At 38.4% G+C, this 131,297-nt stretch overlaps 5 protein-coding genes and 1 long non-coding RNA gene across 13 annotated transcripts in view; 3 read left to right on the top strand and 3 right to left on the bottom strand.

Moving 5' to 3' along the window:
- Positions 1–2,777: 2,777 nt before the first annotated feature.
- Positions 2,778–5,063, bottom strand: LOC122980930 (odorant receptor 131-2-like). The gene is made up of 2 exons (XM_044349387.1): positions 4,676–5,063; positions 2,778–3,690 (listed from the first exon to the last, which is right to left on the bottom strand). Exons 1-2 carry the CDS (start codon positions 4,880–4,882, stop codon positions 2,923–2,925), a joined length of 975 nt encoding a protein of 324 aa, XP_044205322.1. The 5' UTR covers positions 4,883–5,063; the 3' UTR covers positions 2,778–2,922.
- A 3,186-nt stretch (positions 5,064–8,249) lies between these two features.
- On the bottom strand, positions 8,250–12,328 carry LOC122980934 (odorant receptor 131-2-like). The gene is made up of 2 exons (XM_044349390.1): positions 10,822–12,328; positions 8,250–9,260 (listed from the first exon to the last, which is right to left on the bottom strand). Exons 1-2 carry the CDS (start codon positions 10,999–11,001, stop codon positions 8,493–8,495), a joined length of 948 nt encoding a protein of 315 aa, XP_044205325.1. The 5' UTR covers positions 11,002–12,328; the 3' UTR covers positions 8,250–8,492.
- Positions 12,329–18,367: 6,039 nt separating this feature from the next.
- Positions 18,368–53,510, bottom strand: matn4 (matrilin 4). Of its 4 annotated transcripts, XM_044349371.1 has the most exons (17): positions 53,132–53,510; positions 38,839–38,983; positions 36,663–36,838; positions 35,368–35,526; positions 34,445–34,676; positions 32,775–32,897; positions 31,946–32,068; positions 31,260–31,382; positions 29,232–29,354; positions 28,056–28,178; positions 27,253–27,375; positions 25,038–25,135; positions 24,396–24,527; positions 23,899–24,082; positions 23,593–23,745; positions 21,900–22,004; positions 18,368–19,990 (listed from the first exon to the last, which is right to left on the bottom strand). In XM_044349371.1, the coding sequence occupies exons 2-17, from the start codon at positions 38,912–38,914 to the stop codon at positions 19,932–19,934; spliced, it is 2,112 nt and encodes a 703-aa protein (XP_044205306.1). In that variant the 5' UTR covers positions 38,915–38,983; positions 53,132–53,510; the 3' UTR covers positions 18,368–19,931. The 4 variants fall into 4 exon arrangements, with proteins under 4 accessions (XP_044205306.1, XP_044205308.1, XP_044205309.1 ...); XM_044349373.1 differs by lacking the exon at positions 29,232–29,354; XM_044349374.1 differs by lacking the exon at positions 31,260–31,382.
- On the top strand, positions 24,505–34,538 carry LOC122980937. Of its 2 annotated transcripts, XR_006403118.1 has the most exons (6): positions 24,505–24,590; positions 26,914–27,050; positions 29,279–29,346; positions 32,803–32,908; positions 33,299–33,346; positions 34,450–34,538. It is a non-coding gene; the product is annotated as an uncharacterized LOC122980937 (long non-coding RNA). The 2 variants fall into 2 exon arrangements; XR_006403119.1 differs by lacking the exon at positions 29,279–29,346.
- Positions 38,920–82,163, top strand: rbpjl (recombination signal binding protein for immunoglobulin kappa J region-like). Of its 4 annotated transcripts, XM_044349379.1 has the most exons (15): positions 38,920–39,005; positions 47,708–47,831; positions 48,558–48,647; positions 53,037–53,184; positions 64,593–64,715; positions 64,989–65,059; positions 65,277–65,392; positions 67,294–67,471; positions 68,522–68,659; positions 70,071–70,183; positions 74,843–74,983; positions 75,164–75,319; positions 76,062–76,165; positions 80,053–80,386; positions 81,004–82,163. In XM_044349379.1, exons 3-14 carry the CDS (start codon positions 48,611–48,613, stop codon positions 80,366–80,368), a joined length of 1,641 nt encoding a protein of 546 aa, XP_044205314.1. In that variant the 5' UTR covers positions 38,920–39,005; positions 47,708–47,831; positions 48,558–48,610; the 3' UTR covers positions 80,369–80,386; positions 81,004–82,163. The 4 variants fall into 4 exon arrangements, with proteins under 4 accessions (XP_044205314.1, XP_044205311.1, XP_044205313.1 ...); XM_044349376.1 differs by having other exon boundaries at positions 80,053–82,163; XM_044349378.1 differs by lacking the exon at positions 38,920–39,005 and adding an exon at positions 46,564–47,403 and having other exon boundaries at positions 80,053–82,163.
- Positions 82,164–120,318: 38,155 nt separating this feature from the next.
- The window catches only part of LOC122981168 (hemicentin-1-like), a 738,767-nt gene continuing 727,788 nt past the window's right edge, over positions 120,319–131,297 (top strand). The window contains exon 1 of the mRNA XM_044349769.1: positions 120,319–120,633. Within this exon, the coding sequence (XP_044205704.1) occupies positions 120,334–120,633 (300 nt within the window). The 5' untranslated portion in view covers positions 120,319–120,333. The remainder of the gene's footprint in view (positions 120,634–131,297) is intronic.

The following is a 131,297-nucleotide window of genomic DNA, read 5'->3' as shown; positions in this document are numbered from 1 at the left end:
ACCAACCAGCGGCGATGGCGTGGATTTTGAACCAAGCTAAAAGCTGTTGTAATTTTTGTCCTAGGGTTGCTATTATGTCACTTTATTAAATTTTGACATTTATTCAGGCAAGAATATAACAATTTAGATTTCCAAAATGTGGTATGTTGATCCAGATAATTTGAAAATTTACTGTGACATTTTCAGAGATAACCGGCTGGTCAATATCTGTTGTCATCCTAGTGAGAACAGTCTGATCTCTGCCGACCTTTGGTAAATTTAACGTTGGGTCTGATGCCTCAGTTTTGATATATGATATGATTTCTTTTGGAAGATACATTTTGGTCTCAATGATAACATTTTTTAATTGTAGCTGCCACATTAGTTTGATTGAGGGTAAAGTTAATCACTGCCTCTATGGTCTTATATGTACATATATCACCACATTTCAATACAAATCCAAAATAAATTTATAAATAAATAAACATAGAGTCTGTGTGGTCTATATGACATTTCATTTTATTTTTCTAATATCGCAGTTTGGATCTTTAATAAACATCATAGATTAGGTAACATGATTTGACTACATCTCACTGTCAATTTGATTATCCTTTCCTCAGAAAAAGTGTTTTAGTGGACCTTTAAGTTGAAATGATTATATTACAGTACAGTAAGGTACAGTTGTATTTAAGTGTAATCTCCAGAGCCAAGCTGACTGACGGGTGACGGCAAGAATGCTGCTGTTTCAATTGCAAATGATCTCACTGCGTCCTCCCATTCTGTTGAACTTGTCAGTTGACTTTGCCAAATGTAACTCTCATGCAGCTGTGTGCATTTACGCATGAGGCACAGCAGCGTTACGTTGTTGATTATTTAAATCTCCGACAGGATCGGTCAGGATCCAATGTTAATTAATGTTCTGTGTTCTCCTACACATGCAATAGGTCAGCTGTTACACACAGTCCAGGTTCATACTGTTTGGAATAAAGCAGCCGTCCTCCTGATAAATCCTGAGCTCATAATGTCGAGCAGCACAGAGGAAACTATTCAGCAATGTTCAGCTTCTGAAATGTGTTTTTAGACAGACAAGCGAGAAACAAGTTATTTCCTGTTTCTTTTTTATTTCTATTCTGACTGTCGATTTGATGAGGAAAACAGGTTTGGGGAAAGGAGAAAACAGGAAATAACGGGAGGTGGATTACATTCTTTTAATTCACATGAAAGACGGAAAACAAAATAATGCATTTCTTTATCATGTTATCAAAAGAGTTGAACACAGCTTTGGACCAGGAGGCAGCAATGCCCTTCCCGTGCCTAGTCTGCTGGAAAATAGAGAACATCAGTTGAGTAGGTGGTCCTTCAATGTGGCCCAGGACACACTGCATTTACACTGCTAAATGAATGTGGCCACATGCAGCCCAGACCACCTCTGAATGTGGTCTTAGCGATTGGATCTCAATGCATCCTCAATGCATCTGTGGTGCGTTCACAACTGTACTTAGAGCTGTCCACTTGTGATTGAATCACCTGAGACGGATGTTAATGCCAGGTGAATGCCAAAATCGAAACAAGGTCGGAGTTGGGGCGTCAAGTCAGTTCAACGCACCTCATAACGCTTTTAGTGTCAAACCTTAGATTCAGGAGGAACAATGTGGATTCTGTCCGGGCTGTGGAACAGTGGACCAATTCATCACCCTTGCAAGGATAGTTTAGGGGTCTTTGGAGTTTGCATATCCAGTCTACTTGTGCTTTGTGGACTTGGAGAAGGCTTATGACCGTTTCCCTCGGGGCACCTTGTGGGTGGTGCTATGGGAGTATGGGGTATCAGGGCTATTGCTGCAAGCCATTTGGTCCTTATATAACTGCAGTGAGAGCTATGTCTGCATTCTCTGCAGTAAGTAAGACTCATTTTCAGTGGGTTTTGTACTCCGCCAGTGTTGTCCCTTGTCACCAATTCTGTTTGTGATTTTCATGGACACAATCTTGAGGCACAGCAGGGGCAAGTTGAGTGTCCTGTTTGGGGACCTCAGGATTGCATCTCTGCTTTTTGCAGATGATGTGATTCTGTTGGCCTTAACACACCATGACCTCCAACAGGCACTGGGATGGTTTGCAGCCAAATGTGAAGTGGTCGGGATGAGAGTCAGCACCTCCAAATGCTGCTCCCTCTGGGTTGGGAGTGAGTTGGCCCCAAGTGAAGGAGTTCATTTATCTCAGGGTCTTGTTCACAAGTGAAGGTAAGATGGAGTGCGAGGTTGACAGGCGGATTGGTGCAACATCAGCAGTAATGGAGGAATTGTACCTGACCATTGTGGTGAAGAAAGAGCTGAGCCAGAAGGCAAAACTCTCAATTTACCAGTCGGTCTATGTCCCAACCCTTACCTTTGGTCACAAGCTTTGGGTAGTGACTGAAAGAATGAGATCACAGACATAAGTGGCCAAAATGAGTTTCCTTTGGAGGGTGTCTGCCTTAGAGATGGGGTGAGAAGCTTGGAGTAGAGCCACTGCTCCTTCACATCAAAAGGAGCCAGCCGAGGTGGTTTGGGCACCTGGTTGGAATGGCTCCTGGACTCCTTCCTCTGGAGGTGTTCCAGGAATGTCTGACTGGTAGAGACCCCAGGGAAGAACCCTGGAGGAATTACATATCTCTTCTGGCCTGGGCATACTGTGGGATCCCCCAGGAGGAAGGATGTCTGGGTTTCTTTGTTCAGTCTGATGCCACTGGAACCCGGTCCCAGAGCGGATGGATGGATGGATTTACAAAAATGTATAACAGCGTGTATGGCGTGTGTGTCTGGCTGAACTTTAGACTCTCACACTCAAGAGTGTGATGGAAAGAAGTGCACAGGCTAAGTTGTATGGACTGAGGAGTGTGCTAAGGAAATCTTGTAGATAACTAAAGGTTTACCTTGAGAGACTCATTTATACTCTATGAATGGTTGCTTATGGTTTGCTGACTTTACACAATAGATGCCTTCTCAGGTACTTCCTGAAAGTATTGTCTCGTATGCCATATATGATTGGACTAATGAATCGTGGCAGGATCTGTACTATAATGTAGATAGCAAAGAGGGAGTCTGCATAATTCTTAGGGAACCATCGCTGCAGAGCATCTTTCAACAGAGCTGTTGCATATGAAGACATACACAGCAGCAGCTGAAACCCATGGAGGAGGATAGTGTTCCTGGCTTTCTTTGCATCTTTGTTAGCTGTCTTTGCAGTGAACAGGATCTTAAAGTAAGTGTAAAAGATGGTGATCCAGACTATAACTAGAAATGTTATATATGTGATGTCCCTCTTCTTAACAAGGAGAGGATGTGGAAAGGCATTTTTTCTGAGGCAGAAGACTCGAGAATGAAAGAAGTCCAGCGGCTCTGTGGCTAAGGTGATGAAGAGATCAGGAATACCAGAGATGATGCTTGTCGTCCAGATTAAACCAATCAGCATTAACGTTCTCTTGACGGTACAGATTTGTGTGTGGCGAAGAGGAAGACAGATGGCGATATAGCACTCCACTGCCATGCAGGCCAGGTTCAGAGGAGTGTTTTCAGTGGTGAAAATAAGAAACAGGACGTAGATGCAGCAGACGGAGACATTTATTTTGTAGAGGGTGTAGCTGATGATGAACAGGATAACGGTCAAGGTCACTACGATCATGTCGTTGACCACCAGGTGAATAAAAAGGATATACCGGGGATTCATGTAGAAGATCTAGATGTTGGGAAAGAAAAGTAAAGGCAAAGGGAGAAAAGCTTTGAAAACATTTGCAAATTCTGGGAGTCTGAGGATTTTGAGCTTGAAAAAGGGATTTCATATGCTCAAGAGTTAAATGAGAGACCTCTCAGTATCTGCTAGTTGTCATTTTCATTCATCAGCTACCCCCCTTAGCTATCTGCTGAATATCTTACTTTCATTTCAATGAGATTTTCATGTAAATACTTATTAATGGTGCAGCAAACTTTTTTCCTTCAGCTAAGCTCCTAGCCTGGTACCAGGCCTCTGAGTCACCACCCACATCTCTGATTTATGCAGTGGCTCATACAGATCTGGTGTTGTGCTTATTGATGGCTGTTTTTGCTGGATTGATAAACAGTCAACCAATCAGAACTTTGTAGGTGGGATTAAGAATGGAGACCTTGTCTTCCTGCTACCTGTTACTGACCTCACTGGCCACAATAATGTCACAAGCATGGATGAGATTGATGCAGCTGTATGGTTACTCGACTTGCAGAATTCTAAAATTCTTAAAATGTTTTCCATTGTTATGCAAAGTGTTAAGTTGACTTCTCCTAACAATCTCTTCCCCTTGCTTCTTTCCCATGGAAAATGACATCTGCAGGATGGGTGCGTCACTTGCTCCCGATCGGCTAGACTAAACAAAAAAATCTACTCTCCAGCTCCCCAACAAGAAGTCATGATGTCATGCTTAATGAAAAAGGTGAAAGTTCATTCATTCATTTATGTTCACATTAGGATTTTAGAACGAACTAAACCCAAACAAAACCCCAAAATCTAAACTCCAAGCTAACCCAAACTCCCGTTTTAAGAACCTCCCTTTGTAAGCCAGTGGGTGACTTAAAAGAACACAATTCCATAATCATCTGATAATTTCTTTGGTAAAATCATTATTAGTGGTTACATGTCATTGATGTAAATTCATTTTTAGTGTTTACACGTCATTAAAGGAATACCTGACCTCGTGTTTGCGAAAGGTGTGAATGAGGCTGGCATTGATGTAGTTGATGGAGATCCCGAGAACCACAACAATTACATTCTTGGTCACAGCTTTAGTGAAGGAGTCTCGATACTGTAAAACAACTGACACATTGGCAGCTGACACGTTCATCTCTTGAAAGCTAAAGTTTAAAAAAAGAAAGAAAAAATGGATATTATTCAGTTTCATGTAAATATTTACAGCAAATACAGTATATACTCCAAGAAATAACCTTATCGGCCTGAATATTTATTTATTTCAGAATTTAATTAGAGGATGAACCCCTTGAGATGCACCATCTTGTTTTTGAAGGGGTCCTCAGGCACAAAACATAAAAATGACAACATTTAAACAAAACAAACTACATTAACAATAATAATGATAATAAATTAAATAATACAATAGCACAAAAACAATCAACACAGTAAAATCAACATGGACATACACATAAGGGCTCTCCCACCATCCCAAACCCCACCTGCTACATCTGTTACACGAGTCATCTGTACAAAGAATGAACAAGAAATAAAATAAATGAATAGATCAAATAATATTATGTCAAAGTACAGAGTCTACTTATAAACTAAGATAAGGGTACATACAATCAAAAACAAGAAGGAGTAAATTTAAGGTAAACAAGCAAAGAAGTCTTGAGGTCATGGAAAGAAGTAATCGATCAGAGTGAGTTAGGCAAATTACTCCAATCTGATGGTGCTTTAAACTTAATATGCTAATAATATAGCTTTATATAAGTTAACAGTGATATTAAGAGGACCCCCCTCTTACACACCCATTCATGGATAATTTTCCAAACATCAGAAACACTTTGACCAAAAGAAGGTAGACATTTTCTGGCACTTTTTAGATATATTGTCAAATTTAAAGTAAAGTGCAATTCACTCACAATGGTGCATGAGAGAGAGACTGAGAGGACAATCTCACAATCAATATGTATTGTAATAAATGATCATAAATTATAAATATCACATTGAGCAGGTTAAGCAACTTTAAAAATAATAATTATGTTACATATGAACACTAATGAAACAGAAACATATTTGAATAGTTAGGGCCAGCCGTTAAATAAATCAGAAACATAATAACATTTTAGATTTTGCTATTTAAACTGATTGGTAATTTTGCATGAGTGCTTCATAATCTAATATCAGAAGCTTAGAGAATCGGCTTACATAGAGGTTGATCCCCCCTAGTTTGACTAAAGGTGACTTAAATGTTTTAGGGATAATCCTGCATAAAGCCACTCAGTAACAACAACAGGATAAAGAAGTACTCATCTCAACCAGAAGATGAGAGCATCAACTTCAAAAGTAAAACTCAATATATTACTCTTGTTATTGAACTGAATGCATTTAAAATTAAACGATTAAAGTGTGATAATGAAGGAACAACAAAGGGTGCCCTCATGTGATAATCTTCAGTGTAGTTTCACAGTCTGTATCCTTTCCAGACCTTTATAAAACTGTCAAGATAAGGCTAAGAATTGCAAAATGAAGTATACAGTAGCTCTTTCAAAACCACCCGTTTTTATCAGTCACTTTTGTTGGATTAACCTGTGTCACATCTTTCAAAACATTCATGTTTCAATTTGAAACAAATTTCTTATTTCATGACAGATTTACTCCAGTGACAAAATATAAGTGGAGTCAGAACACAATTCAAAGCTATTATGTACTGTCCAGCAGGCGGTACTTACCTTTGTTTAGATCAGCAGGACACCAACAATATGGCCCCAGGAAATATCTGACTTTATATGTGGCATGTTCACATGTCAGTAGTATATGTGTGTGTTTGTGTGTGTGTGTTTGTGTTTGTGTTTGTGTTTGTGTGTGTGTGTGTGTGTGTGTGTGTGTGTGTGTGTGTGTGTGTGTGTGTGTGTGTGTGTGTGTCCAAACAAAGGGGACATAGTTTTATAATTGAGTTGTAAAGGGCAACATAAAAACTTGAATTCATTCATTCATAAATACCAAATTAGCCGACAATTTAAGTAATATTTCAACACACAACAAGAACATTTACAAATGAAGTACTTTCATAGCTCTGTGGTGAAGTGTGTTGTTTCTCGAGGATACTTTGGGAGCTGACTTGTGTGAACTTTGGGTGGTGAAGTATCCCAGAATGAAATTCACACCAACTAGTGGTGTGAATTGGTGTGGATTTTGAGCCTAGCTAAAAGCTGTTATAATTTTTGTCCTAGGGTTGCTATTATGCTACTTTATTAAGTTTTGATATTTATTCAGGCAAGAATATAACAATTTAGATTTCCAAAATGTGGTATGTTGATCCAGATAATTGATGCCTCAGTTTTGATATATGATATAATTTTTTTTGGAAGATACATTTTGGTCTTAATGATGACATTTTTTAATTGTAGCTGCCACATTAGTATGACTGAGGGTGAAGTTAAGCACTGCCTCTATGGACTTATATGTACATATATCACCACATTTCAATAAAAATCCAAAATAAATTATATAAATAAATTAAAAAGCATAGAGGCAGTGTAGTCTATATTACATTTCATTTTATTTTTCTAATATAACAGATTGGATCTTTAATAAACATTGCAGATTGGGTAACATAATTTGACTACATATCACTGTCAATTAGATTATTTTTTCTTCAGAAAAGTGTTTTAGTGGACCTTTGATTTGGAATGATCATATCACAGTACAGTAAGGTACATTTGTATTTAAGTGTAATCTCCAGAGCCAAGCTGACTGAGGGGTGACGGCAAGAATGCTGCTGTTTCAATTGCAAGTGATCTCAGTGCGTCCTCCCATTCTGTTGAACTTGTCAGTTGAACTTGCCAAATGTAACTCTCATGCAGCTGTGTGCACAGAGCCCAGACCACCTCTGAATGTGATTGGATCTCAATGCATCCTCAATGCATCTTGGGTGCGTTCACACCTGTACTTAGAGCTGTCCACTTGTGATTGGATCACCCGAGACGGATGTTAATGCCAGGTGTAAACAGGGCCTATGTTAAGAAAAAGTAAAGATGTTAGTGTACTTCAGATATTTTAGCCAAAACAAGAGTCAGATGCACCAACTGCCAAAGTTTGAGCCACATCATCTAACGTTGTGTGTGTGTGTGTGTGTGTGTGTGTGTGTGTGTGTGTGTGTGTGTGTGTGTGTGTGTGTGTGTGTGTGTGTGTGTGTGCCAACATTTTATTCTAGCGACTGGGTTGTTTTGGTTTAAAAGGTTCGGAAGCAGTTTTCTGTTGCTTGTTGACTGTCCTTCATATGAGCTAGAGTCATTGAAAAAAAGCGCTCTGACAGGAAACACTCTACCATTTTGTATTTCTTCACAATTTGAAGTAATAAAAAGAAGGATAAAAGCTTGTGATTAAATGTTAAGTAATGTAGCGGTTATAGTTAAAAAATGAATAACAAATGAGAAAAAACAATCCAGCATCTGTGCTGCTGAGTCCTGACTGACAGAAAAAAACATGGTGCAGGCAGGAAAGATATTCCAATTGAAATACATTAGTTTGAAAGTCGTTCTGAGTGTCACGAAAAAAAATTGTGTCAATGATCAACCGTATGAATAGATGCCTTCTGAACCTACTAGCAGGTGTAGCAGGCCCCTTCTAACCCATATCTATGAGTGATAACCACTGATAACGCCCATTCAATCAAATGATAACATTCGAAGTGGGTGTTGAGAAAGGCCCATTGTTCAACAGAGTAAAGACAAGGAACTCAAAGAGTAAGTATTAGGACCTGTCTCCATGTAAAGCTTTTGGAAGTTTCCTTGTTATAGTCGGCGAATTAATGCTTATTGTGGGCCAGTTTTACACAACAGATACCTTTTCAGGTATTTTCTGAAGGTCTTGTCTCGTATGCCATAGATAATTGGACTAATGGATCGAGGAAGGATCTGCACTATAATATAACAAGCGAACAGGGAGTCTGGATAGTTCTTTGGAAACCACTGCTGCAGAGCATGTTTTAACATGGGTTCTGCATATGTTGCCATACACAACAGCACCTGAAAACCATGGAGGAGGATAGTATTTCTAGCTTTTTTAGCATCTTTGCTGGCTGTTCTTGCAGTGAACAGGATCTTGAAGTAAGTATAAAAGATAACAAACCAAACTATAACCAGGTACATAATGTAGGTAACATCCCTCTTCTTGATAATGTGGGGATTTCGAAAGGCAGTTTCCCTGAGACAGAATACTCGAGAATGAAAGAAGTCCAGCTGCTCCATCGCTAAGGTTATGAAGAGATCAGGAAGAACAGACAACATGCTTGTAATCCAGATTAGACCAATCAGCATTGACGTTCTCTTGACAGTACAGATTTGTATGTGGTGAAGGGGGAGGCAGATGGCGATGTAGCACTCCACCGCCATGCAGGCCAAGTTCAGAGGAGTGTTTTCAGTGGTGAAAAGAGCAAGCAGGATGAAGACGCAGCAGACGGAGACATTTATTTTGTAGAGGGTGTAGCTGATGATGAACAGGATGACAGTCAGTGTCACTTGGATCATGTCGTTGATCACCAGATGAAAAAACAGGATGTACCGAGGATTCATGTAGAAGATCTGATGGGTGGGAAGAAAAGAACATGGGAGGGAAGTAAATGTTTGTTCTACATTAATCGACCCTCACAGAATAATTACTGTAGAACAGCATTATACAGACATGTGACAAATTAAAGGTAAAACCAACATAAAGTCTCTTAGTAAGGTGTTGAGCCACCATGCGCCACTAGAACAGCTTCAATGCACCTTAGCAAAAGATATTCCTTCATTTGGTGTTTTGATGATGGTGGTGGAGAGCACTGTCTAACACCTCATTCCAAAATCTCCCACAGATGTTCGGTGGTGTCTTTCCCATTGATCTAAATGCAGATGTCACTTCAGTCACCTCGATATTTTCCTTTTGCCATCTTGATACAAAATCAGAACCAACTTGTCCTACTCAGCATTTCTTTTACACGCCACAGAGTATGATTGGATGTTAATTGCTTAATTGTACCATGCAGTGCAACTGTGTGGAAGCATCTGCGTTCTTTATGTTTCTCTACTCATTTGTTCCCGCTTTTCCTTTAGTTTGTCTCCGTCTGTATATAAATAGCAATATTTTGAATCACTCCTGCTCATGTTCTCATTAGCAAATATTGACTTGGTTGGTTACATCAACATCATCTTTGTGCCAGTTCTTACAATTGCTGTCAAATCATTGTCAAGTATAGATAGTTTCATATTTGACACAGATGAGGGTTGGGCAAAATGACAATATGTATCGAGAGGCAATAAAAATTTTAATACTGTCTCTACTGTGTCAGGATTTTTTGCATCAATGTAATGAAAAAAAAAAACATGTTTCCATCATTTTGTTTAAATCTATGAATAAGATTTTCAATTAAATTTGCAGAAAGTCAACTATATGAAGTTATATATTGTTTTTATTTAAATTATATATACCATAGTGCGCAATTAACAATATTGCACAACATAACTACAGATCTAGATACTAGATTTTTTAGACATATACCAATATTAATATCAGATTTTAAATAATAATGACCGAGATATGTGGAGACATTGAAAAACCTACTTCTTCACTCCGACACTGTTTCATAAGAGTACATGTGATAAGCTAATATCAGCTGATACAATTTATCATCCAGGCTCTAACATTAACATGGATCCAGGATTGCACAAATAATTTAAATACTGAAAAGCTGTTGTTGTCTCTGTTGAACATAACTCAACACAGTAAATGCAACAGAATTAATAAATCAATCAATGCAACACTGTAGACTACATAATACTAAATCAGTATTTAGTCAATAGTTACAACACCCATGTTGCTGATTTGCTTTCACATTCTGTACACTGCAGGCTGATCTTAACATTTTCCTGTTCACTTTGTTTAAATTCATCCTCAAATGTAATGTTTCTGTGTTACTGAAGAGTAACACATAGGGCTGCTGATAACTGCAATAATTTATCTTTATTTCTCTGTGGTTTTAGAGACAGACCTTGAATGTGTGACGCCACAGATTCTAGAGCTACTGCTTATTTATATATTGATTTCTGATATATTTCTTAAGTAAATGTATCATTAGTGGTTGCATGTCAATAATGAATGTTGTACCTGGTTTTTGCGAAAGGTTTGAATGAGGCTTGCATTGATGTAGTTGATGGAGATCCCAAGAACCACAACAATAACATTCTTGGTCACAGCTTTGGTGAAGGAGTCTCGATACTCTATAACCACAGTCACATTAGGAGATGACTCATTCATCTCTTGAAGGTCTAACAAAGGAGAAAACATGATAGTAAATATCGACAATACAGGGCATTATCTCATACTGGGGTCAATAAAATAAGTCCCTGTCTTATGTTATTGACTCCAGTATGAGACAATGTCCTGTTTTGTAACAATGACACATCATACAATGTTAATAGAAAAGTTGGATGTCATCAATTAAATAATTAAGTATTGTACAATAAAAAAGTGAATTGTTAAAATATACTTGTTCATCATTATTACGTTCTACTAAAGCTTCATTTCACATTGAAGACTGAGATATACACTATCTATGGATCATAACAATTTACACAGTTCTTTTTAGAAATAATCTAAAGTCTGTATTCATAATAAAAAATATTCTTATTCAAAACCTCCCTCAGTTATTTTTTTACAATGTACCCAATCATCTGAAACAACTATAGGCACTGTTGGACATTTCTGTTAAAAACTGTGAACATTCATTCCTTTAAAGGCCAACAGTAAAAAAGAAGTGCTCACCCCAGGCTCAGGATCAGGACATACACGTGAAAGATAAAAATCAACGAATTGTTGAATGGAAGTGAATGCATTTAAAATCAAGCAATTAGCATGCAGGATCACAAAGAGCTTAATTTAATAATTTAAAATTATAGTATATATATCTACTTTTGAAAAGAAGCATTTGTAGCATTTGTATATTGACATCAATCATGTTTGTAAGATTAGTGTCATGTTTTGTCAAATTGTTTAGAAGTTTTTGACCAAACTTATATCTTCTTATGGGTTCATCCAAATCATGTTTAGCAAGAATTCAAAGTTTAAAATGTCCTGCAACAGAAAAAGAATCACATTAAACATTTACTGAGAAAACACACAAGTGAAAAATACACAAACAGGCCTGCATGAGCATATATTATACATTGTTTTCACTGCATTTTGTATTGTGACACTGACAACATGGAACCAACCAACCTGGTTCCAACATGTTTATAGATGGTGTATGTATGAGTTGTGTCACAATACAGGACCTTTATATGTGGTTTGGTTCTGGAGTGCAGCTGTGTGTGGGCCTAGGTGGGCCACCCAATCAGAGGGCTTCCTTTTTAGCTGGATCATCCAGTTAATAGAAGTCAATGAGTATTGTTTCAATTATCTGAGTACATGACCAATAAAATAAAGCAATTCTTGCTTCTTGTTAACCATGATGATGTTGATAGGTCAGAGTTTTTGAGTGGCAGCACATTTTGCAAATGCCAGATTGTGAGCAGCGAGCAGCTCCCCCTCTTTCACTCCGTGTACAGAGGAACAATCAATCAATCACTCAATCAATCAATTTTTATTTATATAGCGCCAAATCACAACAAAAAGTCATCTCTGGGCACTTTTAACATAGAGCAGGTCTAGACCTTACTCTTTAATTTACAGAGACCCAACAATTCCCCCATGAGCAAGCACTTGGCGACAGCAGAAAGGAAAAACTCCCCTTTAACGGGAAGAAACCTCAAGCAGAACCTGGCTCTTGGTGGGCGGCCATCTGCTTTGATCAGTTGGGTTGAGAGAGAGAAAGAAAGAGGGGGGAGGGAGAGGGGGAGGGGGAGGAGGGGGTAGGACAGAATAACAACAATCATAACAATAACAGCAGCAATAGCAAAAGCTGGGGAAGGACGCCAACAGGACTGCGAAGGACCGCGAAGGCTCGGCCTGCAACCCAGGGTTTCCTGTGAGATGAGAAAGCACAAAAAACTCTGAGGAAGAAGCCAAATTAGTGACATGCATTATTGGTACATGAATGTGGAGGAGGAGAGAGGAGCTCAGTGCATATGGGAAGTCCCCCAGCAGTCTAGGCCTATAGCAGCATAACTAAAGGCTGATCCAAGGCGAGCCCGGCCGGCCCTAACTATAAGCTTTACCAAAAAGGAAAGTTTTAAGCCTAGTTTTAAACATAGAGAGGGTGTCTGCCCCCAGACCGAATCTGAAAGATGGTTCCACAAGAGAGGAGCCTCCCATTCTACTTTTAAAAACTGTAGGAACCACCAGTAAGCTGCATTCTGGGAGCGCAGCGTTTTAGTAGGATAATACGATACCATGAGCTCTTCAAGATATGATGGTGCCTGACCATTAAGGGCTTTGTAAGTTAGGAGAAGGATTTTAAATTCTATTCTAGATTTTACAGGAACAGAAGCCTGTTGTCCGCTAGCTAGCTGCTATTAATGTAGGTTAAGATAAAAACTATGGTGAAACAAAACAGTCACAAAAAGATGTCGTGAGGAGCAGGAGGAAGAGAATTCAGCTCAAGTTCAGCCATCATTCTCAACCCAGACACCTCCTCCTGCACCAGTTTCTCCTCAACAAGTACCAAGTAGTAACGACACGTGCGTGGCTGCTAATTCGACTAAAAACAAAGCACACTTAACACTACACACTTTAAACATCTACTCTTACTTTATCACATGTAACAGTAGGCTTTGGCCCAGAGGGCTTTGGCGTTCCCATTTTACAGTACATTTGAAGATCTTTGTGAAAAAGTAATATCTTGAACATCTCAATGCGACTGCCTCAACCAAAGGTAAAAAAAAAAGCTAAGTCGGGTTTGGCACAAATATGTTCATGAAAGTTGAACTTAACACACATGCCTTATGTTGATTCATTTTGCACATGTAAATCAAACCTTGTGATGATGCAAATGAACAGGATTGTGCATGAAATGTTTCTGTCACAAGTGCTGATGTGACCTGATGCACATATTAAACCATAAACACCCATTGCACCTTTGTCTGGGCAATTTAAAAAAAATCTATCTATAGTTTTTGTATTATGATCATTGTGACTTTATTTAGTGTAGTCCTGATATTAGCTTATTACATACATAACATATTGGCATAGATTGTATGTTAGGCAATAAGTAAAATGACATTGAAGCACAGAAATGCCAAAGATGTGTTTGAGGTTATTTAAAATGTATTTTTGTGTCACCATTACATAGTATGTCAACCAGTCAACACTGACAGGTTTATTTTTAACTGTAAAATGTTCAGTTCAATGTTTGTCTTAGTCAATGTTCTATAATCATCAAATTTAAAGGACCCTCACTGGAAATACCACAATACTGGCATCATGACTACCCTTTTTTGATAACGTTTATATTTCTGTATTCATCAGTATTGCATACATTTTTTAAAATTCTGAATTACTGATATTGGAATTGGCCTCATAAATCCAGCATCAGTTGAGCTCCAGTACAAACAGAACTACGCTGTAACAGATCGCATCCAAACAAAATATGACTTTCAATTTTAAATTAGATTCTTATTTATTTATCTGTGATTTTGTGACTTACTTTTGCGCTATGACATGATCTTTTCTTTTTCAGTTTTTTAGTGGTCAAATGTTTAATAGGTTAAATTGTGCAATTTAATATCTTCCCCCAAATTATAATGACTGGGCCTTGTAATGCTAGAGGGAAACAGAGATTATGCCTCTGAACTTAGCTCTGTCTGATAAAATATTTTGTTATGACATCACTCAGTTCCTGGGTCTTTTTTCTGTTAAAAGTTAAAAATTGTGACTTCTTCCCTTCCTACTGTATTGCACTTGCTGGAGTAAACTTACTGTAAGCAGGTCTTTGTTGCACTTTCCACAAAAAAGGCTTTTGGGACCTTCTGACATTTTCAATAATCCTTAGTGTATTCAGGAAGTGAGTCATGCTGCAGGACACAGAACAAGCAACCATATCATCAACCTTCATTAGGCCCTTACGGTAAAGGTCACACACACACTGGGGTAGGTTGTTATGTATTATCCAGCATGCAGCACGCACACACACACACACAGACAGCATCAAAGGGATTTATTAGATATGTCTTCTGAGAGAGTTTCTCTTCATTGTCATTAAAAGAATCTGTTATTAGCAGGAGAGTCTACCACTATTAACGGTGACATTTAAGATCTAAATGGCAGTGTTTTAGTAAATTAAAAACAAGTTGCAGCATACTCAACAGGGAACAGGTGATTAAGTTCACTGACCTTAACGAGGTTTTTTGAAAACAAATATAAAAATCTCTATAGAGGTGCTATTTGGACATAACAACTGGTAATCCTCAAAGAGGATTGCTTAGTTCCCATGCTGTCGTCACCCTCCCTGTTTGCTCTTTAATAAACTTTTATTATCTAACCTATTAAAACAAACTTTTCTTTTGAACAATCTAAAGTTTTCTTGCTGATGATTAAAATCTCTACCATGAAGTTGTTGCATCACTTCAAACTCTTAAAACAGCAATAAAAGACGTGTCTTTGAAACATTTACAGCAACTTTAATTCTCTGCTTTCATCTTTAATACAGTAAAACAGACTCACAATGAATCTCACAAATCTATTATTTAGAGCTGTTACAATTAGTTGATTATTTAATTAATTAATGCCAAAAAATATTTTGGGGTTTTGGATGAAAAAGTCATTTAAATTTGGCAACATGGACTCTGGGAAATTGTGGTGGCCATTTTACACTATTTTGTGTCCATTTGAAGTTCATATTTAAACATCTCATTGGGAAACTAATTTGAGATGCGCAGATCCAACCTTTTCTTTCCCAATACCGATTTCGACTCTAACCCTTACCTTAACTCAGCGTATAGTACAGATCTGGTACCTGCACTCTCTTTTTCCAAAATTTAAAATCTTTATACCACACAGTTTGGTACTCGTTGGAATTATTTTTTTGTAAGGTAGCATTAAGATGGAGTTTGTGGGTAGTCAGATCCCATCATGACTGAATGAACATAACTGAACACTGAATCTTTACAATGACTTTGACAAAGACAGTAGATTAGATTTGACATATAGAATCAGTGCAACCCTAAAACTAATCTGCAGATGAATCATTAAAAATCTAATCAACTTTAGCACAACTATTGTCATACCCGGACATGTTGTTTTTTTTGAAGGAAGAAACTTCTGGAACAAACATGTCTTGCATCACAGTCTATTGAGAAAATGTGTTTAAGGTCATTGTTGGTAATGACGCTCTTGGTTTGAAAGCAGTAAGTGATCCCCATGGAGCTGCTCTTTAAACACAGCAAATTGCAATCCACAAGGAATTAGCTTTGTTCCTGTGATAGAGTTTCACTCACTTGCATGACTGCTTACCCTTTCAAAAACAAAACTTTCTGACTGCTGAACCACTGAAAATAAACTTTAGTCATCGGGGTACTTGTTGCCCTTCAAATGTAACTTGAGTTGTGAAGAAATACTTGACATCATAGGTCTTACAAAGAACAATTTAATGAAAATGTTTCCTCACAATTGATCACCCACTAACTCCTGTTTTTAACTATTTTTGCACTCAGTTTATAAAATCTTGAAAACACCTCTCTGTGGTAGAGCTTGTCACTGACATAAGTAGTCTATGTAAATTATTTTTTTAAGGTTCTGCTTGAGGTTTCTTCCTGTTAAAGGGGAGTTTTTCCTCATCACTGTCGCCAAGTGTTTGCTCATGGGGGAATTGTTGGGTCTTTCTCTGTAAATTAAATAGTATGGTCTAGACCTGCTCTATGTGAAAAGTGCCCTGAGATGACTTTTGTTGTGATTTGGCGCTATATAAATAAAATTGAACTGAATTGAATATAGTATATGTAGATGTATATAGTGTTGATGGAATACAGTGTAAGATGAGACCCTACTGTAAGACTTCATTATGCAAATACCCCACAAATAGTATAAACTCAGCTCACTGTTTTTAATCAGCGCCCTCCACCGTCTAAACTCAGTATCGACTATCTTACTAAAACTATTTCCTCATGTTGAAATGACTACTTCTCCAGTAAAAAGACACCAAACTGAGTTTTTATTTTAGGTCTTTTTAAGTAGGAAATTGTTTTAAACCATTTAAACCCAATATTATATTATTATGACTGCACTTTGTAGGGACTTCATTGATGATATATTCATGACTCTCCTGTGACTGTGTATCAGTGACTCACAGGGACAGACAGGACCGCCAAGTCACGAGTTTCTGTCTCAACTTCTTCCTTTCCTGTAGCAACAGATTCTTTTGGAAAACTGAATCTCTCTTTTTGATATGGGATCAATCATCAATAGATCTATCACACTATTGTAGTGTCCACAAGGATGTGCAGTGGTCTGACTTTTTCTCTCCTGTTACCAAATTTGACATTTGAGGGTTTATGTTGTTACAGATTCCTGTTCTGATACAAGTTTTTCAAAACCACAAAATTTTATAATGACCTTGATGACAAAACTATTAATTGTGGATCAGTCACGTCTGGCCAATACTGAAATCCATTCAATAAGGTCAATAGCGGCCTGATACTGACCCAGTGGATTGAATCGCTGCATCAGTACAAAATAGTGAAAATGGGCCCTCTGTGGCTGACACATTCAGACGTCGACTATGAACAACAACATCCACTATACGAGTCTGACCGGGGACCTTTTGTTGCACACCATTCCTCATCTCTCTCCTCCTTTCAGTTCCATTGTCAAAATATTAAAAAAAAGTTTTAAAAAATCTTCAAAAATAGTGAAAATGTGCAAGAGCCTGGGAGGGTTCACGGAAAAGAAAATAACTAATTTGTGCTCTTGATTTAATGATTTATGCTTTCAATATAACCAAATTCACCCTTATGCCATTCTCTCATCCTGTGTACATCCTCACTATTGATCATTAGGATTTAATTAGGTTTTAGGCTATTTTGATCTTGGACTGAGATATGTAGATATACTTCAGGTTTTAGCTTGTAAGCACAACACTGTCATCGCTGAAATCCCTTTAATGTATTCTGCGACAGTGGTTCTCAAACCTTTTGGTGTCAAGGACCCCCCAATTGATACACATCAGGCCATGGACCCATCTGATAAGATGTAGTCTTAGGGATCCCCATCTGATAAGATTTAGTTACTGTATTCCATAACTGTCTGTACTGTCGACTGGCAGATTAACAGTGAAGAACAAAACCTATGAACAGAATAGTTATTCTTATACATTCTCTCATTGAGCTAACTTCTAGTCATTGAAATAATAGTGAAATTAAAATATTCCCCATTTTTCTGGGGATCCCCTGGAAGCACCTCAAGGACCCCTGATTGAGAACTACCATTCTATGGGATAATGCACTTCTTAGCTGTAAAACAACAACAACAACAACAACAAAAACAAACCAAGAATTATTAAACTGAGAGCACAAATTATTAATTTGAGAGAAATTTTTTTTTTTTTTAACAGAGTATCCAACTGAAGTTCAGTGAGGGAGAAACTCAACTGCTTCCTTTTATGAACTAATCAACCATTTTCATGTCTACAAAATGACACAAGGCCTTAAAAATATGGAATTCTGAAATAGAAATGAAACCCAAGATGTAAAACACTTCCCAAAAACAACACATCACTCAGAAGTGAAAAGTTCACTCTTTTATTGCCTTCTGTGCTGTAATACAGGGATTCATCAGAAAAATACAAAAAGGTAAAGCTATTAGAAAATATACAAAAACATACAGGTATCCAAATATAAAGGGGTATAAATTTCCGGTGGTCTTTTTTTTTTATACAAAACTACAAGAGTGAGACAATCTACCACACTGTAGTTGAGCTGGTCATATTAATTTACATACTGTAAAAGTACTGGACTGTAAATCCTGTAAAGCTTCTCAGGGATGATTATATAACTGACAGACAGAGAGATTTCATTATTTAAATTGAATATTAAAAGGTCAGGTTATTTTTCCTCTTCTTAACGCTTGTTGACAATCACGTGTTAAGTGTTAAGCTGGGATTGTCATGAATAACTGCCAAAAAATGCAAAGTGTACATGTTAAGTTCACTGAAAGACAAAATGTAGAAAGTGCAGAGTGAAAGAACAAATTGTATTTACGAAAATCATTCTTATTCATAGTAAAATACTGTCTACTGATTCCTATAATGTCATCACATTTTCTCTACCAACAACAGACCACAGCTTCAGTAAATAGTGATACTTTAAACTTCCTAACTTCCCTTTTTAAAAAAAAAAAAAAAAAAAAATCTAAACCAGTTTCAACTCACCATTGAAAAGCCACTTCAGCCTGTGATCAAAGCTCATTTCTATGGGCATTAAAGTAATGATTCTGTACCAAAAATGACCCAAACCAATTTAATATTGGGAGTGGTAATAACACTTCATTTTTCTTACTCCTGTTCTTCCCTCTCCAGCTTGTTTATTTGCTATTCTACTGTTGGTAAAAAAAAACTACTATAAATACATCATATTTAACAAACCGTACAAAACAGATCAAGTATAAATAGGGCACTAAGAGAAACAGACGAATGATGTGTAACTATGTGTGATGAAAACTGCTACTCATATTTTCACTGAATAATGTTTTGTGCTTTTATCTACTATCTACAGTACATTGATTACATCTAGTTTACAAATATAGCCAACATGCCTACAATCCTCTTTGTGCGTTTGACTGCACAGATGAAGTGCTATAACATATGTTACTGTACATGGAGGTCAATAACAAATGTTACACAATCTCTTGAATGTATCCTTAATTCTGTTTATGAATGAACACATGTACACATACTGTAGGTATGCACAAATACTGTCCATGAAGTTCGGTTTTACAAAAGCATCTGTATTGTTATTCATCCTGTTAACATCAGTTTGGCACACTGATAGGAGGGAGAGTGGATGTGGTGTTGTTTTTAAGACAAAAAGTGTACTAATGATGTAATTTACAACTATAACAGAAGTATAATTCTATATCACAAGCTGTCAGATAATTCTCTATGAGAGTGAAGAGCAACAGACCTACTGAAGGCTACAAAGGCTTTATGAAAAGACACTTTGGTTTGTCCATTGACTGGTAGGGTTTCTGATTTCGCCTTTTTTAAAGATCTTGCCAGGATGTGCCCTCCTCTTCCTTATTCTGTTATTCTTCCCGTGTGACGTCCTGTTCACTCACTGTAACGACCTGGATTACTTCCTGGAGAGAAGCTGGTTCTCCAGCTGCTCCAGACGAGCTGTCATTCCAGACAGTGGTCAGGTGATTAAGGAATAATACAGATTTACAGGTGTTTACTGTAATTCTGCACATAAATACAAGCATACAAACATTTACAAAATAGGACATCTATATATATATAAGATGTTTTCCAGTAATCTAATAATCATTGATCAAAGAAAAAGTCTGACCTTATTCTGTATTTTCCTTATTGATATATACACAACCCATGAAAAGACCATCTCTCATTACTTTCTAAGCCCCAAGCCCATTGGTTCCTACTGAAGACACACATCTTTAAAAATGAGTCACAAATATACAGGTTCATTTTTTAAAAAAAAAAAAAGCTCAGTAAGGTACTAAAACAGCTGGGAACAGTAATTTTTTACAAATTATACTAAAACAGGAGGAAATAGTGCATTTGTGAGGGACTATTTAAAGCAGTAGATGAATCCACATTTGGTGCTCTAGTGATTATTTCTGGCAGCAGGATGGCGTGTGTGTTTGTGTTTATTTTGTCAAAATAAACTATACTTGTTAGTGGATCAATTCACTAATGGTTTTGGTCTTTTCTTGAGGTTTCCACTGATTCTTTTTTTTTTTTTTTTACGTGGTGGGACAGACGGGTTCAGTTAAAAGACAGATGTAACTACAACCTTAGTTCCACATCTGTAAAGTATATTATCTTGGCTTTAAAACTGCATTAATCACGTTTTTTTTATATTACCAATGAAACCAATGACTACATGTAATTTGGCAAAATCCTCACAGTAATGAATCCACAGAGAAACGTCACCCAAATTTGGTGTATTTTCCTTTCTTAGCCAGAACTGGAACCTGTTTACTCCTGTTTAAACTGCCCTCAACATCTTACCACAGACCCAGATTAGGTCCAATTAGAGTCAGTGAGGCTTCTAAAAAATATTTGATTGTTCATGTTCTTGCTGGAAAGAAAGTCTGGTTGTTTTTGGTTCATTCCCCAATGTTTTTTAAATAAGTGGTCATTTTTTTTTGGCATTTTATGTCTCTATACAGTAGGGAGATGACAAGAAATGAGGGGACAGATGGGGGAATGACATGCAACAAAGATCCCTGGCCAGATGTGAACTGGGGTTGTTGCGGTTCTTGGTCGGCACCTGAACCCTCAAGCCAGTGGTTCCCAACCTGTGGGTCAGGACTCCCACAAAGGGTCTGAAGTGGGGCTGCAACTTAGATTATTTTCATTATTGACAAATCTACTGAATATTTTCCAGATTAAACAATTATTTGTGTGGTTTGTAAAATGCTCATGTCCCAGAGCTCATGGTTACTTTCCAAAATCTCTTTGTACGACCAGCGATCCAAAACGCAAAGACAATCGATTTATTATCACAGAGGAGTATGAAAACCAGAAAATATTTATATTTGGGAAGCTGGAATTTTTGCTTAAAAAGTGACTGACACAATTATTTGATTATAAAAAATGTTGCAATAGTTAACTTTCTGATGATCGACTAATGGATTAATTGACTAATCATTGTAGCTCTAGTCTGATGTTAAACCTCAGGGGAGTTGCAAGAAGATTAACAGGATAGAAAATCAGGAAAATATGTTTCTGCTACCTTAAATTATGTTCTGACATTCCCCTTGTTCCTATTCAACAAATGAGTGATACTGGGATATATCAATAAAAATGGACCTGACCTGACTCTTTGCTTTTTTCTTGTGAATTACACAATTAGTTTAGGTGTTTCAGAGTTTTAAAAAAATATCAAATTAAATGATAAAAATCACTCTTTGGTTAAACTTGTCATAACTGACAGAAATACAACTGTAGACATTGTTTTGTTTTAAGGGGTCACAAGCCAAAAAAGTTTGGAAACCACTACCCTATGGCCACCAGGGCGCCCCAGTTCCTTGCCTTAGGTGAAAGTATTTGGATGAAGGTATTTTTTAAAGGATATGTTTCTGTGTGAGCTGCTCCAGGCTGCTCATGGTGGCCTGCTGGAACTCCACCAGGCTCTCGCAGGCACATGGATCCTTCACCTCAATCTCCCCCTGACTCTCCTCTAAAGAGATATACAGAGAGGAAACAGACAGAAAAGTAGTACATTTATTCAAAAGTACATTTACACAACACTTTATATATATATTCTGAAATTTTATGCTTATCACTTCAGCACAATTGTCTAAAAGCTTAAAAATGTTAATGCATTAAAACAACAATAAGTAAAAACTCTAAAGTACTACCATTTTGAATTTGTGTGTGTGTGTGTGTGTGTGTAAGTCTGACTGTCATGTTGTATTTATATCAGTAGGTGGAGCCATACAACAAGAAATCATTCCAGCAGCTCATCGCCCTACACAGACTCTGGGACTGGTGTCACATCAGAAACTCATCTTTTGAATTATATTTTGTTTTTGAGGAACAAAATCTTTTGAATATACATTTATTTATTTTTACTATGTTTACAATGCTTAGGTTAAGTGAATAAAAATTCTGTACATTTTTTAAGTTAAAGGACAGGTCTCCATATGAACAGTAAGAGGTTTTCCTCACTGTAATCATTCCTCCTGTTCATACTGGCTGTTAAAAGATCTCCTACAAATGTGCTTTCGATGTAAGTGATGGGGACCATTTGTGCAAAAATGTATTTAAAAGTCTCTGTGAAGCTTATACGAGGCTTCAGCAGTCTGAGTTAGTCATATCAAGTGGATATCTGACACATTTACAGTCTTTTTAGCATCAAATTCCCTCTTTGTGTTTCCTCGGACAGTGTTTCCCTGTTGAGCTGCGGTGGAAGTATAGTAACAAAAAGAGGGACTTTGACACTAAAAAGACTGTAATGTTGAAATATATCTACTTGATTTGACTCATTTGGACGCTGAAGCAAATAAACTTTTAAACACATTTTTGACCAGAAGGAGGACTGTGGATTTTGTCCTCCATCACTTCCATTGTAAGTGCATTATGAAGGGATCTTCTAATGGTCAGTATGAACAGGAGGAATGATTACAGCAAGAAAAACAGGTTTCACTGTTCATTTAGGCTCCTGACTGTTGTTTTAAGACAGACTTGAAAAATTGTGAACCCGTCCTTTTAGCTTTAACAATACAGTCGCAAGTAACACTCCCTTGTTTTAATTGGTCAAAATTAATTGTGATATATTTCTAAGACCACTGTATGTTTTAAATGCAAACTCTTTATCTGCAAACTAACTAGTATCATACAGATGATGTGTTTTAGTAAAATATACAATATTTTTCATCTGAGATGTAGTGGAGTAGAAGTTAAAAGTTGCACAATGGTAAAATACTCCACTTTATCCATTGGTACTTGTGTTATCATACAGTACTTAAGAAAAGTAGTTTGTTCTTTTCAACTGATTTTCCACTATACAAGCATGTAGGATGACCAGTTATCATTTTGGCAGCATCAACTAGTAAATCATTAATAAATAGTTGATAAACTGTGGGGATTATTTGTTACTATGACTTGCAGTCAAAAAGATTTACAGCCTGTTAAGAACTCAAGTGAAATGTTTAGTACTGTTGTATGCTTCGTCTCTTAAATGGCTCCTGTAAATTGTGAATATCCTGTCACACAAAAATGACAGATTATTTTTTACATGTGCTTTGTATAATAGAATATCGTACCTGGGCAGACATTGAGTTTGAGGTTCTCAGCGATGGTGCTGATGGCGGTGAAGTCAGTGGTGTAATAGAAATGTTTCTCAACAGGCTCTGATGCAATCTCACGAAGCTCGTCCTCCACAGCTTTACCAACACCCACAGCGTACATGGTAATACCTGCACAGAAGCATACACACACAAATATCAGTTTAATGTCAACATTCATCTATGGTGACTGGAACCAGATGATTACTCCACCATCATTAAGATAAAAAACCTGTGGTTGTGGTTTGACTCTCACACTGGCTGAGTCTCAGCAGAGTTGCTTACCGGCTTCTTTGGCCTTCTTGGCGAACTCTGTGATGTCATCCTGGGAGCGTCCGTCTGTGAAGACCAGGCCGATTCTGGGAATGTTGCGGCTGGCAGGACGAGCGCCCTCTGCCTCTGAGAAGCTGTTCTCCAGCATGTGTTTTAGGGCCAAACCTGTCATAGTACCTTTCTCCATGTAGTCAACCTACACAAGGACAGTAACAACAGTTCAAGCACCAAGTGTACTGTAGCTGAAATCAATACACAGTTGATGAGACGCAGGTCTCAGTCTGGATCCAGCATTTCTTTAGGCCGTCAGGAGACATTCTCCATCTATAAACTACAAGTGAGACTGTGAATCAGCACCATCAGACCTGTACTGTTAGCTCATCCACTCATAATGGGCAAGTATCAATTTTGGCAAAAAGTTCATTAATTGTAATCAGTTTATCCATCCATCAGTTTTCTGCCACTTACCTCAGAAACTCTAAACTGAAGATCCTTCATAAGTGCTTTACCTTCATGACTGCAGCCTTGATCTCATCTGCGGTGTGGTACATGTTGAGAGGGAACTCTGTCCTGACCCGGCTGGAGTACTGGACCAGACCAACTCTGGTACCGTGAGCGGACACATCCAGAGAGTCCACAACCTGGAGCACAGGAGGAGGAGGAAGTGAGGGATATTCATCTGACACAGTGAAGACAAGACAAAGGTACTCTACTAATGTGCCTCCATTTTTATTCGTTGGTTTATTAACATACTTTTTTTGTGAATTACAAAAGAAGATTCCCACTTGGACATAGACATATTTGATTAGACACCTCTGTACATATCACACAAACCATAAAATTGAAAATACGGATCCCATATCGCCTGTGCACTCAACAAAACAGGCAATTGTCAAATGACAAATTATAAATAACTAGTTACCTGTTTTTGTTTTGGTTCTAAGTCTATGTTGCAATAAACTATATTAGCTTGAAAATCAATTCGTAAGACTTTAACTGCGCTGTGTAGAAATGATCAATTCTTATAGATGGATAACTTTAGATTTAATATTGTAACATTACTGTATATTTAGCTATGTTTGTTGTTATTTGAGGTATGAAACATAGTGACATTAAAATTCTGTGGTTGTTAATATGAAAACATGACCCACCTGGTTGACAAACTTTTTGACAAGCTCAAAATTTTGAGGACGGACACTCTTGGAGCCGTCGATCAGAAGCACCAGATCAATGTTGGCAGACTTGCAGGCTGACAGAGAGAGAAGAACACTGAGAACATACAGACGGCTGATGATTGCTCTCCAGAATTTCTTAGATATTACGTATTTTTTCTGTTGTAAAGCTCCATTTTTATTTGTTTTATATCCTGACCAATACATCGACTTGATAGCTTATAACATATACATATACATACATATACATATAAATATATGATATTGGCATATATATTCCAGCAGATAAACAACAATAAATTTCAGCCCAATAATGGCAAAGACACATATATTTGAGATGCAGTAATTTAGAAACAGTTACACCATCACATTGTTAATTTTTCAACTGTAACATGTCTTTCATAGTTGTCTCAGTGCTTCAACAACCCAATCTAAAGAGATCCTCATCAAAAAATATTTATGTTAACATGTGTTAAAGAACTAACAGTGGTGCATGTATTGTCATTAAAGTCATGATCAATGTATGAAAAATGAATGTACAATATGGCCTCAATATATAGTATCAGCAAGCTGATATCAGTTTGATGTCAGTATTCAGATATACTGTAATAAAACTGGGAAAGAAAACTAGATATTTTGCTTACAGGTTTTCTGGTTACTATGTGTGTTGTCATAGTAACAAAGGATGTCTTGCAGTTGTCTGCATCAGTTGGAGCAGAGCTCCGTCAGAATAAATCTTGAAAGGATGATAAATGAGACTGACTGCGCTTCCACAGATCTTCACATGGAGGTGCTGTGTGAAGGTTACTGGCAGGTTCGCTCGGCTTCCCCAGAGGAAAAAAAAATTCAAAGATCATCATCTTTGTCCAGCCAGTTTCTCCCAGAAATAACTGGGCTGCTTTTAACATCAGTGAGGGATTTAGTTTATTCTCTTATACATTTTAATTTCATCGCTTTAGAAATAACCCCCCCGGTTTTTCTTACTCTGATCCTCATCTCACCATAATTGATCTATGGAGTGATTAAAATGGCCTGACACCTATTCATAACAGATTTGTTACATTTTGACCTAATATACTGTATATTATGCACAGGTAACACTTGCCCCTCTCACCAGAGACCTGTGTTCATGTCCCTAATTTCAGCTGGTTCTCACTCCCAACTCGTCACATGTGGCGTCACTTTTTAACGTGCAGGGTAGTCCGATAGACTTCTCTTGAACTCCCACAACATCTGAAATAGACGCCATGGGATTGATGACGTCTATATAAGGTGACAAATTTCAGCTTGGTCGCCAGAATAAAACGTTGGCGTTGTATGTTTCTGCAAACCACAGATACGCTGAATATGTACATTTCAACACCTGTAATACGGAGCATATTAACATTTCAACAATACGTATCGTATCGACATTTCTGAAGTGACGCACTTCACATGACATCTTTATAAACTGACTTACTTTCTTATTAGGAGGTGGAGGGGTTGGTGGATGGCTTGCGACATTGTTGGCAGAAAGTTGGAAATCAGCACAGAGCACGGTTCAAGGCCAACTTGCCGTTTTTATTTTATTTTTTATTTTAACCCAAACCATGATCTTTCCCAAACCCTAACCAAGTGGTTTTTGTGCCTAAATTTAACCAGACCTTAACCACCATGTTCTTACATCATAAAATATAATTATTTTTAACAGTGACTACCGTGATACTCCATGTTGAAAAATTACGCTAAAGGGGTACCAGTGTGTTAAAAAGTGATGCCGGGGGTCCTGACCAAGCTTTGATATGTGACGAGTTGGGAGTGAGAACATGTTGCTAATTTCCAATTTTAACTGTCAGATTGTTTTCTGTTGTCTTAGACTGATCTAATACAAGTGCAGTAATGATGGTGACCTCCTGCTCCAGCTCTTGCACCTTTATCCTGCACCTCCTGCTGTTGGGTCCCAAAGGACCCACAGGATCTTAATCCCCCTGCAGCCTTCAGTGCAGCAGAGTGGTGAGTTTCTGCAAACTAAATTTGTTGATGAAGTTGTGTTTTTCATGATTGTAACTGAGGAGAAACATTATTATAAGGTCTGTGTTGAACCTGCTCTGTTATGCTCACACTGGCGAATTGTTTTGAATTTGAACCTCAGCATCTGTTCAGGCAGGTCAAGTGTTTAATATTGCACAGACAATAAAATAGAGAGTCGACTTACTGCCGCAGCTCTTGCCGTCTTCCTGCAGCAGTTGTCCCTCAGGACAGATACAGTAGTAAGATCCTGGAGTACTGACACACTGGTGCTCACAGCCGTGCTCCACTGTGTTACACAGGTCCATGTCTGCAGAAACAGTTGATTTACACATATTACATAGAAATTACACCTGCACAGACATGCAAACCAGAGGTGTGATTAACTAGGTACATTTACACAAGTACTGTAGTACTTTTGAGGAATTAGTGTTTGATCATTATCATTCATTAAAACAGAAGGTCAACATTATGGGACATTTATTTACCCAGCAGCTCCTTTAAAGCTCACTAATTTATACGTTGTTTATTTAATACATACAAAAAAGTGTGTGTGTGTGTGTGTGTGTGTGTGTTTAATTTGCCATTTTACTGGAGGTTATGTGCCAGATTGTACAATACTTGTAGCAGATTTTATTACCTTTGTACAAAGCCAGGCGAGCTGCTTCCTCCTGTCTCTAGACTTTGTGCTAAGCGAAGCTAACCGGCTGCTGGCTGTACAGTAGCTTTATATTTAAAAGTACAGATATGAGAGGGGTGTCGATCTTATCATCTAACTCTCTGCCAGACAGCAAATAAGCATGTTTTCTATAATGGTGAATTATTCCTTTAAAAATTGTAGAGACTTTTTTTTCTTATTTATTTTATTTTTTCTCATCTTTAACAACAAAATGAACCTGTAATACCTTTTGACTCAGGGATACAGCGGTGAGAAAACACATGTAAGATGAGTTCATGATTTTATATTTTATGTGTGTGAAATTCACTGACTTGTGCAGGTCTTCTTGTCCTTGTTGAGTTTGAATCCTTTGTTGCAGTCGCAGGTGTAGACACCAGGAGCGCTGATACAGATTTGTTCACAGTCGTGTTTTCCTTCGGCGCACAGGTCAATGGCTAAATAACACACACACACACACACACACACACACACACACACACACACACACACACACACGCACAAGTTATTTTGCTTGTATATTTGATTATAGAGTGTATAATAGTCTGTGATTTTAAGGGTTTTCTTCTGTGTTGATGTGTGTTTGTGGTTCTACATGTCTGCATGCATGAGCAAGTGAAGTCAGAGGATCATGAAAGAAAAACATATTTTCCACTTCAATTTATTAGAAGAAACATTCTCCTAACCACCTGATTGAGAGATGTGGTTAGGGGCTGCAGCTAATGATATTTTTTTTATGATTCAACTGTTCATAATTTTTTAGATTACATAACGTTGTCCCTGAGTCCAAAGTGATGCCTTTAAACTGCTTATTTACCCTGACCAACAATCCAAACACCCAAATGGATTCGATTCATAGCAACATGAAACAGAAGCAGCGAATGTCGCATTTAAAAAGCTGAAAACAGCAGTTGTTTGGTATTTTTACTCGAGAAACTGACATTACATTTACTGATATTTAAGTGTCTTTGAGTGCCTTTTAAAAGAGCTGTATGAATAAAATGTATTATTATTATTACTAATTGTTATCAAAATGGTCATTAACCTTCCTGTTGTCCTCGGGTCAATTTTGTCATTAGTATCCTGACTAAACTTTTACATCTACAGTCTGCCATAATCCATCAACATATTTTCCTCTGATCTCAACTATGGTTAAAATAATTCATAATTTCTTAGTCAGGATGCTGTTTCGAAACCATTTCAATTTTTTTGATGACAGTCAAAATTGACCCGAGGACGACAGGAAGGTTAATGACCATTTTGATATCAGTAATAATAATAATACATTTTATTCATACAGCTCTTTTAAAAGGCACTCAAACCTTGGGTCAATTTTGACCCGAGGACGACAATAAATAAATCAATCCAATGATTTCAGCTTTTCCACTTCACATGGAAGGAAAAAGACCACTCCACGGTAGGATAAATACATCAGGACTGTAAATATGTATACTTGTGTAGGTGTGTATTTGTACGAGGGCCTGACTAACGTGTGCAGGTCTTCTTGTCTTCATTGAGTGTGTATCCTTCGTTGCAGTCGCAGGTGAAGACGCCCGGCGCGCTGACGCAGATTTGTTCACAGTCATGTTTCCCCTCGGCGCACAGGTCAATGGCTAGATAACACACACACACACGCAAACACACACACTGAGTTAATGTTTGTGTGTGTGTGTTTAAGACATTGCCATTTTATTGTTCTGGCAAAAATATATTTTCCAAAACAGACACTTTTTTCTTTTCTTCTGTGCAAAAAATATGAAAACAGTCAACATTTGAGCCAAAGAGTTTTTAGTTGTTAGATTTTTGTTAGATTTTTTCTCTGAGATGAGTGAGTGACTGTGATCAGGGGAGGATAAAGATTAGTTCAATTAACCAAAACTATCACACGGCATCAGGATGATCATAAACGCAACAAATATCTTGGATATTTCCTGTTGTTCAGTTGTGTTCCTTCAAAACTTTTATCCAATGTGACTCACACAGACGGAGCTACATAATCTCTAAACAAGCTTGTGTATTCAAACATAAACCATAAACCAGGTGTTTTCAAAAAGCCAAAAACAGCTGAACCAGCAGGCGTGTTCTCTAACACTGTTGTGGTATTTGGGTTAAATGGACGACACAATTACACGGTGTGTTACCTGTGCTTTGAAGATTTGTACGGCTTCAAGGGAATAGCAACTTATTGCTAGGTTGTATCCAAAGCTTGTAAATTGTCTTCATTGCACAGTTTTCCATCAACAAGATCCCATACTGCAGGTGTTGATGTGTAGCTATGAGACATCTGTGCCCGTCTTCATGTATGAATACTGTCGTGTATAAACATGTTGGCCGCTTGGTTGCATGTGAATATGTAGTGGCTGTATGCGTGCGTGAGCGTGACATTAACAGGTTGAGATTTTCAGTCCAGTGATGAATATTTGTCTTGGAATGAATCGTCCAGTAGTCAGTGTTTAGAGTCAATGATTAGTGTGTAATTAGAAGGATTAAGGATTTTTCTCCATAATTGTGCTCCTGGCAGATTTGAAAACATAATAAATATCAGTAATGTATCTTGAGGTACTAACAATCATTATTATGGCCACAAATTATACTAAATCCTGATTGGCATGCAAATAACTGTAAAAAATCAGTGTTTGGAGACACTTACATATAAAACAATTATATTAAGCCAAATCAATGCTCATGGAAAGTAGTGATGAAACCAGCAAACTGAAGATTGTTACAGTAAACCAAAGATATCATATCAGTCAAAAGAACTTCAGTGTCTGTCATGTCAGTCAAAATCATGATAATTTTCAGTTTTTTCTTGTTTTCTCTGGTAGGTTGCAATAAGATAAGCACTCTGAGGTGTCTTAATGAGAGAAAATTGTTAATTTAGTTGAAAGAAAGCTGTGACGTGTAGTGATTTGGTATTTTTTGCATGTGTTTGGTGTCTACCTGCTTGTTTTCTCATATTGAGATACCTTGAGTACTTAAAAGATTTGCTGGAGCATTTGACTTTTAATTGCCATCATGTGATATATATATATATCATGTGATCACTCCTCAGCTTGGACGGGGAAAAGGGCAAGTTTGTCACTAAAAATAATGCATCTGCTGCAGTTTGGCATCATTTTGGAAATGGGAATACTTCAAAATTTATTCCCAATTCAGGATCAGTGATCCAATAACTCGTGTTTCCACATGGATACATGGAATGTGCTATTCGATCTTGGAGTTTTTTGGAGAATATAACAGCTGAATCATAAAGTTTTAAAAGGCTTATGATGCATTTGTGAAAATGCTCAGTGGAGCGTTGCCACCATGTCATGAGAAGTAAGAGTGTAGACGAGCAGTGACCAAAAAAAATTCATCATTCAGCAGCTTGATTCCCAGATAATCTTAAAATTATCTGGTTAAACCATATTCCAGTTGGAGAAGGTTAAATGGTTTTAGGCAGGTTTCACTGTAATACAACGTGATTCTCATCATACCAATGGACAACATCGATTGATATTTTTGTATTCATTACTTACCCTGGCAGGTCTTGCCATCTTCCAGCAGCCTGTAGCCCTCGTTACAGCGGCAGTGATAGCCGTTGAGCACACTCACACACTCATGATCACAACTGTGGTTCCCAAACGAACAGTAGTCGATCACTGAGGGGAGGAAAGCAGCAAGGCCATAAGCAGCAGAGCGAAGAGCAGCAACATGTGTGGGACTGCATCTATGTTCCTCTTGTCATACAATTAATCTTACATTTAACAAGAAATGAATTGCTTCTAACAGGGTTTGAAAAGTTGTTATGCTGTCAAAGTAGCACGACACCTTCTCTTAAAATGTTTGCTATCCTTAAATTACAACTACGGTTATGGTTGAAAGTCTTTCTTGATTAAAAAATTAGATTAAGGCTAGCTTTTTTCATAATTGTACTTGATTGATGTACAGAATTATAGAGGACATAAAGGGAATTCTTCTGAGACAAACGTCAGCAGGAGGAACATAGTGCGAACACACACTCGGCTTCATGAAGCAGCAGAGAAATCAAGACTCAGCAGCTTGTGAAGGTCAGAATCCATTTCAGCATGAATGAACATGACATGAATTCTTCTCAATGTAAAGCCAGGAGCTCTCAGCGGTATTTGATAGGTGTGTGTGATCATATGATGTGTATGTTTTGTAGTACAGTTTCTAAATGTGTTTGTGTGCACGTGAGACTAACTTGAGCAGGTCTTCTTGTCGTCGTTCAGTTTGTATCCTTTGTTGCAGTCGCAGGTGAAGGAACCAGGTGAGCTGATACAGATTTGTTCACAGTCGTGTTTCCCCTGAGCGCACAGATCTATGGCTGAATCACACACACATAAACATAAACAAGATATGAGTTTTGAGTCACTATTACCATTATCATTAACTGTGGATCACTGAATAATCTCACTTTTTCCATGCAAGCATCTTAAACCCTGGATCAGTTTTTAAGCTCTGTGTATCTGCTGACATTTGTGTTCTGTCTCAACTGGCAACTCTGTCTCCTTAAAATTACTAAATGTTTTTTCCACATTGGGATTGAAACATAATCGCTGGCTGAAATATATTCAAAGTCAACATCTTTTTGAGTGAAAGAAGCAACATTTATCAAACACACCGATTGTCATCCTGAGTCCTGTGTGTGTGGCTCGGTTTAGGCAACAAAAGCACCTTGTTTAAGATCAGCACAAGGATATTATACTGCAAGATTGCATATTTTGATAGAAAACAAATTAAATATTTCATAACTGAACATTTTATTTTTTGCTGTTGCAAATTACTTTTTAAATATAATCTCAAGGGTTGCAACTAGTACCAGTAAAGAAAATCTACCTCTATTTAATGGTTCCTCATGTTTAATGTACATCTGTAACCAAATGAATACAGTCTGCTGTCATTTTGTTAGTTGTTTTATATAGTTTGAAACAGATTGGACCATAATTAATTGAATTGCCATTAATGTGTGAACCCAGTTGCGATCATTGATCATCATCCCACTTGTGTGACCGTTGTCATTTTTGTGTCACCTGAGCACGTTTTCCCGTCATCGTTCAGAGTGTATCCAGGCAGGCACAGGCAGTGGTAGGAACCCGGGGAACTCTCACAGATGTGCTCACAGCCGTGATCCGACTCCAGACACAGATCCACACCTGCACCAGAGGTGAGATCAACATCAGCATCCATACTAGAATAAGTAGCTACAGGATCATATTCATTACTTGTCTTAACAAAATCATATCACAGACAACAATGTCGTCATAATAATCATCATCATCATCATGATTTGTGACATCACAACTAGTTTGGAGCTAACTGTGGTCCAGTATGCAACTTACACCTGTGTGATGTGTGTGTACAGAAGGAAAAACTTCTAAAATGAATAATATTTGCATATTTATAGATTCTGGATTTTTTAATTAGAGCGGATGAGTAGATGTAATTTACTTTTTTTTTCTATCCAGGTAATGATTATTGAAAACAGAGTATGTTTATATTTCTTTAAACATCTCTGGAGGATCTTTAACATTGTCAAAAATGACAAATTTTGCAGCTGGAAAAAATAACTGCAGCATCCACTACTGTGTGAAGAAGAACTCAAGTAAGGAAACCAGCAAAACATCTGAGTCAAACTTAAGTTTTTTTCTCATTCATTTCCAGCGTAACATGTGGAGGTTTATGCTTTCAGCGCTGCTTCTCTTTCATATCGATCAACCAGTAGAAATAATCTCACCAGCTTCTAACTGTGTTGGTTGGAGGACTGCTGGGGAGTTGACGAGATGAGTTAGTGGTTTTATAACCGCACCTCCACCCTTTTAACTATAAATCGCCTTTTTTGATAGGTTGATTCATTTATTCCTTCTTATTCATACAATTTCTTATACTTTATCTGTTCACCTGCCTTTACTCTTCTTTTCCATCTCCTACTGAGGAAAGCCAAAGATTTTTTTTACAGCTGCAGTCAAGTCTAGAAAAATAGCAGCATGAGGAAATATTTTGTACTTAAGGGATTTGAGAGGGCTGTTATGGAAAAGTATTAGGTTCTATGGGGTGAGATGGGCATGGTGATTTTTTATTCAGGCTAGACATTCAAAGTGTTTTTAATTACATATAGAATCTCATGTTGTCCCAGGTGAAGCCAGTAGCATAAAACTTCAATTCCAGAGACTTGGCTGAAGGTTTTCACTTGTCTTATGTTGATGTGACTTCAAATAAAAATAATCCATTAGTGGCATGAAATGTTTTTACTAGTTTCAGATGGGGATTTTATAAAAATGTGATGTCAAATCCATAAAGAATTGCTCCTCTCATAGGTCTAGTGTTCTATAAGATTTATTTTTATTTGTATTGAATGCCATCTTGGAAAAGTCAGTTTCAGTTTTCACTTGACAGTAACATTATTTAATTTCTCACAATATCTGCTCAGTTTTTCATTGTGCTTCCTTTACTCACATGAAACCTGAAATAATGTACTTAAATATTAAAGTATACTATATCCAGACCAAGTCAACATAAAACCCAGAGCCAAATGTTATTTGATCTTGGTTGTGGATGTTGTGTTTGTCTTAAAAGCCAATTTTAAAGACAGCCAACTATTTTTAAAGATCCTGTTCTGATTGAAAAATGTCTTCAGCAAATATAAATCATGAAAATGCTAAATATATGATTTGGATAAATAGATAGAAGGGTTATTTTTTACCGCAGAGCTTGTCCTGGAACTGCAGTCCAAACTGGTGAATGAGATCGAACGACTCCACCAGGAAGACGTGGTCTTCGAAGGGTGGGGACGCCATGGCCCTCAGTGATGTCATATCGGCTCTGGCGACTCCCACGGCGTAGATCTCGATGCCCTTCTCTCTGGCCTCAGCTGCCACCTCTGCCACGCGGTCCTGAGGACGTCCGTCTGTCACGATCACAGCCACGTTTGGGACCTGAGGAAGAGAAGGAAGGAAGGAAGGAAGGAAGGTGATACAGTGATAATTTCATAGAAGGACACATACTCAAATGCCAAAGTCATTATGAGCTATTTGTGCATAAACTTTTCTCAAGACGAAATTATATCATAAAAGCTTCAGTTGAAGTGACTATAATCGATATATTTATAATAACAATGTCTGAGCTGACAGTGTGTAATTGGTTGTAGCTCATAGTGATGAATCTACAGAGAGACACTGCAGCTCCTCTCGGCTTTACTGAGCTTTATAGTGAGTTTCAGCTCATTGTTTAACTGTCTGGCTGTAACTTTACTGTTTTGGTTCACTCTCAGCACTCTAATAGTGTCATTTTGGCCACAGCAGGCAGCTAATTTCAAAGAAAAAGCTCTAAAAAGACTAGCTGGTGAACATAGTGGAGCATTTAGCAGCTAATGAGCCAGATATTTCCTAAGTTACATATTATGGTTTTAAATGACATGAACTGTTTATATTTTATATCAACAAGATTTAGATTCCTGCTTCACAAAATTAAGCTTTTTCATAACAAAAAGTTCAATGTATTTACACAAGTGGTGTTGAATGATGTCAGATCAGCATCCATTCTATGTCAGAGTTTGCGTCATTAGATCAGTATTTAACTAAACATCTAAACAAGACACTGTGAGACGTGCAGTACGTCCTGCTGCACCTTTGGCCTGTCTCCCTCCTCGGCAGTGAAGGCTGAATTCATCACATATTTGATGGCAAGCCCGGTCATGGTACCCTGAGCGAGGGGGATGATCTGATTGATTCCTTTCACCATGGTGTCCAGCTTGCTGTGAGTCTTCAGAGAGAACTCACTGCGGACCTGAAGAGAAAAGAGGTGACATTTAGAGACAGCAGACAGTATTCCAGTCTTCTTATTGTGTTCATCTAAGTAGAGACAGTCTCTCCAGGATTGCACAGAGTTTTTTTGTGATTATTGCCACCAAAAAATGTTTGATTTTGCAGCAGCTTTTCTCAAAAACTGTGATACAATTTGCAATGTTTTACTCTTTACTCTTTTTGTAGTAAAATTGCAGGAATTGGGAAAAATTGCAAGTAAAGAAAAATAATGCAATTTTTAAAAAAACTACTACCAATGAGGAGTCAGATGTAAATTCTTCCTTCAACAAAAAGCATACAGTTGCTTCAGTTACAGTGATTTGCCTATGTTGTTTATTCATTGCATGCAGTTTCTTAAAGTGACTGTCCAGCAAAGATTTCCGCTTGTTAACCACAATGTTGCAAGTAGTACAAAACAGTTTCCCTCCACTGTTGTGCAAATCATTTGGGAATTGTTTTGCTCGGTCATCTTCCACCTGAATCCTTGCTGAATGCTCTATGATGATGTAAATTACCACAACATGAAATGCGACAATGGGTCCAAATCACAAGCAGTATGTTGATTTGGCCATGTCATGCAGAAAAGTTGCAGTAATTTAGCAAAATTGCAAACTTTTGCAAATACTGCAAACATTTCTTGAATTTGTGTTAATTATTGTGATCACAAATTCCTGGAGGGACTGGTAGAGACAATTATTATCATCACCTTTATTATTAAAACTTCACTGAATTAGCAGAAGGAAGAGAAAGCGAAGAGAATATCGGCTTCTTTCAACCACAAAAAAACTCAAAAACAGTTGTTGCTCAAAGAGTACAACACTTAAGATAACTTAGATGACATATTTAGAGTACAAGCAGAATAGCTGAATGTTCATATAGCTGTTTGTCATTAATGTTGGTTTAAAAGGTTTAATAAAAAAAGTTAATCTTGTATAAAGTCTGAGAGGTTTAATTGCTTATACTTCAAACAAAACAGTACAGAGTTTACAAGAAGATAATGAAGAAGGACAAAATGATGATGATGACAAGTGCTAAAGATTAACTTAATAAACACAATGTTGAAGAACAAAGAAAAAATACAACATGGATGAAGATCTGGATTCTATGCGCCTGCAGTACCTGACTGGAGTACTGAACCACTCCGACTCTGGTGGCGTTGAGTCCGATATCCAGAGTGTCGAGGATGTCGATCATAAACTTCCTCATGGTCTCAAACTCATGTGGCCTGACGCTGCGGGAGCTGTCGATGAGGAAGACCAGATCCACTGGACCAGACTTACATTTCTGCTCAGGACCTGGGAGACACAATAAGAGCAGAAATGATCAACACTGGATGGTTAAATGATGACTGAAGTAAAGTCATAGAGTAGTTGGAGGAGAAATCAGTAGTACAACATGGGATAAATGTCAGATGTAGAACACAATGAAATATTAATGATGTTGTAACTTAGTGAAATCTTTTGCATTGTGATAATAAAACAATCTCTGAATTTTTCACTCTTGGTTGATAATTTTAAATTCAGATTTTTTTTATATAATACCTATGTATTTTATAGGCTACTAATTGCTTTAAGAAATACAATATTATCCTTCCAAGATGTTTTGTTGTACTAAAAAATAAGGCTGGTGATATTGTATATTTCCCATGAAAAGACTAAAACCAACAACAAATAAAACTTATCAAAAACACATCATATTCCTTCATTAACAAGATCACACACACTGTCGTTTATTTGGACTCAATCCTACAAACACGGAGCTACAAATGTATGTGTGTGTTTCCTGTTTCCTACTACAGTGGCCAGCTGATTCAGGAAATTAGAGCTTTTTTTTTTTTTTTTTTAAATGAAACTATGTTTTAAAATATACTTTTTAAACCTATCTTTTAAGTATTGTTTTATATATTTCATTTCACCCCCCCCCCCCCCCCCCCCCCCCCTTTCCAAAATAGTAAAGTGTTTTATTGTTTTACTCTTAATATGTTCTCTTATCTTGATCTTGTGAAGCAGTTTGTTGACTTTGTAGTGCTACACAAATAAAGCTATGATGATAATGATGATGATGATGATTACTATTATTATTATTATTGTTATTATATTTGCGAGCAGTTTTTATCTTCAGTGGGAACCCGTGGGTTCGGGGTTGAGTGAGAGAAGGTCTAACACATTGTTGGTTTTGGTCTTTCATGGGATTTTTAAGATATAGAATAACTCCAGTCGTATCCTTTAAGAAGCAGCAATAAAGTGCTTCCTTGAGTGCGACATTTCTGTGAGGATACTGTATAAATAACGTAACAGAATGTGAACAAAGTGTCTCTTTAACATACAAGTAGTAGTAGTAGTAATAGTAGTATACATGGGAAAGTGAACTAGCTTTTCTTTTGTGGATTTACAATCAGTGTGTCCTCGTAGGTATGTGTGTGTGGTTTCCAGTTTTACATTTTTCTGGAATAAAGCAACAGTAAGGCTTTCCTCACACACTGGTATAACTTTCACATTATTTACCACCTGTGCTCACTTCTCCATGACTTCAGCCGCCTGTTTTTGTCTTTAATTTTTCGGCATAACTGTGAACGCGCTTACGTGTTGTAACATCATCTCGGTTCAAAAGCGCAGCAGTAACGAATGAAGTACGATGTGTGTCTGTGTTTGAGGTGTGGCTTTATGAGTTGGAGCTGTTTGATTAGTGAACATCCAGCATTTGTTCCCATAGGCTGGACTTACATAGACATGAGCAATGGCAAGTTTTTACCATCTTATAAATATGTCCACTTCATTGTCTGGCCATGTAAATCAAGTCGACCTTTAGCTGCATATATAAAGTAAACCACATCTAACCACATTTGTTATTTCCCAAAACACTGGTGCCTCCAAGTGAAGTCAGGGTTCGAACCAGGGTTGTTTCGTTCCCAACTTCTAAGTAAAAACTTTCTGAAAGCTCTGATTTCACCAGTTGTGATGTTTGCTGACATTTTTAAAAATTTCGACACTCAAGGAAACTGCTTTTTATGTTTATTTTTTCTATCTTTTGTTGTTTAGTGTTTTTTATTCCTGTAACAAAATGCACAAAATGTAAAATTGTGCTGTTTTTTGTAAAAAGGGAAAGAAGGTAAAGTCCATTTCTGTGATCCATGGCCTTGCAAACAGTATTCTCAGCAACTTAAACCACTTGAATGCCAGTGATTGATTTCTCGACTTCCATCTGAAGTCCCCCTTTGGGAGGAAGGTAACAAAAACTGTCCCTCCGTCTTTCTTTTGTCTTTTTCTCTTATTTCTCACAGTATCGGTAGACTGACCTGCTTTTGGTCTGGCGGTGGCGAGGACGGCCAGGGTCAGCAGAGTGAAGGCACTGAGTGCTCTGAACTGTCTCATCTTCGTCCTGATGATACTGATCTAGCAGACTGGTTGCGCACAGCTGGACTCTGCTGGAACTGGATCAAACTGTGAAGGAGAGAGGTGGAGGGTGAGGAAGGAGAAAGAAATGCAGAAGAGGTTATTTGTGGTGACATGATGAGTGTTAAAGCACTGAGCCAGCATGACGGCATAAACCGGAAAACCTGAGTTAATCTTAATCTTAAGTGTCGTTTAGTAAGATGCCGACCCAAGTTCACATAAGGGACTCTGTTGTAGCTGATTCTGATCTCTGACTGACTTTAGAGAGCAGCACTGATTTGGTAATTAGTCAAAAGATCTACAGAAATCAAGGTCAAACTTTGATGAAACTCAGTGACACTTTTAGACCAAGTTATATATACGTTGTTTAAACAGCATGTTAATTATTACATTTCCATGTAATGCGAGTCCTAACCACACAAGTCAAGTTTCCGCTGTCTTAAGGTTTAATCTCATGGTTGGGGTTGGTTGGAGTGGATTTTAGAAACATGGATAGTGTTATGCAGACTTTCACAAAAAGTTATTTCAACCCAAATTATGATTTTTCTCTGACCCTAGCAAGTAGCTTTTGTGCCTAAACCTAAACCGTAACCAAAGAGGTGTCAGAAGAGAAAATATGGTTTTATTTTTTAAACAGAAGAACGTTTTTTGCTTCCGATCAGAAAATGCTTATATGTGTCATTCTTGAGGGCAAGTGTTAAACAGGTGTTTCATTGTGTAATTTAAAGGGAGGCAGGGGCCAAAGGAAAGAAATGTAGCACAGAATTTGATGAAAATCAACCTCATGTCACTTGATTCCTTTAGGGTATTACCAGCGGGGCTTTCCAAAGTCAGTGTTATCATGCATGAAAAAAAAATCAACCTGATGTGGCTAGTAAACCACGAGGAATACATAATTACCTTTTATATTCTAAACACAATCTGCAAACCCTGCCATCGTTGGTTCCATGTTTTTCCCTTCGAGCGCCACATGACGGCACAAATCTGTTCTGTGATGAGCGATTAGAGCAAAACTCCAGTAAATTCCTGCCCCGTGTGAATTTGTAAAGTGATAATAATGGCGATAACGGGCGTGTGTTGCAGTGGGACATTCCAGTCCTGCCCCATCATAAAACACTCGAGTGAAAACACCTGGATAAGGTGCACAGCAATTCCTGCTAATAGAAGGCTGTGCGCAAACACACACATACAGTCAGTAATCTGCCTGCGTGTCTGTCAGTAACCCTGCAGGCTATCAGGTCTACCAGCAGCAGCAGCAGGGGGATAATGATAATGTCTGGGAAGTGTTTATGTTTAGGGCACACGGTCAATTCAAACACACAGCATGAAAGCCACAGAAAGGGGCCAGGGGCTTATCACTGTCTGACTGGCGGCCAGAGTCTGTGGTCATCATCAATGCCTCGGGTCTGAGTAATGAGTCCACAGATGTAGGAGAGCACAAAGGCTCTTTTTTCTGTTTATGTCTCTGTTTGACTTGTTTTCTTATGCCCACTTTCTCTCATCTCCTGCACTCTCAACCATATATTTTCAGGAGCATCTCTCTAGTGACCAGAGGGTCAGCCAAACATTTGGAGCCCATTATTTATGTCTTACATGTTCTTCTACATTTTGGCAACGACCTGTGCAGAATGCACTGTCCACAGTCCAAACTGTAGTCTAAGGTACCATATAACACTAATTACTGATTCCTCCCACTTGCTGCAAGTGAATATAGATTTAATGTGAGGATTCTCTTGATCACTTATAAATCTTCATGCACAGATCCATAAAGATCTTACTTGCCTTCTAAAAATCTCTTGTACCAGACCTCAAACAAAACGTAACTATTCCTCTTTTGGCCAGAACACTTAAGAACTATCATCCCTTCCCATCAAATCAGAGACACCTAAAATGTCATTTTTATGTTTAACTTTTTACACCAGTGTGCCCTGTGGTATGTATGTACACATGTTTTTGTCATTACCTCCAAGAATCTTAGAAGGGTTAGTTTTTTTTGGTCCAGTTTGTTGTAGAAGGATATCCCCGAAAACTACTTTCGAGAAAAAAATACTGGACCAAAGAACAAGGGATTAGTTTCACATAGATTCAGGAATTATAATATTTAATAATATTGTAAAACTTTTGAACTCTTTTTTTGAACAAACAGGAAATATTAATATAACTTTCTTTCTCATCTCTAACATAAACCCCTAACCCCAATTAACCCTAACCCCAAATCCTTTACTAACTTTGATTTTAGTCCTAACATATGGACTGTTAATACAGGACCAGTACTATGGTCTAACAGATGGAATTTTATGCTCATGATAAGATCAAAAGTTTTAAATCCATTTTTAAAAACAGAATATCTAACCCCACACAGATAGTGAATGTGTCAGAAAATAGAGTTTTGTAAGAATTTAACCATTTCTAATAATGTACATTAATTCCAACATGAACACTGAAACTAGCTCCTTGCAGTAGAGAGGACAAACCAACGTAACGCCACTTCACAACCAGGTCCACATTCTGCAAGTCTGTAACTAATTCTCACGAGGATAAATTACCAAAAACGCCTACGCAAACTCTCTCATGCCAAGACATGTCGTAGGTTGTCTGTCTAATGTCCAATGTTAGAGAAAGTGGGACAAGAGAAGGGAAGAAGTGGGAGGAAGAAAGAAAGATGAGTGGAGGGAAACTTGTGATGAAAGTGAGGAGATGGGAAACACATTTTTAAAGTTTCAAACCTAATGAAGGAGAAAAAACCAGAGAGAGAATGGAAAATTACAAAAACAAACAAATGCAGTTCATTAGAAGAATAATGGAGGTCCCTCAACAAGCACAGTACCATAATATAAATAAATCACTCAATATTTGAAATATTTTGATATGAAAATGATTGCCTTTAAAGATTTTAATAGCTGCACTTAACATTAGTAAAGTATTTTAAAAATGGCGTTTCACTAAACAAAAACCTCAATTCTGCAAACATATTACACTGTAAAAGATCAGGCTGATTAGGGCTGAGTATCGTTTGAAAGTTTAATATACTGGTGCCCAATGATTGGTGCTGATTTTTGTTTTAATACCAAACCATTTTTCAATTCCTTACTTTGAAGAATAAAAACCCTTTTTCTGTTTCACAAAATAAACTAAACTTCTCAAACAAATCAGTTTGATTTTGCATTAACGCAAATCAGCTGTGCAAGAACTTTACCTAAACAAAATACAGTCTAAATGAACATAATTGTGATTTAAATACATATCTCATTAAAAAATAAGTAAACTAAGGGATGAGTGACGATATCTGGTTCCAGTTTGGATCTGGTCCCTGGTTGGTGAAATACCCAAATTCATTAAACTTCAACACTCACACATCTCTTTTCTAACCTTTTATCTGTCCTCACTCCTTTTTATTAGAGGAGAGCGATAAGAAAACAACACACTGTATATTGTAGGTAGCAGCTTCTCATTTTCAGATGAGATCAGCTGTAGCTAATTAATTCTGTCACGCTGAAATCAAAAGTTATTCTGTTCTCTGGTTAATGTCTCTGCAGCTGCTGTCTGTATTCACACAAAGATTATGTGTGACTGAAAAGACGCATCACTCTGTAACACCACTGTACGACCGCCGGTGAACTGTATGTTTTTATAGTTTCACAGAGTGGAGACTCAGCTGATCAGGTTACTTTAAGAATCTCAAGTTAAACATCGATTCATATCAGATCAACATTTGAATCTGATCGGCTTCATGAATCAGGAGCTTCGGGATTTGGAGTCACAGCTCCTGAAGAACAGGAGACTGCAGCTGTTAACTGTTAGATACATTTAATCAATATTTCATATATCACGCTGCTCAGCTCATTTTCAAGTTGTGAACATGAACTAAGCTGCCACTAAAAACTGTCGAATTTCAGCTTCTCAGCTAAAAAACAGTGATTAGACATCTTTGAGTTGTCATTGTTTTAGCATTTAGTAGGTAAGGTAAATCTAATAAGATTCAATAATGGATTTGATACTAGATTCAAATTTGATAAAATGCTATCCGACCCAAATGATGGACACATTTTGGTTGGTGCTCGAAAAGTACTGATGTTCGATACTTTGATAATCAGAGTTTGACCTAAGTCACTTTCAGGGACACACAGCAGACTTAAGACTAGTTAATTAGGGCCATGTTCGACAAATGCCGTGCCCCAAATTGATAAAATGATGATTTTTGGGTCAGTGGTTAAGGTTCGGGTTAAGTTTAGGTAAGTAAAGGTTATGGTTAGGGTTACTCTCCAGGAAATGAATGTAAGTCTATGTAAATACCCCAAAAATGATTTAAGTAAACCTCTGTGTGTGTGTGTGTGTGTGTGTGTGTGTGTGTGTGTGTGTGTGTGGAGGACAAAGAGGCCTTAGAAAACCTTTCTGTACCCAAATGGCAGTAAACCCCCCCACCCACCTCCACCTCCACCCCCAACAGCCCTTTCCTGTCTCCTTCACCGTCCGCTCACCGAACAACAATCTACTACGATCCTGCGGCTGCTACTGAGCACGTGCACTACGCACACACACATATCGCTGCTCCCCCACCGCGGGGGTCACAGACCAACATATGTTCTATAATTATCCACACAGAGAATCATTCAGCTCAGAAATAATATTTTCTGGTTAAACATTTCATTGACTGGACGGTGGTGAGGCTGCTACTTGTGACTGTGAGCCAGTTGACTGTGAGATCTTATTTCCTTCAATTAACACTTTAAACAAATTAAAATGTCTGCTCTCAACAGTTTATTCATTCTGTTATTCTGAATGAAAACAGCAACATTATATTGTCTAACGTCTGCATGAAATTACAGAGTAATTAACTGAATGAGCTTATTACATATGTCTTATGTGAGAGAAATGTGCTTTAAACTGAAAATGACAACAGAAAAGTGGTTCAGTTCAGTTTGATGTCTCATATTAGAGGGTTAACCAACCACACAGTTTACAGAGCTACTTGTTAAAGTCAAAGAGCAGCAGCAGTTGTTGACGTTGGCATGAATGCGAGATTACAACAGCAAACGAAACAGTTGCTGTTTCTTGAAAGGTCTTTTCATGTTCAGACAGTAAAAATAAACCGTTGGATTTCCTTCAGTCCGATTTTTGTTGCAGCAGAGCTTCAGGAGGGTAATGGGTCAAACAAAAACATTATCTTTATCCCGACTTTCCAGCTACCATGTGACCACAACCATATAAAGCTGGAGAAAGGTTAGAAATTAAAAAATATATATAACTGTCCAGCTTGTCTGAAAGATAACATTCTGGGTTCAAGTCCAGGACATTTTTTAAAAACATCCTTCCTCTCCGTCACCCTGAGACTAGTTTAACACTTTGGGCTTCACTGTTTTAAAAGCGGTCCTCTTTGGAAGTGCTGTTAAGTTACTTTAACCTGGACAACAAAAAGCAGTGATCACATCTTTATAAAAGAATAAAGGAGGGAGAAATCTTCCACAGGTTTTCTTTTCATCTTTGCACTGGTGAAAGTTCAGCTTGCATTTACTTCGGGAGCAACATCACAAGAGGCTAAATACTATCAAGTACTTATCAGGCCTGTATTTCCTGTTAATGCTGCCCTCTAGGGAGCAGGACATGCTAATGCATTTCCCAGATTTCCTCTGCACCGACCCTCTATGGACACTCAAACTACAGCTGGTGGTGGACAAAAGTAACTCTCACCTGACCCCAACATCACTCTGTGACGTCTGCAGAACAGATTATTCTGGACAGGAATCTTAACAATTTACCATTTATTTACTTTTTTATCAGTTGAAACGTGTGCCAGAGGAGAATATGCAACTATTATTTTAACTGCTTAATTATTGTTGTTTATAAAATGTCAGAAAATAGTTTAAAATGACTGAAGTGACATCATCAAATTTATGTAACCATCAGTTCAAAATCCAAATAGATTCAATTTACTGTCACATATGACAAAGGGGAGTAGAAAATAATTATATTTGGCGAGCTTAAATTTTGGGAATGTTTGGCATTTATGATTGAAAATGTACTAAAATGATTAATAGTTGTCAAAACACTTGCAGATGAGAATTCTAGACTAATCAATTAATCGTCGTCTTTACCAAAATAGAATTCTGGCGTCTCCACCTCATAAATATCAGTAAGTGATGACCCCATTATTCTAATGCAATCAAAACCAGGCCAGCTTTCTCTTGTCATAGGTATATTGTATTTCAAGAGACTTCTGGCTAAATAAAGTAAAATTCATCTGTGAACTGTATTTCTGCTTATGATTCAGTTGGAAACACAGTGTTTTTCCTCTGTTTTCTGTCTTTGCTTGGATACAGACGTATTTATGCAAAATTTAATATGCAGTTAAACAAATTTGATTGAACACAAGAATGGTACATTTGTAAGTTTGATCCAAGCTGCCATTATGTGGTTTGAGGCAGAGGTAGAGACACAACATAATTCAAACAAAAACGCAGATTATTTTTCAGCTAGTTTTAGATCAATCATTTTCCCTAAACTTCCAAAGTCTTTCCAGGTGCTGGTCGATTGAGTTTGACTTCAAACTGTTCCTCCGGCATCTCACATCAGCTCAAACAAAACAAAGCTCTCACAGGATTTCTAAATAATCATCAACTCTTGGTCACAGTTTTCAGTAAATAGTGAGAGTTGTAGAATGTATGTCTGGAACGGTCGCCATGACTGTTAGTTGGTATTTTTTTTTGAGTTTGCCTCTCTGATAGCAAACACAGGCATCTTGTTGAGTCCTGCTGTTTGTTTGCATCAGATTGTAATGTTCTTAGCAGCCTCTGTCACTGACTGTACACACAGAGACACTGCAGGACACGTCAGCCTGCTAGATAAAGGAGGTTAGGGTTAACCCTAAGGTAAACATGAATTTCTGCATCTCTGAGGGTACAAACTTATCAACTGTGTTGCCCTTGAAATAAAAAGCAGGTGAGGTGATAGTTTGCTTACTTCCTCAACTGCTTTTTACTAAAATCCTATTTATTGTTTTTATTGACAAGTTAAATGAATAGTTAAACATTGTGGGAATATGCTTATTTGATTTCTTACCCAGAGTTGGATGAGATTGTTGGGATTGAGGGTGTTTCAAACATGTGTTGTTTACACTCTGGTTGATAGGATTTGTTTAGGCAGATCTGAACACAGAGATCCTGTAGGGGAAGTGGTCTTGGTCCGGTCTCAAACATTTTCTGGAGTGGTTCGTTTGTGGCGCAACATGATCCAACCTCCATCTGACCGACTAGAAGGTTACAGGTGTGTTTTCTTATGCTGGGATGTTGATGAGTGAAATCAACAGTTGCTAGCAGCTAGTAATCGATATCCAACTTGGACTAACAAGAAGTATGTTGCCTTCTTGATATTTGGCAGAAAGGACCTTCTCTCTGTGTTTACGTTCTTGTGAAGAGAACGTGTTCTCACCTGGCTTTTAATTATGCTGTTTGGTTCAACTGAAGTTTTTTGTGCACATTTTGTTTTCCTGCAAGTAAATTATAGGTTGGAAAACATGAAAAATGCGATTATATCTGTCTGTTCAATATGAAGCTGGAGGCAATAGCCAGTTAGCTTATTTTGGCATAAAGACTGGAAACGGGAAACATCTTGTCTGCTTCTGTCCAGTGCTACAAATCCACCTACCAGCACCTCCAAAGCTCACTAATTAACATGTCATGTTTCTTCAATCCCTACAAAAAGAAATATTCAGGTATGTGGCACCCCATAAAACCACAAAACGGATCAAACTAGATATGACATGTTAATTTTTTAGCTTAAGAGATGCTGGGAGGTGGATTTCTTAGCTGTTTCCTCCTGTTTCCAGTCTTTGTGCTAAGCTAAGCTAACCGGCTGCTGGTTGTACTGGCTTCATATTTACCGTACGGACATGAGACTGGTCTCAATCTTCTCAGCTAACTCTCTGCAAGAACCTGAGTAACTATTCCTTTAATGCCTCTTTGTGTACAATTGTGTGATCATAGCATCTTTCCAATTATTGTGAGTATAAGTGCAGATAAATCAGTCAGTCCTGGTGGAGACTGGTGCACTGAGTGTGGTTTCAGGTCATTCTGACTGCAGGTCAGATCTATGGGGGTGTCTTATCCTACACATAGGGGCTTAAAAGAAACATAAGGTCACTATATACATTAACTAATGCACACTAATAACCATGTCAGAGGGGCATTTTTGTGAATTTATGTTTTATGTTTCAACAGTGTTTTATGTTTTGTCAGGTAGACAAAAAGAAGAAAGAAGGCAGGACTGTTTATTCAGAGTGCAACTTAGCTATGCACTAAATAATGGATCTTTCATTTGTAAAGAGCAGCTGTCAACCAAAGGAGAGACATTGTTTGCATTTTAGTCCAGATCGGATAACTTGCTGAAAACAAAATGTTAGAGAAAAGCGGCATGTATCTGCAGTGTTTGCAAAAGAGGAAGGTGTGTGTGAGAAACCTGCAGTCCAGCAACAGGTGATAATCTCCTTAATCACACACACTGGGGATACAGTAATGTACACACTGACACACACCAAGACCAGCGGTCAGATAACAGATCCGGGATGGAGTGCAAACAAGTACACATGTGCAGACGCACAAAGAGACACACTTAAATATATTTACCATCAAAGTCCCTTTTACTGTAGATTGACTGTACGAGGTGCAGCAGAAGCATTGTGCTCTCAGCTAAAACTAATGGACTGATGGACATTTGAGATGTTTTAAATAAGCTAATCTTTACTGCTGAACTAAGTGAGGATGTTGAAACTCAATACAGCATATGGATCATCTGGATGGAAAAAACTGAACCTGCAGCATCATAAAGTTTCAGTCTAAACCAGAATGAGAAGAACGACTGGAGGATCTTGTCAAGAAGCTACAGGACAACAACTTGATTCCAGGTTAGCTGCTACTCAAAACAATATAATTGACTATTAATTGTTGTTTTGGTGTATTGCTTTTGACAAACTGCACGTGTAAAGTAGAGTTTTTCCATATTTTTGCTTACCAGTAATGTCCAAGTTTTTTTTCCTCCATTTCATTTTATTTCATTTCAACCTTTATTTAAGATTATCTGAGAAATCATTGAGGGTGACTAATACCGAGATTACACCACGGAAAATACAACCATACAAAATCAACAAATAAAATCAGTTAAAATTGTTACCACGGGAGATACAACCATACAAATCAACAAACAAAATCGTTGAAACAGTTACAGGCAGGTAGTGGGCGGTTGTTGGTTTTTAAGGTCTGTAAGACACTTAAAGCCAGAACACAATGTCTTCAGTTAGAAAGATTTGTTTGTTAGTTGCATTTAGGATGAGTTTCCACAGATAGTCGTCCCAACAGCAGAGAATAGTCTGATTTCATCAGACCATCAAGCTGCAGCATGAAGCCAACCTGACCTAAAGTCAACATCTGTCTAAAAAGCCTGAAAAGTTGTTTTTTTTTTTTTTTAATCAGATTATACAGATTTTAGAATTTGAGCTGGATGCTGAGAGTATTGTTTGTATTTCTGCATGTTTTGTTACAACAAAGGGCCACATAACTCTGGAGTTATTGTACATTCCTGTGACGTACAAAGAGTTCTTTCAAAGTTAACTCTGCAGTTATCTTAATAACAGTTGTGAAAGCCGAGTGAGTATGGACCTGAGGAACAACTGAGGCCACGCCTGTCATGGAGGAGATGGATGTCGTGGAGGATGGCAGGAAAGGTGAGCAGAAGAACATGTTGACATCTCATCGATATAAAATTTGTAAGCATTTCTATGGTCAGGGGTTGTTGAGGGTTCATTTCACCGTCTAAATTATTCTTTTGTTCCAGTGAGGGGAAAGGTCTACATTAGTATCCTGATGTGATTGCGTAATGAGGCCACCTCAGTGTAAAGTAGGCGAGCTGCTTTACATGAATTAGTCCAAAAACAACCAAAATATCCATGGAAAGAAAAGACAATGTTGTCCATGTGCAAAATACATGTGCATGTCTGTGAGTGCTGTGACATGGAGCAACATCCACCAACACTCACAAATGCTGATGAAATAAGCACATTTTCAGGGACACAGAAAAGATTTCTTACAAACTATATTTGACATTTTGACACATGGTAGGAGATTTAAATCTCTTAGTCCACAGGAAACTGTTGTATGGGAAGATATTTGAATCTGACTGTTGGTTTTGGTTTGAAAACCTAATGTGTAAAACCAAAAACACAGAATCACCTGCTCACCAGCTGAAGACGACCATCCAGAACTATGAACCAAAGGTTAAATTACGCTTCAATGTAAAAAAAAAACACAAAACACTACCATAGGGATTGTTGAGGGATCGTTTCGCACACACCAACTACATGTAAATATATCTTATTTACCCTTTTCACATTCTGTCAGTCTTTCCACTCGTGACCTCTGATAACCATCCTGTGACCTCCTGCCAGGGTTGTGACCCCAAGGTTGAGAACTGATGACAGGTGACAGATATTTGACCCTGGTGCTGACGTTCTGTTGGAGAGTTTCTCCATGTCAGTTTGTCAGACAGAACGACTTAACTTAGTGAAATATTTTAATGAATAAGAAAACTCAATGTGCACAGAGCGTCTTCATTAGTCTGACTGATGAATGTGTTTTTGTGCAGATTTGGAGCTCGAGAGCTTCTCCCATAGCAGATATATGTAGTACCCACTGTTGTTGTCTGTTTTTTACTTCTTGCACTGAAGGACTCGCTACTTGCTGACAATAGGCTTCTTTGAAAGGCCTTTTTGATTCACTTTGACTCATAAATATGCGCCATTAACCAACAGCAAGCCATCCTGACAGAGCTGACCTTTGAGGGGACAGAGAGCCGAAGAGTCCAAAATGGAGGAAGCTATCGTTACTTATTAGCTGTGTGTCATCACTCACTTTTATTTAAGCTCCTTTGTTGGAGCAAAAACTGTTCCACACAACGTGGTTTGCAGAAAGTTATGAGAGAGAAGTTGATGATACAATGCAATTACTGTTCTGTTAGCGACGGTACTAAGCAAACACGTTTTATTTTACTTCTTCAATAACTTTTTATTGAGGAAATGATGTCCAATTGTGAACAAAAGGAAGTAAACGGAAGAGTTTATTTCGGGAGCTATTCTGACTGAATAGTGTTATCTCAGCTACAACAGCCTGTGAGTTAGCGGTTAGCTCGCAGCTACAGCAGTTCATCAAGTGGCCCTGCGAGTGGTCGCTTCGTCGTCAAGCTTTCACATCCAAGTATTTAACTTGGATGAGTAAATGTCACTTTGTGGTGTGACCACAGCTGAAATCATTTTTCATCATTTCACTAATTTCACAACACCACCTTTAACAAAAAGTCAGTGTTGTCGATGCTCAAGGCTACTAGTTCACAACCTGGGGTCAAGATATCCCACCCAAGGGGCCAAAATTGGGTTTATACATTCAGATTTTTCTCCTATCTTTGGTTTTATGTTCTCAGGGATTACTTACCACATAATAATTTGGTTTTGGTTGAACTGTCCACAAACTGCAAACAAACTGGGATGAGCTGCAGCACATAGCAAAGGTGCCGGATGTAGGGGGTCCAAGGGCCCATTAACCCCCCTCCACTTCACCCTCCTCCCACAATCTTTTAAGTCGCGAATTACTGTATCCCTGCAAATGCCCCTTTATTGCAGCACTTGCGTTAAAAAGGCATTTCAATCATTCCCGCCACTCTAAGACATCAGGTAAAATAAAACAGGCAAACATAAAACAGGAAGAATATTGAAATAAGCTCCGTTAATATCTTTTATAACTTTGTTTTTATAGGTAGAAGTGTTGTATGTACTTTGTATGTTGAGATGAGCTCGCAGTTACCACAGCAAACGCTTTGTGATCATACTGGTTGGTTGTGATTTGCGTGGAGTAATTTGCTGAGGACACCACGTTATCTGTGACTTTGCTAGCTCCATTTTAGTTTTCTAACATTAGGTAATCCTCATGGTGCAGCTCGCTAACCAGCAATGAGTCCCATCAATTCTGTTTTTGTTTAAGTATTTTCTGGAGCTTCTCAACTCAAAACTGGCTGAGCCTCAAATATACTCCCACGTGGATGCAAGCGGACCACAGACGCGCAGTAGTTCTGTTTATCCTACTTTCTGGAGTCCGCTTGGTGGACGTGTTCCACACATGCGCAGTAGATCAGCATCTATTGATTGTAGCATAGTGGCCGTGACAAATCAGAGGGGAGGTACGAGGATGTCTGCACAGAGCCCACGTGTACTCCCTCTGATAACGAAATTTACATTGAACGGACCCTCGCGGCCCCTTTCGTACTCACGGATGCAGAGAGTATAAAACCACTCTGTTGTTACCAGAATAAATGGTGGATTGGAGCCAAAAGTGATAGTGTGTGCCTCATTCCTCGCACAATGCACGGGAGAGTACACTGCTGCTACACACACACACAATTTTTTGCCCCCGCATTTCTGAAATGAATCTGGCGCCTCTGGCACATAGACTTTGTTTTAAGGAATCAAGTCCTCATATGGGAGAAACTTTATATTTTGCTCTTAATTTGTGATTTTGTCATGTATGGCCATCACTGAAATAAATGAATTGTTCAGAGACAGATGGAAAATGAACTTCTGCTCAGGTTGGAAGGAAAACACTGAGATTAAAGCAACAGGTGACAGCAGAAAGCAGAGGGAGGTAGAAGTATGATGGACTGACAGCCGAATTCACTCTGAGGTGAAAACATATCAGTTCTGCAGTCTAGAGATTAGAGACAGAGAGATGGAGACCATATGTTCACACATATTGCGACAACATATAGAGAAAGAAACAGTAGAAAGGTGAAAAGTGTAGAAAGAGACAGACAGGATGGAGAGAGACAGGCAGGAAAGCAGAGAGAGAGACAGGCAGAGAGTCTGTGGTTGGTACCGTAGGTGGTTTTGGGGGTTTTGAGTGACAGCTGGAGTCACACTGAGATGAAGACACAGCACTTCTTGTTAGTGGCTTTAGATTGGAACCAGATGTTGACTCTGCTACTGTTAGCAGTCTCACTGACTGCAACTGTTTTACTGCCTGTCTACCTGCCTGACTGTTTCACTGACTGCCTGTCTACCTGCCGGTCTCACTGACTACCTAACTGACTGTCTCACTGTTTGACTGCATGACTGACTGTCTCACTGACAGTTTGCTCTGCTGTCTGTCTGCCTGCGTGCTTGACTTGAGAACAGTCTACCTGTCTCACTGCTCAGGCACTGATCTGTCTTTCTGCCTGCATGCCAGCTTTTGAGCGCCTGCACAGAGCATCACCTCCAGGCAACCAGTGTGAACCCAGAACCTTACTCTCCTTTCACTCACTCTCTCACTCATATCTATTTTTAAACCTGCCAACACCACCTCTCATTTTTTATAACCTGATGCTTAATTGAGAGGATTAATAGCAGAAATGCAAAGAAATCAGTGAAGACAGTTCTGTTTTGTAGTTCAGAGAAACAGTTAAATTCATGTGAAGTTCTTTATCAATTATTAATACCACACTGCACATACCCAACATCTAAAAAAAGACAAAACTTCAAGGCAAAGGTTTCAACAACCTTTTTAAAGTAGACCTTATATGTAGCCTATGTAAGAAGCAATTTATGTTAGAGTTTAAGGCTACATCTAAATATTATTTTCATCACCATTAAAGCAGATTATTTCCTCAAACATTATTAATTGTTTTATCTATAAAATATCAGAAAATAAGAAAAATGTCGATCACTTTTCCAGAGTACTTTAGATGTCTTGTTCAGGTCTGACTGACAGTCCAGAATCCAAATATATTCAGTTTATTATCACATAAGACAAAGAGACGCTCTTTGACATTCTTGTTAACCAATTATCTCTAATGATGATCCGGATAATGATTTGCACTTTGCGCCAACTTCCAGCCATGATGCAGGCTGCACAGCACAAACATTACCCGACAATTATAACCTTCTGTTTCTCATTGCCTTCAATTAAACGATAATTAAAGATGCTTCATTTGTGAGGCGTATTTTTTAGTTCCGTTTTTTTCTGTCGTTTTCTGTCATCAACTCCTTTTAAAACCATCAAACATTTTGTCTGTTTTTCGATCTGGTTCTCAGACACATCCATGCACCAGCCGGGATATCCCCAGGCAGACCCCGCTCTGTTATACCCCCCTCCTCTGTCCCCCGAGCCGGTCAGCCCGCTGACTCACCTGGGGAAGCTGCTGGTCGGACACGACGTACCGAGGACCGGCGGATGGGACAGGTAAGACGGGCACTAGACCTCCGCAACAAAACGTCACACTCACACACACACAGTGTCCCGGGTTAGGAAAGGTGAGGTCACGGTTTCCTGTAGTTTATCCCAATTTTTTTTTTCTTAAGAGCAGCCCTCACTGTGCTGTGAGGAATGAGCGCTTGGACGTGAAAATGCGTTCAGAGCGCTCCGTGACCTGTCCTCGGTTTTACTCGCTGGTGGAATGAGGTGGTGGAGGGATGGTGTGTAGGTATTAAAATGCGGGGAGGAGAAATATTTGGGAAGGCAGAGACCCCACCCTCCCTTGCCTTTGAAATCCGAACAACGGGGAGTGAGAAGAGAAACCGAATTTCTTCAGGCAGCTTGGAGAGGTTTGGAGAGGTGAGGCGGGACCGCGGCGCACCGAGCGCAGCGTGGCGCACGAGTCAGGGCATCATCACTGAGGAGTCTTTAACTGTTTTCACTTTAATTGACCACATCTAAAACACTAAATGTCTTGAATATTGTTTAATAACACATATTGGCGATACCTCACACATACTGATGCTCCATTACTCTTCAGACATAAATATAAGAAATTAAACCAGTCAGATTGAAATGTAAAGTAAGCAGAAGCACCTGAGTAAACTGTAGTGCTCTTAATGTTTATTTGAGTGTCCCCAAAGTGCTTGTTTTGTTGGTTTATTGTTGTTTATTTACTACATTAATTAACATAACATATACAGTACATTAGGTTGGATTGTTTGTGACAGTTAATAAGTTCTGTACTCTTCATCCTGCCTGATACTCCATCATCCACACATCTTTTCATGAGATATAAAAGTCACTCTTGGTTTGTGTGTGTTTTTGGAAGTATTTTAAGTTTTTGTCACATATTCACCTTTTGTGACAGTGTTTTTTCCCAGATGGCTTTACTTAAGTGTTGCTCCTGACCTGTTTATTTATGATGAATAGAGGATTATATACAATTTACTGCATTCACCATCATCTCCTCAGATTAATACAGGATGGATATCACTATTTTCTGTGGTATAATATAAATACATGTTAAATGTGGTAATCTGGAGCTTCCTGATTTTATGTTATTTTGACTTTATCTCCATCTTAATATTATTATTATTATTATTATTATTATTATTATTATTATTATTAATGATAATAATAATAATAATAATAACTATTTGTATAGCACCTTTCATACAAAAAAAGATATGCAGCTCAAAGTGCTTTACAGCAAAATAAATTACGTGCACCAAGTGCTTCACATCAAGAAAGACATAAATGGCATAAAATGAACATAAAAACATGAAAATGTACATAAGAGGTAAAATAAAACATTGCATTGTGATGTAAGATAAAATAAAGTGAAAATAGAACATAAAATAAAATAAATAAAAGTAAAATAAAATAAAACACTTTTTGCTGCACTTCAGACATCGGCTTTCAATCACAGTTCTGCTCTTTCTAACTTCTTTCTGATTGTTTAAAAAAAAATCTTTGTTATTGTTGCAGCCAATAAACAGAAAAGCATCTCTTTATATTAATTAGAGAGTCAGACATTAAATGTTGAGAACAAAACCACTTTCACATGGAAATACTGTTGCTTCATCCATTTTTCTTTCTGTGTTCTTTGTTTATATAATAAAGAAAAGTCCCCATAAATAAGATAATTAACAACTGATGTGTTTTCAAAATGTGTATGAATCTGTCCTTTACAATTCAAACAGCACATCAGATGCTTGGAATCAAGTCATAAGAGTTTTGTATGTTTACGCCAGAGAGGCAGTTAGAGAACAAAACCCATGAGGCAGAAAGTATTAAATGACCTCATCAACCTCCAAATGACCTTTGACAGAAGAAGAGTGTGAATCTGTTCAGATATTTGAAAGCTGACAGTACAGAAATGACAGGACATGAAGGAGAGTTCAAGTGAGACAAACGGGGACGTTGCAGTTCATAGACAGCTCGTCTCACTCCCTGATTCAAAGCTGTTGTGTTACACGCTGTGTATTTGTGAAACTGATTATTTCTATAATAAACAGTGAGTCCTGTAATCTAAATGACCAGCAGGACGACTTCTGTCAGCGTTACAAATGACCGTTTCAGATCAGAAACTACCCCGTTTTCACACATCAGCGAGTGTTTCCAGGTGTTGGTGAGTATAACTGCATATGTGAAAAAAGTAGTATAAAGCCTTTTGTGACTCCAGAGGGAGCTGTGTGAAATCTGATAAACTCCCTCAAGTGATGATGTGGTGTTATAAAGAAGTGAGGTTACCAGACCTCCATAGCCTGCTTGTCTACTCTACTGGAGGGAGCGTATGGATGTAGAAAGCGTTATCATAATATCATTAAATCTGTGCAAGAGCAACACAAAATGTTGAAAAAGTAATTTATTTGTTTAACAGACAGTAAGTACTGGTAAGGTACTCCAATTTGACACAAATGAATGATGGACATTTACATTTCATTAATGTGATGTTTCCCTAAAATACTCACTCTAAAGACTCCATTGATTCAAATTAAAGATATTAGCTGAAACAATTTCTACTTTACCTGTAGCTGTATATTTTACTTTTATGTAAATGTTTGACTCCTTAAAAAACTTGGTAAGTGATAAATGATTATAATGTATTACAACTATGAGAATGACAATACACTATGATCCTCAGCAAGTGACCTGCAATTATGAAGTATTATGCTTGAACTTATAAGTAATTATAAAATGCTTTATAACGTGTTATGATTGTTATAAAGACTTGTTAATACTTATGAGTGCTTATAACTATAATTATATAGTGCTATAAGCAGATTATAATGCATTATAAGTACGATTATGATGCATTATAGACATGGGCGTCATAGAAAGTGTTACCAACGTTTTCTAGCTATCTGCAGACTCGCAGCAGCTACACGACACACCCACTTTATTACATGATGCATCCACTTGGTTAGGTTTAGACATGAGCAGTGACATGGTTAGGGTTAAGGGTTAGGGTCAGGGGTCAGGGGGGTGTCGTGTAACATGCCATTATGGTGACAACATACATAACCCTAACCCAAGACTCCAGATAGACCCTTCTCACTCAATATGCAAAGTAGTGTCCCGCTGGCCCCGCCCACAAGTTCCTGCTCGGCCCATAAACTTTACATTGGGATGACGTCATGAACTTTTTAATTGCTTTTCTAGGCTCTGAGAAAGTAACCTGACACACCAAATGGTTTGTTACACAGAACCATCTGAGAAGGCGTCCTTGGAAACTGGAAAAAGGCAGGCACTTTCAAAAAAAATACTTGGCAGGTGATTGGATGAACCATCTGTCTATCATCATCTATCACTGATTTACCTTGTGAGGCAGCTGGATTCGCAAGATCATGTGAGAATCCTCACAGGACGCTGATTGGTCCGAACCATTGGTGGTTCGGACACAAGCGCATAACTTGAAACCTGAGAAGAGGGATTCTTGCGTGATCTTGGGAATCCAGCTGCCTCACAAGGTAACTGGGGAAGTTCTAAAAATATAAAACCTCAATGGGTTAAATATTAATAGTACAAAGAGTAATAATTGACCTTGTTTGAAGTTGGAGGCGTCCTGTCAACAGTTTTATAGACATCTCTTTTATGGTGACGTCTATAAAAGAGATATTATGGCGGTATATGGGGACAATGCTTTTTGGCCCACAATACCGAGTGTGGCCGCTAGGAAAAATTTGCAACAAGGATGAGTGATGGTGCCGTATCCAGTTCCCTTAAAGGATATGTCTGTTGATTTGCTGTATTTTTCTTACTGTCAACAAATCTCATGATTGGATCCAAACCAACAATGAACTGATCTACTAACAAGTATTGTGTGTGTATCCAAAGCCTGATATATCTTATTCCTCTGTGCTGTAGACCTCCGTTGTTTTCCAAAAACTATTAAAAACACATTAATGAGCCACATCGCTGCACTGGGTGACATGTTCCTTCATTCCTGAAGTTGATGGTTACAGTAGTTTACTTAGAAATGGCTCCAAAGACTAATAACAGTGATAAGATGGTAACCCTCAGGAGTGAGGTTCCTAGTGTAGTAGACGCCACTGCGCATGTGCAGGAATGAAGGTCTCTTTACAGAGCTTCACTAGCTTGATGTGCTACATAACACAACCTCTTGACTTTGTACTATATTTATAAATTTCTCAAAGAACTTAAGTACAAAGTCCAGAGATTGTGTCACGTAGCACAACAAGCTATTGAAGCTCTGGAAAGAGACCTGCATTCCTGCACATGTGCAGAGGCAGTTATGGCTATTTTTACTTGTTGGAGCCATTTCTAAACAAGCTACCATAGCCACCTTCTTCAGGGACAAAGGAACATGTCAGCCAGTGCAGCGGTGTGGCTCATTGACGTGTTTTTAATAGTTTTTAAACAATGGAGGTCTATGGCACAGAGGAGTAAGATATATCAGGCTTTGTATACATGCACAATACTTGCAAGTAGGTTGAGTTCATAGTTGGTTTGGCTCTGAACATGAGATTTGTTGACAATAAGAGAAATATAGAAACTCGCCAGATATATCCTTTAATACATCCATGATTTCCCACAGCTCCCTCTGGAAACACAAAAGGCTTTACACAACTTTTTCATATATGCAGTAATACTCTCCAACACCTGGAAACAGACGTTGATATGTAGAATCAGTTCACTTCTAGCATAGTAGACATCCATGTCTGAATAACAAACATCATCACTTTAACAGCCAGATGAAGTCAGCAATGTTACATAATCCATGTCTGAAAAGGGCTTTAGTGGGAAACACGATGCAAACAGAGGTTTGTGGTGGAAGAATTGCTGCTGTTTTTCTGCTGAGGACAGGTTGTACTTCATGACTCCAACAGGGTCACAGAATGTCTCGTCTAAACAGCTTCTCTCTCGTCCGTTTTTACAACGCTGACACCTGTTGAGTCGTGTTCACAAACACACCTAATGATGATTGCAGTCATTACAACTTTCAACCACTATTACCTGAACAACTTCTGGACCAGGAAATGTACTTTTTTGGTGGTGAAAGTGCATTCCTCTCCTCCCCTCCTCCATTACTTTCTTCAGTCCACTCTGTGTTCCCGGTGTGAAATACCAGAGGGTCTGAGCTCCTGACACACTGACCTTTGACCTTTGAAGAGGGTAAGGTCTAATTTAGACTTCTGCTGGCACCCTGGTGATTGACCACACACACACACACACACACACACAACCAGTCAAGTGTGAACCCTGAACTGTGAACTGAGGAGAGTGTGTACTGGGTCAGTGGGATCCCCCTCATATATGAACAAAACATTCAGTATACCAGCTTAGCGAGCAGACTTTCCCTCCTTACAAGGAGCAGCCGGCTCACCTCTGAATACATGTGTCATTGTATGAATGCAGGGATTAAGTCGAGTCCAGGGTAACTTTTAAATAAGGGTATATATAAGTGTTGTATGGAAATATTGTTTTTTTTGTACAGATATATAAGATGTATATAAGATGCATCCTAATGGAAACCATCATGACTTGTGTAGATTGTTGTTGCTTTGCGGAACAACTTTGCTATTGAATTCTCACAAGTTGAATGTGAGTCGGAAATATCTGTATGAAGAGGATGTTTGTGGAACTAAATGACTGGTGGTAGTTTTAACTTTATGTTTTGAGTATTTAGTTTGCAGTTCATTTTATTGTGGTGCAGGTTTACGGTGTTATCAGTGTTCAGTTCTCAGTGTTTTTGGTGTAACCAGTTTTAATAATCATCTTTTAATTGTTTTTAGTCATGCTAGCAGCTTGGCTCTAGTGATGGCAGTGTCTGTTGGTCTACATATCAACAATTATTTGATGGATTACCAAAAAATCTGGCACAGACATTCATGGATCCACATTCAGGATAAAACTTAAACCTGCAGTGCGGAACATTTACATATAAATGAACGTCTGTTACATTAAAGCCTTTGCCAAACGAGTTCACGCAATGTTTATTAGGCCAAATAAATCTCTCTGTATTTCACTGTAAACAGAGTTTTTAATCTGGTGTCTGGTCTGACATTCCCACGCTGGACATATGAAGGAATGAATGCAGACTACTGACGGCCGAGCCAGCTAACTTCCGGTTAGCTCTCTGCTAAGTTGAAGGGGGGTAAAATAATTTAATTGTGCGGCTCTTCTAGACTTTCCAAATGTTATCAGACCGAATAGATCAAATTCTGATAGTGAAACAATGTTGTGATGGGGTTGTGACACTCAAAACAATTTATCCACCGTTTTACAGCTATAACAGTAGTGACGGAGTTGGCTACGGTGGAGCCTATGACGTTAGCACCTGTCGACAGTGTTTTTGTAATTACTCACTCTGACAGAAGGGGGAGACAAAAGTCTCAAACTTCAGCTTTAAGGACTTTGGTGATCCTTTGACTTTTCCTGTAGCACCAACAGGTCAAAGCTATTGCTTATTCTGTGAAATATCTCAAGATCTATTTGATGGATTGGTAAAAAAGTTTATACAGACATTCATGGTTCACAGAGGATGAATCCTATTGCCTTTAGTGACCTTTCCTCTGATCCCACCATGAGATTGACATTTCTGGTTCAGAGTGAAATGTCTTGAAAACTATTGGATGTTTTACCGCTCAGGATGAATTGCAGTTATGAATTGGATCCTCTGACTTATCGTATAGTGTCAGCATATGTGGTGACTGCACATCAAAAACTAGGTGCATCATAGCGATGGTATATATTGAAGGTAAGATTATCATCTAGTGTCACCATGAGGTCAAAATGTTATTTTGTTAAACACTTTGGTTTATAACCACTGAGAACATGATCACTGGAGAGCAGCGATCTTTGGAGCCATTTCTAAACTCCTCTTCAACTCTTCATAATGAAGGAACATGTCACCCAGTGCAACGGTGTGGCACATTGTTGTGTTTTTAATAGTTATAAACAACGGAGGTCAGAGGAATAAGATATATCAGGCTTTGGATACACACACAATACTTGCAAGTTGATCAATTCAATGTTTGGCTCTGCACATAAGATATCATTTAAATCACTGGCTTCATTTTTGAAACCATCAATAAAATGTCACTTCATCTCCTGCAAACAAGATTCTGTTGCATGGCAAAGCACTGAGTCGATGTCTGTTTTATATAAGAGGAACAGATCAGTGTATTTGATTTATAAAAGAATGAACAAAACCATATTTGGTTTTACAAACCATATTACAGTAGGATTTAGGAAATGAGTGCAAAGGAACTCAGTTGGTCCGGTCAAAGCTTTTAGCCAAAAAAAACTCGGTGAAACTTGTTTCCCTGCACAAAATTTTAGAAATACTTCATAAACATTTCTACAAATGTTTGACTGTCCTAAATATTGTGGCAGATCAATGTAAATATTGTATTAGGCTTGTTTAACAAAACTCTAGAAAGAAGTCTTCTGCACGCACAAAGAAACAGCAGTGAGCTTGAATCTGCTCACCAACACCCTGAAAAAACAGTTTGTTTTTTTAGTTGGGGTTTTATGAGCAGAGAAGAACATGAGCCCTTGTTGTTTAGTTTTGACCCACTTAGCCCTCCCTGCATGTTTCTGATCAGTAGTGCGACTGTGGTGTTACTGGATTGTTCTTGTTAAAGCCAGCACCCTGCTGCTTCAGAAAGAAGCGCTGCTTTTCTCTCCCAGTCACTCAAATTCACATAAAGGGCTGCTAACAAAATTCAGTGACACTTAATGAATATGTCATTTAACAAGTGTTTTTCTTTTTAAAAGAATGTGTTTAGTTTCACAGATTTATCAGATTTATAAAATAGGATTTGTTTTACCTTGGTGTGGACTTAGGGGTCATTTTTGCGTGCGATGGAATCGTTGTGACATTTTGGGAAGTATGTTTATTAGCTTTCTTGTGAGTTAGATGAGAAGGTTGATAACCTCTCATGTTTGTACGCCAACAGCAGCTCAGCTTAGCTTAGCATAAAGACCGGAAACAGGGGGAACCAGCTAACCTGGCTCTGTCCAAAGGTAAGAAAATCCACCTACCAGACGCTCTAAAACTCATTAATGAACAGGTTAGTTTTCGTTTGTTTGATCTGTACAAAAACTGAAGTGTAAAAACAAGTTGTGGCTTCATTTGGGGTTATGTGTCAAACTATTTCTTGGCAGGATGGAAAAATGAATAAGCATATTTTCTATTCCTGTTAATAAAGATCTAAAGGGGATGTATCGTGTATGTTTCCAGGTCTGTATTAATATTCTGAGGCTCTACTGGAATAGCATGAAACTCCTTATTTATCTGATACTGGTCCTTTATGCAGCCCCTCAGTTCGGCCTCTGTCTGAAACAGGCCGTTTTAGCTCCTGTCTCTTTAAGGACCCCCTCCCGATGAGCCCACTCTGTTCTGATTGGCCAGCGTCAGGAAGCTTCCTCCGGCTCTGGTGGGCTACGTAAACGATATTAGTCAGATTTCACTTCTTTCTCTCATTCTTTATTCAAAATGGAAACTTCTCAAATACATCATCATCAAATGCATGTTCAAGTCCGAATCCGATCCAAAATATGTGAGTACAGAACAGACAGCCGCTCAGACAATGACATCAGTTCAGTGGGGAAGTGGAGGTAACTTTGCAAACAAATTTGTCAGAGCAGATTGAAGCCCTGGCTTTTAACTTGCAGGGAGCATTTTTAAGTACATTCACCTCAAGTTTTGGAACTTTGACCATGTTTAAGATCCAACATCATAACAGGATAGAAATGACAGAAAATCACAAAAAGCATGTTTATTCCCATTTCAATCCTGTTTCATGCACTCATACACTGTTTTCCACTGTTCTGTCACAGACGTTTTTTTTGACATCAGCCGCAGAATTCATCTTTTCATTCCTTCCCTTCTACTCGTCCTCTCCTCCTCTCGTGTCGACAGTCTTCATTATGAGTAGCATTCCTCAGTCTGGGCCCCGGGGTAGTAACTGTGTCCCGCTCCTCATTACATCATTGCTGCGGAGAGACAACACAGCTAATGTGACAGCTGCTATTGTTAGCAGAGCTACACGGGGCCGCTCAGCCCGTTAACGTTTCTGTTCTTTCAGTTACTTACCTGCTGTTCAATTGAATATTTGACATGTAATCACACAGAATGAGTTTTTCTTTTGAATTGAATCACATACACAATAAATGAACAATATTGAATTACTTAAACTGAAGGAGTCTTGACTGAGTTTTCCCACATTTCAGGCAAGAAGTGTACAGTGATCAAGTCAGTGGATGTATACATACATGAGTCAGGTTGTAGTTGTTATTTAAGATTTTGTTTCCAAATCTTACAAGAATATTTGTCTGCTGGTTTGTCATCTTCCTCGGTCTCTACAGACATGGATCTATAAGAAATCTAGAAAGAAAAAAGTAGAATTTGTTGTCATTTTTTATTTCAATTGAATCGAAGTTACAAAGTGCTCCACATTAAAACCATCAAACACACGTGATACAGTTGTAACAAGATTAATATTTACAAAACTGAGAATAGAATAGATGAGTGAAAGCATTGCTTTAATTCTTTAACAAAACTAAACCTCCACACACATTCAGCGACAGAACCAGCAACCGTTAAAACAGATAAATGATTATGAATGAGTTTGTGTCACCACAGCTCCGGGGGTCTTCAGTCCCAATTACTCTGCGCTTTGTTCTGTCTGAAGCGTCGCTGTCTGCTGTTCACTTCGCTGTTGTCAAAATGTGAAACTGCCAAAATTTAATGACAGGCGACAAGACTCTGATGGGCTTTTTGTTGTAAATTTGAATGAAGTAAGTGAATGTTGGAATTTAATCAATGTGAAGGAATAAAATGATTAACAAATTTTGTTAAAAAAAAAGAAGGGAAAAAGAAGAAACAGACCTTCTATGCATGTAATCAAATATTTGTTTAAGCTATAAAAAATCATAAGTGTTTTAGTTTATCAACTTTAGGGGTATTCAAATACAAGTCGTAGAGGTCCATTTAATACACGCCAGGCGGAGATACTGGTGTAAATGTTCATTAATTAATTCTTCACTGCATTCATTGTTGAAAATGACCCTTGATATCACGACTTTAACCGGTTCAGTTTTGTGGTTCTTACCTCCGTGTTTTGGGATAATCTTGCAAAAAACAGACATGTTTGGAGTTGTAGTGGCGTTTTATGTTCCCACTCTTCATTATGGCCACTGTTTCATTGCAAATTAAACACAATGGACTTGTACTTCTGGGTTAAAATTAATATATAATGTATTATGTGTAAAATGAACGAATGAAGATATCGTCGTTTTTATTGACTTAAATTCTTTATCAGTTTTGCTGTTTTGGATGAAGGAGCGTATTAATGTCTGAAGTGCATTTGTGTGTGTTTATGTTAGTTCAAGATATAAAAAGAACTCTTCCATTTGTTTAATGTGTCAGTAATGCAGTGGTATCACATCCTTCTATATACAGTACATGCATCTCTCGTCATATCGGAAACTATCTTTGGCACGTCTTTATTTATGTCTCACTGCTACTGAGTCCATTATGAAGATGGATGGAACGTCTGCGATGATAACTGTTTAGTCTGAGATGCTTCATGTCACCATGAGGAAAAGTAAGGAAGCTACAGTAAGACCATTTTTACTTACATTGCTTAGCTTATTTATGTTTATAAGGACCTAGTTGGAACGAGAGCCAGGTAACACAGTTTCATTCTGCTGTGCAGCTCTAGAATGTAGAGACTATAGAATGACAATACAGTTCAATTTGAACCTGACACAGACAGATGATGATATTGTCCTGCTGATACAGGCGTCAGATCAGAAAATACTTGTGTGTGTTCATGGACCAACAACGTGAGGACTTGTTGTGTAGTTTATTATGCCAACAACCAGACAGCATCTAATGTATGTCTGTTAGATATGCCTTTTTATTACAGTTGTGTTTGGATGATAATCATTTGTTTCATTTAGATGAAACAAATTAGATCCAGAGTGGAGTTCAGCTCATCTGCTGGCTGAAATTAGTAGAAGTCAGTCAACAGAGACAAACCATAGATGTGTAGTTATTGTTTTTTTTTCTGGTTGACTCACACAATGAGTGATCCATGACACAATACAAGATAACACATTAAAAATGATATTTTCTGTGCTTTGGGTAAGTTCTACAAATAAGAAATCTTGATGTTTTAAAAGTTTATAATATGAATATAATTATGCGTGTGTGCAGCTGGAGGTGTCCAGTTTACAGTTTCACATGTGGCTTTAATATTTAGATGTAATTGGCAAAGTTTGGGTTTTTTTGCAGTCCCACAGTCGGTCACTGACGCTGCTTTACTGTATCTACCTCTATTATTACCTCCATGAGCCAGCCACACTTAAATACATTCCCTGGTTTTCTATGACTGACGACATTCTTGTCTGATCAGGAGACTGGACCCGGGGTTTCAGTTACTGGGAACAAGAGAACCAGGAATAGAAGCCCACGCTGACCAGAGCGTCATCATCCTGCACGCCAAGGTCGCTCAAAAGTCCTACGGCAACGAGAAAAGGTTTGTTGATACTTCTCTTTTCAGACAGCTCGCTGAATAAACTCAAAATACACAAACATCTGATCCTTCTAGTCCTTACAGGAGATCAGGGATAGGCTGATGTATTTAGACCATCAGTTGGCCTTTTGGGGTTTTCCAACAATGATTTTAGTGAAGCGAGTTGGTGCCAAATATTGACCTAAGTGCTGTTTTAGAGATATTTAGAAAAGTCTTGTATTAAATATAAATATTTCGCAACATGTGTTTGACTCTGTACTGTTACTCTGCCTGCAGGTTCTTCTGCCCTCCTCCTTGCGTTTACATCAGCGGTCATGGATGGAGGGTCATGCAGGACCATTTGAAAGGTGAAGAAACAATAATATAGTCAATTTTAGAGGAAAATATTGAATTTGGGGCTTTGAATCTGAGTTTGAATCTGATCTACTGTCCTCTTTCTCTCCTCTTCATCCCATAATTCTTCCTCCGTCTGTTCCTCAATTGTCTTTTTTCCCCTTCGTCCCTCCATTGTTATTTTTTCTTCTTTTTCCCTCTCTCTTGTCTCCGTCCGTCGTCTCTCTGCAGCGGCTGGCTACGGAGACTCTGTCTATCGAGTGTGTGGTTACATGTGTCTGGACAGCTCCAGTCAGTCTCAGGCAGACACATTCAAACTTGTCTTCGATGAACAGCCAAACTCCAGAGTAAGTTATCTGATCTGATGCCATGTACATACCTGTCTGCTGTGTTGTACTGGACTGTTTTTGTCGACATGGTTCCCTCCCTGCAGTCAGGTTTCTTCAATGACAGAGACACTAATTTTCTGGAAGTTTAAACTGGCCTTTGTCTCCTGGCTAAATTATCCCCTAAATTCCTCTCCGTGCAGCAGCAAACACTGACAGCCAGAAGAGAGAGCAGACAGTTTTTTAATGTGTTCATCATTCACTGTCCTTTAAAATGAATCACTTCCAGTCTTCATCAGTCCAGCAGACGGTGTATGGCCATTAAAACGAGAAGAGAAACAAGATCAATGGAACGATATTCTACACATTACAAACATAAATTTGTCCATGAGGTTAAGATCCCACATGAAAAAAGTGGCGGAAAGAACAATGAAGTCATTTCCATTCCATGAACTGAAAAGTTAGGCCATGTTCAGATTAACTTTAACCCTGAGTGATAAAACACAGCTCTCTCATTCATTTAAATGAGTCTGTTGGCTTTGCAGAGATGCCGACGAAGAAGGTTCCAGCAAAAAAATGCGGGGTGGTCTGGCAGGAAGTTGATTCTGGATCAACTTTTGTTGGAATGCAAGACGACGTCATCTGGCGAGGTTAACGTGAACAGTGTACGTCTGCTGTTTACCTCATGATTGTGGCGACGAAAGATAAAAAATAATTGCCAACGTGATAACTTTCCAGGGCAGCAGATAATATTATAAACCTGCTGAGTCACAGTGACTCAAATGGTTGTTTGGGAAAGAGACTTTTAAACTGGCATCTTATTCGGTGAATGCAGGGGAGTTCAGCTGTTGTTGATTCCTTTACATTCATTTATGAGCAACACAACTGGAAGATATTTGGTGAGGGTGTCTTGTAATCTCATGAGATGACAAAACACTTCATTTAGTGTCTGATAAACCATCAGACTCATGAATCTGATCCTCAAACTGGACGTCCTGGATTGTATTTCAGCGTGTTGCCAGATACTGAAACAACACGGCTCCACCAAGCTGGCTGTTTTTTGTGTGGGTGTAAGTGTGTTTGAGGGTTTCAGCATTTCAGTCGCTCCAAACACGTAATTTATCTTCAAAGACAAACAACACCCACATCTCAACGTTAGTTAAGACAAAACACAATAACAGTTTTTCTTTGTATCGAGAAGATGGTCTTCCAAATGTTCAAATCATATTTTCTGGATTTATTTGTGCAACCAGAGCAATATTGATGATTTGACTTTGAGCTTTTTTATGTTGGCTGGTGGTCTCAAAGTCGAGGCACCAGCTGTAGATGAGTGAGTGATGATGATGATCCTGAACTGCTGTTAAACTCAGACCTGAAGCTTGTTGTGTCTGAGCGACAGACGGCTTTATGTGTTTACCCAGACGAGATGGTCACCTCCTTTATTATAGATGACTGTTGACTCGACAAATAGTCATGTTTGACAAAAAAACGACACTGCTGTAAACGAACTGTGTGTGTTCACTGGCCTCTTGCTTATTTACTTGCTGAGGGAGAACACAAGAAACATCTGCATTACTGTACAGTGTGTGTAGCTGTCAGCAAAGACATGTTTCAAATGCTGAGAAGTAGAATAGAATAAAAGCTATGTTCGTGATTCAACTGTTTTTTTTTCTTTCAGTTAATTAGTTGTTATTTATTAGAATGATAAATCTTCAATTACAAAGAATTGGATAAATCTCTTCTTTAAAGCAGGAGAGCAGAGAAAAGTCTCCATCTTCTGACTCTTTAGCGCATTTGAACATGGATTAAATATTATAAACATGCTTCATTTTCTACCCAATGGTTTGAATAAAGTTTCAGCTCAGTTGAAACTTTCCAGACGCTCTCTTTCACACACAGCGTCTCTCTCCGTTTCTCTGCAGCAGATGTTCGCTTGTGCCAAGTCCCTGTTCATCTCTGATCAGGACAAGAGGAAGCATTTCCGCCTATTGCTGCAGCTCTCCTTGGGCAACAGACAGGAAGTGGGTTCCTTCCAGAGCCGGATGATCAAAGTCATCTCCAAACCATCCCAGAAGAGACAGTCCATGAAGAATGCCGACCGTGAGTGATGTATTTATACTGTATGTCTTCCCACTCTTTTAAATCCAGATATATTGACCCAATATATTTTGAATTTTGAAATTATTTGTGTGTAGCATGAAGTTCAAAAATAAAAAAGTCTCATTTAATATCAATTATTTATTTTTATTGGCTGAGTGACTGACAGCTAGTTGTTACTTCCTGAACTGTTGAGTCGAGTTAGTCTGATTCATTCATCTAAACCCTTCACACACACACACATACACACACACACACACACACACACACACACACACACACACAACCTAAAAGGAGACATCACTCTGAGCTGACAGCTGAGGTAGCAGATCAGGTGACGTCAGATCGCTCAGGTTACTGAGGGGCAACATGCTTTACATGGTTGAACCAGGATTAAACTGCATTTTTTCTGCTACAGCATCATATCTGTTCTGTAAATCACTTGTCCTGTGTTCTCCTTTGAGAAAAAATCAGACACCAAAAGGGAGAATTTTAGATTTTGCCTTCACCTTTAACTTTCAATCATCCACTTGCATAGCTGAAGTCCTTGTCCTGGAGTCCTGGAGCAAATCAAATCTTGCATAAAGTGATAACGTGTCATTCTATCATCAGCAGAGCAGACGGTCACACTGAGCCTGATTGCATCCTGCTACACAACACAGACGACCCACATTAACTTTCCTGCTAAAGTTTCCTTCTTATCTAACTAACAAACATGAACACACGTCTTTTTCTGCAGTTTAGCTTGTTTAATGAGCCACCAAACAAACATTCACTGGGGAAAAGTGCACCACTAACATCAGTTAGCAGCTAGATAGCTAATTAGCTGCTCAGCTGCAGCACATTGAACAGCATGTAAACATACCTGCAAATGTCACTTTGGACCTGTTAGATGCCGATTTGGTCACTGCTCTTCAAAATCCCTGTTATCAACACACTGTGTGTCACTGACTTGTAGCTATAGCAGTTTGTTTACTTTGTCTCCTAACTTGCCAGCTGCTGTCAATCAAACACAGACACCAACACGTTCTCTCTGTTTCCGTCTGTTTTCAGTGTGTATCTCATCGTGCTCCAGAGTAGCTTTGTTCAACCGTTTGCGCTCACAGACGGTCAGCACTCGTTACCTTTCAGTGGACAGAGGAGCCTTCATAGCCAGCGCCAGACAGTGGACAGCCTTCACCATCACCTTGGGTAAATGTGTGTGTGTGTGTGTGTGTGTGTGTGTGTGTGTTAACTGTATGTTCACAGCTTCTTAGTCACACACAGACATGTGCTTCATATACTGTGGTCAGTCTATCCATGATTTTACTGTTCTTTCATCAAAAACAGAGGATCAAAAGTGTTTATTTATTTATTATATTACTTTATTTGAAATATTTGAACTTTGAACATATTTATGATTGTGAAAAGCAATCATAAATTATTATACAACATTAAAATGTCCAGTTATGATGTATTTATTAACCAAAAGAACCAAAGATTCTCCAATTTACAGGCAAATACACCAGCAGATAACATTTCTGAAACTGTAAATGGGCTGTCAATCAAACACAGACACCAACACGTTCTCTCTGTTTCTAAGACATATTATTACAATCATAAACTATAAACCTTGTGATAAACTGGCAAACTGTCCAGATTGTGCCCCATCTCTCCTGCAATGCATGCTGGGATAGACTCCAGCTCCTCGTAACCATGAAACAGGGTTGAGAGGATGGATGGATGGATTAATACAAGAATTCATGTTGGCATTTTTGGATGTTTTCTCTGCTTTGATCACTTGGAGGCAGTCCATGCTACAACTATAAACATGATAGTTGATCATTTCTTCATATATCTGACATCCATACATCTGTAAACCAGAGGAGTCAAGACATCAACATCAACATCTCTCTGATACAGGGATGATCAGCGGTTGTCACTGGCATCAAATCTTCTACCTTCCAGTCACAACACATCTTCTCTCTCTGCCCTCGGCCACCCTGCATAAATACAGTCACTGTGTGAGAGTTCATCACCGGCGTTTCCCCTCACACACGTCTGGAAAATCTGTCTAAAGATCTATGAGTTATTTATTTAACACAGTGCCCGGCGTGCATGGACCTCCCACCTCCAAAACCTAAACCTCGGTCATTCATCCATCTGCACTCTCTCCTCTCTACTGTCCCCCCCCGTCCCCCCCCCCACCACACACACACTTTGTATTTGTCTTTATTCATCTGGAAGAAAAGCCAAAGTAGGAAAAGAGTTTTATTTTGTGAAAAGATTTTTACTAAAGCTCCATTCAGACTGGATTAGCGCTACAGTGGGAGGTGGTGTATGAACTGTTCACTCTGCCCCTCGATAATTTTACTCTTTGTTCTGGACGGGATTTAAAACTGTAGATTGTTTCGGCTTTAATTATTATGGGGAAGGAGGTGAAAAATGTCCCACATGCACTCTGGACTGGATTAAAATCACTGACCAGAGCATCTAACGTTAAAATCACCTCACCTCCCCTTCACTTCCTGTCCGAATGACTAACAACAATCATTTGTATGAATATTCATTTTGTGTGTGTGTGTGTGTGTGTGTGTGTGTGTGTGTGTGTGTGTGTGTGTAGTGGAGGACCAGCGTGCTGATCAAGGCGACTTTGTGCTGAGCGAAGGCTTCATCTGTTATGGCTGTGTGGTCCAGCTAGTGTGTACTGAGTCTGGAGTAGCTCTGCCACCCATGGTAACACACACACACACACACACACACACACACTGAAGAGGGGTTAATGTGACGTATGTGCTGACACACCTGATGTTAATCACTTGAATGGTCGCTGAGCACACAGTATTATTTTATGATGAAAATGAATGATGCCTTGATTATTGGCAAATGATTTATATGGAAATGACAATGACATCTACTAAGCTGATTTATATTTCAATCAACTGTCATCTCACTAGAGGATTAGACTGTAGTATTTAGGATGAAATAGATTATCTAAATAATATGTCAAACTTCTGCTTTAACTAGATCAATGCTATGTTGTCATGTGAGTCTTACTAATCCATAAAAGGTAAAGGTATGCTGTATTACATTTTTGTCTAATGATCTTTCCCCATTTCCTCGCGTGACACCGCTGAGCTCAGTAAATTTTCCTTTGCTTCCTGTTAGACTCGGCTCATACAATATGTTTTTCAGGCTTCATGACAAACTGGTGCTGTAGCTTCAGAGACTGTTTTGGACCCAGATATGCTGTAAATATTATTATCCCTGCTACAATGATTAAGACAGGAGAAATATTACTCTCATTGCCAAAGTGCAATGTATGTATGGCACAAATGAATATTTAATAGAAATCTATCCTGTCAGATTAGTGGATTTGAGATGATGGTGTGGCTTTTAAAACTATCATTCATTGGCTAATTACTTGGTAATGAGCACAAAGCTAATTCATTGTTTCTAATAAGACGACACACAGGTGAGCATCTCTGTGCAGTTTTGTTGATATGAAGTTTTCCAAAGTGTCTCTGTTAAAAGTAACCTGTAATATAAATGATAACAGAGTCACTTAAGGGGCAGAATGTGACCCTAAAAGTAAAATTGCAGATTTTAAAACTTCCAAAAAGAGACCAATATTCTATCAACAAGGAAATGATTTTGACATTTTTGTTAAGCCGTATGGATATGTGTTCTGCAGGGCAATATTAAACTAAACAATGATTGTTTACAGTGAAAACTTCAAGGCCTACCTTTAAGCTTGAATTTCCTCTGAGCTCTGAAGCATGAAATGCCAGTGATGAGATTACATGTGCAGTGATCGGTTACACCGTGGTTAAACAGACCAAGAAGAGGACCAGTCACACTGTTGGACTGATGATCTCTGAGGAGTGTAGACCAAAACCACCACAATAATGAATTTATATCACCAAAGAGAAAAGAAGGAGGACAAAAAAAGGAAAACAAGTATCTGTGATAACAGTTTGAATCAGTCTTTTTGTAGAGTCAGCAACATTTTCAGTTTAAACTCACCCAGAGAAGCAAGAACTTTAACATTAAATCACTTTGATGTGTATTTTTATGCAGAGGCCCCAGGGAATGTGTGCTTCTTTTCCTGTGTTCTCCTTTGAGAACACAAGACAAGTGATTTACAGAGCAGATATATTGCTGTAGCAGACAAAAAAAAATCCTGCTTCAACCATGTAAAGCATGTTGCCCCTTAGTAACCTGAACCATCTGATGTCACCTGATCCGCTCAGCTGTCAGCTCAGAGTGATACAGGTAGTCCTCATGCTGTGGGGACTTGCCTCCCTTATGGGGACAAAAAATAAGTCCCCTTAACTTAAATCATTAGTTTTAGAGTGAAGACTTGGTTTAAAGTTAAGGTTAGTTTAGGGTTATGTTAAGGTTAGAGTAAGGGTTTGGGTTAGGCAAGTAGTTGTTATGGTTAATAAGTCTCCAGGAAATGAATGTAAATCAATGTAATGTCCTCTGAAGTGATGGAAACACCACTGGGTGATGTCTAGTTTTAGTTTGTGTGTGTGTGTGAGACAAGTAAGTAGTGTCTGGGAGTATATGTGACACCTAAAACTTGAATCAGGCAGCACTTTAGTCCTATTATTTCCAGTGTCAATATGTCAGTCAACCTATGATTAATAAGGAACACACAGGCTAAGAGGTGGTACGCTAGTGTGCGAGTTCTGACTTGTTATGTATTTAATGTTTTAAATATATATTAAATGTTATTTATTGTTTCTTTATAGCACTATATGTCCTCAGCATGTGACCTTCTATTCCCATTGCATCTAAATACTGCACAGTACTCTGCAGTTACAAGCTTTAAACAGTCAAACGATGTCTTTGTCCTGTTTTTTCTGCCTTTCATAATGTGTTTAAATAAACTTAAATGACTAAAGAGTTTAACATCAAAAAAACGATGAGAAGTTCTCTCTGAGCAGAAAGAAAATATGAATTGATTGCATCTGTAATCAACTCTGTCTTTGCATTTAGCGGCTGAACTTTTCTTCATAAAACAAAATCAGATAAAAAAAAGAAGGATTTGATGAACGTTGAGATAAAATGACCCTGAGCTGGCGGACTGTCTTCACATCAGTTGAGTTTCTCTGGTCTCTCGGTTCAGGAAATTAAAACAATAACAATGAGGAATTTAGAAAAGCCTGTTAATTTACTGAGAATGTGTTTAAAACCCCAGTGACTATAAGTATATTCCCTGATAAAGAGTCCTTGAGCAACACACCTTTAGGGCTGCTGTTACAACGTAAAATATAAGATTCACCAGCATTTGGTTTGAGTCTTTTTTGAAGAGAAACTGTGTAAAATCTCTCTTAACGTTTGGTTGTGAAGCCCTATGTGACTGTCTTCAACCAGAGAAAAGTAGAAGAAAAGCTGCTCTCACTCTGGAGAGCAGCTGTCTTGACTGATTATTCTGTTTTTCAACCACAGACTGAAGGTATAATCACGACTCGGATCCCACCTTACAGATGTGTGTCTGTGCAGGTATTACATAACCTGCTAATCCCAAAAACGCTGTTATTGTTTCACCCGTCTTCCAAACTTCTTAGCAGAATCGCTCACAATTCGCTGAGCAGACCCTTTTCTCGTACCTCCTAAACTGCTGTCATAACAACCTCAGCTGCTGGCCTGCTGGTGGACGGTTAAGGTATATCTACACGCTACACTTCTATATGTTTATGTAGTTGAGGCCTTTTTGCTGCGTGGTTTGTTTGAAGACAGAGAAATCTTTCCTGCTGACTGGTTTGCGTGACAAGCGGCCCGGTTCTGTTGTTTGGTTGTGGTCGGCGTTCAGGGACTGAAGAGGTGAAGGTGGATGTACAGACCAGAAAAAGTTCCTGGATCAGCAGCTGTGAAAAGACTTAAATATAAGAAAATTAAGTGTTTTAATATTCTGTGTGTGGTGCAGTTAAGGGTGTGTTCGAGTGTGGTTACAGTTTGGTTTGGGGCTCAAGGACAGAAGTAATTCATTGTGCAACCTCCAGCGATGTACAGACCACCTGGTTGATGTACAGTTTGTCGAAACCTTTTTAAAAACTGTTAGCTTTGTCAGCTTCCTGTATCTGAGACAGAGCGTTTAAAGCTCCCTCTCTTCCTACTGTACAAGTGTAAGGTAAACTAGCTTTGTTGTTTTTGGAGACCCTTTGTTATCTTAGCCAGTCAATACTGTATTATTTGAGTAATGATCTCAAACAAACTCTTATCCTCTTGATATAATGTGTTTAGCTTTGTTAACAAAGAGATCCACCAGATAACACTCAATTACAGTCATGTTTTCTTTGTAGTATACAATAAACTTCATACCTAATTATGTCTTTTTATCTACTGTATTTTGTATGTTCCTCTGAAGGGAGACCCTTCCTCGAGATCTGTAATGAGTTTTGTGGCAATAACTTTATTTGCATTAAAAACCTACTTCTTAATCAAGCTAGCGGTCTTATGCAAAATATTTTCATATAAACTCCTCTAATTCAAAGTCAGTGTGGAGAGTTCTCGTGTCCGGAGACAAATTATTTCTCTCCAGAGTTGCAGAATTGTGAGGCACAAATAAAACAGCAGAAAAATAAGATAATACAGGAGTTTGTTGGTGTCCTGGTGTCTAATAAAGGTGGAAAATGCCTCAAAAAATGTAATAATATGATAAAAAAAAAGATAATACAGTAGCCAAAAGCATCCCTCTAACAGCAGATTAAATCCATTTATAAACCTGCATTAACTGATTTTTTTGTCCACTTGTTTTCAGCATAAACAAGTAGTGAACACAACACTTACATATCATCAGCTTTCAAGCTTATATGTTGAACTTGTTAGCAAACAGTTGCTTATTTCCACATCCAGTAGTTACGGAGAAACATTATCATTCATCTGGAGTCGTGTTTCTGTCCACCTGGTGAATGTAAGTCCAATATTCACTGTCTTTTAGCTTCTGTTTTTGCTCTCTACCAACTCCTGAGGGAAATATCTGGCTCTTTAGCTGCTAAATGCTCCACTATGTTCACCAGCTAGTCTACAGCTAACTGTGTCTGTTTACTGTTTGGTGCTGAGCGGGTAGTGTACAGTGGCTTTTTAGAGCTTTTTCTCTGAAAACAGCTGCCTGCTGCGGCCCAAAATGACGCTATGAGAGCACTGAGAGTGAAGCAAAACAGTAAAGTTGCAGCCGGACAGATAAACAACAAGCTGAAACTCACTATAAAGCTCCGTAAAGCCGAGAGGAGCTGCAGAGTCACTGATAATTCTCTGTAGGTTCATCACTACGATCCACACCTCTGACATTACATTGAGATTATGTTTGGAGCTCTGAAAACATTTCTGAGATTTCAGATGAAGCTTATTGATTTCGCTTTCCCCTTTTCTTTTTGATATCACCAGGTGATCCGTAAGGTCAACAAGCAGCACGCCATCTTAGATGTGGACGAGCCAGTTTCTCAGCTCCACAAGTGCGCCTTCCAGTTCAGAGACAATCCTCACGCCTACATGTGTTTATCCAATGACACCATCATACAGCACCAGGTGAGACTCCCTCGCTCTTCTTTCTGTTTGTCCTTTACTTTCTATTCCTGTTCCCTCCTTCTCTGTCTCTCATTTTCTCCTTCTACTAATGCCTCCATCCATTCCTCCCTGTAAACTCTAATCACCCTTCACTCTTTATAATTCCTTCCAACCTCTCCTCCATCGTTTCCCTCCCTCCAGGCCACGTCTAGTGTCAGAGACCCCAGCAGAGTGGTGCTGAACGATGGATCCTGTTGGACCATCATCGGAGTGGAAGCAGTGGAATTCACCTTTAATCAGAGTCTGGCCTGCATCCAGACACCAGTCAGTCCTTTTCCTGTTATCACCGGGTTAGAGGTGAGTTTGACTGGAGGACAGGTACTAAGACATACATATAAATACACACATACACACACACACACACACAGACCACTGACACACGGGGTGTTTCTCAGTCTAGTTTGTTATTCTGTTTGTTGTAAATTAAGTCCAATTCAAAAACAAAAGACAAAGATCACAGTTAAAGATGTTAAATGAACTGCTGTGAGATCTGAAGTGACTGTGAAGTGATTCACTTTCTTTTTTTAAAGCCATTTAACTACAATCATCTGTACATTACATCACCATTTTCAGAGGCAAACCAGATGATATCACCGAGAAACACAAATTAAGAATGACAAAATGATGTGAATATAATATTTCAAAATGAGAAGCCATAATTAAGGATTAGGCCTTTAACAACATTGCCGACCATACGTTTCTACTTTGATTTTCCACCTTTAAACCAGCCATTGGTTATCATTAGTACAGTACAAAAATCAACTCAGCGAGACTTGAAACATTTCTCTAAATTGGACAGTGTTGCTGTAGAAAACAGGCAACAATAAAAATAAAAGGAAACTTGTTGGAAGGGGTTTGCCTGCATCTTCCAGGAATGAGCAGCTGAATCAGATGCTTCTCAGGTCAGAGACAGAAAATACTGGAACACACTGATCAGTTTGCAGCCTTTAATACTGCAAACAGCCTTTGACTCTGATGACGACACAGTAGTGTTGAAACGTTGGTCTAAAAGAAAACTTGTGCACGTGTGTTTCTGCAGGTGAACGGTGGAGGACACGTTGCCATGTTGGAGATCCACGGAGAAAACTTCAACCCTCATCTCAAAGTCTGGTTTGGCAACAGCGAGGCCGAGACCATGTTCAAGTGAGTTGAGAGGAGACAGAAAGACGGTGTGTGAGAGGAGAGGAGGAGATGTATCAAGGTGAACAGACAGTAACGGTGTAGACACGTAAAATGTATTAAGTCACAGAGACAAGAGAAGAGGAAAAGAAAGGATGAGGAGCAGAGAGGAGGTTAAGAAAGAGGTGAAGAGGTGAAGAGAGGAGACTTTAGAAGAGATATTAATTTACTTAACATATTAAAGCACAAAGCAGGGGTTTTAGATGACTTACAGCCAACAACACATATAAACAAACCCTGATTTGAAGGATTTGGGAACTGATACACTGCACTCATCTTTTTCTTCGTAGCAATTATTTATAAGTAAACACAACTTCTATAAAAATTATCCAGAAACCAGAAAGGTGGGAAGAAACATAAACACAGATCTACTGATAAACTTACAGTACAATAGAGCCTGTCGACACTCATAGCAGCGGTTGTCATTTTGCTTTTATTGGCCTTCAGGTCTGTTGGCTGGTTGCCTTTAATAGCTGGTGGAGAGTTCAGGGCCATGAGGGAGAATGAATGAGCAGTACATATCTAGCTACATATCTAACAGGAGGAAAGCAGTTTGAGCCTAAAAAATACACTTTACTTATTCTTTTGATGAAGAGAAATGTATGGGCTAGTTGTGCAAACTAGCGGAGAATTACATACATGATTTTGATCAGTTTGAGTTCAAAGTATCTTCGAAGTTGGTGTCCGACAGTAGACCAACTTTACAGAGTCTGAACTTGATTACAGTTTCTTTACATTCAAAAATCAAACATCAAGTTTGACACAGTGGAGTTTTCTGGTTATGTAAGTCAATCAGATGAGAAACTTCTGTTTTTAGGTGCATGTTTGCTTTAACAATCACTTTGGGATGCACTATTTTTTATTTATGACTGTTTTATGTTGTTCGCTGTCATGCTGCTTCACCGTAGAGGCACCAGGTGTGGAGCTGAGCAGCACAAGGGCTAAATTGAAGTGTTAGTCATGTTTAAGTGAGACTGCTCAGGTCTGTGAAGCTGACTGCTCATAAAAGTTGGCCCCAAGATAGACATTTTTTATGGAATTTCCTTTTAAAAATATAAAGTGGCACTTCTGCACAAAATATTTCGTAACCAGAGAGGTTTAACCCAAATTATGTTTCATCTGACCCAGATTTTGAAAACAGTTATTTTGCTGTTTGTTGAGGAATTTCTATAAAACACAACCGACTCACAGTCATGTCTGATGAGAGGTGTCTTGTTGAAAATTATGGGATGTTTCAGAAAAAGATGTCTGATTTGCAGTTGGGATGTCTTATCTACTGGAACAAGTTTGATATTTACCATATTTAGCATAAATCTTTAAAAACACAGCAGAAAAGTTTGACATTTTGGGAAATCCACTTTCTTGCAGACTCTCATGTCTGTACGTTTAAGATGAAGCTACTGCTAGCAGCCAGCTAACTGAGTTAGCATGAAGACTGGAAACAAGAGTAAACAGCTAGCCTGGATCTGTCCAAAGGTCACAAAATAATAAAAGCTCACCAATAAACACGTTGAATTTCGTTTGTTTAATTTGTACATTACATAAATTGTAAAAATGACAAATTGTTGTTTATGGCGGGTTGTTGATGTGCTGCATTATTTCTTGTTGCCCAGTTGCCCGGCAAAAAGCAGAGACTCCAGGAAGTCACTGAAATAGTTTGTCAATAAAATAAGAATATTTACAACAAGTAGTATATAATATATAACAATAAGTAAAAGTTACAATAGGATATGTTGATGTTGTCCGCTGCGGGAGTTCAGGGCACTGCTGAACAACAGAAGCACACAAAGACACAAAAATCCAGAAGCAGCCCAAAAAACATGCTTTTTTAATGTGTTGTTCATAGTTTTTCTTTATGAAAAGGAAGAAAAAGGTCTTTGGGGAAACATCAGTAATGCTTCATCTAAGCTGACTGGAGGCGCGTGTCGGCGTCTGTGTTTGATTGACAGCAGCTGACAGGCTGAGTGCTGGTGTTACACCGTAGAGAACGAGAGACAAACTGAACACACTTGTGGTTTAACCACAATGTCAATGAGCAGACAGTGTGTTGTTAGCACTGGTACCGAAGAGTAAGAACCAAACCAGCATCTTACGGGTCAGAAATGACCTTTTAGAGGTATGTTTACATGCTGAGCAGCTAATTAGCCTAGCCTGCTAACGGATGTTAGCGGTGCACTTTAAATCTACACAAGTGTCTTTATTCCTTTTTCATTTCTTTTTCTTTTTGTTCTGGATTTGTTTCTCCTTATTAGTCAAAATCCTGGACATTACCTGTTGAAAGAAGATGGTTTTTCATACAAGTCTGTGTAAAAGTATTCTTTATAGTCATGACATCCATTTTATTCCTCTTTACCTGTATTCATCTGCTTTTAGGGACCAAGCCAAGACTGAACCTGAGAGGTATAAAGGAGCTTATGTTATATTCAGACATTGGTAGGAGTAACTCAGCTTGGCTCACAGGGAACAATCCTCTCTCTAACTCTCATGGGGGGGAGTCTGTAAATTACAGAAGGGCACTGCAGAAACCTGACATTCAGGCGTCCCCTCACAGAATCTCATGTGACGCATCCCGAATCAAAACAACCCCTCTGACGTCAGAATCCACCTCAGATCCCACACCTAAAGTGCTGAGGCATCGTAAGTCAGGGTCTCTGGCTGAGAGCAGCTCGCCACCAGCTTCTGCAAATATTCCTCCCATCACCAGCAGCTCGGCGGCGTAGAGGAAAGCCATGTTTGTATAACACAGTCATCCACAATGTGCTGTTTGTACGAGAGGCTGCAGCCAATTAGAAACATGATCTCTCCCTGCCATGCAAGCCAGAAGTGCAGTATGGGTTTAAATGAAATACCTTCACAAAAAGCTCCATAAAAGGGCTTTCAAAATGTCTGCTGCTCGCTAGTATTTCATATCAACCTCAGATTTATGTTTAGTCTGTCACATAATCATCAACTTTCATGGTTTATTTTTCAATAGTTTCACTGTTGTTGCTTTTGTTGCTCCTCAACTTCAGAAGAGTCAGCTGCAAAGATGGAAAAGCCACAAAAAAAAATAGTCTTATCATCATGAAACATTTTAAATCTACCATTTTTGCTTAGTAAGGTTTGTGTGGTTTATCATTTTTAAACCTGCATTAACTAATATTAATTGAGTCATTTGTGGGCAGCACAAAAAGCTGTAAACACAAAATTAGATCTTAAGGCCTTATGAAGTTGTCACATCCAGCAGATGTGTCCAGATGTCCAATATTCACAGTGCATTTAGCTTTGTTTTATGGACTCTCATATAATTCATAAAGGTTGGCTTGAAAACAGGATTTTGTGCCTGTAAACTAAGATTACAGTAACAAACTTAAACATGCAAGTTTAAAAAACTAAGATACAGATACACACATACAAAATACTGTTCTCAACCTTTATGAATGATATAATGTTCCAATAGTTTTGGTCTTCACTGGCTCTTAACCTGCTAAATGTTCCACTGTGAAATCTACTGCCTGCTGCGTCTGGATTTGATGGAAGTGATGAGAGTGAAGAAAAACTGTAACGTTGTGGGCAGTAAAACCAAAACAATGAGCTGAAAGATGCTAAAACAGAAAGAAGCTGTAGAGTCATGTGATAAATCTCTGTAGGTCTGTAGATGAGCCATTGTTAATATAAAAATACTGATTTTAGCTGCTTTACTTAGTTGATTTAAAATATTCTTTGATCTGATCTGCTATTTTTACTTTCTTATAGTCCACTAAGGCTTTTCTGGCTCATTTTTGAGTTACGTGCTACCAGTTGCATCTTTACATGCAGCATTTTATTACAGACTCCTTCTTACTTTCATCTGCTTGTTTTTTTTTTCTCAGATCTCCCAAATCTCTGCTCTGTGTTGTTCCCGACGTCGCTGTTTTCAGTGACGGCTGGCGCCGTCTGCGACGCATCATCACCGTCCCTCTGTCTCTCCTCCGATTGGACGGCCTGATTTATCGCACGCCCTTCACTTTCACCTACACCCCTGAGTTCCAGCGACCTCCGCCTGTGCGAGGAGGAGGAGGAGGAGCAGCCGGAGGAGGAGGCAAGAGAGAAGGAGGGATGGAGGGAGACCAGGAGGAAGACGTCCTGTTAGAGACCATCCATCAGGAGTTCACCAGAGCCAATTTTCACCTCTTCATGCAGAGTTAACTCACCTGCAGCTTCCAGGTGAATGTTTGGAGAAAAGTCTGATTATCAGGTTGAAGTCACAGCAAGGAACTGATTTTCATTTTGGATCAATGCTCGTCCTCTCAGTGACCTGTATGCAAATTCTGACCCAACATTGGAGTCACAGACTTTTCTCTGGATCATAACATTCCCTCTTTGCCCTTTTAATCTTTGTTAATGTTCATTGGACCAGAATATTCCATTCTGTCAGATATAACTGTCAACAAGATAATTAGACGTCATGCACAGTAAATTATGGAAAATTATGGAAAATTATTTTCCCACCACAAAGCCACAAATATACATATTAAATCCAGTCGACAATTCCTCCAAATTACTGAGATTGAGAAAAGGCAACATTGTGAGTTTGAAGTGAACAACACTGTAGCGCAGTTCCTGCTGTTAGGTGCTTTTTCCCCCCAAGAATCATATTTTCTTGTGATTTCATGTGTGATTTTTGGATAATGTAACTATAGGCTTGTTTGCACTGCAACATTTTTTAAAAATTGTAGTTGGAAAGTGAAAATCAGTGAGAGCTGAGACTTCATTTAAGATAAATTAACCCTTGAGGACGTCTTACCTGAGTGTCAGAATGTGAATTCTTTGCATAATTTCAGCTACCGGAGCCTCCACATCTATCAAGTTTAGGGTGCACTTGTGGTTTGTCACTTTGACTCAGCAGAGTTGGATTTAAGACTCCTGTTGTGCAAAATATTTGCCTTTCTGAAGCGCCGTTGATCCAGACACTGACTCCCCGCCACCACCAGCTGCGCTCCAGCAACCTTTGACCTTCATGAAGTCAGGCAAGCAAAAAGAGACTTTTCCTACAGACATCCATGAAGTTATACATATTATTATACCACTTATCATTAATAACAAATCATGTTTAAATGCAGCAGTTACACTCGATCTGATATTTGTGGCTACCAGAAAGACGTGATGTGTATACAATGTGTTCAATGTCACGGTGAGAGGGAATAAAACAGCCGAGAGTGGAGAATGAACTGTGCATACCTCAAAGAAAAACACAGGGAGCTATAGAGAACTGTAGCGTGATAGACGGAGCGAACGCAGCGAGCAGGAGGATATTTTTCTGGAGAATGGACACGCGAGCCGAGGGCAGCGTGTTGTGAGAGAAAGCAGCAGTGAAACACTTTCTGCTTCCTATTGGATCCTTTGAGAAACAGCTTTCAACTCAATATTCTGTCAGACGAACATAACCTGAGTGTGATGTGATCCATCGCTCTGTCTGTGTGTGTGTGTGTGTGTGTGTGTGTGTGTGTGTGTGTGAATGGCACTTTGTTACTCATCTGTAACTGTAATAATTCACGTGGGTTTAGCTTCTCCCAGTGGATGTTTTCAATTACTTTACCATCAGAGGTTCTGGTGAGTGATGTGAAAGTCTCAATACATTTTTGAATGAGTTCAGCTGAGTTTAGTGTCGGGAAATTCATAAATATTATACAACATCTTGTAAATTGTCGGCGTTGGTTGTGGCTGAAGTTTAAAAATGAAAAAAATCTGAATCTAGAAGTGAGGTTAAACCTCTAGCAGCTAGCAGCTCCAGGCTACATTAGCTGCTGCTAGCAGTGCAGGTGAACACAGTCCAGTTGCCTTGTGGGTAATGTAGGTGTCAGGTTTTGACAAGGAATAATTAGTCGGCCGCTAGATGGCATGAATGTAATTATAGGTTGTTTTTTCTGGCCTGAATTTTAGAGCTATACTGTCGTTTTTCTTATGAGGACGAGCTGTTAAAACAGTTACAGGAGTTCAATGCTAAATTTGTTCTTAGGTGACAATAAAATCCATGTTTGTTGCCAGTGTGAGCAGTCACAACAACAGTTTAGACATTAAGCAGGTTAACTGAAAGATCTGTAATTAACACTAAATATATTTCAATAGTTCACCATCAGTTCAGAAAGTTAATACTTAGTCCATTTAATGAATATAGCCAAACATCACACATCTGCCTGAGGTATCAGTCGGAGCTGCTTTGATCAGAGCTGCTCCTCTACAAACTTTGCCAACAGCAGTTCATCACTGCTGCGGCTTTTTGCTTTGTATTCCCGAGAAACTGTTTTGAAAAAATATTTTTCAGGATTAAGAGGCTTCTTTGCATCGTGTTTTGTTTTATCATCTCCTGCTGGACACATCACATATTTGATAAAAAGTTGGCTGCAGAACACAGTGATAGCAAGAAATCCTTTGGATCACGTCCAGTACGTCTGAGTCTGCCTCACATTTTGTCCCTTTGTCCCTTAAAGCTCTCGTCCTTATTATGTTAATCTAGTTACTTAAAGTGTCTGGCAACAAACCAACGAGGCCGATATAACCCGACCAGCCTTGTCTCTACTGTACGTTTGATCTGTGTAAGTTAACTTACAAGTAATTAGGTCTGTGGTTAAAAGTACGACCAAAAGGCTCTTTTGTTCCAACCAAGTGAAGCAGGAGATAATCACACAAGCATGACGGGACCTCCCACATGGCTGCATGGCTGTAAAGTAAACCCAAATTTTTATTCTCTTTTCATCTCCTACATACTTCTCATTCTTAACATCGCTGCGTCTAATCAGCCCAGACATTTTCTGAGGAAGTTCTGTCTTCGTTCGATCAGATCATCTGTTATGTGTTGCTGAGATTCAAAGGAGAAAAAAAAAAGTCATCTGATTTATTGTTTTTTTTATTGCTTCTCGGGACGTGTTCTGTAGATTAGATCTCGGTTTGGTTTTGTGAAGCTGCATCATTAGAGGTTACAGATTACTTGCCGACATGACAGTGTCTGCATCAAGTTTTCTCTGCCATTTTTAATCAGAGCAAACTGTGAGCTCAGTCCACCTGCCCTGAAGAACAGCAGGCAGACATTAATCTGATGACCTGACATGAACTCAACCACTCTACTGTAGTGTGTGTGAGTGTGTGTGTGTGTGTGTGTGTGTGTGTGTGTGTGTGTGTGTGTGTGTGTGTGTGTGTGTGTGTGTGTGTGTGTGTGTGTGTGTGTGCCACAAAATGAAGAAAAATGCTGAACCCTGAAAAACTACTGTATTTCTATACAGCAGTAGTAATAATAATAATAATAATAATAAAACTTTGTTGTGCCTTTTAAAACCAGAGTTACAAGGTGCTTCGCAAAATACATTACCATCATATATAGGTGAAAAGATAGTGAACATAGAGAAATAAAACAAAGAATTTAAAAGAACAACATACACCAGAAATTCAATAAAAACAATATGTGTGCTTGATGTGAAACTTTAACCATCTTGGAGTTTTGCACACGGTTCTACCGACTATCACATCAAGATACTGAAGCTGCGAGTCCAGCAAGTTGATTGGTTGATTCCTGTGAGGAGGTGGGTCTGAAACGGAGACAAAAACAAACTTACTACATTTAAGTATAAAAGAAACAGCCACAAAAACGTCACCGAGCAACTGCTGACGTGCAGCCCGGAGAAACATAATTCCAGTTAAAGACGGACGAGATTAAAACACAATCAAAGCACCTTCTGATGAACTTTAAAGGACACGTTCACATTTTTTCAAGTGCATTTTAATACAGTACTCACATGTCTATACTGTATGTGCATTGAAATACTTTTTATTTGCTGTAGTTCTTGTTTATATAATGTCATATAAAATAGAAACTCACTCACCAGAGAATGTTTGACACTATAAATAATTACCAAGTGGCAACCTCCGGGGCTGTAAAATGAAGCCAATGTGGAAGTGCCAAAAACTGCAGTTCCTTGAACGACCACTTGAGGCTCTAAAAGCGAGTCAATCCCCATAGACCCCCATGTTAAAATGCCCAACTTTACAGCAGAAAGAAACATGTTTACAGCCTGGTACAAAAAGCAGTTTTGGTCTCTGTATCTAATTTCCACTTTCATGACAACTGTACGGGGGGTGAATTTTTTTAACTCACCCATTTAAATTTTATTAAGCTGTAAAGTTCTGCATAATGAAGGACATGGCTGCTTTGAGTGACAGGTCTGCCAGCCGCTAGGTGGCTTGTTTCAGCCACTCGGCCCACTTCTTTGCCCATATTTGATTGGCTGGGAGTTAGGCAGCGTCACGCACTGCCAAGATGGCGACGGTTAGAGCGGCTCACTTTGAGCTTCAAAACCACTCTTCAGAAACCAACGAGTGATGTCACGGTAACTACGTCCATATTTTTATACAGTCTATGATAATTACTCAAACATAGTTTCCAATTAATTTCCTGACCGTCGACTAAAGCTCTTCTATCCTTTAATTATTCCTGGTTGTGTTCGCTCTCTTTTTGAATATCTGATTCCTTCCTGATGTGCTGTAGATGCATGACGTGACTGAGTGTGAGACAGTAAAGTCCAGCCAATAATCTCAGCACCTGGTGATATAATATGTGATGTGGGGGCAATAAAAATTACACTTGGTGCAACGTTTAATTATTATAAGAGTATCTGCAAAGTTCCTTGTAATTTAGGACTCAAACAAGCAAAATAATAACAACAATAAAACAAAATTTAGGAGTCCATGTTGGCTCTCGGCCCAGACTTGAAGCAGTAAGTGTTGCGTAACATATACAGTAGCTCCGAGCAGCCAGCCGTCCGCCCAGACTGCAGGCAGGCGTGAGGCAGTGCAGGGGAGGCCTTCACCTTCCCTTCATACCTCACGTGTCTGATATTCTGAAGGGAACAGAACGGCATGTGTCTCTCTTCCTGCGCTCTTTTCTCCCTTCCTCTTTCTCCTCTTCCTCATCATTAGTTAGACAAACATGTGTGAGGGTGGAGGAAGGAGACGGGCAGAAACACAAGACCATGCGGTCTCCGGGCTCCTAATCTCTATCATGTGGGAGAAACTTCAAACTGAGAGATTCACGTGCCCAAAACACCGACGCCCGCCACGTTTCCCTCCATCCCTCCATCCCTCCATCCCTCCATCCCTCCTTTCCTCCTGATGAATGAGAAGCCATATGAAAGGGTCCATTCTTACACTCTCATCTATAGGAACACACCTTCATTCTTCATTCAAACCCTCAACCTCCTCCGCTCTGTTACATAAAGAAAAGAGTTCAATGACCTTCTGTATAAGGTCATTTCTGCTGCTTTGCTTCACGTTGAATGTAGCCTTTCTTTACCTCTAAGAAGTGGAACAACAGTCATCAAACAAATATCATGATCATGACAATAGAGGATAAAATGATTGCTATTGTTTCCAGAGTTGTAAAATGAGACTGTCCTCCCAAGAAAAATGACAGGATCAGTTGTTGTTCCCCAGAACAACTTTACAAAAGCAACAATGTTTCCTGTTTCCAACCACAAATCAACCTTGTTTCTTTCAAACCATGATGACGATGACTTAGCCATGTGGTTATTGTTGCAACCATGATGGCGAATGTCTTCTAACCGCGATCTTTCCGTAAATCTAACCAAGTGTTTTTTATGTCTAAACCTAACCAGACTTTAACCATCGCGTTGTCACATCATGAAACTGTTGTTCTGCTGATAGATCAGAAAACACTTCTGTGTGTTGTTATGGAGTACAGGGACCAATGACGTATTTTGGCTTTTCATTTGGAGGACTTGTGTATTATTGGTTTAAGACTGAGCAGTGGGCCAGATGGTTCCAGTGCACCTTTGTTGCATGTTGTGATGCTCTTTCTCTCCTTGTTTCCTGCCTTCACTATGTGCAATAAAGGCAAAACTGCCTGAAAACATACAATATCTTAAAAAAAAAACAACAACAATTCACAGATCTGCTACTCAAACCAGACTTCCTGGATTGTATTTTTAATGTCACATCAGTACCAATCAGTCGTGGTTTCCATGGCAGGACTGCAAATCTTTAGCATTAGCTGAATAACACTGCGATTATGTATTTTTTAGTTTTTTTGTTTGCTTCTTTGTGTTTTTTTAAATTTATTCACAAATAAATCACCTTTGAGGCTAATGTCAGGTTACAGAATAGAGGTTAAGGTTCAGATTAGGTTTAGATAAAGAATAAGATCAGAGATAATCTTGTGTTTAATGTACAAGAAAAGGTTTCACTTCTGTTTCAGTTTAGGGTCTGGCGTCATAGAAACAGGATCAGAATAAAGTTTTGAATCCTCAAAAGGGAAACACACGTGAGGATATCTGTGTGTGTGTGTGTGTGTGTGTGTGTGTGTGTGTGTGTGTACAGCAACAGTATTATACAGGGGCCCTCTACCTTCTCTTTGCAATTTCAGCTCTCATATCCTTCGCAGTGTGGTCGGGGGGCCCCTGTCTCTCTGGCTTCTCTTTGTGTATTACAGTGGGATAAAGGAGCCTACTGTCCAACTCTGCTCTGCTTCACCACAATCCTCTTCCTGTAAATCATCACCTCAACATCACTGTGATGGACAGGCAGCGCGGCGAAGGAAGAGAGAAAACATGAGAAAATGCAGAGAGGCAGAGAGAGGACAGAGAGAGGATAAGAAAAGAGACAGACCAAAAAAAAAGGACAGAAGTTTAGTCTAGAGTAAGAAAATGATTTTGAAAAGAGATGTAGAGGCTGGCAAAGATAAAGATACTGTATGTTGGTGGAATAAAAGGGAAATATCAGGCAGAGAAAAAATGACAGGAGGAGAAAACAAAAAAGGTTCACAAGTAAAGGAAAAGGAGAATAAGGCTGGGAGGAGACGTTATGTCCAGAGAGAGAGGACATAGACGTGTATAAAGCTTAGAAAGGGTTAGATAAAAGAAAAGTGAAGACAGACGCTCTTTGTCCAGCTGTAGATCGGTCCAACAGTAAGACATTATCAGCTTGTCTGTGTGTCCTTGGAGAAAAAGACAGAGCTCATCAGTGGACAACATCTCCTGTTGCTCACAGCTGTTCGGCAGCCGGTTGGTGACAGGAGCTGTCTGTGAGGAATCCTCCTGTCAGAGCAATTGGAGAAATATGAGCAGAATACTAATTGTCAAGCTAATGGAGCATGGGAAATATGGGAGGAATGCTAATGATGGTTAATAGAGATTATACCCAAGTGGTTGCGATAGTCATGTCCGGGAACAAAGCTGGAGTCCGAGAAGATGATGGGAAAGCCGTGTGTACACACAGAGTGGACAAACTATTCAAACAACCTGCTTTTTCCATGAAAGGATTCTGTGATGGACTGATTCAGTCAGTTTAGGTGAAAGCTGTAACTCCTTTGGTATTTCACAAATTTCTGCATTTTAAAACTTATTCTTCAACTCTATATTTAACACAACTGTTAATTTCACATCTAAATGCACAAATACAACCAAAACACTGTTTACACATCTCATGATCTACTTAAGTCCTAACAGTGACGACATTTGACCCCAAACAAGTAAACTGTTTCACTCATAAAAAAATGGCCTGAAAAAAACAACTGGCATCATTTCAATATGTATCTCTACTGTCTCTGTCTTAAAAAACTGATTTATTTACAAGACTCCATTACAACAAAAAGACTGTCACCTCTTTACTGCATGGATTTCGCTACCTTACAGTATTTGTTGATGAAATTAATCAAAAATCCTGCAATAAGCCTCATTCTCCTAAATTAAAGAGTTTTCCAGTGACGCAATAGAAAACATGAACAGGATATCTACACATATAGAAATACAACTGTGTCAAGTCAAGTAATTGTTTATACATCCATCCATCCATTTTCCACTGCTTATCCGGGACCGTGTTGCAGTGGCATCAGACTGAGTGAGGTAACCCAGACATCCTTCACCCTGGCGACGTCCTCCGGCTCCTCCTGGAGGATCCCGCAACGTTCCCAGGCCAGAACATATATGTATCCCTTCCAGCGTGTTCTGTGTCTGACCTGTGGCCTTCTACCAGTTGGACGTGCCCAAAGGGAGGCGTCCAGGAGGCATCCTAACCAGGTGCCAAAACCACCTCAACTGGCTCCTTTCTCTACTCCAGACTCCTCACCCTATCTCTGAGCACAGACACCCTACAGAGGAGACTCATCTCGGCCGCCTGTTCTCATTCTTTCGGTCACTACCCAAAGCTCGTGACCATAGGTGAGGGTTGGAATGTAGACCGACTGATAAATTGAAAGCTTCGCCTTCACTCTCAGCAGCTTCTTCACCACAATGGTCCGGCACAACACCCGCATTACTGTCGATGCTGCACTATTTCAATCAGTTTTTAATTATATAGCTCAATATTACAAATCACAAGTTCACATCAGGGGGCTTTACTATCTGTACAGTAATTCAACATCCTCTATCCTTAGACCCTCGATTTGAATAAAGAAAAACTCCCCCTAAAAAAACTTTAATGGGGAAAAAACAGAAGAAACCTCAGCAACGAAGGAGGAATGTTGTCAATACAAACAGCAGTACTAGTCAACCACATCTTCTGCATTTGACCACAAGTTCCCATCAACATCACACTCTTGCAATGCACCTGGACACCTGATCCATCCCTGCAGATATGTGCAGGTACTCAGTGTTCATTGCAACCAAGAGAAACATCTGATCATGTGGACGATGGTCATACAAGCATAATCATTATGCTGTGTATTTTTCTCTTTTTTAATGTAGATGTATCAGAATACTTTACAGTAATTTGAGTTATGTTTAGTAGGGCTGCAACAATTATTTTTTTTTTCATTTTAACTTAAAAAGTGGTGAAAAATGGGTTTCACAGGTCCTGAAAGGTCACAGTGATATCTTCAATTTGCTTGTTTTGTCTGACTAACAGTCTAATGTTTGGTTTTGAACATGAATTTAACACTTTTAAAACAGTTTACAGGTAGAAATGTGTAAAACAGACTGTAAATACATGGAGTTTTGGTGATGGTTGAGTTTGAGGGAGATGACAGTTTGTGAAATTTGAAAGATGTGATCGATGAACACATTTTGTCTCACAGCAATGAAAAGTAACCCACAGTTAAAGCTGTTGTTCTGATTATGTGAAGACTTTTGAAAAAGTGAACTCAGTATTTAGAAATGCGTGTTAGCAATTGTAAAAGATAAATTTCTTTGGGGCTGCGGCAACAGTAACCAGGTCATCTGTCATGTCAGCTCTCTTCCAGACAGTTTCTGTTCATCTGGGTCAATGTGCATCCAGCATACAAACAAGCCTTCAGTCCAGTCCTGACAAGAACAAATACAGATGTACATTCCTCCTGTTCACCGCCACTTGGGAAAACACAGTGTGTGTGTGTGTGTGTGCGTGTTTGTGTTGTCTCTGTTACATAATGAAATGGTTTATTTGATTTTCAAAGACTTTCTAATCATTTAGTTGCGGTGGTATGTGTGTGTTTGTCTAATAGCTGCATTAGAAGATGATATCCAGTGAGTGTTTGTTTTATCAGATGTTGCCCCGGCGATCCAGGACATTGTCATGTGTTGTTGTACATACAGTATGTCGTGTCACTGCAGTAACTTTGCACATCACAGGAAGTTACCCCAGATACCCAGACAGTCCAGGGTCATATGTAGAGCAAGATTAGGAGCAGAAAGAATTTATGAGCCTCTGCAGACATGAAACGCCTCGTACGGTGGTGTGAAAAGTGTTTTACGAGCTCACAGCGAATATCGTCCATCATCATCAAATACTCAAACAAGTCTGAAACAGCCACCGTTCTGAAAATCACCTGTATGTGGAAATGCCGCAGAGGTGTGTTACCCAAGCAAACAACTTGGTCAACAGGGCAGTAAATGATTAGATGCAGAGCTGCACTGTTGCGTAACGGGTTTTTTTTTTTTAGGTCAGCTGTAGAGGTGTGTGAGAAATGTTACAGTATGTTAAAGTCACAGCATCCACAAAGAAAGAGTTTTTGAGTTTGTGTGCACAATTTTGACACATCTGATATCATAAAAACACCTTTTAAATCCAGTTCGGCTTATTTCAAACACCCACAACGATCCTTATATTGATTTAAAAATTAATTGCTGAAGGTGTTAAATCAGCAAACAGTCTCATGTTTTTACTGCAAAGACTGTTGTTGAAAACTTCCAGTTATGTTTTCCTCTCAGCAGGCAGACATGTTTAACACGTCATCTGGCAAACAGATGTTTCAGAGGAATGGAGGTTTTATTATATTAATATGAACCTAAGTGCTGCTTGACACTGTTTGAGGGGTTGCATGAGTAAAACATGATGACTCAACATATTGTGAGAGTCAAAATGGGATATAATCACATATCATATCTCATGTTGGATCTAATTCTGTTTTCAAACAGGATAAAAGTTTGTATAATGACCTCAGACCCCTGAACGTTACAAAAACTGTGTTTATAATGAGAGAATAAACCGAAGATTTTCATTTTCATTCTGAACACACAAAACCAAATATTGACAGTATTCATGATGTGAAATGTCTCTAATATACCAAAGTGGATACATAACTCTGTGTGTGTGTGTGTGTGTGTGTGTGTGTGTGTGTGTGTGTGTGTGTGTGTGTGTGTGTGTGTGTGTGTGTGTGTGTGTGTTTTAATGACTGTTGACCTGCAGTGGAGCCTTCTGACCTTCACATCCTCCTGCTAACCTGTGAACTGAATACCATAGGACTCCTGGGAGGACACACACACAGACACACACACACACACACACACACACACACACACACACACACACACACACACACACACACACACAAAGACAAAAGAAAAACACAAACACACATATTGTCACCAGACACAAACACACACACAAGTGGCCTCACGTAGGACAGAGATGGATGTACAGCATGAATCTACAAACTAATTTACATAAACATAGACACACACACACACACACACACACACACACACACTGAAGAACACTGTGTATCCGGTTGGGCAGCTGCTGGAAAGTGACGGTCCAGTGTTAGCTGGTAGCAAACAGTGTTTGGGTCAAAGGAGAGTGGAAGTCAAACTGTACAAAACTGATCGGATTCATAATAGATTCAATAAAGAAATAGATATTAGAGAAAAAAATACTGTGTTTGTATAAGATTTTAAAGTAAGTGATCAAGTTGAAATACTTTGCTGACTCACTGATCTGTTGTATTTCTGAATTTCTGACAGATTTCTTTCTAAGTGGTAGTTTAAGAAAATAATGATATTGCAGAAAATTACAATAACAAATGAGAAGAAACAGCCTATGAGAGGAAAAAGCTCAGATATAATCTACAGAGTCAGCAGCAGATGCAGACAAGTGTTGTTGGAAAAAAAAAAAAGCCCGTCCGGTTGAGGCTGACTGTCGGGGTTTTTCTGGTAAATCAGTTTTGCCTTTGTTAACTGAACTGGGTATTAGGGTGGAGGTTAACACATGGCAGACACTGAGGAAGAAAGCTGAGTTACAGAGGAAACGGCTGATGATGTTGTAGACAGAAGTGCAGGTTGTGTTGGTTGTTAGGATCAGGAGGCTGGTGGCTGGTTTACTGGGTTGACCAGTGGGACTGGATAAAAAAAATACATTTTCTTATTTTTATTTGAATGATCTAATATCAATTGTTAAAAGCCCATGATTGATCTTTGTATCTTTTTCTCAGTAAACGTGGACATCTGTGTGAGTGTTGCTGATGTGTGTATGCAGTGGTTATTTACTGTAAATAAGTTAGAGCTGCATGATGTGTAAAAAGGTTATTTTATAGTCGATGTTGGCTCATGATGTTATAGACAGAATTAATTACCAATTACACATAAAAAATGAGCCAACTTTGCACATTTCATCAGCGTATATTTGTCTTGTTTCAGTGGGCAGTGTTGAGTGTACATTTCACTTTTGACAGTATATCACAACACAGAGTTATGACATAATATACATCCCTGAGAAGGCAAATAAAGTGTTTAAACCTTTTTAACACACAACATAAACATCATAAACTCACGTCATAAACTGCCAGAAGGTAAAATGATTCAGAGTTCAAATGTCTGAAGGAAAAGATGGAAATACGACGGTCTCAGCAACTCAACAGAAAGTGTTACATTCGTATTGATAAAGTATCACAAATATAATATATCAGAACTGAAAAATGTTTGTTCAACCCCGACTCACATCATGCTACATGAACTGCAGCCTTTCAAACACAAAGAACAGCTAGAATCAGTTATGTTTTAATTTTTTGTGACATTTGTGAGGTAAAGTGGTCCTTACAAATATGGCAAAATCAGTTTATAGAACAAAAGCACCACAATATTGCTTTAACCGTGTGTGTGTGTGTGTGTGTGTGTGTGTGTGTGTGTGTGTGTGTCACAGTGTTGACTCTGAAAACGAACCTATTTCCTGGCAGGAAGCGTTTACCCGCAGGACTACTGCCCAGGAAGATTAGTGATAGTACACACACACACACACACACACACACACACACACACACATACACACACACACGAGTCACATGTACAGTCATAGACATTTCACACACGTCAACAGTCAAACACGTTACTTCTTCTCATCCTCTTACATACTTTCTCTCTGAGCTCAGTTTGTGGTCAGTCAGACTGAGACAAACATACAGACTCTGCAGACGTCACTGACTCACTTCAACACTGTATTCTGTCTTTATGTGACCGACACAATGCTACTGTGCTCTGAAGTAGCAGAAAGAGATTAAACACATGTACAGATGCACAATTAAACATTCAACTCAATCAGCTTTTTGGATCTGACAACAATGTGACAAAAACAATTCATTCTTAAAAAAGTCAAGGCCTCATCAGGACACAAAAGTTTAAAAAGCCTTTATTATATTGGCATTAATGGACAAAGTGCTTTACAATTTTTGCCTCTCATTCACGTGTACGCTCACGTTGATGGCGGCAGAGCCACTATGACCATCAGTGTCTTGTTTGAGGAGGCTTTGACACATGGACAGGAAGAGCCGGGGATCAAACCGTCAATCCTGCGGTCAGCAGACGACCCGCTCAGTGTCCTGGCGCTCAGACGAACATCATGAAAACCAAACCAACATGTATCAAACGTACACTGGTCTTCCTCAGGGTCATTTCTGTTTTCACCCAGAGGAAAACCATTGTGATATAAAATAATAAATAAGATATTAAATAAAATATTTTACTTTTTCCATATAAAATGCAGGATAACTTCATAACAAACAATATATCAAAGTTCTTGTGACTGAAAGACCGTCCTTAAAAATGAAGGTACCAAATGGATTTATTGTAATAATACAGTGTTAAGTGTTTCTAATTTTTCTTGATAAACAGATTTGAGTATTTCCACCTTTGTTCTGTTAGTTAAATCATTAACAGTTTTAATTTAATGAGCACTGAGTGTGCAGGAGGCTTAATTGTTTTAATTACCACAGGTGAGCTTATATGGAGCTGATTGTGGTGAAGATGGAGGACTGTGACTGAGGGGAGTCTGACTGGTGGGTTGGAGGACGTGGAGGGGGCTGACTGGTGTTGAATAGGAGGGGAGGAGTTAGAGGCGGGGTGGGCCTGGCTGTGGAGGAGAGGACGAGGTGGTACTGAGCGGAGTGGGAGGGCTGAGGCCAGCGGAGGGCTCGGAGGAGTGAGAGAGGACTGCCAGGAGGTGCCTGTGTGGAGGGTACGACCTCATACCAGTTTATTACTGCGGAGCCAGCTGAGCCTGACAGTGTATGAGCTCTCTCTGAGCACAGACGACTGTATAATATCTACTGCTGGCTGTTTTAGTTCTTATTTCTCTTCTATATTGTCATCAGATGTAAATAATGTAAAACGGCAAGATCATTATGCTTATTTGAGCAAAACACTGGGCTGATATTGCTCTTTAAATAACACAATGGTGGTTCCTCACTGACCATGGCTCCATAAAAAGTGTCAAACCTGCAATAAAATTGAGTTTTCAGAGGTTATTTTCCTTGCAGCTGCATTCATTTATATTTTCATTTATTAAAAGTGGATCAGATAATTCAAATAATGTGAAAGGGGTTGCTTGTAGTGACAAATCCACACAATAAAAGACTCTGCAGCTCCTGTCCTGCTTTTAGCTCATAGCTCTAATTAACCCACTGTTCACTTCCTACCCAGCACCAAACAGCAGACAGACAATGTTAGCAACTAGCTGGTGCATCAAATACACATCAGAACACATTGTACAGCTCTTTTCCAGTACACCATGCTTTATTTACCAAATATTTTTTGGCTATCCCGCCTTCATCAGGATGGTGTCTGAGGCTGCCTCCACATCATGCACCTACACCATTACAGCAACTAGCCGGTGAATACGGTGGAACATTCAATAAGTAAAAAACAGATATTTTTCTCAAGGCAAACAGAGCTAAAAGAGAGTGAGTATTGGACAGAAACACGACTCCAAATGAATGATAATGTTGCTCCATGACTGCTGGATGTGGAAATAAGCAACTGTTTGCTAACAAGTTGCTAACCTTATAAGGTGATAATATGTCAGAGTTGTGTTTTCTGGCAATCAGTTCATGCAGGTTTAAATTACTTAACCGTTCAAGAAAGTCTTTTTGTATATGTATATCCTCATTTAACAGCAGTGATCCATTCAAGAGCTTCCCTGGTTATTTGTGAGGAGTTCAACAGTTACTTTGTTTGTTTGACTGAATTCAGCTAAAATACATGATGGATTGCACCAAACAACAATCACTTGTTGGTTTATTACTGTTAAAACTAGTGAAGTCCTTCATCAAGGTATACAGGTAGCAGTTTCAATCCAAACAAAGTCTCATCCTGCTATATCCTGTATCATGACTCTTGTGAGCACTCAGTGACTGATGTTGTTCTAAATGATGGTTTTTACATACTGACAACCATTTCTGGTGTAGATTGCACCAGTGATTAAATGCTTGGGGCTGTTGAAGTGCTGGGTAAATAAAACTGAGTGCGAGTAAGTGTCGTCCTGGCTCTGACAGAGAGTTTGAGGAGGTCTGTGTGGTGCCAGGCTAAACCAGACTGTATTTGGCTTCAAATATTTAATCTAGCTGAGGTGGCTTTGACTTATTCGACGGTACCAGACATTTAAAAAATCCTCAAAAGCAGTAGGTGACATGTGAGATGAGAAAAATCAATAGAGCAAAATACATGTAGATATTGGTTTAAGAGATGTGACGTGATTGTACTAGAAAATATAAAGAAATATAAAGAGGTCCAAGCTGAAATAAAACTATGTCATTAACTGAAATAAATGAGACCTCCTGCAAGATAACATGAGTGTGGAATTGAACAGGTTACAAACAAGGCACAAAAAATGAAATTAAAGTTTTTAAAGTATTTCAGTAGTTTGAATTTTCCTACTATCCTCCTCATGTAACCTATAATACATACTGTGTATGCATTATATGTGCACATTAATCAAAGGAGCATCAATGATTGGATGTGCCTTCAATCTTCAGCTATAAACAAACATGACATATTTCAAACATTATATATTATAACATCCTACAGCCCTGATGACAACCTGAGTGAGTGTGAAGGATCTCTTCACTGTAAAGGTGAAATCATCACCACTGCAACTCAGAAAGAGTTTCAGAATCAGTCCACACTTCAATGTTTACTGTCATCTGCTAATTTAGAGCAATACTGTAATAATTAACTTATTATTGAACTTTTGTCTTTATGAAATCTGCTGTAGGGCTGTAACTAATGATTATTTTTTAGTCATGTAGCCCAATATTAAAAATCACAAATTGGCCTCACAGGACTTTACAGTCTGTACAACATACGACATCTTTAGACCGTCAATGCGGATAAAAAAACTCCTCAAAAAAATATTAACAGAGAAAAATGGAAGAAACCTCCGGAGGAAAAACAATGAGATCATGTTGATATTTTGTTGAGATCATCTGATGTTTTAATCTTGTAGCCTTTAATCTGCAGCATCATCACATATGATTAAATGTCTGATGAAACAGTATAATTACTTCTTTAACCCTCCTGTTGTCCTCGGGTCAAACAGCATCCTGACTAAGAAATTATGAATTATTTTAACTATAGTTGAGATCAGAGGAAAATATGTTGATGAATTATGGCAGACTATGTAAAAGTTAAGTCAGGATACTGTTTTAAAACAATTTAAATTTTTTTGATGACAGCACATAATGACACCTGTTGTCCTCCTGGGTCAAAACTGACCCGAGGACAACAGGAAGGTTAATGTGATGTATTTCCTTTTAAAATCATCAGTATCTGACAATCTGAAGTGTTAACTAATGTTGCTGCTGGTTATAGAAAGAAAAGCAGTGATTTTAAAGGACAGTTTGATTAAAAAGATGTTTATTGGTTGGACTTTTTAGTTTTACCCACTAACGCAGAGTGAAATTACCACTAATGAGTCACTGTCATTGAGACACTTGACTTCCAAATTTGGTTTGAATATGAGACATGGTGTTGCTGATAAACTTTACCTGAATATTTATGTAGTAATAATTCATTGAATGTTTATTTTATTCTGTAAAGGTTGTCTTAGCATGCAAGCTGATTAAATGGGCAGACATTTGATCACCTGCTTATTGCTTTATCCTGCTGGTTAAACTGCAAAAAAACCCCATTAGTTTCTAGTTGTACTATTCTAGACGGACACACAGTGAAATCAAACACAGGCAGCGGTTGAGCTGCTCACGAGTTGTCCTCAAAAACAACAGAAAGAAAGCGTGTATGAGTTAATGTGGAAGTGATGTGAGATGTTGTGTGCTGAACCCTGTGGCTAAATTCACCTCAAATTCTGTCCTTTTCCCATGACACACACTCACACTCACATTTTACTGTAATACACACTTTCTCTCACGCTCACACACTCGCTGGCTCTCTGTTGGAGACTTCGCTCACATGACCACCTGATGCTGCTCTATCTGACCGAGCTAAAGGGCCAAACAAATTTATGTGACCGAGCTAAAGGGCCAACAGATTGAGTGTGTGTGCACGTGAGCGTGCGAATGTTCAAGAGTCTCTCTGCTCAGCTGTAGATAATAAAACAGCACCTGTTCTTTCTGTTCTAATTTCCTTTTCATCCAGCTGACATGGCAAATTTCTGCGCTGTTTGTGTCTTGGAACTGATAATGTCAACACTGATACATCTGACTGAATTTAGTTACACAATGTTCTATCTAAGGTAAGATTTGAGCTAAATAACTCATTTTAGAATTGAACTGAATGAAGGTTAAAGTCTGGACACCACGGACTCAATAATTGATGCAGCCTGATCAGTTTTATATCAGACCAGTGTTTAGATGATGATTCCCAAAACAAAACATTAACATAACTGAAATCAAGTATGATTCAGCGACTTCAGCAATTAAAAGAACTCATTTTGGTGGAAGGTTTGGGGCAGTTTTCATTTGGAAAAACACATTGAGCCTCATGCAAGAACATTTTCATATGTTTTGTAAATGTCCATTTATGGCAACCACCAGAGCAAAAAAAAAAAAAACATCTTTCTAAAGCAAAATGCTCCATGATTAATATGAGAGGTGTCATGTGACAGTCACAGAGATATTAGAGGAGAGAATATTACAGCCTACAGTAGCTGATGTTACACTGTCTCAAGATGATACTGGACAGAGAGCTGCAGAAACACCCTGAGGCTGCTGTTTACAGCCACTACTGAAATGGAAATATGACAATAAAAAATCCTCTTCATGACTCGTATGACAGGTCTGAAGTATGAGTGAGCGGTTTTTATTTGAGGCCCATTGTTGCTCAATTTTTCAAAAGTAATTTTGTGATGCTAATTCACAGTAATGCCCAAACAAATTTCTGTTCATTATTGTACCAAAGAGGGAGCAGAAATCAGATAGAGATCAGAAGAGACAGATATTGTAAAACCTCAGTAGATAAAATTGTAAAATAATAGTTTCTAATTTGGTTTAATTGACCCTTTAAAAGATAAGGCTGTCAGTTTACTATATTTTTCTTACTGTCAACAAATCTAATGTGCAGAGCATAGACTTCAGGCTGTGTACATCTTCTCCGTTTGGTGCCAGGACCTTCCAGATAAGGAATCCGGATGTTGCCTTACACATTCTGGAAACAAGCCCCACTACCCCAGACCCAAGCTAACGCTAGCTTACTGGGTGCACACTTGGGCTAATGTTAGCTACTTAAGCTAAATTTGTGCTAACAGGGCGAGTATCTTTATAAAGTTACATTAAACCTAATGAAATATTGCAACAATAGTCTGCTTCAGTGTGAGTCCCGTAGCTGGGGAGAGCAGCAGGTGAGCCAACTGTCAATCACAGCTGTCAATCAATGCTCACACGTCAGACATCAAAGTTACTATATGTCTTTAAATCTTATTAACGGAGCAATAATTTCCAAAATGACCACCAGCACACTTATAAGAGGACCTGAATTTAGAGATTGAGACCATAATGACTCGTTGAAAAAAATGATCAACTTAATATTTCTAGAGAGAAGTTGAGGCTTTTTGAATAGAAGTCAGTTGGAGCATCTACCAGTTATCGGTGGCCATTTAAGAGCCAAACCAACAATGAATTGATCCAATTTACAAGTATTGTGTGTGTATCCAAAGCCTGATATATCTATTCCTCTGTGCTGTAGACCTCCGTTGTGTCCAAAAAACAATTAAAAACACATCAGTGAGCCACGCTGCCGCTGCCAAATGGCCGTTGGGTCTACAGAGTTCTGGCTCCAGTACAGTAACAAACACCTGCTGTGATATAATTTCTATATCACATTATCTCATTACACATGAGATAAGACAACAGCTGCAGTCAACGAGTTCAGGAGATATTTCTGTTCCTTCGACAGCGAACACTCCAGCAGGGAACGCCTCAATTAATAAATGAGTTCAAAGACAGAGAGCGGGTCAGTGTAGGATGAGTGTATGGGCAGGAGTGGAAACATACACAATCCTGTATAACTCAAAGGTCACAGCTTCACTTCCCAGTTCCTCTGTCTGAATCTGTATTGAAATTTCCAAACAAGATTTTTTTTTCCAAAGACATACAGCAGCTCATCAGCATCTAATCAGACAATATATACTGTAAGTCAAGAAGTTTTGCTTCATACTAGACTCTGAATATATCTTCACTGCTTCAGCTTCACTGTTACATTAAGGATGATTTTGTGTCCCTTCATCTCATTTCCTGACCAGATATAGATAAGCTCATTAACTGCATCTGTCTGAACATAACAGTTTAAAACAAAGGAAGCAGTTTGACTGTCATGACTTAGTTCAGGTCATAATTAGGGCCTGAGCCCAAAGGGCGAAGACTCTATTGTATTTCGTGTGTTTGTTTCTTTCTTATTATTATTCTTTCTTTATTTATCCGCCACTTCAACTCTAAATTTGACCCCCTAAACATGCTCAAAAACTCGCCAAACGCACATCAGGTCTGGTGAAAAATTTGATAAAATGTAAAAATTAACTAATTAAATGCCAAAATGTGCTCGAGAGCAAGGGCATGAAGGCCCGTTCAATGCTGCTTGCAGCTTTAATTATGGCTGTAATTTGTTTTTGTACTTTTGGTCAGTGTTGATGTCCTTTTCTTCAGAGGTTAAAGTAGACCAACGATTAATGAACAATCACAGCATCATAAACTTGAATAGAAGTTCCACAGTTATATGGTTATTTACCAGTTTCTGTCTTGTTTTACACTAACTGTGTTATTAATTATTATATTTCTGTTTTATTTTGTATTCTTGTTGTAATTTAAGTTTTTTATGTATATTTGCGTGCACTAATGAACCCCAGGATGGAAGGACATTGATGGGAATCCTCTCAGAAATAAACAATAAACAATCTGAGCTACAACAGCCAGAACACAACTGTTGGATTGATCACAATGGATTTTTTTTGGTCACCACTGCACTGGCTTTACTTTATTCTATTAGAATGAGTGTTTGTATAATATTCTTACTTTGTCATGAAAAAATTTTGTGGAATTTTACTATTATTTCCCCCCTTGGGATCAACAGAGGATTATTTTTTATGATAGGTTGAAACTGTTTCAGTGGCTTTGATGTAAGTTAAAGAATGTTTTTCAAGGTGTTAAATAGTTTAAAATTGTGCAAAATATGCATATCCTGTACATGTTGTTCATTCCAACTCTATAAGTATGACTAACTATAATGTTCACCATCAGTGATCCAAAGTAAATGTTGCTAAAAAGGGCGTCAGGACTCTGGGATCATAAAGGAAATTAAAGCCAAACGCTCCAGGGCGCGAGAAAGAGGACATTTCAGCTAATGAAAGCGCAGTGACCGACGTGAAGTTCATCTGCTCTGCATTGACTTTAAACTGGAACTTTGTGAGAAATAATTTAAAGGTTTGAGTCACATAAATGCAGATATTTTACTTAAATATGTTTGTGTTTTTAAGAAATGTTTGCATAGACACATAATAGTTGTAAGTAGATCAGTTCATTGTTGGTTTGGCTCCAAACATGAGATTTGATGACAATAAGAAAAATATAGTAAAATTGCCAGCTATATCCTTTAAGTCTTTTATATATTTTTTAAAAAATTCTGCAGTGTTACTACAATAATAGATAATAAACAATTATAACTGCTTGTTTTTTATCATCCATGTGTGCATCATTCAGTGTGATGCTCAGTGCTTCTTCAGTATATGTTGAATGATAGTGGGCGACAAAAAAAAAAGAAGACTGAGCTTAAAGTATGAGAATAATGTTGTTGTATTGGCCTGTAGATTCACAGACTTTAAAAGTTAAATATCATCAGTTTTAATTCCACTGCTGGTGATATTTCGCTGTGCAGCACTCAGTCTCTCTTTGCACACTATGTTCCTTTTCTATAGAAACAAGTAACGTGAGTGGCTGGTAGTTTAAAAAAGCTTGCGATGTTTGAATCATGTGTAAATCTGCTACATAAAACTGTCAGGCTTTGTTAGCAACACGTCAGACTTAGTTATTAGCTGTGAAGTGGCTGCAAATCATTTTCTCACCTTTGCATGAATGCCAGCAGCTGCCCCTCAGCAGAGCATAAATCATAGCTCACACACACAAGACAAATGGATGGATTTGGAGTCAGTTCTCACATTAATTGATGAGTAAAACTAACCAAGAAGACACAAATAGAATTCAGAGAATTCCTTTAAGCATGGCAGGAAGAGTGAAGCAGGAGTTAAGAAACTGACAGGCTGTTAGCAGTCTTTCTGTCTCTATAAATGGAGTAACGTATACATCTCTGGAGCTCCGGTTTGCTTTCTTTGGCTTCACTGCTGCTCTCCCTGCAGATATGGGTAGAAACTCTGGGAGACTGAGCTGCTGACAATGCACCAAGTGTCCCTGACTGACGAGCAGGACCAGAGGATGTTATGTAACACACGCAGACTTGCAAACGCCATCACACAAGAGCAGAATATATACTGACTGACCATATAGATTTCCACATTAGCCTTAAATTCAATTAGACTGCTGGCAGGTCAGCTAGCTAGCAAAGTCAAAATGTTCAGGTTAAAGGCCCATTCAGTAAATTTTGGTATATTCACAAATATAATTAAAGAGTTTTAGACACATTTTTTTCTTGTGTCACAACTGATAATAATTGAGAATACTTATTTAGTTCTCTCTTAACAAACTTTACTGATGTAAACACGTTTTAACACCATCCTAAACATGAACACAGATTTAGTTGTTTTCTTGTATCAGTATATCATTTACACCTGCTTGTGTCTCATATCCAGATATATTTACACTAAAATATAAGTGAATGAATCCGGGAAGTGGCTGCTGCTCATTACAACAGAGTACATTCACTCAAGTACAAATTTGAGGTACCTTTACTTGAGTATTTCCATTTTATGCTACTTTATACTTTTTACTCCACTACATTTATTTCTCAGCTATACTATAACTTTTCAGATCTAGATTCTCCAAGTAAAACAGATCATGCATTTTATACTTTATGTATGCTGTGAATACTTCTCTACTTTTACTTAACCCTCCTGTTGTCCTCGGGTCAGTTTTGACCCAGGAGGACAACAGGTGTCATTATGTGCTGTTTTTTCCTCTGATCTCAACTATGGTTAAAATAATTCACAATTTCTTAGTCAGGATACTGTTTGACCCGAGGACAACAGGAGGGTTAAGAAGGATTTACCATGCAGGACTTTTTACTAGTAATGGGATATTTTACATTGCTGTATTGGTACTTTTACTTAAGTAAAGGATCTGAGTACGTCTTCCACCACTGGTGGGGACAAACTCTTCCTCTGAGGGTTCATGATGGATTAACTGTTGTGACATTTTCAAAGTGAATGTAAAGACTATTCCTTCTGTTCTGCAGTAAGACTGGAACTAAGCAGTTTAACTGTCCAACAAGAGATGTTACCATCACACAGAGGCACCGGCTTTGTGGCCCCCCGATCCCTCCGGGACCCGTTCAATAATCTATCAGTGCATTTAGCCTTGGCTTTTTCCAATCCTGACCGACATCACATGTTCAAGACGTATGAAGTGGCTCAAAGTAGTTGACATGATGTTTAGCCTACAAATTCACATTTGATCATTCAGCTCTGTGTTTAGTCCTCAGTTTGGACACAAATCAAACTTCTAAATCAAACTCAGACTGCATTTACATCTTACTTTCACACAGTATAGTTAAACTCCAGTGTTTTGCAGAGCCAGTTATTTACTGGAACTCCATGATGCCATCAGACATGGTTTCTCAGAGAAATGTAAAACTGCAAAGCCTGAATAACCAAACCAGGAGTTTTTATGTGAGGGTCATCAGATTCAGACACTTTAAACCAGTTATCAGCCTTCCAGGAAGCTTCCAGGGGATTTCTTTGTTATTTTGGGGATCATCATTAACTTAGATTTCTCCATAATCTTTGCTGTTTCTATTGAAATACTGAATACTCTTAGTTTTAATCATTATTTTGTTAAACTGTTCATCACACTGAATATGCAGCAGTGTCAGGGGTCTTGAGTCTTTGTGTCAAGGACTCACAAGCGAAAACAGTTGAGAATTACCACTGAGATGTTTATGTGAACTATGGGTGATAATCACTCATTCCTGCATGTTACCTCCCTGTTTTAACATGAGACAGCAGTCAGATTTAGTAGTTATTTTGCAGGAAACCTCTTGGACACCCCTCAAGGACCCTTGGGTGTCCCTGGACCTCAGCTCAGAAACTAAAGCCACACTGCAGCCCAGATTGGTTCTTCTTTATAATGGGCATTCAAAACATAAAAATGTATAATGTAAAAAGTTGAAATTAATCAAGTGTGTCCATAACTGTTTTTCTCCTCTGATATCTGACTGTGTTCTGTGGAAGTTGTTTTTGGAAGTGAGACATTTGTTTTAGCCTCCATTCTCAACCCTGTGGCTCCCTCTGCTGTCCTGAAACCTGAAGTACTGTATGATGACTCAAGTTACACACACACACACACACACACACACACACACACACACACACACACACACACACACACACACACACACGTGTTGTCATAGGTAACTTTTGGGGACATTACAGAGACTTACATTCATTTCCTGAAGACTTACCCTAACCTTAACCACTGATCCAAAAATGACTTATGTCCCCAATTGGACAAGCCGTCCCCAATTAACTGGTTTGAAGTCAAAAATTTGTACCCAAAAGTAGTCTATGACAGACCCACACACACACACACACACACACAGTGTCACATTAAAATCTTATCATCTGACCACGTATGGCACAGATCTGAGTTTTCCATCGCTGTTCAAACAGTCTGACATTTTTTTGTGGATCAAAATTTAAAATGCTTCATATTTGGATCTCATGTGTGGATCTTTATCGATCTATTTTTCCTAAATAAGATCTGACTTGTTCTCTGTCAGATGAGAGAGTTGAGTTGAAATGTTTCAGTGTTTTGAGGGTTTAAAATGTGTTGGTATAAGTTTAAACTAGAAGATAGAAATGGACAGTCCTAGTTTACAAAAAGAAGATACAGTCCATCACTTTTATATTAAATTGTCCATAGAAGTCCTCTGAAACATCATCATATAATACTATATGACTAATGTAATTTTTCTGTTGGTGCTTCTCCATGCAGGATGAGGCAGGTCGTACAGACTGAACCTCTTAAGGTGAGTAAAGATACATCCTCACCAGCATCACAGCTGCAGCAGCACATACTGACTGGATGATATCACATTTTTATTATAAGGCCTTTATAAGCTTAACTTTTGGACAAAGAAGTCTAACCATAGATATGTTTTCCTTCAACATTTTAATCACTTTTGGTTGACCTTCTTACATGGAAAGAATGAAATGAAAACGAGCAGTTATAGCTTGTATTTATAAATTAAATTCTAGGTTTGTCCTCCTGACAAGAATGCTGCTAAACTTTTCTGAATTACACTCAATCCTTGTGTTTGCTTGTCCGACAGCCAGGCACACAAGTTGTTTCCATGGCTCAGACAACATGTTGTGACAGTGGCCCTGCAGAGCTTAACAGCACCTGGAAGTTTCTCAAAATCAACAGCTCTTTCCTCCGAACATTAAATATAACAAGTTAATTCATGCCTGTTTATTGTCTGGCAAGACGCGTCTCTGTTTTCAAGCAGCACAAAACCACCTGGAGCCGCCCTTTTCTTCAGAATCCAACATGATTGTTCCAGCACATATCGATTGTGTATCTGATTCTAAAGAATTATAAAAAGGGAGTGTCCTCGCCATGTGACGGTTACTGAGTTTACTTATTTGTATTTTTTTTATTGGTTCATTTAACAGGGACAGTGCACATTAATGAACATTGTTGTCAAAGCTCCAGAGTTAGCCAGGAGGCAATTTTTTTATCGGTAGTACCTGGACAGATGTTACAGAGTCACCCTAAACAAGAATATAAGAATAAAAGATTTAAAATTACAATAATTAAAGTTATTGAGATCATTTATAAGCATGCAGAGCAAATAATAAAAAGAGAAGAGAATATTACTTTTAGTAAAAATATACAGGACATTACACTACAGTTTCAGATACTAATTAAAACATGCGACACAGAAACACATAATACAGACATGCAAAGCAATAAAATCAGGAATAATGGAGTTAATATGGGCTGAATAAGACAACATTGTGTTGCATTGTTAGAAACGAATTGCAAACAGAAGAACAGACATAGAAGGCACCTACAGAACTGTACATGAAATACATCAATCACTCTGACGCAATAAAAGACATACATGCAGGTACATGAGGACAGACTGGACAGCAAGGTGCAGCTGATTTCTAGTTAAATGAGCTCTAAATAAACTGTATAAGTCCAGTTGTGTGCTGGGATAGAGAGAATGCAGACTAAACTGTGTGAGCGGAGGAGCAGACAGATCATGTATAATCTTGTACATAAGATTTTTTTTTTCTATTGAATAGGCTAAAGTAACCTTAGAACTCCTCCTCTCTCAAACTCAGATCACTCGACTGTTCATCTCATGCCCACATACAGATCTGCGCTCAAGTCAAGTAATAAACTACATATTACTAAGGAGATTAAAGTCTATATTGACAAAAAGAAGCAGGCTTTTAGGAACAAAGACTGTACGGCCACAGCACAAAAAGAACTTAATCATCTTCTGAGGAAGGCAAGAGAGAAATATTTATCTGCAATTGAACAGATCTTCAGTTTAATGGACAATAAAAGGTTGTGGGACTGTATGAAATATAACAAACATGAACTCTAATAAAAAAAACCACTGATCACTCGATGAACAGGACAGAACTGAATGACTTTTTTCTCAGATTTGAAACTCAGGTCTTTTCTCAGGAGAGGGTTGAGGCCTTAGACTCCATTACCACTACTGATGCCTCTTACAGGCTGGAAGTTGAAACAAAGCAGGTACAGACGATTATTAGCAAAGTATGCAATAAGAAATCAACAGGGCCGGATGGTTTGCCTGCAGCAGATCTAACTGCAGCATAGAGTCCTATTTTAGACAGTCACACTGTTCCAGCTCTCTGGAAAAGGTCCATAATTATTCCTGTGCCTAAAATACCATGCCCATCTGCCAGCAATGACTGTAGACCGGTAGCTTTAACATCTGTAGTAATGAAGTGTTTTGAGAGAGTCATAGTAAACATGCTTAAGACTGATGTGGCTTCATGTCTGGACCCTCCTCAGTTTGCATATAGGCAGGAGCAAAGAAGAGAGAAAACTATTATCAGTGTGACACATCTACTGTAATTAGTAAGCATCTAGAGGACCCCAAGGCATATGCACATGTTTTATTTGTGGATTTTAGTTCAGCTTTTAATACACTCCAACCACACCTGCTGGTCCAGAATTAAATGACATGTAAATCCTTTTATCATTAAATGGTTTTATTCTTTCTTAACAAAATAGGTCCCAACAGGTAAAGGTCAAAGGCTCCCTCTCTGGGGTCGCACAGGGACACCACAAGGCCGTGTGAGCTCATCAATCCTCTTCACACTGTATACAAATTAATGCAGAAGTGAACAGCCAAATAATCACATCAAATTCTCAGATGATACAATTATATTAAGCTTTCTGTATGGTGAAAACTGCCTCTTAGTGCAGCATAAAGAGACTACCACCTTTAAGGTCTGGTATGAAAGCCACTACCTCATTCTTAAGATTAACAAAGCTGGAGAAATTATATTGGACCCCAGGGAGGTGACAATCTGTGACCCTGTGATCACTGGTGGAAGGGAAATCGAGCAGTTGTGCTCCTACGAGTATTTGAGCATACAAATGGAGAATAAATTAAAATGGTGTTTCCATGTTGAATATCTGTGTGCTAGGCTGGCTCAGACACTTCACTTCCTTTCAATCAAACCTTTCAATCAAAGGGCAAGAGCACAAATGCAAAAGAGGCCTAAAAGCAGCAAGCCTCCAAAAGCAAAAAAGGAAAGAAGCCCTGAGACCCCTCTGGCCTCCACTATTATATCATTTATCTTGAAGCATCTACATCTAAAAATCCAAATATGGTCACCAACCAGAATATCAGCAAACTATTGGATAATATTTGCTTGCATTGCACAACACAATTCTTAGAACTCTAACAATATGAGATAATTTTAACATTACCAAGACTTCATGGTCAAAGGTCAAGGATGTAGAGTCTCTGTCAGGTGCAGAAACCACAGCTCGCTTTACGGGCCACCAGTTTCCTGCTGATCTAAGCCACCTTGCACCTTTTTTGCACTTACACAAAAGTTTAGTTACAATTCAGCTCAACTGACAATATTTTCCATCATGTGTTTTAGTTAATAGTCAATTTTAATTGAATTATTACAGAGAATTGTTTTAGAGGTAGGTTTGGGTGGAGTGTGTCTCTGGCATACTACAGTGAAACCTTTAACAATGTTAATATTCTACAATACTGTGCAGGAAAGCATCATTAGATATGGTATAGCATCATGGTACAGCACCCTTACAGTCCAGTTAAAATCAAGAATTGACAACATGGTAATAACAGCAAAGAAAGTGAGAGGGAAGGAAGAACACCCATCGCTTCACACTATTTATGTGAGAACTGTTGTCAGACATGCACACAGCTCTCTAAAGGACCCTTCACCCTTTCTATATTCCAAATGAATTATTACCTTCAGGTAGACATTACAGAGCAGAAAAAACAGGATTGAGCTGGTTGTTTGTTCAGTAGCGCTATAGATGTTGGGAATAAAGAGAGCTGTAATAAAAGTAAGGAGGCACTGTTGCTTTAAGCCTTATGTATTATGAATTGTGATTTATAGTTTCTATGATTTCATTCCTCATTTTATAATGTTTAGGTATTTATATCTTTTACCTCGCTGCGCATGTGCAATATTTTACATATCTTTCCTATTTTGTTGTATGTAAATGATTATTGTGTCTTTGATGTACCACTGTACTGTTTGTTAGTTACATATTGTACTTAGGTTGGTTGCAGCTGTGTGTAGCACTACTGGCCAAGTCAAATTTCCCCTCAGGGACAATAAAGCATGTTTCATCTCATCTTATCTTAACCAGTACAGTATTAAATGTGGGTGTGCCTGCTGCCTGAGAGTACTTCAGAGTTGTTGTTGTTTTTTTTTTAAATTGTAGAAGTTCCTGCCTGATTATTGCCTGGCAAGATGCAGTTTTCTTCTTCAGAATCAAACATTAGTGTTATAACACATCACCAATTGTGCTGCTCATTCTGAAGAATTTTTTTTGAATAGGCTAAAGTAAAAACGATTAAATAAGAAACAGTATAGTATTTATTCTGGGTGTAATTCAGAGATTTGTCATTATTTTTGATTACTCTGAAAATGCAGCAGCTGCATGTTGGTCCATCTTGGAGGAGTGATCCCTCCTCTGTGGCTATTACTAAGAATTCTCCCTTATTTTCTTGTTTTAGATTTGTTTTTTCTGTAGTTTTTCCTTACCTGAATCAAGGATCTAAGGCTAGAGGCTGTTGCACAGATGATAAGGCCGTGTTCTGCCACCAGCAGTTGGTTTCAGTTGAATTTTCTGCTTCTAGCAGCAACCCTGCTAACACAAACTCTACCACAGATTCTGATCTTACCATCAATGTTTGCATTCTTACTGAAGTGTGTTAGCATGCTAACATTTGCTAATTAGCACTGAACACAAAGTACAGCTGAGGCTGATGGGAGTCATTAGTTTTGCAGGTATTTGTTTCTGAGGTTGATATAAATGTATGTACCACATTTCTTGGCAATCCATGCAATAGTTATTGAGATGTTAAACCACAAATGTGAGCCTCATGATGGTGCTACAGGAAAAGTCAGGGTATCACCAAAGTCATCAGGCTTCATACTATGTAACCATGAATATCTGTACCAAATTTCATGACAATTCATCCAGTCAAAGATGTCAAGACATTTCACAAAAACAAAAAAAAATCAAAAATGTGAACCTCATGGTGGTGCTAAAGGTACAGAGAGATATTTTATTCTAAAGTGGTGGACCGTCCAGCCCACAGACTCGGCTTGAAATGAAGGTGTGAATCAGTTTTTCTGCATCTTTTTGATTTATAAAGGGTCGTACTTTAGCTGTGTTTCTAACCTGGACAAATGATGTTTAAGCTTAGATCTGAATCTAAAATAACACCAAGATTTGTAACCTCAGATTTAATCCAAGAAGTTAATTTCCCCGCTGCAGCATCATTTGGTCAAAGTGGAATCCTGACTATTTGTCCGGCTTTGTCAAGCTCCAAAAACACTGAATCCTACATGTCCCATCATGCACCTCATAGAGTCTTTTGCTTGGCCCTCTCTGCCTGTTAAATACCCACATCTCACAAACTCCACATCCCCAGTTGGTGACAACTTTCTGTTATAAATGTGTTGTCTCTGAAATAAACCTCAGTTCATTCACTGTTTGCACCTTTGAGTGAGTAGTTTATTTCATTTTATTTTCCATGCCATGTTTACTTTTTCCATTGTAGTTTTTACCTGCTAAATGTACTGAATGAGTTTGATTCAGTACATCACAGACTGAATCAATCAATAAGGATAAATAAAGTTCTCAGTTAAACTAACATGGACATAAGAACTAAAGAGAATGAGTGAGAGGAAGTGTAGAGATCAGTGTGAACTTTATCAGGGAAACGAGAGGTAACAAAGGGTGAAAACAAGAGCCAATTAGTGATGAGAAAAGGAGAGTAAAGGACATGAAGTACATGAAGAAAGGAAACAGAAAAATGAAAGAAGATAGAGATCGTCCTCCTTTACCAGGGCGGGAAAAATGGCAACAGGTGTTGATTAGATCGATGCAGCAACACAGATTGTTATAACTCAACCTACATAAATAACAAGTCTTAAATTGGAATATTGCTTCAATTGTCAGGAAAATGTCAAAGTGGCTTTAAACAATATTTCCTACAATAACAATGAATGATCTGTCAGTGTGTAATGTGTTGGTCGTGGCTCGTAGTGATGAACCTACAAAGAATTATCAGCGACTCTGCAGCTCCTCTCGGCTTTATGGAGCTTTATATCAACTTTCAGCTTGTTGTTTATCTGTCCGGCTGCAACTTAACTGTTTTGGTTCACTCTCAGCGCTCTCATAGCATTGTTTTTGGCAGCAGCAGGCAGCTGTTTTCAGAGAAAAGCCACTGTACACTACCTGCTCAGCTAGCTGCTAGCTGTAGACTAGCTGGTTAACATAGTGGTGTATTTAGCAGCTAAAGAGCCAGATGTTTCCCTCAGGAGTTGGTGGGAAACAATCTTATCTTTAATTTCTGGTGAGATATTGGATCATTTGAATATTTATTTAAATGAAACCATGTGAGAAGTTTAGAGGGAAAAATCACTATTTGGTGGAGCTGTTAACAACTCATAGACATGTGAAATGTGACCCCGACTACACACTGCTTTTTGTAAGACGTCAAAAGCCAAAAAGGTTGGAAACCACTGGTTTCATCTTTAACAATGTGTTGTATTTTAAAAGCTTGTTATATTATCCATTGTGTCAAATCTTCAACTGAAAAGTAACTAAAGCTGTCAAATAAATGTAATGGAGTAGAAAGTACAATATTTCCCTCTGAAATGTAGTGGAGTGGAAGTATAAAGTAGTATTACATGGAAATACTCAAGTGAAGTACAAGTACCTCAAAATTGTACTTAAGTACAGTACTTGAGTAAATGTACTTACTGCACTAGTAGATTGTGTATTTGTACATTGGCACTGCAGACACAATGTGTGCGTGACCTTTCAATCTGTTTACTTGTATTACTGGAAAGACCAGACTTTTGGATTCAGTCCATCTTGTTGTAAACGATCATTTCCGGACTGGCTGCCTGCTCTTTAAAGTAACAGTGTGGAGTTTTAAAAGTTTTAAACACAACTCTTTTCATTTGTGAAAGCTGATGTTGATGGAAGTAAAATGATATATTACCATAATATGTGTTTGTTTCTAACTGAGGAAGTTTTAAAGTGTCAGAAGGTTCCAAATGTCATTTTGGTTGGAGTATTATTGTATATTTAAGAGAGAGTTTGAGTTACAGATATAAAAACAAATTAACTGATTATACAGTAGTTGATATTATAGGCTAATTAATGTTACTGATGTAAAACAAACATTTTAAAACAATTGCATATATTCAAGTCACATATATGGAAGCAGAACATCAGCAGCCTCACCAAGAAGGCTCAGCAGAGGATGTCCTTCCTCTGAAGAAGTTCAACCTGCTAACGTTTAATTTAGGAGCTGTCATACTGTTATACCTAGAGAGGGTTAATAACTTTTGATGTGGCATCATGAATGCTGCAAATGTGGGGGCCGATGTTTCAGGATTTCCTGTCTTGAGAAAGAAAACACATCACTATTACTGAGAAACTGACTTCCTAGAACCCAGTATAGTAATCACAGAACTGAAAGTTGTTTTACTGTGTTTAGTTCCATGTTTTGCTCTCCTTCCTCTCTGTGCTCACTAGCTCTCAGGTTTCAAATTCAAGGGGATTAAATTAATTTGTGGAGATGATGCAGTTATTGGTACTACTTTCTGATAAATCCCCCTTTATAAAGGGTTTATAAGCATTATTATATGGCTTAATTATTGGTTAATAAATATTCTACACTAACCCTTTATTAATGACTTTTAAGAGCTAATGAATTATCAATAAATGGTTATAAGTCATTAATAAAGGGTTACTTTTTCACATGTTCTGAGTCATCAAGTCTGCAGTTATATTTAATCAAGTCTGGATGACCTGCAGCCCTTCCAGAAGGTAAGTGGTTGAACATCGGAGGTGTCTTCCTGAAGAATTAAATAAAGTAAATGTTATGGTGGTATAGAAAGGAGGGATTTTTCACAACCTGGCAACCCAAAATTATGCTTATTAATGGCTTATAAAGAATTAGTAAATTATTTATTAATTAAGCCATTAATTAATGCTCATAACCCCTTCATAAAAGGTGTCTTATCAGAAAGTGGTACCCTGTTATATACATGAAGTCATCCTGAAAAAGATTTGTTTCTGTTGCTGAAATGCAGGTCAGGAGGAGCAGCTTACAGATATTTGTGCAGTAACAGTAAAGGAGGAAGACTATGGTTGGATTTGAGAACCCCCCCTCCCCCCCGCCCCAGAACGCTTCCCTCCAGCAAGAGGCTGACATCTGTCAAGACCACAACCTCTTGCCACAAGAACAGTTTCTTCCCGTGTGCAGCCGGCCTCATCAACAAGGCCCGAGTTCCCCACAACACAGACTCCATCCCAGCCTTTGACATCAAACATTATATAAACATTAAAATATCATCATCTGCACACCTGTAACCATCACATTGAACAATGGCACGTTACATTGACATAATTATTTGTAAGTCTACATTAGTACATTACATTACATGTACTGTTTATACTGTTTTATATGTGAACTTTTACACTTTCCCAATAGCTTACAATTCCATAGCTCTATATATTTACTATATTTATGATAATTCACATTTTAATTGTAATTGGATTGTATTTAATTTTAATTGTCTTTCCATATAGTGGTATTTTTCTCTTTCCCTTCTGTTTTTTGACTGTTATGCACCACAACACAAAGAGCAAATTCATTATATGTGTACTTGGCAATAAACCTGTTTCTAATTCTGATTCTGATGTGTTGATGCTCAGTATTATATTTACTGGTAGTTGTCATATTTACGATGAGACTGTCAATCATTTTAGCACAATAGTGGTAAATACACACACTACATAGTTTAGTGGGTAGATAACGTAAGCATCTGCAACTGTGACATCAGCAAGAAGCGACATCTTAGATTAAACATAATCAGTACAGTAATATGTAGCCTAATAAACATCACAACACAGGACATATGATGTGATTACGGCTTCCCTCTGATTCATTACAGTCTTATAATTGACCTACCCAGTGTTTTGATGTTTATTATAATTTAGGAGCTGTCATACTGTTATAAGAGGGGGTAAATAACTTTAGATGTGGCGTCATGACAACTGCATATGTGGGGGTGGAGTGGGCGGATGTGCAGGGTCGTCTCCATCCTGTCTTGAGAAGGTAAACGCACCGCTAAACTGCCGTCCTCAGAGTCAAGTAAATCAATAGTTGCAATATGTCACCAGTTATGTAACTTCGGATGTTGACATTTTTGATGAAATATATGAGTGTACCCGCCACCTCAGACTTCTCGTTTTTTTTGTAATACGCTAGTAAGTATAGTAACCACAATGACTTAAAAAACTGAGAAACTCGTTGTTGAAACTGTTGTTTCATGTTCTTCAGTTCTGTTTTTTGTTCCCCTTCCTCTCTGTGCTCACAAGCTCTCAGGTTTCAAATTCAACAGGCTTAAGTTAATTTGTAGATGATACTGTTATTGGTACTACTTTCTGATAAGGTACCCTTTATAAAGGGTTTACAAACATTAATAAATGGTTAATGAATTACTCTACACTAACCCTTTATTAATGACTTTTAAGAGCTGATGACTTATCAGAAAGTGTAAAACATTTACATTTATAAATGGTTTTAAGTCATTAATAAAAGGTTATTGTTCACACCTTCTAAGTCATGCAGTCATATTTGATAAGTTATTAATGCCAATAATTAAATTTTGCAGTTATAAATGTTAATAAATTGTTAATAAATGGTTTTTCGTCTGGATGACCTGCAGCCTTTCCAGAAGGTAAGTGGTTGAACATCGGAGGTGTCTTCCTGAAGAATTAAATAAAGTAAATGTTATGGTGGTATAGAAAGGAGGGATTTTTCACAACCTGGCAACCCAAAATTATGCTTATTAATGGCTTATAAAGAATTAGTGAATTATTTATTAATTAAGCCATTAATTAATGCTCATAACCCCTTCATAAAAGGTGTCTTATCAGAAAGTGGTACCCTGTTATATACATGAAGTCATCCTGAAAAAGATTTGTTTCTGTTGCTGAAATGCAGGTCAGGAGGAGCAGCTTACAGATATTTGTGCAGTAACAGTAAAGGAGGAAGACTATGGTTGGATTTGAGAACCCCCCCTCCCCCCCGCCCCAGAACGCTTCCCTCCAGCAAGAGGCTGACATCTGTCAAGACCACAACCTCTCGCCACAAGAACAGTTTCTTCCCGTGTGCAGCCGGCCTCATCAACAAGGCCCGAGTTCCCCACAACACAGACTCCATCCCAGCCTTTGACATCAAACATTATATAAACATTAAAATATCATCATCTGCACACCTGTAACCATCACATTGAACAATGGCACGTTACATTGACATAATTATTTGTAAGTCTACATTAGCACATTACATTACATGTACTGTTTATACTGTTTTATATGTGAACTTTTACACTTTCCCAATAGCTTACAATTCCATAGCTCTATATATTTACTATATTTATGATATTTCACATTTTAATTGTAATTGTATTGTATTTAATTTTAATTGTCTTTCGATATAGTGGTATTTTTCTCTTTCCCTTCTGTTTTTTGACTGTTATGCACCACAACACAAAGAGCAAATTCATTATATGTGTACTTGGCAATAAACCTCTTTCTGATTCTAATTCTGATGTGTTGATGCTCAGTATTATATTTACTGGTAGTTGTCATATTTACGATGAGACTGTCAATCATTTTAGCACAATAGTGGTAAATACACACACTACATAGTTTAGTGGGTAGATAACATAAGCATCTGCAACTGTGACATCAGCAAGAAGCGACATCTTAGATTAAACATAATCAGTACAGTAATATGTAGCCTAATAAACATCACAACACAGGACATATGATGTGATTACGGCTTCCCTCTGATTCATTACAGTCTTATAATTGACCTACCCAGTGTTTTGATGTTTATTATAATTTAGGAGCTGTCATACTGTTATAAAAGGGGGTTAATAACTTTAGATGTGGCGTCATGACAACTGCATATGTGGGGGTGGAGTGGGTGGATGTGCAGGGTCGTCTCCATCCTGTCTTGAGAGGGTAAACGCACCGCTAAACTGCCTTCCTCAGAGTCAAGTAAATCAATAGTTGCAACATGTCACCAGTTATGTAACTTCGGATGTTGACATTTTTGATGAAATATAAAAAGAGTGTACCCGCCACCTCAGACTTCTCGTTTTTTTTGTAATACGCTAGTAAGTATAGTAACTACAATGACTTAAAAAACTGAGAAACTCGTTGTTGAAACTGTTGTTTCATGTTCTTCAGTTCTGTTTTTTGTTCCCCTTCCTCTCTGTGCTCACAAGCTCTCAGGTTTCAAATTCAACAGGCTTAAGTTAATTTGTAGATGATACTGTTATTGGTAATACTTTCTGATAAGGTACCCTTTATAAAGGGTTTACAAACATTAATAAATGGCTTAATTAATGGTTAATAAATTACTCTACACTAACCCTTTATTAATGACTTTTAAGAGCTGATGACTTATCAGAAAGTGTAAAACATTTACAGTTATAAATGGTTATAAGTCATTAATAAAAGGTTATTGTTCACACCTTCTAAGTCATGCAGTCATATTTGATAAGTTATTAATGCCAATAATTACATTTTGCAGTTATAAATGTAAATAAATTGTTAATAAATGGATTTTCATCTGGATGCCCTGCAACCTTTCCAGAAGGTAAGTGGTTGAACATTGGCGGAGACTTCCTGAAGAATTGGATGAAGCAAAGGTTATGGTGGTGCAGTTATGGCACGGTGCTGAGCAAGCATGTGTCGGAGCCCCTCCATAAAGTTTGAAAATTTGACAGCTAAACAACATTCATCAATTCATACAGCCACAGCTTTTTTGACTGAAAGTAAAGTGACAAGCCACATGGCACCGAAACCAGCAAAGCAGGTACTAAAATCTGCCAAAATAGACTCAACGCTGCCAACAGCCACCCAGCCAATCACAGCCATTTGACCAACCCACCAGGCCAGGGAAGAGTAAACAGTTAAATGATAATAAATTTACGTTTGTGCATTCAGCAACGGTGCTTCTGTTACTCGCTACTGGCTGTGATAACAGATTAGTGAATAACAGATCAGAGGTATGAAACAGATATTTAACTAGTTAGTAATGTAGAATTTTCTTTTGTAACTTTGACTTGTTATGTGATGTGTCAGCTCAGCTAACATCATTGAACATAAATGAAATAGGCTATCCTAAATGTAAGTCAAGTGGTTTTTAGTCACTTCTATTGTCGTTTTTGAATAGTCACAGACAAAGGTGAGCACTCATATTTAAGATGTGTAACATCTGTCTGTCTTAGGGAAATGTGTTGCCTGCCTTATGGTAAAGTCTTAACGACTAAATTAATGTTTATTAGCATGCTAATCGCTAATCGTGAGTTAAGCTAATCGCTAATTAGCCACCATGCTGGGTGGACTTTGGCAAGTCATGTACAAGTTGTACATGTACAAGTTACATCTGTGTCCAGAATGTAAACTCACATAGTTCATGCTGTTTTAAGCTAAATGTCAAAGGAACATGTTGCTTTAGACGTCATAGTTTTACTCCTTATGTTAGGGAGTAATGAGTGTTTTGCATTTAATATAAATGTAAGTTAGAATGAGCTATAGTTTGTATTGTGTATTAAAGCTAGACCACAGTAATATTACTATTTATTATTGAGGGTTCAGATGGTTGTAGCTGTGGCAGTTAGCCTGTGGGAGCTAGTTGCTCACTCTCTGCACTCACTAGCCTCAAATCACCTGCTTATGTGATATTCTCCTGTTAGCTTTGAGGAGGACTTCAGATGAAGAGGGATGGCTTGTTCCCTGTAGCTGTTGGAGAGGAACTGACGCCTGCTGATACAAAACCTCCCGGACAACTTTTGGTATTTAATTTCCCAATTAAAGACGATTAAAGGTTCCCTTTGGATTTAAAAAAAAAAAAATTTAAGACAGTTTAGGTTGCTATAGTCAATGGACTCAGAAATGACTCTTTACCGATACTGATTTGTGACCAGGGTTCAAATTGTTATGCATCTATAACTATCCATTTAATTTGAATGGAAGTGTAAGTTTCTTTTAATTTCATGTCTATAAGGTATGTGAGGAAGTAGGATAGAGATACTCTGTGATTATCTTAAGTATAATAAGGATAGCTATGCTCCAGTACAGCAATTCATACAAATAACTGGATGTAGTAGTAAACTGCTATGAGACCCTAAATAAATTCTGCTGAGTTGTTACACTCATATTGTCTCAGCAATTATTTTATGGTAAGCTGAAGCAGTGGTTACAACTACAGTAGTAGAAAAAATTGTTTAAATGCATGGCATTCATTTTGATTTTGGCATGTTGAGACTGGAACAGGGCTTGTAGGCGGGGGGTTGCCATGCTCATGTCCCACCTCTAGAATCCCCACACTTTTAAAATCGCTGCTCCACCCCTGGCTGGACTCTACACAGCAAGCTAACAGCAATGCAACAGGTGCTAGTATGGCAACCAGCCCAGAACAACCAGAAGGTAAGTGGTTGAACATTGGAGGTGTCTTCTTGAAGAATAAGATAAATCAAATGTTATGGAGGTATAGAAGGGAGTGATTTTTCACAACCTGGCAACCTAGTAAATTAATTAAACCATTAATTAATTCTAATAACCCCTTCATATAAGGTGTCTTTGTGTCATTTTGAAGAAATCACTCTTAAAAGGATTTGTTTCCGTTGCTGAAGTGCTGGTCAGGAGGAGCAGCTTATAGATAATTGTGCAATAACCATAGACTGTAAAAAAAATATGGACTTAGCCACCGTGACGTCACTCAGTGGTTTCTGAAGAGCGGTTTTGAAGCTCAAAGCAGGCGGCTCCGGCCGTCGCCATCTTGGCATTGCCTGACTCGGCCTAATTCCTCCTCCTCCAAAATGGGAGGGTGAGGTGGGGCTGAGGCAGGCTGAATGAAGCCTGGTTGCTGAAACAAGCCACCTAGCCGCTAGCGACCTGTCACTCAAAGTGGCCACATCCTTAATTATGCGTAACTCTATGGCTTAATAAAATTTAAACTGGTGAGTTACAAAAAAATTCGACCCCCCGGTACAGTGGTCATGAAAGGGGAGATTAGCTATAGAGACCATTGACTGTATATAAATATGGACATCATGACAGCTCCCCAAAGGTGAAGCTAAAACATCTCGATCGCCCCTGGTGGCTGGCTGTGGTATAGGTCATAAGTCCCGCCCCCTCCATGTTTGGGGATGGGACATGAGTCAAACTAAAAAAAAAAAGTACATGTCAAATACATTTTTCCCAAAGATGGTTTCTGTCATATGAAAATATAAAACTAGATATAAAAAGGGGGTCTGATGTCATGATTGACAGCTGTGACAGCCACTCTCAAACCTCCATCAGGTGGCAGAATGGCTGAGGGGGCATGTTCCTGGCTGTCATCCCGCCACCCCACTCTACTGCACAGGCTCTGGCTCCAAATAACATCACACAAGCAAGATGGCAGCTCCCGAAAAGGAGATATTTTGGCTTCACTTTTGCATAGCATTTCATACATTTACATACAGTCAATGACAGAGACCAAAACCGTTTTTTGTACCAGGCTGTAAACATTTTTATTTCTGCTGTAAAGTTAGAGATTTTAACATTAGGGTCTATGGGGATCGACTCACTTTTGGAGCCTCAAGTGGCCATTTGAGGAACTGCAGTTTTTGGCACTTCCGCATTGGCCTCATTTTTCAGCCTCGGCAATAACACTTGGCAATAACAGGAAAAGAGCAAGTCTACAGTTGCATTTGAGGACCTGTAGTTCCTTTTTAATACATCGTAGTTTTTTTTTAATAATCTCAGTACTAGGCTCTTACTCACAGATCATTTCTAAGCTGTGGAAAGAAACAGTGACACACTGAACTTGTGGCCACATTTTGCTTGCAAATCACTTTCATTCTTGATAAAATAGATTAATTTGTGGAGATGACTGTTATGATGAAGAAAACACACTGAAAACATTTTGCTTCTCATGCATAATAGCAAGTACAGATTTCTGCAATCACAATAAGAGAAGAAGCCTACAGTTGGATTTCAGGATCTGTAGTTCTTTTTTCTTACATATCTAGAGGTGAAAGTCAACTACTACTAGCTTCTTCCTCTGGAGTGTGTCACCAAGCAGATTGAGCAGAATATAGATGTAGTCACCGTGACGTCACCCATTGGTTTGTGGACTGCAGGTTCAGATCTCAAAAACTATAAGTCCTATGTGAAATGTATTTACATTTTGAGAGAGAGGAGGCTTGTGGCAACATACTGAGGCAAGATATGTGCTTGAGGAGTTAAAATTGTGGGAGTGACAGCTGTTCAGAAAAAAAATTCTGGTCTAAAAATATCTGTGCTCTCCACTGTGCCTGATCACATGACACACTGGTGAGACCTGACAAAGTCTGCCAAACCCCTGACTTTGGGCTTAAATTGCTGAAAAACTACAAAAGATATCACTAAACAATCTGATAACATTGAAAATTCAAAGTTTTGTGTCAAAGTCAAAGTGACGAAAGTTCCAACTCGGTTGGACGGTTCGTCCCATAGACTGCCATTATAAATTTTAATGTTTAAAAAAATTATATAAAATCACTGAAAGATGTTACATTTCAGAAAAATACAAGCACACATCAGCTGAATGAGTTGCACAGATTGACAGTTGAATGGTTTTTATAGCACAAAGTATGCAGCAGTTGAAATGCGGCAAAAAACGTACGGAAGACAGAATAAGAATAAAGAGTGAGAAGACCAATGTTTGAATGCTTTCAGCATTCACACTAATTATATCAACAGTGAGTATAAGCGGACTAACCTTTAAAAAATTTAAGGAAATATCGGACTAATAGAGGAAGTGAACATGTTAATTGTATAATTACTCAAATGTCATAGTTTGAGAAAATGAACAGTAATAGTTGTTAAAAATAATGTATACATCAAATGATTTTATACTTCCACTTTCTGAATTCTCTGACAAGCCATGATGTAATGTTACTGATATGAACTAATTATTCGTCTGTTTGCAAGAGTATTTAAAAAGCAATGGTCAATTTGACCTGTAACATAGTAGATGTTTTTTTTTTAAACATAACAGAAAGGTTAAGAGTCCCAGATGGACTCAAGTCAAATAGTCCCCACAGCGCTGCAACTGCATCTGGAGTGATTCCCTCTTCATCAAACATGCTGGATATTTGTGACACATTGCAGATTGTGTAACTTTGCACAATGGATGAACTCTCAGTGTGCTCGCTTACCCTGCTCACTCAGCAGCAAGCAGAACATTATTCCACAGAGGTTGTCCACAGATTGTCAGAAGGAGGTGTTCCTGTATGATGCAGGCATTCATGACAATAACGGCCTTGCAGGTCAAGATGAGCAGTTCAAAGGACGACTCTCACATTTTCCAAATGAATTAAAGTCAGGCGATGCCTCCATCATCATCAGAAATACGAAAGTTGCTGACAGTGGAGACTACATCTGTGAATTTCCATGTCTTCAGCCAAAGAGACAAATATTCCACATTAAGCTTGTTGTTGGTGAGTGCTTTTATAAAACTCTTATTCACTGATGCGACTGGTTTAAGAGTTAAAGGATTTTTGTCAAATAGTCAGAAAACACATCTGGCAGGGAGGTAGTTCATTTCAAGTGAACTCCAGCCTTAACCCATCTGGGACTGACACAAAGCAGTCGTGTCTGTGAATGTGCGGCCAGCTTAAACCAGGATGTTTGTGAAATCTGAGACTGTGGTTTATTTTTTTAACTCCAATCAGCTCTGTTCAATAAACAGAGTAACACATTTCTGTTTTTAACCTGTATTACCTGTCTGTGATATTACCTATCACACAAGCACACAACATAATTATGTTTTCCTTTTTCCTTTTAGATGGTGTGTTAAAAAACAAAACAGCTGAAAACAAAACAAGTGAGTCTTGATTATAATGACATCACTGACCTATACATCTAAATATGCTTTAAGTTTGGCTCCACGGGTCTGAATATCATTTTAAAAATCTGTAAATGTTTACATCTGAGACAGTGAGTTTTACAGCTACACCTCACCTGAATGTCAGGTTAGGCTAATTACACATCAGGTGCTTGTGGACATGTTTAAACACTAACATCTTTGTCCACATTTTCCTTGTTACACTTTTATAATGACAAATAGAGATGGTGTCGAAGGTGTATTGATCATGTGTGGGCAATACTCAGTATTTAATTAATCCTAAAATCAAGCTATTACAAGCATTACAAGCTACTAGAGTTGCAAAGAGTAGTCGATAAATTGATTAATCAGTTGACAGAAAATTAATTGCCAACTATTTTGATAAGTGATCACTTGATAAGTCATTTTTGGCTGGACTGCAACAGCGGGGCCAACCCTACAAACCCAAAGGTCTGTCTGTCACTGAGTCATTTGCTGACTCACTGACTGATGAAGTTATACCATTGGTTGGCCAAAGCTAGGTATCCCAGAATGCATTTCATACCAACAGCAGCGATGGCAGAGATTAAGCTGTTGTAATGTCTGCTCTAGGACTGTTGATATGTCACTTTATTATGTTTTAATATTTTTTCAGGTGAGAGAGCAACCATTTAAATTCAAATATGTGGTCAGTTTTCCAAATAATGCATATTTGGAAATTTGCTCAACAACGGGGCCAGCCCGTGGATGTATTAAAAGAACAAACCATGGATGTATTATAAGAGCTGGATAGGGCGCCACTGCTCAGCCTTGCTTCCAATTTTACCCAGTGGCCACTTGCAGTATTGCAGCAAAAAATCCCCCTGTTGCCCAAAAAGCATTTTCCCCATAGACCACCATTGTAAGAGGACATCTATAAAACTGGAGGAACAGGACACCTTGAACTGCAAACAAGGTCAATTATGAAACTTTCCTCAAGCCAAGAAAAGCAATTTAAAAATCTGTGATGTCACTACAATGTAAAGTCTATGGACCGAGCAGGAACTCAGGCGGGGCCAGCGGGAGACACTGTACTGTGCATATTCGGGGGTACATTTCCATCATTTCCACATTTTTCACCATTTTCTGACATTTTATAGACGAAACAATCGATCGATTAATCAAGAAAATAATTAACAGATTAATTGATAATGAAAATAAATAGTTATTTGATCTATTATTTGATTATTTTCTTGATCAATCATTTGGCCTATAAAACAGTGAAAAATGTTGATCACTGTTTCCTATAGCCCATAGTCCTCAAATGTCTTGTTTTTTCCACAACCCAAAAATGTTCAGTTTACTGTCAGAGGACTAATGAAACCAGAAAATATTCACATTAAGAAGCTGGAATCAGAGAATATTTTTATGTTTTCCTTAAAAAATGACTCAAAATGATTGATTTTGACAGTTATCAAAATAGTTGCAATTTATTTTCTGTTGATGAACACGTGATGATCAATTTTCCATTCTGATAGTAAGAGACTGTCGATCAAACGTTTCTCAATGACACAATTAAGCCCTGATAAACAAATGATTTACACACCTGTCAATACAGTATTTTTATATTTTGTCACTGAATTTTGTAATTCATCAATATCACATCCTTTCAAACAATGCTGGGATGTGTAATTAAGGCTTATATTATGTTTGTCTATTTCTTTCTGTTCCTCTGTGTTTCTTTCTCTTTTAAACAGTAAAATGTGACTTAAGTTTGTATTTTGAATAAACATGTGTTATTTCTTTGTATGTCTCAATGTGCTCAGCCAGAATCTGTCAGTTACAGTTTCATACTGAACTATAAACTGTTGACTGTTATTTGAATTGTGTTGAAAGTGTATGTTCATGTTATCTGATCATGCACTTGCAGGGTATCATGTAATTTCAGGCGGTTTTTCATCATTTCTGTTCAAATGTTTGACTTAAACATGAAAAGTGTCAAACTGTATGTTGTGACTGATGTGAATGTTTCTGTCTGTTCTGTTTATAAGAGAAACAAAAGTGATGATACTGTATTGGCTGGATTTTAGGATGATCATCATAAAACATCTGTTTTTGATGAAGACTCACAATTAACTATGTAGCAACACTGTATTTAAAACTGTGCTTCTAACAATCAGAGAAACAGTTAACCAGCCTGATAAATGGTGAATAGATTTGACATTTGTGGTTCAAGGTCAACATCTTAAATCACAGAACCAGGTGTCTTTTCTCTCTGTGTGTGAATGGATCCTGCAGTTTTGTGGTCTTACCTGCTTTTGGTGGCACCTGGGAGTTGCTGGATGTCCTTTCTCTGATCTACAGGACACTTTCCATTGAAACTGCTGTAATTGCTTGTTTGCACAATTTGATCAGTCATAAAAACTATGAAATTATGCAAAATCTGAAATTGTCCTCCTGCTGCCTTGATATTTGCCTACAGGCTTTCCAAAAAATATTCTGACAAAACCTAAGCAGCTTATTGTCACTTCTGTCCTCATTCACCTCAAACAGGTCTCCACCCCTCCCAGACACAAAGCACAAACCTACACTAAACCCAGCCCAGGTTGAAAACTACAGACCGGTTTCACTCCTGCTCTTCCTATTAAAAATACTTGAGAGCACAGTCTTTGACCAAGTCTCTGAATTCCTTTTTTGAGAACAACCTGTACCCTCCAAATCAGTCTGGCTTTAAGTGGGGTCGCTCAACCGAGACCGCACTCCTGTCGGTAATGGAATCACTGCATTCAGCTAGAGCTGCTGGTCCGTCCTCAGCTCTATTGCTGCTAGATCTGTCAGCTGCCTCTGACACAGTTAACCACCAAATCCTCCTCTTCACACTCACTGAGCTTGATATCTCAGGATCTGCCCTCCGCTGGTTCATGTCCTACCTCTCAAGGAGATCTCTTAGAGTATCTTGGAAGGGAGAAGTGTCCAAATGACATGACTTATCCACAAGGGTTCCTCAAGGGTCAGTGCTCGATCCCCCTCTCCTCTCAATATACACCACCTCACTTGGTGCAATCATCCTCTCATGGTTTCTCATACCATTGCTATGCTGACGATACTCAGCTCTTCCTATCATTCCTGCCAGAAGACCACACAGTCTCAGATCTCGTCGTGCCTTGCCAATATCTCGGCATGGAAGAAAGAATGCCACCTTCCACTTAACCTCTCTAAGACCAAGCTCCTTGTCAACCCAGCCAGTCCCTCTATACAACAACGGATAAGTATCCAGCAAAACTGGTTTGAATCAAAAGACAGGGACTACTCTGTGTCTACAGATGCCTGAGAATATTTTTCCCCACCAAATGGGGTGTTTTGGCATTAAACCTTTGATCAGGGCAGACTACAGTTAGGGTTGATATGGTTACATCTGTGCCACATTCCTCTGCCGGAAATGTGACATCAACTGTAGTATACCAGTGTCAAACAGCTGTTCTGCAAGATTTTGCTAATCAAATGTGGCTTCCTGTGAGAGAGTTGCTGCTGCTAAAATGACTATGATATACACGTTTGCTGTGACCCACTATCACCCAGACATAGGCATTGTACCTCTTCTAGCCATGCTACTGCTTTCCAAAGCTCACCCACTAGATCTGGGGGTATGGCTGTCTCCTCAACTACCTGCATATTTACACTAACTGTCTGTTCCCTGTTGTCTCTCCTCTGTGTGACGCTTTCTTCATTTTCAGCTGCTGATAGTTCACAACAGCAGCTCCTTCCTGTTTAAAGTTTAGACTGTGGTGGAGCCATCAATATTTTGATGCATCGCTGATTATGTGTCTGCTCCAACTTCTCTTGCACTAACTGGGCATCACAGGATTTGTGCAAGATAACGTGACTCCTCTCTACGTCTGTAACAAAAACCCTGCACTTGAGTGTCTTTTGTTAGTTTTCTTAGACTTCCTGTCAGCTAAATTCTGCTCTCTCTTCTCTCTTTCTTGCTCTTGAGTTCTAGGCTGTGGATTTCCTGGCATTTTACTTTTGTTAGGGGGGCTCTGTCTGCTCTTCGCCTGCACAGTTTCCTCCTCTAACTGTTTTACTCTCAACCAGGCTGATATTTTCATCACATGATGTGTCTGATGGGGATTCAGAGTTAAGGTAGACATGACTGCAGGCTTTTACTGAGGTGTGGACTAGACACCTACTCTTTTCTCAGGGGGGAGAAAGGGGGGGGGGGCGGCTCTGTTGTCTGAGTCATCCTGAGATCTTATCATAGACCTACTAAGTGTTTTGATGTTTAGCAAAATTTAGGATTTAGGAGCTGTCATATTCTGATGCTTAGATGGGGTTAATAACTGCTGCGGATGTGGGAAGGATGGGGGGAGGGGTGTGTAGTCTGTCTTCATCCTGTTATGAGAAGATAAATGCACCACTATTACAGAGAAACTGCCTTCCTCTGAATCAATTAGATTCAAGTTATTCCAGTAAATGAAGCAATAGTTGCAACACACCACTGATTAGATAACTTCAGATTCTTTTGCTCCCCCTCCTCTCCGTGCTCACTAGCTCTCAGGTTTCAAATTCAAAGGGCTTAAGTTAACTTGTGGACATGATGCTGTTATTGATATCATTTTCTGATAAGGCATCCTTTATGAAGGGTTTATAAGCATTAATAAAAGGCTTAATTGATGGTTCATAAATACTACTACCATTTATTAATGACTTTTAAGAGCTGATCACTTATCAGAAAGTGTGAAACATTTACAGTTATAAATGGTTATAAGCCATTAATTAAAAGGTTTGTGTTTCACATGTTCCAAGTCATCATGTCTGAAGTTATATTATAGTCATTAATGAAAAATTAAATTCTACAATTATAAATGTTCATCTGGATGACCTGCAGCCTTTCCAGAAGGTAAGTGGTTGAACATCGGAGGTGTCTTCCTGAAGAATTAAATAAAGCAAAAGTTATGGTTGTATAGAAAGGAGGGATTTTTCACAACCTGGCAACCCAAAATTATGTTTGTTAATAGCATATAAATGATTTATAAAGAATTGGTAAATTATTTATTAATTAAGTCATTAAGCCTTATAGGGTGTCTTATCAGAAAGTGGTATCCTGTTATTTAGGAGAAATCACCTGAAAAGGATTGTTTCCACTGCTGAAGTGCAGGTCAGGAGGAGCAGCTTACAGATATTTGTGCAATAACAGGAAAAGAACAAGTCTACGGTTGGATTTCAGGACCTTTACTTCTTTTTCTTTTACTAGGCTGTTATTCACAGGTAGTTTCTAAACAACGAAACAGTGACAAACTGAACTTTTGGCTCCAAAATGTGCCATTTGGCTGTCAGATCGTTTTCATTCTTGGTCAAATTGAGTTAATTTGTGGAAATGATGCTGTTATGTTGAAGAAAACACACTGAGAAGGTTTTGTTTCTCACGGGTCATAACGAGTACAGATTTCTGCAATCAGTTAAAGAGGAACGGTTGGTTTTGAGGACCTGTGGTTTTATTTCTTACACAACTACAAATGAAATGTTAATGTGAAGATAAATCACTGATCAGGTCACAGTAGTTCATATACAGCAGGGGTCGGCAATCAAATTCAACCAAGGGCCAGATTTTTTCAGCACGGTTTTTTTGGGGCCGAAGTTGTACAGGCACAGTGAAAACACATGTTTTTACATGTTGTTGTTTGTATAAAACAGTTTTAGGATGGTATCTGAGGGCGGATGTCATAATAATCGTTAGTAATCCACACACAATAAACAGTGGCATGCTTCATTCATGGTTGAAGCTTAAGTACTGTTATTAACACAGATCTGCTCTGGTCAGAAAGGACACATTATGTGATGTACTTGTATCAGTGTATAAGAGGTTACAAGTTCATATTTATTGGGATTCAGGTGAACCTTGTTTATATATTGTTATCTTCTGTAGATTTATGATGAGTCCTGTAAAATATTTGATGCAATCTATAAAAGGGAAAACTTCAGCTTTCTTTAAGGAGCAAAATGTTTCTGTTGGAGGGCCAGATTTGTTTGCCCACCACTGATATACAGTATGTGGAGATGATGCTTTTATTGTGAAGTGCTGGATGTGTTGCTGGTGTTCAGGCCGAGAAACCAAAAGTGTTTTTGGATGAAGCAGTGTAGAAATGTCGATATGATACGTATTGTTGAAAGGTTGATATGCTACGTATTAAATGTATTAAAATGTAGAGATTCAACGTATCCGTGGTTTTCAAGAACATAAAATGCCAACATTTTATTCTGGTGACTGGGCTGGGGATATACATGTTACCTGTGACCCACTATCAATCAGACATGGGCATTGTACCTCTTCTAGCCATTCTACTGGTCCCCAAGGCTCTCACACTAGATCTGGGGGTATGGCTGTCTCCTCAACTACCTGCATATTTACATGAACTTTCTGTTCCCTGTTGTCTCTCATCTGTGTGAAACTTTCTTCATTTTCAGCTGCTGATTGTTCACAACAGCAGCACCTTCCTGTTCAAAGTTTCGACTGTGGTGCAGCCATCAATCTTTTGATGCATCGCTGATTATGTCTCTGCTCCAACTTCTGTTGCACTAACTCAGCACACAGGATTTGTGCAAGATAATGTGACTCTTCTCTACATCTGTAACAAAACCCTGCACTCGAGTGTCTTTTGTTAGTTTTCTTAGACTTCCTGTCAGCTAAATTCTGCTCTCTCTTCCCCTTTTTCTTGCTCTTGAGTTCTAGGCTTTGGATTTCCTGGCATTTTACTTTTGTTAGGGGGACTCTGTCTGCTCTTCGCCTGCATAGTTTCCTCCTCTAACTGTTTTACTCTCAACCAGGCTGATATTTTCATCACATGATGTGTCTGATTGGGATTCAGAGTTAACACTAAGTTAGATATGACTGCAGGCTTTTACTGAGGTGGACTAGACACCTACTCTTTCTGCTGTCCTTCACCTGCTGCTCACTTTAAACAAAGTCTGAGTATCCTATCATGTCCTTTGTGGGGTCTGACAAAATTTCTTTCAGGCAGAGTGGAGATATCAGGTTTTCATCCCAACATCCTCAGACAAACTGTTTAATAGATTTGCGTGAGCTTGTCTGCCAGACATGCCTGTCTTTTGTTGGGAGGGGTGGGGACCTCTGAGGTGTTATCATAGATCTACTAAGTGTTTTGATTTTTATCATAATTTAGGAGCTGGCACACTATTATACCTAGAGGAGGTTCATAACTTTAGATGTGGCTTCATTACTGCTTCAGATGTGGGAAGGATGGGGGGAGGGGTGCAGGGTGTCGTCTCCGTAAACACACCACTATAACCGAGAAACTTCCTTCCTCTGAATCAAGTACATTCAAGTTAATCGAGTAAATCAAGCAATAGTTGCAACACGTCACTGATAAGATACTTTGGATGCTGATATTCATGATGAAATATAACATTTTTGCACCCTCTACTTTTATTTAATAACGTTAAGCATGATAACCACATTAGAGGAAGTAGTTTCATGGTTTTTAGTTCCGTTTTTTGTTCCCCCTCCTCTCTGTGCTCACTAGCTCTCAGGTTTCAAATTCAAAGGGCTTCAGGTAATTTATGGACATGATGCTGTTATTGGTACCACTTTCTGATAAGGCATCCTTTATAAAGGGTTTATAAACATTAATAAATGGCTTAATTAAAGGTTCATAATTTCTACTACTGTTCATTAATGACTTTTAAGAGTTGATCACTTATCAGAAAGTGTGAAACATTTACTGTTATAAATGGTTATAAGCCATTAATTAAAAGGTTTGTGTTTCACACGTTCCAAGTCATCATGCCTGAGGTTATATTATTGTCATTCATGAAAAATTTAATTCTACAGTTATAAATGTTCATCTGGATGACCTGCAGCCTTTCCAGAAGGTAAGTGGTTGAACATCAGAGGTGTCGTCCTGAAGAATTAAATAAAGCAAAAGTTATGGATGTATAGAAAGGAGGGATTTTTCACAACCTGGCAACCCAAATTTATGTTTATTAATGGCTTATGAATTGTATAACACCTTTATATAGGGTGTGTTTTACCCAAAAGTGGTATCCTGTGATTTTGAAGATATCACCCTGAAAAGGATTGTTTCGCTGCTGAAGTGCAGGTCAGGAGGAACAGATTACAGATATTTGTGCAATAACAGGAAAAGAACAAGTCTACAGTTGGATTTGACGATCTTTCACTTCTTTTTCTTTTACATCTCAGTATTCGGCTATTATTCACAGGTATTTTCTAAACTGTGAGAAAAAACAGTGACAAACTGAATTTTTGGCTTCAAAATGTGCCACTATATTGTGCCAAATATTTCTGTTGGAGGGCCAGATTTGATCCGCGGACCGCTGTTTTCCCACCACTGATTCACAGTATGTGGAGATGACGCTTTTATTATGAAAGGCCTGTTCCGGATGTACAGCTGGTGTTGAAGCCGAGAAACGAAAGTGTTTGTGGATGAAGCAGTGACGCTGTCAGGAGTGGCTAAAGCTTCGTTATATAGAGATGTCAAAGTGATGCTTCATCTCCAGGTGACAAAGACAACTATGGAGCTTCTTCCTCTCGTGTGTGTTTCTCTCCTGACTTGGTCTGGAACAACGTTTGCTGATGAAAACGGTAAGAAAACGAATCACTTCCACTGATAATCAGACTGAATTATGTTTATTAATTGTATTTTATTTAAAATGTGTAAATAAATGCAGGAGTCTGGAGCCATGCAGAATAAAAATGACTTCATAGTTTAGCGGGTAGATGACGTCATCACCTGCAACTGTGACATCAGAAAGTATGTGATCTTAATAATCAGTATATTAATATGTATCCTAATAATGATCACAGATCAGTGTTAAAACATCACAACTCAGGTGATGTGATGTGATTACAGCTTCCCTCTGATTCATTACAGTCTTATAATAGACCTGCTCAGAGTTTAGATGTTTATCATAATTTAGGAGCTCTTATAAGAGGGGGTTAATAACTTTAGATCTGACGTCATGACTGCCGCAGATGTAGGCGGATGTGCAGTGTGTCCGATTATTGATCATCAATATAGTCGGCGATGAAATTTCTGTTAACCAACTAATTGATTAATTGTTGCAGCTCTATTCAAATCATTATCAATATTTTTCTCTTTTTCTTAATTTCATTTTATTTTTTCATTAAGAGACAAACACACAACAAAAACAGAAAAAAACTGCATTTAATCTTCTCTGTTAGCTTGCTGAGAAGTTTTCATCAACTTGAAATGGCAGCAGGTGTTCAGGTGTTACAAGTGACTCAGGCAGGTGGGAGGTACTTAATGTAGCTTGTAGTTTATTGATTATTTTGACAAAAACAAATGTGAAAATCCCACCAATATATCATATTTGGTTTAGTGTTGCTCCTAAACCAAAACATGTTAAGATATTTTTGTACCAAAACTTAATTTCTGTTTTTTGTTTGTTTGTTTGTTTGTTTGTTTGTTTGAAATTACTTGAGTTAATAATCTTTCCACAACTGGCAGCTGCAGTGTTTTCTCTTGGTTGGTAATAACTGGTTTATCGTGATTTATTTTTATTTATGAGGCTAAGTGACCAAGTTTAAATAAGTTTCACACTATTTACTTCCCCTCTTCTCCTCTCTCTGTCTTGTGCTCTCTCATTTTTTCAGGTAGAAATACTTGTTTGTGTGATTCTACTTATCAGGGTTTGGAGACAGAGATTGTCTGATAAACCTGATCAGTGTTTTGATGCTCATCATAATGTGAAAGCTGTTATGATATTAATAATAATAGATTTTTGGACATTTGGGGGCAGTGAAGCAAGCTGAAAACACATTGAGACATTTCACTTTATCACAAACATGTTGATAAATGGCTGCCTATTTAAACATCCAGCAGACATGCAGCAATATTAGGGTCATGATAGAAATGTTACTGGGTCAAGTTGATCTGAGGTTGCATGTGAATAGATGCTGTTTGGAAAAGTAGAGGTGACACATTCATGTATGTCAGTTATTTTACTACTGTACTGTATGTGAGATTCGTGGTCAAAGGATGAAAACTGGTGCCATTTAATACACTCATCCTGTCCTCCTCTCAGAAATACAGAAGGTTTACTTCCTTTCTTCGTTAAGTTTTGTGAACGAGGGATCTGTAGTTACCTGACTCTCCCCCCTTCACTCAGACTTCACCCACTGCAGGAGACAGACGGGTGGATGGTTGTGTCTTGTGGTTTTTGCAGAGCAGCTTTCATATGTGCAGACTTGCAGAGTAGCAACAAGTTTAAATGTTAATTCACAAATTATATCA

Source organism: Thunnus albacares, chromosome 4, assembly GCF_914725855.1.
Source record: "Thunnus albacares chromosome 4, fThuAlb1.1, whole genome shotgun sequence".
Classification (NCBI taxonomy): domain Eukaryota; kingdom Metazoa; phylum Chordata; class Actinopteri; order Scombriformes; family Scombridae; genus Thunnus; species Thunnus albacares.
This window is presented reverse-complemented; position numbering and strand designations above follow the sequence as displayed.

What these genes read in the sequence shown, in the direction of transcription:
- matn4 (XM_044349371.1), bottom strand. Translation starts at nt 38,914, where the DNA reads ATGAGACAGTTCAGAGCACTCAGTGCCTTCACTCTGCTGACCCTGGCC. An exon ending in TGACGGGAAAACGTGCTCAG is followed by an intron (nt 32,069 to 32,774) that starts GTGACACAAAAA and finishes TGTGTGATTCAG; the next exon opens with CCATAGATCTGTGCGCTCAG. An exon ending in CAAGAAGGCCAAAGAAGCCG is followed by an intron (nt 23,746 to 23,898) that starts GTAAGCAACTCT and finishes GCTTCTGTGCAG; the next exon opens with GTATTACCATGTACGCTGTG.
- LOC122980930 (XM_044349387.1), bottom strand. Translation starts at nt 4,882, where the DNA reads ATGAAACTGAATAATATCCATTTTTTCTTTCTTTTTTTAAACTTTAGC. An exon ending in ACACCTTTCGCAAACACGAG is followed by an intron (nt 3,691 to 4,675) that starts GTCAGGTATTCC and finishes CCCAACATCTAG; the next exon opens with ATCTTCTACATGAATCCCCG.
- LOC122980934 (XM_044349390.1), bottom strand. Translation starts at nt 11,001, where the DNA reads ATGTTTTCTCCTTTGTTAGACCTTCAAGAGATGAATGAGTCATCTCCT. An exon ending in AAACCTTTCGCAAAAACCAG is followed by an intron (nt 9,261 to 10,821) that starts GTACAACATTCA and finishes CCCACCCATCAG; the next exon opens with ATCTTCTACATGAATCCTCG.
- rbpjl (XM_044349379.1), top strand. Translation starts at nt 48,611, where the DNA reads ATGGAGGAGATGGATGTCGTGGAGGATGGCAGGAAAG. An exon ending in GTCCATGAAGAATGCCGACC is followed by an intron (nt 67,472 to 68,521) that starts GTGAGTGATGTA and finishes GTCTGTTTTCAG; the next exon opens with TGTGTATCTCATCGTGCTCC. An exon ending in CTGTTATCACCGGGTTAGAG is followed by an intron (nt 75,320 to 76,061) that starts GTGAGTTTGACT and finishes GTGTTTCTGCAG; the next exon opens with GTGAACGGTGGAGGACACGT.